At 33.7% G+C, this 144,179-nt stretch overlaps 1 long non-coding RNA gene across 1 annotated transcript; it reads left to right on the top strand.

Annotated features, from left to right (window-relative positions):
- Nucleotides 1–32,023: 32,023 nt before the first annotated feature.
- LOC118198191 (uncharacterized) lies at nucleotides 32,024–136,059 on the top strand. The gene is made up of 4 exons (XR_015044382.1): nucleotides 32,024–32,204; nucleotides 62,404–62,526; nucleotides 84,141–84,230; nucleotides 135,399–136,059. It is a non-coding gene; the product is annotated as an uncharacterized LOC118198191 (long non-coding RNA).
- The last annotated feature ends 8,120 nt before the right edge of the window (nucleotides 136,060–144,179 follow it).

Genomic DNA, 144,179 nt, shown 5'->3' with positions numbered 1-144,179 from the left:
GGAACCTTTTTACCACTAGAGGCCACATTTAAATTAGGCAGTGATAAAGGAGGCCACAGATAGGTTGATATACCTAAAAATGCGACTTTTGTGAAATTTTGTTTTTGTATAGTTTTATCACTTTATTCCATTATATAGAAAAAATTCAAAAAAACATCAAGTTATTTATTAAAATAAAAATTTACAATATAAAATATTTTTGTATTCACATAAGGCTAATAGCTTGTAACATTAATCTTTATTATTTTTTAATAAACAACAACATATTTAAAAAAATAAAGTAGAAGTATTTTTCAATAAATTTATTACAGTATAAAGAAAAAAGTATAGAAACGTAATAATATTAAGTTATAAAAAACAGTATATAAAATAATGCTAAAATACGATGGAAAATTTAATTTAGTGGATATCTGCGTTTCAATCCTGAAAGTAATTGGATATTTGGATCAAGCTTAATGTAACTCGCAGCCTTAGTAGATTTTCTAAATAAACATCTGTAATGTGCGTTCTTACTGGTTTTAATTTTTGTCATGACAGAAAAAGTTGACTCACAGCAGTAAGTACTTCCCCAAAGCAGGGAGGTAAATGGCATGCATGCTGTCGTAGGCATGGATATTCATCAGCATTTTTTTCACATTTCTATGGGATCCTATTTAACGTCAAAAAGAGATTTAAGGATACTATCTCCCCGCTACTCAAATAATTCCATTTGTAGTTCTGTAGGAGCTTTGTATATAACTACTAAATGTGGTTCAAATGCAAGTTTCATAGCGGAAGTATGCTTGTCAAAATCTGAAAATCTTTCGGTATATTCTTCTATTAAAAAGTCCAAGACACCTACATGTTCATCGAATGTTTTATTTTTACATTTTTGTTAATTCAGCATTTTGAGAAGTGTTCTGCAGATATATCTGAACAAGTCAGCAATGTTTTGAAAAATGTTAATTTTTATTGAAGCGCTTTTTTTGACGAAATTCAACTTGCATTTTTCATGTCTCGAAAGCTCGACTTAGGATATGTGTTAGATTTATATAGAGAGAGATTAGAGAACCATCAGAGAACAGGATTGTTAATGATGCTACAATTATTTATTAGTATTTTCAGAAGTGCTGGTCATTTTTTGGAGGTGACCTTTGTGAAACATTTCATTGTAGTATAAACTGTATTAAATTCATTCTTTGAGGGTTTATAAGAACAAATTATGGATTATTTTTAATAAACGTCTTCACTGTTTCCCAGTTCAATAGCAGAACACATCTCAAATTTGAATACCTAAATAATTTTGATATTAAAATAAATGGTAGTTAATTAATGTTCATACCTATACCGTTATCAGTACTAAGCGCGAAGTACATTGTTACCATAAAGCGAATGTAACTTTACATTGTCTTCGCAATTAAATTTAAAGGGAAGAAGTAAAGAAAAAAAAAATTCTTCTTTTGTTCGAAACGTTAGAGTCTGGTGACCAGCAACTACTTCTCAAGTTTTTTTCTTTCTATTCTTTAAAAGGTCATTAAAATGCCGAGTTCCTATTGCGATTTTTTTTAAAGAAAAGGTTGTATGTTTTTGAGCAATATTTTTATTTCTGACTGAAAAAATGACTAGTACATTAACACTTCTTGGTCTACAAGTTAACCAAAGAAACCAGACTGAGGACAGTATTGTTTTCGACCTCAGTTTAGAATAAAAACAACTATTATGAGAAAACTAGTTTATGGAGCTAAATCTGCTGTTTTTTTTTTTTTTTTTTTTTTTTTTAATTGTGTGTGTGGGGGGGGGGAGTTTGTTTTAGTCAACGTATTCAGGAAATTAAACTTTTTTTTGGGGGGGGGGAGGGTTACATGGAGACGTAAAAATGAGTTACGGAGCAAATTAAAAGGAGGATGGTAACGTAACTAGTGCATTAACTAATTGACGCATAAGTAGAAAGAAAATAGTAAAGATTTAGGTCGCAAAGCATGAGTTGATGGCGAAGAGCAGGAAATAAATGGAAAGCCGGAGTCTACAAACAAAAACAAAAAGTATAGTCATGGTTACTTTAAGAGATTAATTAGATTACCTAGCTAATAAAATACAAAATAATCAAAATTATATTCTAGAACTTTTATATTATAATAATCTAACACCTGGAAGAACTTTATTCTCAAAATTTGAAAACGTTTAAAAGAATGTTTATAAAAAAATCAAAATTCTGAAAGAATAACAGTTTAATCTTAGTATGCAGCTTTCAATTTAGCATCTGAAATAGTTTCAAGCTTAGATATTCAACAATTGGCTTTAAGAAATTTAGGATATCGAAAATAAAATTTTACACTTAAAAGGACCTATTCAAAATAGCAAACATAAATGTTAATAAGCGTATTTATTATAAAAATTTTTAATCCAAAGGGGCTTTGTCCCTGAGGGACTATAGTTTTCGTGTTGCGGTTTTGCGTCGAATCACTATGAATGTCCGTTTCACTTTTCAAACAGTTGCCACCAAATATTATCGCCCTGTATATTTGAAGAAAATAAATAATGAAGAATCTGCATGAATGTATGTATGTATGTTTCTCGCATTGTGATAAAAACGGTACATAGAGCCATCAAAATTTGAATAACGTAATCTTTCGTAGAATATGGGCATGTGGAAGCGCTAATTTGAAATTTGTTTTATTATCGATTTCATATTTTGTAAAACTTTAACGAATTTTTCATTAACAAATTCAGGGATTTCAAAGCGAGCAACGGCAACGCTGTAAAAAAAAAAAAAAAAAAAAAAAAAAAAGAAAAAAAGGAAAAAGAAAAATGTTTACCTCCAGCGCGCGAGAGTGTGTATCAGAAATTCTAAATATATGCTCATTTTAAATTGTTTTGCGATATTTTTGTTGAAGTGAATTTTATAATTTAAATGAGAAGAATATGATATTTAATAAATAAAGGTAACACATAAAAACGTTATAAAAAGCCTTTTTGGGTGTAATGTTAAATCTGAAAGCTTTCAGACTTTTATATTTTTATTAATTTTCTATTTCATAATTTGTAAACCTTTAACGAGTATTTGATTAAAAAAAAAAAAAAAACTCAACGATTTCAAAGCGAGCAGTGGTAAGAAAGCGAGCAGCAGGAATAAAATATTTGTATCTCCAGTCTATCGGACTGTCTATCGGAAATTCTAAAGATATGCTGTTTTTTAAATATTTTTAGCACAAAGACCATTTTCTTGAACGTGCATGTGTGTGCAAATGAAAGAAAATACCTCTTTGGGTGTAATATAAAGTCTGAAATCTTCAGATTTTTTAAAACTATTTTAATTATTTAAGATGCAGTTGCACATTTATTTCACTCGATCATTTGAGTACGAGGCTTGCAATGAAGATTTTCCTCAAATGTCAATACTTCTTCTTTTTTCAGACTCGAAACCAACGAACTGAAAAGAATAAACTCCTGGAAGAATTCCTTTTGAGGTATTTAACATATAAATAAATAAATAAATAAAAATAAAATAGATAAAAATTAAAAATGAAGATAAAAAAAATCTGAAAGGTTTCAGATTTTAAATTATGTCCAAAGGGCCGTTTTTTAACATTTTGTGTGTTACCTTTATTTGTTAACTATCCTGTTCTTCGCACTGAAACGATAAAATCCAGTTCAACAGCAATATCGCAAAATAATTTTAAAATGAGCATATCATTAGAATTTCTGAAACAGAGTCTCTCGCGCTCGAGATTTTTTTTTTTTTTTTTTTTTTTTTCCGTACAGTTTTGCCATTGCTCGCTTTAAAATCATTTAATTTGTTAATCAAAAATTCGTTAAAGTGTTACAACCTATAAAATGGACAATAAAAAAAATTTGAAATTCAAATTAGCGCTTCCAAATGCCCATATTCTACGGAAGATTACGTTATTCAAATTTTGATGGCTCTAGGTACCGTTGTTTTATAACAATGCGAGAAACATACATACATACATTCATGCAGATTCTTCCTTATGGGCAAATTGCCCTTTTGGACTAAAAATCTGAAAACTTTCAGATTCTACATTGCGCGCAATGGTTTTTTTTTTTTTTTCTTCCAATTTATACACACATACAAGTTTCAAGAGCAATTATGCTAATATGCCTTTAGACTGAAATATTTACATACAGCATATCTTTAGAATTTCCGATGGAGAGTCTCGCGCGCTGAAGATAAAAATATTGTAATGTATTTTGCAGTATTACAAAAACAGACAATATTCTTAGTAGAACATAAATTGTATTTCTAGTTCACTGTGATAGACAAATTTTATACAATTCTTAAGTGGTAAAAATTTCATACTACTCCTGGCTGGTAAAATCTTCAGAATTCTAATCCTTTAAAACAATAGCTCACGTTGCTGAGCAACGGTTTAATACAAATATGACGTTGCCACTTCAACAATAATTATATTTATTTATTAAATAACAATATCTTTTTCCATACAGTGTCCATTACTCGCTTTGAAATCGTTAAGTTTGTTAATCAAAAATTCGTTAAAGTTTTACAAAATATGAAACAAACAATAAAACAAATTCGAAACTCCAAATTCTGCCTTCCAGGTGCCCGTATACGGGTAGAGGTTTACGTTATTGAAAATTTGATGGCTCTAGGTACCGTTGTTCTTTCACAATGCGTGAAACATACATGCATTCAAGCAGATTATTCAATATTTGACATTTTTTTAAATATAATATAGGGCGATAATACTTGGTGACAACAATTTGAAAAGTGAAACTGATATTTATAGTAAACCGATGCAAAATGCCGTTTTGAGACTAATAGCCCTTCTGGGCTAACGCCGCTTTTTGGCTAATAAACTGCGCATCTGATTTTTGTACTTGGTTTCTAGTAAAACGCTCAAAGCAGTCTTCTTCTTCCTCTTCTTTTCTGTTTTTTTTACATCTGAAGGAGAAAGAGAGACAAATTTTACCATTATTTTCTTCTTAATATTCTGTCATGCACAATCTTACGGAAATGAAAAATCTTGCAAAAGCTTTCTTACTAGAACAAGTAATTGCATCTCTTCTCTCATTAGAACTTTTAAATACTGCAGAAACGGTGCCATTGAACCGAGTAATGTAATATTTTAGTATTGGTTCGTTCTAGCCACAACTGTGTAAAGTCTCTCGCAGAATATTATCCTTTGCTTTAAGAATTTAGCTCTAGTTTGAGGAAACGATTAATTTATAATTTAGATACCATTTCTCCCTCTCTCATCTGGTTTTGGTAATATCTTACGTAAGTGGAAATTTTTCAAATTCAATCCCGTTGGCTTCCTGTTTTGCAAGTCACCCAATGAAAAGAAAATACTGTTTTTACCAAAAGGTTACATAAAATTTATTTAATTCTGGAAATAACATAATATTTCAAGTACCATAATTGAAACCCCCAAACCCAAACACTTTACAGATTTTCCCCAAAGCACTTTATAGAACACATAAAAAATTCTATAATCTTTACTAAGTCCGCACTCAAAGCTCCCAATTTTCCAGGATAGAAAATAGTAAACAAGTAAGCACTGTTTTAAGTTAAACATTTCCTAAGGCTTTCTAGTTTAAGAATTAATTTATAGATACCGAATACAAGATCATATTAAGACACAATAACACGCGGAACAAATACTAATTCAGAAGTCAAACAACAAAAATCAGCGTTATAGTTACAAAATTTTCACAGGACTAGTTTCGATGGTTTTACCGAACCACCACCCTCAGCTGCAAAACCGCAAATGAACAAGATAGAAAATAATGATTAGATAAGATAAGAAAGCCTGGACAAGAGTAAGCAAGTGGCGCCATCTGTTGGTGAAACCAGAACTAAAATAAAATTTCTTTAAATGCCGAAGGCAAAGCTGGATGGGAATTAGAATCGTTAACTAGAACAGAAAGATTTTTTTTAATGTGAAATGCCTCTAGAAAATCCAATTCTCCAATGGAAGATGTTTTTTTGAATAATTTTGGCAGCAGAAAAATTGAAAGTGTGATTTTCGGACCAACAATGTTGAGCAACAGAAGACTTCTGTGTTTCCTTTTTTCTAACATATGCCTCATGTTCCTTGACGCGAAATTTTAAGGCTCTCTTAGTTTGGCCAATGTAAATTGAACCACACTGACAAGGAATCCTATAAATACCCCTGGAATTCATATCCGGAATGGGGTCCTTGAGTATGGAACTTGGAATTTTATTGATGGGAGAATAAACGAACCGAAAGTTAAATTTCTGCAAAATATGTGCAACTTTCTGTTTCTGTGAAATTTCCGTTTGTTCTTTTTTTTTTTTTTTTTTTTTTTTTTTTTTTTTTTTTTTTTTTACCACTATTGTTATTATCTTATTATCTATAATAATAAACAAACTTTTGAAGCAGAAAAGAACAAAAGGGACGTAAAAGTAATATCTGAGTTAAACGGTACTTAACCTTCATCGTTTCGATTTCTGTAAAGTAACACCCTGATTTTAAATATTAGTTTGATCTAATGTTGACATATTCACAGTCTGAATTATTCACAAATATTTTTTACAATTATAATTTTCTTTATATTTCAGAAACTAAAAGCATTAAAACAATATTGATGCGTGCGTATGGAATAGATTGGATGTACACAGGTTTAAAGATAGGTTGATAAAATTTATTTTATCAAAAGAAATACTTTAGAGTTCTGTAACTTTCCACATAAATACTCACACGGGTGTTCACAGTATCACAGAGTACAATCGGTAGTCACTCTTTAAACTATTAAGAACGTTAAACACAACGCAGTGCAAAGCAAATCTAAAAGACGAAGCTTTCTCAATTCTCCAAAGCCAGTCTGAATGAACTCACAATATTTGACACAAGATGCTCTCTCCATTATAAAAATAATAAACTTATGTGAAAAAATTGGCAGTTTCCTTCAAAGTTTATCTTAACATATTCTCAAAATAATTAAAAGGTTCTTAGAATTCAAATTTTAAACAATAATCTTCTTCTTAAAATATTTCAAAAAATAATTCTTAAAATACTTCTTGAATAATAATAATAATAATAATAATAATAATAATAATAATAATAATAAATAAAAAACCTGTAAACGGATTCAGTTTTCACCGCTGGAGTTTCTTGTATATCAAAACTGTATTTTGATACTTTTACGACCTCGTGTACCAAAAACTGCTTTTTACCTGGTCTTTTACGATTATTTATATTTCTATAAAATGAGTATAAATCTTTGATTTTCGAACATTCATGTAAAAATGTGGAAAAAAAGAACTCTAGATACAGTTTGATATTGCAAAAATTTTCAAACATCTGAAAATTTCTGATATGCTAAATTTTACATCTAGTAGACTGAATGCTGACCAGATCTGGCATACGTGTTTTTTCCATTTCATATTTTTTTCCTATTTATTCGAAGGCTTGTTCCAATACAGTATTTTTCATGGCTTTATTTTTATGAAATTAGGTAATATAAATTTGTTTTTAAAGAAAATAATTCTTAGTCATAAATTATTGAATTCAAATACTCAAATTCATATCGTGTGTAAAAAATTCATGAATCCATTCACTTATCAAAATTTTATATTGACAAATGAATATAAGGGATGAGAAATGAATCAAAGTAGCTTTGGAATAGAGGGAGAAAGGAATATAGGAGCTGGTGTAACTGAAATTTCAATAGATTTTATCAATAATTTAGAGGCTCAGTTTAGGAGAAAGTTATCATAACTTGAAACATTTATGAAAATTAAGATTCACTGCATTAAGGAATTAATTTATTACAAGAGAAACACATCACTATAATATCTAAAATTATAAAAAGGCAGCCTTAGATTGTCACAGATTCTACGACATTTTAAGTTGCATTTTCGTCTAATTTTAAGTGAATTAGTTCTTACAGACTTGAAAAGTATTAAAGAATATATTTTATCCATGTTCTATTTGCATTGTTCATTATCTTTGGTAGTTTCACTGCACTCTTAAAAAAGCTTTCTTCTGCAAGCCAAAAAATAATTTATAGTCTGGAATGTTTTGTTTCATTTTTTTCCTTTTTCTTTCAAGGTACAATGAGACATCTCTTTGGTAAGTATCTTATTTCTGTTGACATTAATTGCGCGACTTGTGCAACTGTAGTAAAGACAAACATTTACAGTTTGCTATCTCGAAGAACCAAAATGTGTTTAATAATTTTTTTCTTGGCGTAGTGGTATAGGTAACGTTTTCGAAGGAATTTTCTAGATAAATAGAAGAAAAAAGAAGCATTGAAGGAAAAAAAAATCCTTCTATGTAGAAAGATTTGATGATATCATACAGCTGCTTGAATTCTAAACAATATAACATTAAAAAAGTTGTAATTTAATTTACTTTCTGATTATCCTCCCCTTCTTCGGTTTCATATTCTGTAGAATTGACAGGTTTTTGTAAAAGTTCGATTATACATACAAAAATAGCTGTAAAAGTTTACAATTGGATGCCCCTTGTTTTTTGGCGATTTTTTTTTGACGCCAAGATTGGTTCCAGGAAGGCACAATTTCAAGATGGCCGCTACACAAAAACCAAAATAAAAAGTCAAAGAATTGCATAATCTCTGTCAATGTACAATGTACATCGATCTATATTCACTTACAAAAACATCAGAGAATTGCACAAACTAGGCATTGTGCACTGCCTTAACTTGTCCATGTACACATCAATCTATTTTCATTTAAAAAATTTCAAGATGCTAAACAACTATCTGGTTACCATGATCATGGGCATGCCACACTTGCGTGCATGTGAACTACTTGTGTGAACATACACACAAATATGTGAACATTTGTATGTGTGCTATATATTTGACCTCATTTTGTGGAAGAGTATCCACTGGCTAGCAAAAAATACGACTCATAGTCATATATTCAGTCTGATGCGATAGGGAAACCACATAAAAAATTTCGATAGAAAAATAAACTAATTCTCTCTTATAATATCAGCAACAATAGCGCAGTTTTTAATGATTTTCGTCTTTCTAAATCAATTGGTAGTAAAAGTTCAAGTTTCATCTAATATTTCACCTATATTCAATTTTAGTCGCTTAAATGTGGCAAAAAAATTGATCACAATTGATCAGAAATCGATAACATGTATAGAGATTTCGTAAAACCTACAAATTTTTGAGAAAGCGAGCAGTAGCAGCACTTTTCGAAATAAAGCATTTTTATCTCCAAGAACGAGACTGTTGCCACTCGGAAAAATGAGTGCGAAAGTGTTTTCAGAGTTTTTAATTAATGTTTCGGCTGATTAAAGTCGTACGAAGATGAGAATAGTCAAAATGGCTTCCCACGAATTTTTGGAATCGGGACTAAGACATTTAATGTTTGGCAATGCTATTTTTATTTCGTTGTAAAACTTAGAAATTTTTTATTAACAAACTCTACGATTTAAGCCAGCAGCGGCAACAATTCGCGAAATAAGGCAGATTTTTATTTCCAGCGTGGAAGATTGTTGAAACTCAAAAACATTGAGGGCGAAAATTAGCGATGTAAGCGTTTTTTGCTATTTTTTGTGGGAGGGAGAAGTGGACGTCAACCTTTTCCAAGACCCAGAAACGAAATGTAGAACGTTTGGTGACGATAACTGTAGTAGTGACTGAATTTTTGGCGAACAAACAAACAGGCTTTCTTCTTTATATATACAGAGGCTGTTCACACATTTTTTAAACGATGTATATAGTATTCACAAAACTAAATTACATAAAATTCTTGTGTTGTAAATGTTCTATTTGACATCTCTTATTCTGAACCATCTTTCGACACCACAATTTCCAGGATAATAATGCCTTTTGAAGTGGCAGAAGAGATATTCTATCCCATTCCTTCCGAACAGCTGTCCAGAGTCCTGTTAGGATTTTGGAACAACGTTTGGATAAAAGTCCGAAAGCACAAAAATCCATAGGTGACACATCGGGAGATATAGTAGGGATATTAGTGAAGGGTATGGCCTTGATACCAATTTTTTGTTCCATTTCTTTTAGGAAATTTACAGTGGATTTTGATGTGTGACTGCTAGCTTTGTCCTGATGGAGTCTCACAGATGGATGGCACTATGGGTAAACCGATGGTATTTCATTCAGAAAAATTGGCGCTAAAACATGTTCCTGATAGTATTGAGTTAATCTTGACATTTTTTGCACTCTCTTTGTTTTTAACTTGCCATTATAAGAAAAACCAGCAACAATCATGAATCCCTTAGAAAAACATTTTTTCGATTCTTTGAACCATGTACTTAATTTTTTTTCTCCCCATTTATGATAATAAATGGCTCTTTTTTTGTTACAATCATTTAAATACACCCATGCTTCATCTATTGTGACAATTCTTTTCCATTTTTCTTTGGATATGTGTTTCTCATATAGAATTCTGCAGCGTGTCCTGCGTTGAGCGATATGCTTTGGAAGAAGACGATGCACATTGCGTTTTATCGCTTTCTTAAGATTTAAATCAACGTTTATCATTTTGTTTACAGTGGACACCGATCATTTTAATGATTTTGCAACTGTCTTAACTAGGGGGATTTTCTTTTAACATTAAACAATGTACTTTTGCAATAGTCGAAGATGTCCGTTTTTTCCTTGGATACTTGTTTGGAATTTTTGTCCCACTTGAGGCTCCAATTTGACGTTTTCTTCCTTTCTTGTTGATGATATTACCTATCGACGCTTTAGATATCACAAAACCATGACTCTCACATAATTTTTGGATAACGGAGTATGCATATTTCTCTTCGGAAAGAGCGTAAATGTAGCCTTCGAACCACATTTTGAATAAAAATAAAACTTTGAAGCCACAGACGATAATTTTGACTTAATGATTTTTGATATGACTTAATGATTTTTGATAAAAACGTAGTACGATTGCATTTACTTCTTTTGCAGTAAACGATTTTTTATTACCGCTTACCAAAATCGTCTAAAAAATGTGCGAACAGCCTCTGTGTTATGAACAGAAGAGTACTTATGATTCAAAAAGATAACCAAACAAATGTTTTTTGCCAGTTCACAAAGTCGCTAATGATTTGGCGATTTTTCGTGAGACTGTGGATAATCAAAAAAATACCGGTAGTTTTCCGTAAAGATTATAATGTTTGAAATAATCATAATAGTACTTGGATTATTATATGGTATTTCATAAATCTTACTTTAACTATGACAATGAAAAGCGAATGCTATTTTTGGCCAATAATTACAAAATGTACAATGCTCAAACAATGATTAAAAAGGCTTTTATTTGCACTTCAGCATATTTTGTATTTTTATCCTCTTCAAAAACAATTTGGAATTCAGCGTGGCAAAGTAAACTATGATTGTATAACAAAGTAGAAAATAAATAATGGTCTGAGATCTGGAAAAACCATTGTTCCTTCCTAAGGTCATATATACACCTTGATATCTCTCCATGTGACGAAAACGAGAAAATAAATCTACATTCAGAAAACCTTACATTTTAAAACTCCACAATAGCAAAAACAATGTAGAAAATGGTCATGAATAAAGAATTCTGCAAAAGATATTATTCTCCTTGTGAGGCAATTTTTGATCCTTGCGTTCGAGTAAATACTTTGATTTACAATGAAGTTGTCCCTCCAGCTGCTTTCTGTTGCATTCTTTCTAGTTTTACAATGGAAGGAAATTGCCATCAAACGTTTTTTATTCAGAAGAAATCGCGAACTTGAAATGTGTACCTGAAGAAACAAAAACTTTTTGTGTTCTAATACCATATGTTTTTTCTTCACCATATTCTTCTTTCAGAATGTGAAACATATGTGTATATTAGAAGTTAAAGATAATTTTCTTTTATTAATATAAATAGTTCTTAAACTATGGCAATTGTACCTCTGAAAGCACATGAGCAACTTTCAACCCAAACTTGGCAAAATGACAAAAAAATCAAACGAGACAGGAAATTTTTGACGTAGTTAATTGAAGTATTGTTCTCTGATTTAGTAGTTGAAAGTTTTTGCCTGTGCGAAATTGTTTGACTTCGAAGCATATTTAGTTACAATGTAAGTTAATATTTTTAAAGTACTGAAATCTAACGGTAACAATGTATTTTCCTTCAAATTAAATTAGTTAAACAGCGATGATACACCCGCCAGACCTTGGCATGGGAATACGGGGCAGTTGACCCGGGGGGGGATAGGATATGAACTGCGCAAAATTTAATTGAAGAGTCCCCTTCTTATCTAATCCACGAATTGCGCAAAGTTTTCCCGTCTCCTCTTTCTAACCTGAATTCCCAAGAAAATGGGTGCTACAAAAAGTCCTTTACCGCCATTAATGGGGCATTTTATTGAGACTACAAGTCTCTATTTTCGTTTATCAGATATTGTAATAATTGAGTACACAAAGCAAACATTAATTTAAAATCTGGCGGGCGCTAAAGTAAAAATGAATTTCTTTTACACTCATTTTAAAGTTTTATGATACTTAAAAGAATAATGAGACAGATCTTTTTTATTCTCTATAAGAATTTAAAACTTTCCAAGTTGTAGATTTTAGTTGCTGAATATATATACAGTGGTGGCCAAAATTGTGGACACTTTTGGAAATTTTTATGTTTTTGAACTTTGTATGCTTATAGAAAACATTACGCTTCACAAAATGCAAACTTGTATATATCATTTTAAAGAGAATTTATTACTGAATTCAATACAAAACACAAAATTCAAGTATTTGCAATACAAAAAAGTTAAACGATAATAGTTATCGATATACATTAGATAGTGATGACTGCAGTGAGTTATCAGTACTTAGTAGGGTACCTTTTATTTTTGATTACAGCTTCACATCGACGTTTCAATGAGCTGACAAGAGTTTTAAGCTCTTCTTTCGTTATTACATGATGCCAGGAAATAATTATAGCCTCAATTAGATTATTTGATGGGTGCCTCATTCGGACAAGAGTTTTCAAACGGTGCCACAAATTTTCGATAGGATTGAGGTCAGGACTGTTTCCTGGCCATGACAGCAATTTAATGCTCTTTGTGCGAAACCACTCTTTCGATATTTTGGCAAGGAGCAGAATCCTTCTGAAAAATAAACGAAGCATTGTTGGGAAAGAGATCTCTGATGGAAGGTAGAAGTTTAAGTTCTAGAATAGTGTCAATGTATTTTCTGGCATTCAGTGTCCCATCGATGACATGAAGGCGACCATACCATCTGCTGACATGCATGACCAAATCATACCACTAACTGGGTTCTTCACAGTTGCTTGAATGCAGTCAGGATGTAGCTCTTCTCCTATTCTACGTCTGACATATTTTCGCCCATCACTACCGAATAACGATATCTTAGTTTCATCACTCCATATAACTTGTGACCACTGATCGTCTGTCCAATTCATGTGTTCCTTTGCCCACTGTAGTCTTTTTTTTCGTTGCTGAAAATTAAGATAATACTTTTTTCGTGGAATTCTACCTCTCAGCCCAACATCTGTTAATCTTCTCCTGATTGTTCTTGAACTGACAGAAACACCAGCATCATTCAGATCACTTCTGATGGCCGCTGATGTCATTTTTCTATTTCGGAGACAAAGTCTTTTTATTCTTCTATCATCAATAGATGTGGTGCACCTTTCTCGGCCTTTTCCTTCTTTGTTTTTTATTGAATTTGTCTCCTGATATCGTAAACAAATCTTTCTACATCTATTCCAGATGTAGTCACTGAACCACCCACCTGTCTTGCAATTTCAGTATAGAAGAGACCACTTTCTCGTAACACAATAATATTACATCTCTTTCTAGGTGTCCAATCTACTCTTTTATTTGATGTCATTGTTTCTTGACTAAATATTAAAAATTTTTACAAAAATTTCTACTTGTAATTGCAGTGTATAAGAAACAGGTCCTCCTTCTACAGAACAAAGCAAAATAATGAATTGTTTCAACTGTAAACATGATGTCAGCTTCTACTGGCAGTTACTAACATTTGATTGGTTCTCAGGACAAGAACAGTGATTGTCCAGAAAGCTAGACATTACAGACCACTTCATAACTGTGTTTTTTATTTATATTAAAGTACATATAACTTTTTTGTATTGCAAATAATTGAATTTAGTGTTTTGTATTGAATTCAGTAATAAATTCTCTTTAAAATGATATATACAAGTTTGCATTTTGCGAAACGTAAAATTTTTTATAAGCATACAAAGTTCAAAAACATAAAAATTTCCAAAGGTGTCCACAATTTTGGCCACCACTGTATATATATCTTCTGTTATATATATATATATATATATATATGTATGTGTGTGTGTGTGTAAGAAACATAAAAATATGTAAAAAATAAATTATATTTTAGATTTGCAAAGTAAATTAATTTCCCCTCTGTGTTCTAAAAATATTAATCTCTATTTGCAGTGCGTCATTTCGTGTTTAATCCATGTCACATGACTCTTACATAATTCTTATGTTGCAAATAGAATTAAAACTCAAACAGCCAATAATAATTTTACAGCAGCACTAATTATCCAATCGAAATGCCTCGAAAACCAAAACTACAGTAGTCTGAGTTAAGATTCTACCCCGGATATAGCGCACTTGCTCGCTACTCTTTGGCCTGGCTGGACTGTTTCCTTCTTTCTGCAAAGTTATCAAAAATGTAAACCTTTTGAAATAGGCACGAATAAGTAATTTGTGGTAGCAATATGCTTAATGAAGATAAGTGAAGATTTAATGTGCCTCGTCTGCCAGTCTCCTATTCATTATGGATCACCATTTCAAAGCTATCAAAATTCCTGCTGTTTATTACTTCTAAATTTGTTTCTATTACATGTCGGTCTTCAAGTGTCATCGAGCCCACCAGCGGCCGAGCGGTAAAGTCGCTGAACACTGGTAATTCGGTCCGAGGTTCGAATCCCACAAACGGGCTGGCTGCATGGGCGCTTTCGTGGTTTCCCCCATGTGTAACGTGTATACGAGCCAGTTTCCCTTAGAAAGTCCTATATATATATATTTTTTTTTAGATAAATATATAAATATATATATATATTTATTTATTTAGTGCGGCAGCTGCACCACAGGTCCGGGTTTCAATCCCCAGGCTGGGTAAGGTTGGCTCAGCCTTTCATCCTTTGAATGGGTCGATAAAATGAGTACCAAGTTCGCTTGGGGACTAAATACCGGAGATCCTGCGATAAACTGACCAGCTGCCCAGGACATATGCTGATGCATTCCGGGGCCCAAGGTCAAGAAAGCAGATTTTGGGGCATTGCAGCACATGACCCACTAAGGCTGTTGCGCCACTGAGTTTAGTTTTTTGATACATACGTAGGTACGTACGTTCAGATGTCTCGAAAAAAAAAAACTCCCATACAGATGTCAAGCAAAAGCAACATTTCTATAAATTCGACAGCGCTCAAAATGGATATTTTCGCTGAAATGTGCCCGGATTTTGCAAACACATCTTCAAATTTTCAGCCTTTAAACCAGGTTAGTATAGAACTTCTCAAATATCATTACAAAAGAAATGTTCAGAATATGATAAACGGAACTGAATCTTTTAAAAATTATAGGAATTTCTAAGGCGATAAATAAGTCGATATCTTTGCCAAAGTCCATGAATATTATAATCATTACAAAGAATCAGTCTCTTAAAAACAGCTAAAAATGTGTTAAAAAATGTGAGTTTATGTAAAAAAAGCCTCAGAGGAATTGCAAGTCTTAGCTTAATGTTTCAGGCATCAACGAGGGCAGTTATGAAGATTTATTTTTAGAATATGTATCAATTGACAACATATTGAGAAGCATGTGTAAAAACTGATCATGGCATTCAATAAAGGGTGACTTAATGTCAATTAACTTTAATGTCAATTTCAGAGAAAATAACATTAAAAATGATACAGAAAAAGATTATAATATGCCAACATAAATCTAATGGAGAAAACTATGAAAAAATCTATGAAACTCTCTTAAAGCAAAAACCAAAATAAGGCGTTGGTAAAAAAAATTGCTAATCACAAACAAAAGTTGCTGAATGACAAAAAAGGTGCTGATTAAAAAAGGTTTCTAGTAGTTTTACGAAATTGAGAATATAACTGAAAAACTGATGAACAACACGAAACAAACGCGGATAGAATAATTGCTTGAAAAGCTAGACATCTCACTAAGTACGTAATTATAAAAATACTTTTATAAAAAAGTAAAAAATAAATTTTAAAACTTTAGTTTAATTTTATAATATTTAATTTTAATGTTGGATTAGTGATTGAATTATTTTTGTACATCTTGTACGAAGTACATATGTATGTATGTATCTTCCATAACTCAAAAACGAGCAGTCTCAGAACGTTGAAATTTTGTTGTATATAGAACTGCTATAGCATGTAGTTGTGCACTTTCCTTTGTAGTTGCAATCGGCCAAACCAAACGTATATAAATATATTTATATATATATATCCACTCTTTTACCCGGCTCAGTGATCTCAGTACACGATTTTCATGCGCAGTCACTAACGTTTTGTTGTCCAGCGCCATCTGTCGGATATTTTTTGATCTTTTTTGGTTCTAATAAAACCCCATGTCATTCTAAGTATGTGTGTCAATTTTTACCTCTCTATTTACATTATTCCGTGATTTATTAAGTTTTCAAATTTATACTGACTTTTTGATCACCCGGTATATATAACCACCCTGTGACCCTTCAGAATAAGCTCTGTGATTTATTCTTATATGCTGGTAAATCTTGCTTCTTCTGTTTTAAAAATTATTGAATTAAATTGTTCTTATGGTTAATGATTGAATTATTATGCCTTTATTTTATCTGCATGCAGTAGTTGTAGAATAATCCAGAATTTAAAAGTTTAAGTGGTGCTAAGCCTAAAGGGGCCGCTAGCCTAGAAACTCTTATTTTAATTGTAAAATTTGATTTTTGAAGTGTTTCTAACTGTATTTGTCGTTTTATGTTTTTCTGTATTTTACAATTTTTAATGAAGATGTTGCGAGTTTTTATGTATTTTTGCCTTGCCGCGAAGTGAGATCTAAATTAATTGAATGAGAAATATATCTTAATGAAATTCGAGGAAATAAGCTTAAATGAAATGCAGCAAAAAGTGTGTATAATTTGATAGGCCGTACAAAGAAGTCATGTAATGTCCACATGAGATACTTTAAAACTTGTTGTGGACTTAAATTGTAACATTTTGAAAAGATTTCAATTAAAAAGATTTAAGTCTCAAAGAAAATAACTGCTAAAGGTCTTTTATATTCTTGATAAGTGCAGCCAGACAAAAACTGGGAATTTCCCAAACAGTACTGTGCAATTTATTTTTAACAAATAATTGCAATTGACAAAGAAGTAATAAAAAATGAAAATGTTTCAAAGACGTGAAAACAAAAAAAAACGAAAACCTGAAAGGCACTAGAAATGTTTTTCACAAGAATATTTTAAGCTACGAAACTAAAACAAATTCTCATTTATAATGCTGTTTTCCTTGTAAATGCTGCAGAGTTTACTAGAGAATTGGGGGAAAAACAATTATACCAACTGACCAATGGTTTACAAGTTGGAAAGAGGAAAATGACATTATTAATCGGAAATTGCCCCATTGAAAAAGAAGGGAAATATCATCATGCAGCTGATGAGCAGGTAAATACCGCCCAGTTGGTATAGTGGTTAGTGAGCCTGACTGCAGTAGCGATGAGCCATGGCCAACTGCAGGAACCTGTAATGATGTGATGGGCGATGACATGCCAAAAACAGTCAAATTTACACAACCTCTGAAAATTCTAACAAAGGCACTTGCAGGGAAATATGCTGATCAAAAACGCTACCGTGTATTTTACGAAATTGAGAATGCAATTAAAAAACTTTTGATGAATAATACGAAATAAACAATAACAGAAAAATTGTTTTCAAATTTGAAAATTTCTTCAATTATAAAAATATTTTTCTAAAAGTTTTAAAAATAAATTTCGAAATTATATAAATAGCTTTATTTTACCGTTAATTTTAAGTTACTATTTAAGATTAATTATTATTTTACTAGATACGTTTAAAATTATTGTCACAATTTTCAGTACACAGATTGCTGTATATCAAAAATGCTTGGAATGGAAGTGATTTCAATAAACGGCGGTACTATATATTCCTTTGGCTTTACATTTTATGCGATACATAAAAATTTAATATTTTTAAAATTAGTACACAGGATCACTTCTGAGATTGCCAACTATAAATTTTTAAAATATAATTTTTTTAAATATTAAGACGCAGAGCGAATTGATTATTTAAGTTTTGATTTTTGAACATAAAATCACTTCATTTAGCTTCGCATTTCTTTAATCATAAATTTTAGATGCTTCAAGCCTGGCGCAGGTAGTAGTTAAAACGTTAACCTTTTCCGGCACGCTACCTTTTAAAGTCGGAGTTTTTATATATATATATAAAAAAAAAGATAGGTAGCCTAATTAGGGCTAGAGGAGTACACAAGTAAAATTTTGTGAAGATAGCACTTATCGTTTATTTCTGCGGGTGTGCCCGAAGAGGGCACACTGATTGAACAAAGCTTCGAAAAGAGTGCTGAAACGAGCATTGTTGTCAATGAACTGACCAATGAGGTGCGGAGAAACAAAGAATACAGACTCTCAGTAGTCCTAGATTATCGGTGAACCCGGTCTGGGCACACCTAGGGTTCGCCGTTTGATTTTAGGAAAGATTTCAAGGTAAAAATTTAAAACTAATATAAAATAGGGAGATTAGCATACAGCTAAAAAAATAACATAGAAATTTCTTTTCAAACAATTCCCTTTATACCCTAAAAAAATCTGAAAGGTTTCTTTGAAAAATGAGGGTCTTAAAAAACTAAACATGGCTAAAATATATGGACTGGTTTGTGTTGAGCTGCAATCTAGTATAAATAAAGAAGGTTGAGAGTAACCTATAGTAACCTATAAATCCTTTTTCATTCAATTTTTATGTGCGTACAGAAGGAAATTTTTAGGTGTGTCCAGACCGGACACACTGTGCCGCAAAGGGTTAAACCTTGCGTGAAAAAAATCTATTATATTTTATAATCTACTAGACTTTAGTTCTCTTTTGCTTTCTATTGGAGGCAAATATAATTGACTTTGGAAGAACAGATTTTCTGTTGTATCAGGCGGAGCTTATTTATCTTTCTCTCCAATTGATGTATTTCTTTTCTTTCCTTTCTTTCCTTAGAAGAAGCTTAAATTATCTTTTGAAGCTATTTTCAAAAAGAGAAATTTTTATATGTCTTGAAACTGTGCAATTTCTCTTTCTGGAAAACTTCTGGAAAAGAAATACTACATATACGTATAAGTTGCATTGTGAAAGAGAATATTGGTATATGTCAGACAAGCAGGAAGATACGTAAGATTTAAATGAAGATCACAGGCGACGCATGCTGTTTTTCTATCCACGAAAGCAAGTGTTTGCGAAAATCTTTATTTTCTGAGTTTTCATTTGATAAAATTAAGATTTAAGAAACTATTGGTAGGAAGGTATTTTATGTTAACGACAAGTTATAAAATGTCCAATAAGTAATATTACGAATTTTGTACTTAGATAGGTAATTTTAGTAGAATTATAGCCGGTTTCGGTATTATCGAAATTGTTGTATTTCTTTTGTAACACGAAAAATCTAAATAGAAGCTATGTTGGAAAAGTAAGAATACAAAGCAAGTGCATTTAACATTGAGTTAATCAGTATCTCGATAATTTGGTGAGATATCACCAAGCTGACAACGGTTTTGGCGGCTTATTTTGTCACCAAATTTGGCGATAAATCGTTAAAAATTGCCAGATTTGGCGACACATTGGTCCGGTTTCGGTATCACCGTAATACGCAGTGAAATTGAATAAATGTAATTAACCACTATATTTGTTAGCTGTAACCGTAATTCCGTCCTCATATTGCTTTTCAAGAAGTAGAAATTGCTAGAAATATCTCAGTGGCCGTTGAAAAAGATTTAAGGCCAAAGAGAGGGCATCTGCTCTTAGTTGCTAAGTTATTGTTGTGCGAGCCTTAGTTCCATATGAATTGAAATATATCCAAGTAAGCTTTCTCTTTAGGTTTGGTTTTATTGGATTACGGCAAAGCACTCGAGGGCTATCTGCCTTAAGGGAGGGATGCCTTCGTGGAGGACTTTCTAAGGGAAATTGGCTCGTATACACGTTATACATGGAAAAAACCACGGAAACGGCCATGCAACCAGCCCGTTCGCGTGATTCGAACCTCGGACCGAACTACCAGTGTTCAGCGACGTTACCGCTCGGCCGCTGGTGGGCCGCTTTCTCTTTAGATGCGCTTTACATTGCGTTGTGTAGTTTGAATTACCTTTTTAGTATTTTGAAAAGTAACTACTGATTGTACTTTATGATACTGACTGTACTTTATGATATGATACTCATCGGATCTGTGTGCATTCAATCTATTAGGAACCCAGTATGTAATACTTAATGCTAACAGAAAAATATTGCATACGAATCATGTTTTTAAAGACTATAAAGAGTCCCACCACGGACTAAGTAGTTAAGACTGCTGAATACTGATAATTAAGACTTTACTGATAATTAAGGCTTTACTCAATACGGATAATTAAGACTTTCACCTGGGCTCGAACCCGAGCCCAGGTGAAAGAGCTGGCTGCATGGTTAGTTTTTGTAGTTTTCCCCTTATGTAACGGGAATTCAGCCAGTTTCTCTTAAAAAAGTTTTCCAAGAAAGCATTCCTTCCCTTAGGCAAATAGCTCTTCAGATGATCAAGAAACGTAGCAGTTCGGATATCTGTGGAAAAATTTATGTTCGGAATTTTCAGATCCGGGCTTAACCAGCAAATGATGTAGTTAATGATTAATGGATGTAGTTGATTTGTTAAGTACTCCCGTCCTGTGTTTCCTTAGGACTGCTCAGAAGAAAACGCGGAATTTAAAAAAAAAAAAAAAAAAAAAAGGAAAGAAACTTTAGGGAAGGGATATAATAATACCGAGGATCGCACTTCTCATCTGGTGAATTCTTATTTATTTCTGTTAAAAAAATATGGAGTAATTATTACATTGTGTTATGAAATACATACTTTGTTAAGAGAGTAAGAAGTTTCTGTCAATTAGTGGTAAGCACTTATTTGGTGAAATGCACACCTTTTTGCGAAATTCAAGAAATTTGAAGCCATGTAACTCTGCACACAAAAAAGTGGCGCAGATCTACTGGATCTTCCTTTCTGCTGAGTCGACGGACGAAATTTCACTTTCTTTGTCTCGAAAGCGCTATTTAGGATAGATTTATGTAAAGTATTGTTCCAATATAGATATTTTGATATAAAATCGAACTTTTCCTGAATCGACATTCGATTTCTTTCCATACTTCAATTTTACTACTCATGTGATGCCAAGATGCCAAGTTTTGTAACAATCGCACCAGAAGTTTTTAAAAAATTATCTTTCACAATTTTGGCTTATGAATGTTGAATAAATTTCGTATATATTTATTAATATCTCATTTTTTTATTAAATTTACTTTATTCCTTCTTTCACATTTTGAAATTTAAGTTCAATCCAAATAAAATTCGCAGATATTTTCGGATTCATTTTTAAAATTTGAATTTTTAGTAATTTCTGTAAACTTTTCGAAAAAAATTTTTGAATTACAACCTATAAAATGTTTACCTTCATCTTAAAGGATGTAACAAAACTATTTTGTTATGTCTCCGCAATTTCTAACTTTTATGTTAAAATGTTAATGTTACTTAAATGTTAACTCTAAATGTTAAGTGCTTCGTTTTAGTGCATGTTCTGTTCTGATTTTTATTTTCTTTGTAGTTTATCTTATGCTCTGTTAATAAATCTTTTCAGAGCTAGTCGCGTTTGTGTTTATAGAAGAACAGTTACAGGTAGATATATTCTAGACATTCCGGCAAAAAATTGAAGTTTTTTATTCAAAATTTCCCAACACGTACGGAAATTTGTGTCTAGGCGCATTTTGAAATTTGCCATATTGTTATAAGCGATAATAGTGCCAAATGTGGTTTACACTTTGCTAATTTTATTGAAAAAATGAGTGACGCACTTTTTTTCCACTCATGCGCAACGAAAGAGAAAGGAAAATAAGTTACTCTAAACTAAGAATTTCCAAAAAAATGCGCCAAGATAAATTTTTAAATTTCTCTGTAAGTTTCTCACTTTAGTTTACAAAATTTAATATTTAGGCCTAGTTTTAGTCGTAGAACTGATGTATGGAAAAGAATCACTATGTAAATTCGGAAAAAGTCCAATTTTGTGTCAATATCGAACTTTTTCCGAATTGACACAAATCCGATATTTCCAACACATTTCCGAATATATATTGACTATATATAGTGTTAGAACAAAATTATGTATAACTCTAATATGCATGTTAAGTCGCGCTTTCCAGACATGAAAAACGCAAATTAAATTTTGTCAATCGTCCTAGTAAAACGGGAGATATAGAACTGCTGCCCCCTTTTTTGTGCAGATTGTACCTTTAGTTCTTAGAACACGAAAATAATTATAATTTAGTCAGAATATATGTAATAAGTGTACTATTTCTTAGAGGACCTTTCTTGTGTAAATAAATTAATGGTTTATTTTTGCGTTTGAATGCAGTAATAAATTCCCTTGCAGTAAATGAGAACTTTATAATCGCATTTTCGTCATTGTGTTGGAAGTCAGAAAGATTCTTCTATTTCAACACATATTAATACCCTGCTTTACTGTATTTGAGAGTAATGAGTATGCTAAAATGCTGCTCAAAACAAAAAGATCGCACAGGGTTGTGTGTGTGTAGGGGGGGTAGCGTGCACTCCTAAGAAATAAGCAAGAAAATTGAGTCTAAGTTATAAGCAACATTCATATTGCTTAAATTTCTGCGCTGCTTTTAACAAACTTCCGAAGCTTCAAGCGAGAATCTTATAGTTCGAATTCGGTTAGCGACTAACTGGTTCATTAATTACTTCGTATATTATTAATTTATTTTGAAAAATTTATTCATGAAAAATATATTCGGGAAATTATACAAAAATGATGTGTTACTAATTTTTTTAAAAAATAATAAATTAGTTTATTTATTTTTATTAATTTATTTTATTTTCCCGCAAATTTATTTACTACTGATAGATTATACTTCTCAGAAAAAAATGACCAAAATAGTGTGTGCTAGGCATTTTCAAAAATAGTTTATTTTAATGTCCTCTATAATTATGCTTAGTTTGAGTGAAATCATTGAGTTCTTGGGCCTGCAGTAATGTATTTCTCCCGGCCTGTATGCCTTCAGGGTGTAGTGGTCAGCACGCTCGGCGCGTATTCGAGAGGCCCAGGTTCGAGTCCCAGCGAGAGCTTTGCCCAATTTTCATCGCGTTTGCCTCAAAATAGCCTAATGTTTAACCATTAGTAGCTCTTTGGGAACTATGGTAGAAAAACGCGAAAAGACTCATGAGTTAAATGAAATAAACAAAAAAGAAATATGCTCTTATTTGTAAATGCCGAAACATACCAATTGTAAAACATGCAATTCATGTAGTGCTCAATGATGTTCAAATAGATCAATGCGAAAAACGGAACACAGAATAAATGCATTCTTTAAAATTCACTCTAGTATTTGTTTACCATAGCGACACTGTGGCGCTAGATTCACTTAACAGTATTAATAATTCTATAACAGTTAACTTATATAATAATTATATAACGGAAACTAAGTTAACTGTTATATAATCCAATAATTATATAACAGTTAACTTATATATTTCGTTCATATTATAACTCATAATGCACAAAATTTATATCATTTAAAGAATAAAATTATCTAATCGTTGCCACATGTTCTATTCAAATACTATAATAAAGCTAGAATGATGTATAAAAGAAATTAAGCAAAAAAAAAAAAAAAGTTTTTCACAGATAATTCAGTATTTCTCATTTAATTAATTCAGTTAGGTAAAAATACATAAAAACTCAAAATATCTCTATTAAAAATTACGAAGTAAATCTTAAATACTTATTTCCTCTAAAAATTCCATAAAGAATTAAGCATGATTTAATTGGCAATAATAAATGAATGCGCTATCTTTGTTGTTGCGAAGCTAAGTTTCTCTCTCTATTGGCAACAAATCCACTAGTCTCCTGTTTCAAATGGCCGGCATAAAAAAAAGGCTTAGCGGCACTTAGACAACTTTAAAATTGTTGATAATTCTAAAAATATTGCACACAGATTTACTAAAGGTATAAAAACCTTAACCGGAAGATAAAAACAACACAATACAATCACTTTTAAAGTAAAAAATGTACAATTTACAAACATATAAGAGTAAAGAAACTGAGATCACTGAGCCGGGTAACAGAGTGGATATATATATTAATATATTTATATACGTTTGGTGCGGCCGATTGCAACCAAAATACGAGGTGCACATCTACATGTTATAGCAGTCCTATATACAAAATTTCAACATTCTGAGGGTACTCGTTTTTGAGTTATGCGAGATACGTACATACGTTCGTACAGACGCCACGAAAAGTTCTCTTCAGAATTCATTTTAAAGCAGTTTTATAATTTTTTTGAAGGAAAAGAGTATTTTATTCTGTCCTTACGTACAGATATCACGCAAAAACATCGTTAAATTGCATTCGATAGGGGTCAAAATGGATATTTTCTTTGAAATATGCTGCCTGAAACTTTTCGCGATTACAATACTTCCTTTTTACTTCGTACAATGAAGTAAAAAAAGGAAATTTTATTTTTTTTCTATTTGAAATGAGGCTGACAGCTGAAATCTAACTGACAGCATCTTTAACAGTTTTTCATACATTTTAACTTAACTATTTGATATTAAATATTTAAATTAATACTTAACATAAAATATTTGTCTCTGTAAAAGTGCTTGAATAATTAACAGGAAAAACATAACTATCTTATGTAATTTTTCTATGAAATGAGCTATACCTATCCTAGGAAATTTGCTTATTGAAAAACTGGTTATATAGCAAAATTGGTTATACACGAGATACTATGCCAGAATCTGATCACAAAAATTCGTAATTTCGAGTTCTATTCCAAGGAAGAAACTTTCTTACTCTCATAAATTAAGCTCCTCCACCCCCTACCACCCAAAAAATAGATGTAAGCAAAACTCTATCAGTCTTGAAGGTGACTGACATATGTCTCTCTTCTACTTTCAGCAAAACATTTGGTTAAAACTTTTCTATGTAAGATTCAAGGTTTGCATTCAAGGTATTTTACTGTAAGGAAAGTCACTATAAAGTCTTTATAAAGAAAGAGTAAGGAATTAAAAGTAGCACAAATCCTGTTGATAATAGAAGAAGAAAAGGGCTTAAGAGCAGAAAAATTTCATCTTTTGCTTTTAAAGATGAACTGTAGTCAGTATTGCTTTTGGGCAATGAAATGTTTTTTTTTTAAATGTATCTAGAATTTTGACCCCTAGTATAGTTTTACACTTTTGAAACCTGAACAAAATTTAAATTAATAAATACATTTCTTAATTTACCACAATTCGATGCTCCATAATGTTTTAGGCTTGTAGAGACATTAGGATTATTTTTGAAGAACGAAAGATGAAAAATGAGCAACGCCTTCGTCGAGAATCGAACCACAGATCTCTGGAATACGCGCCCAGCGTGCAGACCACTACACTACGAAGGCGCGAGAAATACCTTATACACTCCCCCTTTTAAAGGGCGACTGGGATTTTTAGAGGACCCAATCGCCAATTCCTGGGTGTGGAGAAGCATCATCCACCACCCTTTTAGTTCGGGGGCCACTGTAGAGTCATTAGGATTTTTTTGAAGACGGAGAGATGAAAAATGAGCAACGCCTTCGCCGGGAATCGAACCATGGACCTCTGGAATACGCGCCGAGCGTGCTGACCATTACACCACGAAGACATGCTAAGAAGGTGGGAGAAATACCTTATAGCATTAATAATAATTTTTAAGTAATTTTGAATTATAATTTTTCTTAATGCTCCGTAATTTTTTATGCTTTATTTAAAAATTGAAAGAAATACAGTTCCTTAAAAAATTCTGAATTTTACTCCCATTTATTACCCTGTGGCAAAAGTGTGCGCTGAATAATAACTGTCGGAGGGGGGGGGAACTAAATAGCAATATATCTTTCTTAGAACGAACTTTTTTAATCAGATCCTTGGAGTTCACGAAGTAAGAAAGTTCCTAGCTTTCGTATCGATTTATCTTAAGATGTAGATTTTTTTTTTTTAGAAAGCATTGTTACTTATAAAGTATTAATTTACATGTAGGTTATCTGTTTGTTTCTGAAATCATTAATGATTATATTAATTTAATTTTAAAACAATACGAAAGTTTCCTAGACTACAGGAATTCATATTTCTGTCCCAATTTAAGAACTGCTAAAAATAAAATATTATTATTAATTGTGTTCATATTCGCATATACATACCTAGCGAAAAATTTCCCCCGAACTACTCGATTTTTAATTTAAATAGACATCGACGCATTATGGGATCTGTTGAATAACCGGTTGGAAGTAAAAGGTTTTCTTTTTCAAATCTGTAACTTTTTTCTTTTTTGGTCGGGCACATTAACCTTAGAATCACTAACTTCTTGTCTAGTTTTAACGTCTGTCTTATCTCTCGTTTTAGCAGAACCGGTTCAATGCAGAAGTTACCCGTATAAGGTCATATAAGAAAGATAGAAAAGGCAACTATCAGTAATTTGAAAACACACAAATTTTCTCTTGGCTTTTTTTACTCGTAATGGTTTATGATGATTTAAGCCTAACTCAGTAATAAACAGTGACATCTAAAAAATTTGCTTGATTTTCGCATTAGGTTCCTCGACTTTCATTTTATTACTTATTGTTTGCAATAAGTAATAAAATCACCATTGAATTTTGATTCAGTGATCCGAAAAACAGCAAACTGTATTGTTGTTTAGAGAAAAGTATGCTTTAGTTCTGTTATATGAATTGAGATTTGACAATTGATATCCAAGATAGAAAATTATAAATATGATTTTCGTACCAAAATATAATTTCTTTCAAACCGAAAATAATACTGCGTTACAGTCTTTGAACGATTCATAATTACATCGTTCTACAACAGACTAAAAATAATCTTTTCTCTCATTCACTCCTTTTATTTCATTTATTATATTTATCATTTCAGATTCGCTTGTAGTTATTCAACTATTCTAATTCCTATTATTCTGACAATTATTAAATTTAATTAGTTATGCAATTTTATATTTATTCTTATGCAATTTATAATATATATATTTATTCGTATGCAATTTTATAACTCTTTTATTTAAAAATTTAAAAAAAACGTGCAATTAATAAATTTGCAATTTCCCTGTAGGAAAAGCATGCACTAGTTAATAAATGTCAGAAAAAAAAAGGTCTGAAAGCTTTTTTAGATTTTAAATGACGGGCGATTTTTTTCATTTACAGACATATGCACGTTTCGAGAGCATTTGGGCTAACGCCACTTTGGGCTAAAAAACATTTAAAAACCAGCATACCTTTAGACTTTCCGACAGATCTCATTCTCTGGAAATAAAAATGTCTTATTCCGAACAGTGTTGCCACTGCTGGCTTTGAAATTGCTGAGTTTTTTAATCAAAAATTTGTTAAAGTTGTAGTGTTCTCACTCTTATTCTACTAAAGTAAATTTCGAGGAATCTGGTGAGCTGTTAAGCGAATTATCGCTTAGAACAGAAATTGTAAACTCAAGAAAGGTTAACTACCCTTTATTTCGTTCAAAATAAGATGGACAGTTGGCCCCTTTCTTCGAGCTTGCAACAAAGCCTCCACTTGGGTTTAAACTCTAAAATAAGAAAACTAACTATATGTATCTAAGAGACTCAGCCGAAGATAACACAAATCTAAGGTAGTTGGCCCTTAAATTTAAACTAGCCGGCGACTATCTAAAAGGCAGGTAATATACGACTGAGCGTATAGACTTGGGCCGAACACGCGCTGCTTAGGATTCCTACTCTCTCTCTCGAAGTAAGTTCAACCTTCCTTTAATACGACTTCTTACTCATTTGCTTTCAACGCGATTCTAAAAACTCATTCTGGTAGGGAGTTGTAAGTTGAAACGAGGAAAGATAGGAAAGTACAATTGAATTAAAGTAACTGTTATAAAATTAAAAGTTTTACAAAATATTAAATTGACCAATAAAACAAATTCCAAATTCGGGCTTCCAGGTGCCCATGTTCGGGTGGAGGAATATGTTATTCAAAATTTGGTGACTCTAGGTACAATTGTTTTTTCACAATGCCAGAAACATACATACATTCATGCAGATTCTTCACTATTGAGTTTCTTAAAATATAATACAGGGCGATAATATTTGGTGGCAACAATTTGAAAAGCAAAACGGACATTTAAAGTGATTCGCGCAAAATTCCGTTTTGAGAGTAATAGCCCTTCTGGGCCAACTTCCATTTGGATAAAAAAACTCCTACACAGCTAACATGCCTTATTACCTAAGCAAAAGAAAACTATTTACATAAAAACAGCGACGCAGAATTTAGTGACACTTGAAATGTATGCATTTTACCTGAATTTGAGTTTAGTTTAAAATTAACTAATTATATTTGTGTTGTTGTTATAGATAAATACCAAACTGGTATGAAAGAGTGGAGCCAAACCAAATTTTATTAAAAATTTGTGCTAGTTCTTTAACAAAATGGCTTTAATTTTAATTTTTCAAAATAAAGAGGAATTGTTACGTAACGCTGCTATAAAATTATGCAAACAATGTGCTACATAATTTTTTTTAGAAATATTTGTTCTGTGAATGTGTGTATAACTACTGTGTCGCCCTATGTTACGGAAGATTTTTCATCTACATAATATCTACAGATGTTTTCATAAGGACTTTCAGATGTTTTCATAAGGACTGGGAATGCAATGGCAGTGCAGGATTTATGTACACTGACTACCAATAAGTATTTGGACACCTGTGCAAATGACGATATCTGCGATCCTAAGATACGTCACGGACTCCGCCGGTATATATCGTGTAGGAAACAGCATCGGCTTTAGTCGCATGCAAGATACCTCGCAATTCGGAGCTCTCTGATTTCGAGAAAGGTATAATTATCGGGTATCACAAATGTGGCCGATCCTTAAGGGATATATCTATCGATCTGAAGTACCCAAAATCGACAGTGTCCTATGAGACTAAGAAGTGGAAGGTGAGCGGTGATTGTCGGAATGTGCCCCGAGTCGGCAGACCAACGAAACTGGGAGATAGAGACCGACGAGTGCTATCCAGAGAAATTCGGAAGAACCGCACCCAACCGATGGCCCCCATCCGCGAGGAGTTTCAACAGGCATCCGGGAGTATTGTTTCAATGAATACCATCCGTAAGGAAGCACATCTGCTTGGTTTTCATGGTCGTCCTGCTGCCCATAAGCCTTTGATCACAAAGTCGAACCGCGCTGCTCGGTTAATGTGGTGCAAAGCACATCGAAATTGGACCCTAGATTAGTGGAAACGGGAGAGACGAATCAATGTTCACCCTTTACCGTTCGGATGGCAGGGTCTTGGTCTGGCGTCTACCTGGAGAACGTCTCCTGCCAGAATGCATTGCGCCAACAGTCAAGTTCGGCGGAGGTGGAATTATGGTCTGGGGATGGTTCTCCTGGTATGGGCTGGGACCCTTGGTCCCCATTCATGGTAAGCTCAACTCCGATGCTTACTGCACTATTTTGGATGACAATGTGCTTCCTACGTTGTGGCAGTTTTACGGGTTGGACCCTGTTACTTTCAGGACGACTATGCCAGTTGTCATGTTTCGACGTTAACCAAGGCTTGGTATGGTGCCAATGGAGTTCATCGAATGGACTGGTTTGCCCAGAGTCCAGACCTGAACCCTATCGAGAACCTCTGGGACGAGTTGCATTGCCGAATTCAGGAGTGTACTACCCGTGCAAAATCGGTGAAGGAACTTCTATGTCTTCTCCAAGCCGAGTGGAAGAAAATACCACTAGCTGTCATACAAAGACTTGTAGAAAGTATGCCCCGGAGGGTCCACGCTGTAATTACCTCTCGCGGAGGCTCTACCAACTATTGATTTTTAATAAAGTTAGTTTTCCTTTTCTATCACAGGTGTCCAAATACTTCTTGGTAGTCAGTGTATAAGCTTCACAAGCTATAGGTTAGGGCCTCCGCTTTCTTGATGGGGGGGGGGACGAAATTAAAATATATTAAAAATGTAATATTAAAATATAGTATAACAGACTTATAAAGAGCCCTATATCTCAAATACCTTAGGGCCTTATCATGTCTAAATCTGGCTCTGTGCAATGGACTCGCGTTGTTATCATACGAAGTTGTTTGCGAACTATGACTTTCCTTCTGAAAAGTTTATTGTCATTTTAATGATATTCTTAATTAGGGAGTTTCGATTTTTATGAAATTTTCTGAGCGCCGTTCTATGTAGTTCTTAAAATCTAAAATCGAGAATCAGTTGCGTCATATTTTCTATACTGAAGTTTTTAGGTAGAATTTTCAAAAGTATATCTAAGGGTTGAAAAACAGAAAGACAGACATAGTTTGGTAAGAAAATGCATGAAAGAAAACAGGAAGTTCATACAAAGCATGTATGTTGTATGATACTTCACAAATTTCCGAGCAGTAGCTTGATTTATAATGTTAGCAACTTAACATAGAAGCTCTACATAAGGGATTCTCAAACTTTTTTTTTTTTTTTTTATCCCATAAACCTCTTTAGTCATTGCTAGATTATTATTCTCTCTTTCCTTTCTAAAATTCGAAAAAATATTTTTTAGCCCAAAGAGGCAATTTGCTCAGAAGGGCTATAAATTTGGTTTTGGCATTTTGTGGCATCCAATATAAAACGCCGTTTAACTTTTCAAATTGTTGCCACCAAATGTTAGAGCTCTATATTATATTTCAATAAATTTTAAAGAAATTAAATAATGAAGAATCCGCATGAATGTACGTATGTTTCTCGCATTGTGAAAAAAAAACAAAGGTACCTAGAGATATCGAATTTTGAATAACGTAGTCCTCCACTCGAATAGGGCATCTGGAAGCCCAAATTTGGAATTTGTTTTATTATCTATTTCATATTTTGTAAAACTTTAACGAATTTTTGTTTAACAAACTTAACGATTTCAAAGCGAGAAATAGAAACACTAAACGGGGAAAAGAAAATCTCTTGTGCGCGAGACTGTGTATTGGAAATTCTAAAGTTATGCTCTTTTTAAATATTTTGTGATACTGCTATTGAATTGAATTTTATGGTTTAAGTGCGAAGAACATGGTATTTAATAAATAAAGGCAACACACAAAACTTTAAAAAAAAAAAAAAAAAAAAAAAAGGTAATATAAAATCTGAAAGCCTTCAGATTAAAAAAAAATTTTTTTTTTAATTTAGATTATTTTTTAAAGTATTTTATAAATTAATAAAGAAAAAGTGAAGAAACTATTGATAAATATAGAAACCTCAAGAAAAAAGCAGTTTTTTATACTCATAAACTAAAACCTGAATACTTAAACCTTCGTTCTATGTGCACTGCAGACTAGAAGCTGCCTTTTATTTCTTCAAATAAGATCATTTGATGAAAGAAACTGTGTTTGTTTCTTTCGGTCAAATTAGTTAAGAGACAGGAGGGGGGACAAGGAAAAAAGTGTAGATGTCCCATATGTGCAAACAGAAATTTTTTCATTCGGTTAGATGCTTTCGTTTTATTATTATTCATTCTTTGCTTTTTCATTCGTGCCTGCATTTCGTCGTCACCAAACACTATGTCGCATGTCAAAATTTCAGTAATTAATGTCGTCAGTAAATCTTTTCCTTCCCTGGGTGCATTGTATAACTGGGCATAAAATTCACTTTTAGAATACTTCTTCGCCAATTTTTTTTTTCATTCCTTTCTTCTGTCATACTTTAGCGCCTGTGACGTATAACGAACAGTGGACCAAACAACCGCGCTATCCAATCAGAATCAGCATGCGCAGAATCTCCAAAATGTACATCGCGCGACCACCTGAAGGTTTCCAAACGCAGACTACTTCGTAGTTTTTTAACACCGGCGCAAGTTGTTTGTCCGCTTGGAATCTTGTTTTTGAGTATTCAATATACCATCTAATTCCGTCATGAATTCTTCAACTGTTGTATTATTACTTACCGTATTCCTGGTTGCTTTGTCGATATCTACCTCCGTTGTTAACGCAGGTGAAGAAAAAGAAGAAGTAAGGCAATTTATATATTACAATTTTGTTGTAAAATCATATGCTTTCTTTTTATTATTTTAAGTATGATTTTAACTGCCCGTCTAAAGGTTTTACATATGCATAATTATATCTAAATTTTAGATTGAATTTTACAGAAACGTATTTATACCATGCCGTGGTTAAAAAAAAAAAAAAAAAAAAGAATTGCGAAATCTTAATTTGAATATAAGTTTTTATTTAGTGAGTATTAGGTTGAAGTGATAATTTTAATTTGAAATTTGTTCTTATTCCTTTTCCCCTCTTTTTTTGCATGACTATATAATTGGAAAAGGGATAACTGTCTTTAACTTTCACATCCTACGCCTAATTACGCCTAGGTCTCTAATAGCCAAGTTTAGGACATCGAATCATATAAAGGCTCCTTATAATCCTGTTTTTCCCGTAAAAACAAGGCGTTTTGGCCTCGACATGAATATTTCGCTTCTAGAGCACAGACTATCTGAATACTATCTGAATCGGGTTTTGATTATATGCAACGCAATTTTTTTGTTCAATTTGATAAATATCTGTTCAAAAAACTGATTAAATGCCACGCAATTTTTTTTGTTCAGTTTAATAAATATCTGTTCAAAAAACTGATTATATGCCACGCAATTTTTTTTTTTGTTCAGTTTGATAAATATCTGTTCAAAAAACTGATTATATGCCACGCAATTTTTTGGTTCAGTTTGATAAATATCTGTTCAAAAAACTGATTATATGTCACGCAATTTTTTTGTTCAGTTTGATAAATATCTGTTCAAAAAACTAATAAAAATATCTCGGAATGTGAACATATGAATAAAGAAAGCCACAGTTATTTTTCTCATTCCCTATGTTCCTGAATCTCTTAATGTCTCTGATATATGAGTTCCCAGTCTAGTGTGCGATATGGTGTTCTAGGGCGTGCCATAAAGAATGGCTTGTGTTCGATTCAGGAATCGTATCAAATGATTTGCAGGAGAGATATTTCTTTCGATGGAGATGCGCACATTAATTAAACCTTTTCTTATGGAGATGGAGCATAGAAAACGTTGGCAGCCATTGTGCTTATATAAATGTTCTGAAGGAAATATGGACCATCTCTATGATGTCGCGTTTATTTTTTATTGAACTTATGTGCTACTGATATGCTTCACTTTGTCCTGCTATGCCTTGGCGTTGGTCTTGTGTCTCCTTGCATGTCCTAAGTCACCCCCTGCTACATCATCAGCCACGATCTCATCTGTTATGACCTTGCTACATTATGTGTCTATGTGGCTACATCTGATTGAGCCGGAAACGTCGCACTTCGCTCGATATCGCGGCGATAACTGTCAAACCTAACTTAACACGGACTATTTCGGTCTGTGAATTTAAAATTTTGTCTACCCATGGTCAAGCGACCATTTTTATAAATATTTGTGTCTATGTTCATTCGTTATTATGGCTCACCAACGGACAAGCGGTAAAATTCTCTGAACAATGGTAATTCCGACCTGGTTCGATTCCAGGGCTGGTTGCATGGGTGTTTGCATGGTTTTCCTCACGTGTGACATGTATATGAACCCTTTATTCTTAGAAGGTCTTCCACAAATGCCTCCTTCTCCTTAAGCAGATAGTCTTAGTGTGCTTTGCCATTATCTCAGTAAACCAAACCAAACCAAACCATTCCTTACTATTTGCTATAACGTAGTCAAAGTTAACAATGCATAAAAAAATTACATTTAGAGACACTACGAAAAGTCACGATTGCTGTGAATTACAACAACACCTCCTCCCCCCCCCCAAATAGAGACTTTCAGAAGGAAAAATTGTGTATTATTTAATTAATCACGATCATCTAATAAAACTTATTAATTCATTAGTCTTTAAATATTGAGTTTGGCATATAAAGCCGGATGCCATTTTTATAATAGAAACTTTTGCAAATTTAAATATAATTGAAGGAATTTAAAGCTCTGAGAAAACTTAGGCTGGAAAGAGATTGAAAAACGAACTAAATGTGATCTTTTTGATGAAAAAAAATCAATTTAAAATTCAAGGACTTCTAGGGCTGGTTGTATAAACAGAAGTTGATGTATAAGTATAAACAGAAGCTGTTAAGTGTTTTTGATTCATAAAGACTGTCTTAGACGGTATGAAGGTTAAAAATGAGGATTTATTGCACATGACGTATGAACCGACTTCATGCAGTTCTCTTTGGGGCAAGAGAGATGTATGTCATTTCAGTTCCTAATTGGAATACATTTTGTAGGTTTTTCAGTTAGCTCTCAATGTTTTATTAATTAATTATTAGGTAAGCTCTACATGCAGTAATAATTAGATTTAATTTTCGTAGGTGCTAGAATTGTCTCTCTCTGTATTTTTTTTTGTGCTGTAGCAAGTCAAATTTCTTTTCTTTGAGGAAATGTAGTGCACATCACATACCTTAAAATCATTTGAAACAAAATTTTTAACAAAATGTGAATACCCCCTTTTTTTACAATTGTTAATACGTTGTTTGTTTATGGTTGTTTAAATAAAGCAAAGTTATCTGAGTTAAAGTTTGTTCGGGCAGAAATACCTATGTAAGAATAATTCATATTAATGCTACAAGTGAGCAAAATCACGAACACACTGATGCAACTAGCTCGTTTCCCAGGATTCAGAGCTGGGATGAACTACCATTGTTCAGCAGTCTTATACACTCAGAGAAAGTCATTATCGATCTTTCGTGAAACATCAATGTACGTTATAAACGTCGCGTTATATCATGTGCCCGTTGCTAATTAATTTATACAATGCATAATTTTACGACTCATGAGCAAATAATCTACTAGCAATGCACTGGTAATTTATGACTGCTGTGTTGCTGTATTTTTTCACCTTTTTTATCATAATTTTCTAATATTAATAATTAATTAATATACATTTATAATATTAATAATTTATAATATTTTCTAATTCGCGATGTTAGGAAAGAAATGTAATATGTTTCATAAAATATCTTAATCATGGTAAACAATTCTTTTTACAACAGCTGTTACTGCATTAGCTTCACTGCAGACAGTGCTTTAGAAAATACAGTTATCAAAACTGTTTTAATTATTACACATCGTTCTTCCAGTTGCCATACTTTAGATATCTTTTAACACATCAAATCTACTAATGACTTTAGGCGTCAGCATAATATTTCACTAATTCATGAATTGAAACGCCTGGAAATTCGCAAGTTATTGAATCCATGAAATATTCGAGGATCTAATTTCATGACAAAAATCAGATACGTTAACTATACGAGGAATACCACATTCTTCTAGTTCTGCGTGAAATAATAAAAACTTAGAATATTTAGCTTTGTATCCGGATAAAGTTTCATTTTCTAGAATATAGTTTAGTTTAGTGACGGAGGACGTGGGCACCAACCCTTTACCATTATGTTATCAGATCACGTTAAATTTTTTAGAATATTTAGCTTTTTATCTGGATCAGATATAATTTTCATGGATGAGCAAGTTTACTGATATGCATGAAGGGTTAGGTTTCATAGATTTTGACGACTTTATCTTAGTTAATCTAATGTTATCTATCCGTAATTGTATCTAAAATCGCATGAAAATGAAATTGATATTAGATACGTTTTCAGGAAAAACTTTCTAATATTTTCTCGAGTGTATATAATGTTACGCGACCATGCATTACTATTAACACAACCTAGCAAATATTGATGTTACGTATGACATAACATTTAAATTATCTTCCACGGGGGGCATGGCCTATAATCACTCTCCAGAATGTTATTATTCCGCGAAACATGAGATACATGTTTAATTTATCTTTCGATTAATAAATCTATTTTCGATTAACAAGCTGAACGATTTAAAATCAATAAATGCACATTTTCATAATTTAGACTTGTATTTTTGTCATACATATTAAAATTTTTATGAACATTTTGAGAATTATTATAATTATTAAAAGATGCTTTTAACCCCATTTATTACTCTTCGGAGTAATCAGAGAGTAGAATCATTTTATTTTCTTTTAATCCCAAAGTTTGAGAAGTAGCTTCGTTTTCTTGTTTTAATGATTGAGCTACTCCTTTTGGCATTAAATCTAATTGCTTATAATATTTCTACGACATACAGTGGATGGACAAAAATATGGAAACACCTTGTGAAATGCATGTTTGAAAAGAAAGATTGATTTTAATGAAATATGTAGGTGACGCTAGCGTTTTTGAGTACTGACGCCACCTATACAACTTCGTAAATGTGCTAAACAGTTCAGTTGTTGTCGGAGTACTGTTATGTGAGGTTGTCATTGCATTATGCCAGAGTTAACAAACTTCGAACGTGGGCAAATTGTTGGAGCACGTATGGTAGGTGCTTCCGTAAGCAAGGTAGCCGAGGTGTTTAGTGTTTCAAGAGGTACTGTGTCGAAGATTTATTCCGCATATTTGAAAAGCGGAAAAACATCATCTGCTAAATCACAGCGCGGACGAAAGTGTGTCCTGAGTGATCGTGACAGACGATCATTAAGGGCAATTGTGACGAAAAATAAGAAGACCACAGCTGCAGCTACTGAAGTTACTGCTAAAATGAATGTTGTGTTACCGAACCCTGTGAGTACCAAAACAATTAGAAGGGAGCTTCATAAACAGGGAATTGCTGGCCGTGCTGCAATTGAAAAGCCACTCATCAGTGATGCTAATGCCCGTAACAGGAAAAGGTGGTGTTTAAGTCATAAAGCCTGGACTATAGAGCAGTGGAAGCGAGTAATATGGTGTGACGAGTCTTCTTTCACATTGTTTCCCACTTCTGGCCGAGTTTACGTCTGGAGAACGCCATCTGAAGCCTATAATACAGACTGCTTGTTGCCAAGAGTGAAACATGGCGGGGGTTCTGTTATGGTTTGGGCAGCCATATCGTGGTTCTCTGATAGCCCCATGATAATTGTGTCAGGGCACATGACTGCCAACACTTATGTGAACATTTTGGCCGATCAAGTTCATCCCATGGTACAAACTTCGTTCCCCGATGGTGATGGTGTCTTCCAAGACGACAAAGCCCCTGTTCACACAGCTCACATTGTCCAGGACTGGTTTTCTGAGCACGAGGATGAGTTGTCCCATCTCCCATAGCCACTTGAATATTATCGAACCTTTGTGGTCTACATTGGAACGGAAAGTGCGTTCTCGTTATCCACCGCCAACATCGTTATCTGAACTTGCCACCGTTTTGCAGGAAGAATGGTATAATATTCCCTTGGCAAACATACAAGAACTGTATTTATCCATTCCGAGAAGACTGCAAGCTGTTTTGGTTGCCAACGGGTTTCCTACACCATATTAAGCAAAGAAACATGTTTTCTTAAAGGGGTATCCATATTTTTGTCCAACCCCTGTAAATTCTCCCTATCTGATTTACCAGGCAGTATTGTGGTCTTGAAAGACTAAAGAACTGAATATTTAAAGGCAAGGCTTTAAAAATGAAAGCTTAAGACAAAAGAGAGAGACTCATGGAAACCTGCACCCTTCTTGCTTGAGCGATTGCTGAAAAACACAAAAATCATAGTTACGTGTTAGAGATCAAAGTTACGTTGTTTGATCTAGTTCCCTGCGCAATCATAAAATGTAACTAGATCTACCTAAGTGTTGATCCTTGCGAATTCTCGCCAAAGCTTGAAAATGAATACAACCAGGGAAAGGGTGTAAAATACACTTTTAATTTAACACAATATAGTCTACATATGGCGCGGAGCTATGTGCTTACAGACATCGGCCACTTGCGGTGAGAATTAAAAGATATGCTAAATTTAAATACTAAATTTAAACGTAGGAGTAGTACAAGACTATACAATTCAATTAAATCCTAACACGTTGACTCAGAACCTACACCGGCAGGATATGAACTCGGCGGCAAGCATGCGAAGCCGATATTCAAGGTTAACATCTGGAAGAACAAGCAACGTGCGCTCACAATAGCAAAACCACGCTTTGACTAAACTTTTCGCTACATCAGCTTAAATACATTCGTTGGCTAATTTAGATCCTGGCGAAGAAACGTGAGGGAGATAAGAGAATACATAAAAGGCTAACAAATTAAAATACTGTTAGTAAAAATAAATAAAACCTTTCAACATATAAAACAAAAACTGACAAAAAGTTTTTCTAATTTTAAGTGCTGGAAACATTTAAAACCCTCCGCAAAGGGTTAACTGAGATTTTCGGTTTGATTTGGTTCATTTGATTACGGCAAAGCACACTAGGGCTATCTGCCTAAGGGAAGGGATGCTTTCGTGAAGGACTTTCTAAGAGAAACTAGCTGGTATACATGTTTCACACGGGGTAAAACACGAGATTTTCGGAGTTTGAGCTTTCGTACAAAAAAACAGAAATTTCGATCTGAAATAGGTTTACAGCAGACTGACAAAATAAGCAGTTGATGTTATGTAATCAGTTACATAATCATTTTTCAATAAATTACTCTTCAGTAATTTTGAAAATATTTATTTACATCAAAAATATAGTAAATTAAGTTACTTTGCAATTAATTTATTATGCTTAATTAAAATTATAATATTTATTTTAATAAATTTTATTGATATGTGCAACGGAGTTTGAGCTTTTGTGCCCAAAACAGAAATTTCGAATTAAGGAAGGTTCACAGCAATTATACTGGAAAAAAAAAAAAAAAAACCGAGCAGTTAACATTATGTAATCAGTTACATAATCCTGTTTTGATAAATTACTATTCAGTAATTTTGAAAATTTTTACGTATTAAAAATGCAGTAAATTAAGTTACTTTGCAGTTAGTTTATTACAGTTAATTAAAAATTAAATTAATTTTCATAAATTTTATTGGTCTGTGTAAAAATATATTACTATGCAGATTTCTCGTAATCATTTAAAGGATAGTTTTCATAGTATGCAAATGCTTATTAAACATATATTTCTATAAATGTGCTCAAAATTTTACACAAAATTCTATGCATCAAGTTTCTATTGAGTGACATGACAGCCTTTATCAAGTCATAATACTTTTTGTTTCTTGGTATATATATATATATATATATTTTATTATTTAAAACATTTTGCTTTCTTATCTTCTTTAACGTTGAATATTAGTTTGATAAATGAACGTTCACGAAAACTCAGATTAAAGTAATTAATTATGCAAATATATAAAAAAAGGGGCTGCGTTAATAGATTATATTCAAAATTAATGGAACACACTTTAAGATGTTCACCTTAAGAAAACTTTAGGAACATACTTTAAGAAAACAACAAAACAATTTTTTCATCATAGAATACATTGATCCCATATTATAAATAATAGTCGCTGAACAGAGCTTTTCCATTTCCTTAAACAGACCGGCCCCACTAGCGGCCGAGAGGTTAAAGACCGGTGAACACCGGTATTGTTGTCCCATGTTCGAATCCAAGAGAATGACTGCATGGTTCGTTTTCTTGATTTTCCCTATATGTAATGTGAATACGAGTCAGTTTCTCTTCGAAACTCCTCTACGAAGGCATTTCACCTCTTAGGTAGACTTTGCTGTATTCAAATGACCCACCAACTCTACGTGCGCCATGCGTTTCGCAACTCAAAGTTAGATGATGGTGCTGGCCTTGTCTTTACTTGTATACCGATTGTTCGCTATTGATAATGGTTATGCATGAGGCATGAACATACCATTTTAACCGTTACATTTCGAGCTTAAAATAATTCGGTCATTGAAGATACGTTACGAAACTAAAATTCAAATTCAGGGCCATTTGAGAGGCAGATGAAGGTGGATGGTAAAAAATGGCACCATTATGTCGCTAAAACGGACTAAAAGTTACCTAAACAGTTTGAGAGTATTACTAGGTCACTATGAATTAAAAACATCAAATACAAAAGTTCTGAGCTGAGGGGGAGCACATACAACCGAAATGCAAAAGATAAGCACAAAATAAAATATATACGAAAAGTAATAATTATAGTGCTTGCTAAACCTTTAATTTGCGTGCCTTGAAAGCGTCCTGTGTCTTTCTCCTGGAAGACTCTTGCACGGGAAGAGAGAAAACGCTCTACAGCAGGGATTCTTAACCGGGTGGTACGCGTACCACTGGTGGCACGCAAGAGAAAGATTGGTGGTGCACAAGGAAACAAAGTATTGTTAACAAATAAATTCAAAAAATCTATCGAAGAAAAAGAACAATTAATACAACTGGTGGCACGCGAGAGAAAAATTGGTGGTACACAAAGGAAACAAAGTATTTTTAACAAAATAAATTCAAAAATCTCCTGAAGAAAAAGAAAAATTGATACCACTGGTGGCACGCAAGAGAAAAAGTGGTGGTACACAAAGAAACAAAGTATTTTTAACAAAATAAATTCAAACATCTCCTGAAGAAAAAGAAAAATTGATACCACTGGTGGCACGCAAGAGAAAAATTGGTGGTACACAAAGGAAACAAAGTATTTTTAACAAATAAATTCAAAAAATCTATCGAAGAAAAAGAACAATTGATACAACTGGTGGCACGCGAGAGAAAAATTGGTGGTACACAAAGGAAACAAAGTATTTTTAACAAAATAAATTCAAAAATCTCCTGAAGAAAAAGAAAAATTGATACCACTGGTGGCACGCAAGAGAAAAAGTGGTGGTACACAAAGAAGCAAAGTATTTTTAACAAATAAATTCAAAAATCTCCTGAAGAAAAAGAACAATTGATAGACATTTCCTGTGATCGAAATCTAACTGAAGATTTTAAAAAAACACACCTGTCAACTTTTTGCTGAACCGAAAAAAAAAAAAAAAAAAAAAAAAAAAAATTAAAGGCGTTTCAAATAAAGCTATTAGATTTTTATTTGCCTTTTTGTACAACCTATTTGTGTGAACAAGGCTTTTTGGCCCATGTCATAACAAATACAGAACAAAATTAAAAGGTTAAACCTAATTGACATAAGACCAGACATAACAAAATTGATCTCTCTTAAACAGGCCCAAATTTCGCATTAACTTTTAGATTTAAAGTGCAGGGTGTTTATAAAGTCCCGGACCCATTTTGATGTTTAATAACTCATAAAATAATAAAGCTAGATTAAAATTAATAACATAAATGGTTAGATAGACTCAAAAAGCTTCATGACCCTTGTCAATGAACTTCACGCGTGCTCCCTTCGTCGCACGGAGAATATCAAGTCGATATTCAATTTCACGCCAGGTACCGGCAACCATGTGTTGTGGTGTACGCATTCTTCTTAATATCCGGTCGAATAAAACATCACATACAAAAATACTAGAACAGACACATCAAAAGTAAACATAACATTGCAATAGTTGCCAAAAACAAAAGAGAGAAAAATGCAATTAATAAGCAGACGATATTTAGAAAAGTACAGATATTTAGACTGGAAAATGAAATTATCTGAAATTAACCACACTCGCAGACGATATTTAAAAAAGTAAAGGTATTCAAACCTGAAAAGGAAAATACTATATAAGTTATTCCATTAATAAATGCCATAAGTTTGTTTATATCTTCATTATTTTATGAGTTATTAAACATCAAAATGGGTCCGGGACTTTATAAACACCCTGTATTATAACTTAAATTCTAATAATTAAAATGGTAGCCAATTTTAAATCTAATATTTTTTATGTGTGCATATTTAATACAAATAGCCAATAGGTTATGCAAATGGCAAAATATAATTTTTTTAAATATTTCTATTGAGAAATTGGGAAAAAAAATCACCTTAAAATGTAGTGGTGGTACTAAAGTTTTTAAATTTTTGTTTAGATGGTACACGCTAGTCAAAAGGTTGAGAACCGTTGCTCTAATCTCACTTAATTGCTTAAGGTACGACTATACGATGAAAATGATTTTGTTTCGTTACGGTGGAAACATCCAGTTGGCACTAAATCGTGTTAATTGAAATATGTAAATCTTAGAAAAATCTCTTATTATCTTTAGCCTAAAAGGAACTTTTTTCCACGTTTCCGCATGTCTTGGTGATATAACTGAAAGCACGCTCGGCGTGTATTCGATAGGCCCGGATGTCGAATCCCGGCAGGGCACGGAACATTATTCACGTCTCCTGCTTCAAAAATATCTAACGTCGTTACAAGTGGCGCCCGAACTGAAAAGTTGTGTACAATAATTCGTCACCACCAGGATTTGATGATTTGGTCCCTTACTCCCTGTCGCCCTTTAAAAGGGGGAGTATGTAAGGTATTTTCTCCATCCTTTCCGCTTACCTTCGTGGTGTAACTGGAAGCATACTCAACGAGTATTCGAGAGGTGTAGAGTTCGAATCTCGGCGAGGACACTATATATTTTTCACGTCTCCTGCTTCAAAAAATCCTAATGATGCTAGAAGTCTTTTAGGTCCAGAATATTCCTTCGACACCAGTTACTAAAACACATTTAACTTATATTCGCATATACAGGTTGCTAAAAAATTTGGCTGCTAGCTTTATTTCTTTAAATATTGAGCTTAGATGTATATTTCCAACTTGAAATAGTTTTCCAAATGAAATAGAGAATTTTATGTATGTAATTTCTTAAAAGCCTTTACCTCATTAGCTCTGGTTGGGAGGGGAGATTTTCCATATACGGGGGATTTCAGAAATTCGGTTATAAACTTTCAGAAGAGATAGAGTACACCTAGACGATGGAAAATCACATAGCAATACATAATCTTGAACGCTTTCCTGATGTGGGTAGTGACGACACAAAGCGCTAGAAAGGATAGACAGGAACAGAACCAGTGCAGCTGAAATGTTGGAAATGTTAAATTTTTGCATGCATTAACAGGCTTGTTGTGCGTCTCCACTTGAATGCGGCGTATCCTTAACATTGGATCGGCAGGGGTGGTCCTATGCATTGGCCAGCAAGGTCGCTATATCTCACTTGCATCGAATACTTTCTCTGGGGATACGTCAAGATGCTGGTCTACGAAACCCCAGTTAACAGTGCTCAGACACATGGTGTAGCTGCTGGGGAAGTCTGGCACATGCCAGGTATTTTCCAGAACATCAGATCTTCCATGCGCCAGAGATTGAGGCCTGCATCACGGTTCGTAGTCGATGTCGTAAAATTTAATTCTTTCCTTGATGACAATTGTTGTCTGTTTTTGTTTTCATTTCTTAGTCTTTGATGTACAGGGCATAATAAACATGTTTTCTCATCCTGTTCGTGTCCATCCTTTTTTGTGTTTTGCGTCATCCCTACCGCGCCAGGAAAGCGTTTCCGACATGGACCTTATAAGAAACAGACTAACCCAGTGGGCGGGCCATGCGTCACCGACATGTCGGCAAGAAAGAGTAGGGACGATCTGGTTTACTTTAACATTGAAACCCATTGGCGTTTCTATCACATAACTCTTTTTAATTATTAAATGTGATACGTTGTATAGTGATGAGATTATGAAAGCCACAGTTTTTTCCAAATAGGATTTAATATATCTCATTAAAGCACTTTTTACTGCATTTCGCGCATTTTTTTTCACGCGTAATTCTTGTACAAACATCTTTAATTTGGTAAAACGGTAAAAACTCTAAGCACAAAATTTATGAACTTAATTTTGCTTAAAAATAAAGTAAAATTAAATAAGATTGATAGTACGTGATGCTTTGAAATAAATAAGTAAAATTAAACAAGATCTGATAATTTTTTTAAAAAAAATTAATGAAAATTTTCAGGCAGTGATTTTTTAAACAATAATAACATTACAAAACGATCATATTTATTTGATTATAGGATCATTAAATTATTAACATTAAAGTGGATTAGTTATTTTAATAATTCATAAAATTCAGAGCATAAAATTTTCTAAGCGTAATGAAGGGGAAAAAATATAAAATAAAATCTAGTAGCACACAAATTTTATATTACGCCCAAAAGGAACCTTTTTTCAAAGTTTTGTGTGTTACCTATATTTATTGAATATCATGTTCTTCGCCCGTAAACCAAATACATTTGAAAACAGCACATCTTTAGAATTTCCGCACTGGAGATAAAACTGTTATTTTCTGTATAGTGCAGGCTCTGAACTCGCTGAGTTTGTTAATCAAAAATTCGTTAAAGTTTTACAGAATATGAAATAGATTAAAATAAATTCGAAATTCGGCCGTCTAGATGCCCATGTTCGGTTGGAGAATTACATTATTCAAAATTTGCTGGCTGTCGTTTTTGTCACAGTGCAAAAAACATACATGTATTCATGCAGCTTTCTTCATTATTTAATTTCTTTACATATAATACAAGGCGATAATATTTGGTAACAACAATTTGCAAGGAGACACGGACACTTATAGTAAAACAGCGCAAAATGCAGCTTCGAAACTAACAGCCTTTCTAGGCGACCACCGCTTTGGGTTAATAAATTAAATTAACAGTAAATAAAAAAAATCTTATGCAGAACTAAAAATAAATTAAAAAAAATAGTCACTATAAAATACAAGCAAAATTAATTATTAAGGTCAAATACAATTTTAATATTAGAATTAAATGTATAAACATTTTGAAGGCGTCAAAAGTGTTTAGCATTATGATGTATTATGAAAGATAATTGAAATAAAATTCCTTTATAGAAATTGAACTATAATACTCATCTATAATTTTAAAAAAGCAGCACAATTTAGAATTTTAAACAAAACTTTCAAAAATTCGTTTTTAAATATTTTAGTACTTTTTACTTATTTACACCAATAAAAAGCACAGAAATTGCAAGAGAAAATTGTTTGTTTGAAATTTTCTATTAGTTCAGATTTAAAATATTATTTTCTAAAAGAAGTAGTTACAAATTTCCTTACAGCATAGGAAAAGTTAAAAAATATCCAGCCCTGAAAGCATGCAATAGCTTTATAATTATTTGAAACGTTAATTATGCTTGATAAATATGCTAAAGTTTTAAAAATTAATCTCAATTTCAAAAATAAAAATATATAGAAATTCTAATTTGTGAAATGAGGCGCTACATACAGCTTTTTCTTGATAATTATACGCGCTGCAATAGGCAACCAATGTTAAATTTCTGCAAGTCGTCCCTACTCCTCCGGATGTGATCAAGGTGACAGCCGGCAACGCGTCAGACGAGGGAGAAAACCCGTTTGGGTTAGTCTATTTCTTATAAGGTCCATGGTTTCCGATAACGCATTGGTATGTGATTTTCCATCTTCCAGGTGTACTCTATCTCTACAGAAAATTTGTAACCGAGTTGCTGAAAAACCCTGTATAACATTATTATGGTTCTTGAGAAGAAAAAAATGCAATTAGTAAAACACACTTTGCTTTAAGAACTAAAATTTTAATATTTTTTTTCTATTTTTAGATACAAAATTTGTAGAAATATGCATGATTAATGTATTTACGAGATCAGCTGCATATTCAATAATATGTAATGTGCAACCCTTAACAGAATTAATAGCTTCTTATTTGAGCGACTTTTGTAACTGTTCTCTAAATGTGATAGAAATGTAATAATAAAAATATTTAACTGATTAAAATTTTTCCTTTACGTAGATCATACAGAAATTTAGATATTATATTTGCATAATCTTTGTATCACACTGTGACAACTGCTTTCATAAAATTCTCTTCCCGGTTCTTAAAAATATTGGTATTATAATAGATGCCTAGAAATGATATTTGAGGATATAAAATCGGTAATAACATTTTCGACATAAATTTTAAAGTTCGAATGAAGTTTACATTAAGTTAATTTGCATGTACTTTATTCATGCATTCTTATTCAGCTAATTCATCGTTATTAATAAAATGAGAAAAAAATCTTTGTTAAAAATTATTTCGCTCGCAAAGTTATTCAGTAAATGCTAATTTTTTAATAAAACATCAGTTAGTTACAATAGAACTGCATGTGATACTCTCAGTAAATTCTCTTTTTATTTTGTAGAGATTGCTCTTAATTAAAATTTAAAAATGTAAAGTAAATTCAGAAAAATTTACTCAAGTATGACAAAAAATTAGTATATACAAAGCATACTTAATGAAAAGAGAAACCGTTACTATATGGAAGAAATTAGGTAATTTATTATGAGGAGTTTTAAGTGTTATGGAGAATTAACTTCCAGCTATAATGTAACAAAAGAATTAGGAATTTTTTGTTAACTTAATTTTATACTGGTATATTTATCTCTATAAAATAAAGGCCTCCCAGCGGCCGAACGGTAAGGTCGCTGAACGACGATAATTCGTTCCAGGGGTTCGAATCCCGTCGAACGTATGGGAGTTTTCGTGGTTTTCCTCATGTATGTATAACGCGCTATACAAGCCAATTTCCTTTAAGAATTCCGTTTCGAAGGCATTCCTCCTTAAGAGCATTGGCGCCACTAGTGCTTTGTACTCGTAGTAATTAAATACTCCTTCTCCCCCAAAAAACCCTCTAAAAATGAAACCAAACTTGCCTTTTGGTGCGTGAAAACAGCTCTGCGCCCTTGCAGATTTTATTTCCCATTTTGAATTATTTAAATCCTTTTTGTTTGCACTGTTGTTATGTTGTATATCGTTTTACTTAGTAATTTATTGCCCTTGGAATGAGAGTTTTAGGGTTTATTTTGTGTTCAATCTAATTTGCGGCTACATGAAGTGTTTATTTGCTATATAGAACTGCAGATATTTCAGTTCTAAGTGTAACAAATTATGAATGGTAAAAATACCTCAAATAAAACGCGAGATATGGGCAAATTCGTTTCTGGCGGACCTTAGTGATTTTCTTTGGCCTCAGGTTAGCGACATTTAGGAATCTCCCACGAACATGGCGATTTTATGGAAGATTCATAAAAATTTATCTTAGCTATTGAAAAGCTTCGAAATGTGTCATGGAATTTTAACAATGAGTTGTTACTTTCTTTCCACTTATCTGGACTTTATTTAAACAAACACCAACTAAAGAGTATTTACGTAATCTTTCCTTTTAATCTATGTAATATATTCGTATATGTAAGTTTTGTACGTTACACCCAAAAGTTGCTAATTTAGCACACTACTGACTTCGAATTAACACTCAATCTGGCCTTTTAATAGTGGCAAATAGGGAATCTGTCAACCAATATCTGCTGTTGCATTCCGTTGTCTACCATTCTGTCCTTCGCATCCTTGCATCCTCATATGATGAATCATTAATGGTTCATTATTCATAAACTACGCGCTTTCCTCTTCATGTTCGTAGGAAATCCTTTGCTTATTTTTCTCAATGGAATGCACACTCGGCATTTAGGCGAATTTATTCCGGATCATCCCGTACACGTATTCGGTTGTATTACAATAATTCTTTGAAATTATTGAAAGGCTTGTTTTAAGACTTATCAGTTTTTCAAGCATTTGGATTAGAAACTGAAAATATAATCAGCATGATTGTGACTCTGCGAACTTTTTCTTCAAGAGTAAAGTATGACCTTTAAAGTATGCTTAAAGTGTGACCTTTAAAGTAAACCTTAAGAAGATGAAAATTTTTGCGAAATCTAGGCAATACATGGTAAGGCATTGTAGATGCGACTATCGTTCATCATGTAGTACTAAAAATAATAAGAGTTAAATTTTTTTGCTCTAAATATTTTCTGTTTTTATTGACTATAGTAAGTTTATTACTTCTATAAACGTGTACCTGGACATGGAAAAAGGGAGGACATGAAATGGACACTCACTTTTAGATGAGGTTAACTTTTAGATGAGGTTAAAATTTATATTTTATGATGATGTCACTGGACAGAAAAAACGTGTCTAGACAGGAAGTAGAATGCGACGCATACATCAGTTATACGAAAATGATCATATAAATAACTGAATCTATCGATGTCTCATCTTCGTCCGAAAGGTAAACAGTAATGCCATTCTTCTCAGTTCAATAAAGTGAAACCAAAATGACTTCCTCTTGATTAAATTTTCACGTCCTTTGAGTCCTGACCTTGGATATGAAAAAAAAATCGAAAACAGTACATTTATCTTATGCTTCATCATAACCACTGTAATCCATCTTTTGCCTGCCATGAGAGAGGGCTTTATTATGATAAATAATCAAATAGCCTTACCTGTCTCCGTGAGAAGGTATTTGTGGCTTAGGTATTTGATTTTTATGTTGTGCAGGTATACGATAGAATGCATGCTAGAATTTTGGTGTTATTAAAAGATATCTTAATTATGTTAGTTATTTGTCAATAAAATACCTTTTATTTATAGTCACAAATTCTAATTTATAGAAAATTATTAAGCTTAAAATTTGAGTACATGCATGCGTAAAACGTGGTATGAATATAAAACTACTAGTCATTTAGTCAGTTGTTAGTTACAAAATAACAGCTGCTAAATAAAATGGCAAAAAAACTTGATTAATGCAGAATTCGGTGCAACGTATTTTCATTGGCCTGACAATCAGAACACAGCTTCAGTGCGATTTAATTCAATGGGATATGATTACTTAAAAGTTATTATATTGAGACTAGCACTTATATATTAAATGCGAGATATTAAATAATTTTTGTTTTAATTTAATTAATTAATTTAATTTAATTAATTTAATTAATTTGCGAAATATTTAATTAATTTGGTGAGATAATCATTTACTCAATGTTAAAGACTTGCCCCTGTATTCTTAATTTTCCAGCAGAGTATCATCTCTCTAGATTTTCATGTTACATTATGCAGAAAAATGCAATAGTGTTACACATAATTGCACTACCATTATTATTTTTCAGAGAAGTTTTTTCTTCAGAAAATGGCCGGCTTAGACTATTTTCTCAGTATATTAATAAGAGAACATGATTTTCGAGTTCCTTGAGGTATTGAAAACTGCAGTAACTTAAAGTTAATGGTAAGAAATTTAAAAAGGAAATGATTTTATGGTTTCTGTTTTGTCTTTTAAGTGGAAATAGAGCAGTTCCTTCTGATAATAAGTTACTTCTAGAAATAATTTCCGAATTAGTTTACGTTCAAAAGCCACGCCGGAGTATGAGATATCATTTGCTTCAAGCATCGTGGGATCTCCATACAACAATTGAGACTGGAAAGAGTGGTGGAATAGCTTGGAACATTGTTTTATTTACATTTACTTTTATGTTATTCGCATAGTATTTGTAATCAGTTTTGCAATGACGTGAGAACGTTCTCTGTGTTTTTAGTGAAGTTTCGCAGATTTTTGTTTAGATCCAATACCAAATAATGAATGCAGAATATATTTAATGCAGAGATAGGTCTCAGTTCAAGAGCTAAGTAATTTATGTTATAAGGTATTTTATCCCTTCTACCATCATGCCTTCCTGGTTTAACAGTTAGCACACTCGGCGTGTATTCGAGTCCCGGAGAGGGCATTGCTCATTTCTCATGCCTCCTGTTTCAAAATAACCTAATTCCTCTACAGTAGAACCCGAGCTAAAAGGTGGTGGAGGAGGAGTCTTCACCACCAGGATTTGGCAAATGGGTTCCCTAATCCCCAATCTGCCTTTAAAAGGAGGAGTATATAAGGTATCAGTATCAGTAGTGGGCGAAGCCGTACCCACCTAACCAAACAAGTTGGTCTCATAGTCATAACAGGTCATGCCCAATTCAACAAAGGAAAATAATTGAAACATAAAATAACTGAATGAAAATAATCATGTGTTAATAATAATTAAAACATAAAAGTGAAGAAAAAGGACAAATACAAATATTTAGACAAAAACAGAGGTATGTTCTCCTTCCTGCCTTCGTGATGTAACGGTTTGCACACTTGGCGCGTATTCGAGAGGTCCAGGTTCGAGTCTCAGCTAGGGCATTGCTCATTTTCCATGTCTCCTTGCTTCAAAATAACCTAATTCCTCTACAGCAGCGTCCGAACTAAAAGGTGGTGGATGATGGTTCTTCACCACCAGGATTTGGCGACTGGGTCCCCTAATCCCCAGTCGCCTTTTAAAAGGGGAAGCATATAATCTTAATATAATCTTATAATTATCTCAAGAAACTATTATGAACTAATATAAATTATGACTGTTGGCCTACTATTATTATACTTATTATAACTGCTATAATTATATCTAATAGATATGATATCAATCATAATGTCAATGTACTATAATGGACTATTTTAAATACTAACTTTAAAAATAAACCGAAGTGTAGTGGGTTATTGGTTTATTAGATTACGGCAAAGCACTCGAGGGCTATCTGCCTTAAGGGAGGGATGCCTTCGTGGAGGACTTTTTAAGGGGAACTGGCTCGTATACACGTTATACATGGGGAAAACCAAACACCCATGCAGCCAGCCCGTCCGCGGGATTCGAACCTCGGACCGAACTACCAGTGTTCAGCGATGTTACCGCTCGGCCGCTGGGGGGCCGAAGTGTAGTGGGACTATATCTACATTACTTATAGTAAACATTGGGTGTCCCACTACACTTCCACCTGAACCTGTACTTCATGTTTCAAAAATACGTAATGACTCTACAATATATCCATTTATGTTTCTTAAAACAGGGAGAAGTTAGAAATGGTTTGCTAGAGCACAGCTACTTAGTCTTAAGTTTATTATAATTGGAAACTCAATTTCCATGTACTTATTATTATTATTATTATTATTATTTGTAAACTACTGAAGAATCACGAAGAAAATAATTTAAACCATGCAATTTTTGATTATGTTTTCTCTCCTAACGACATCACCCACTGTTTATGTGAGTATCGTTTGCTTCATTTTATTCTTGCAAACAGCGTAAATTCCTTTTGTTTTTCTTCCTTTAGTTTTGAACTTTATGTGTGGCAACAAGATAATTGATTGATAGAATTGTGTTTGTGACAGCCATGTAGAATGGCTCGCTTATTTTGTATCAATTATTTCGCATCGCTGACATATTATTTATAATTAGTGTAATCAAATAAAAGTGAAGGAATACAGTCCATTTGTTGATTGATTATTGTTTGTGAAACATATTAAGTTTACAGATAACAGAAAAGCTGTTTTCATAATACACTTTGATTCCTGGAGATGTTCTTATAGCCTATGTTATTATATCTTTTCTATATATTTCGTTATTCAATTCAAATTCTTTTCGTTATTCGGGAAAATTCATCAAACTTATGAAACACTTTCCCTAGTTTTATATATCTTCATTAAGCTACGAAGCTAGCAGTTACCAGACTTTTATTCTTTTTATAAAATTGTTTGCCGATAATTTTACGTCATAACATCAAAAATCATTGTAGTGTTATTTATCAATATGTATTAATTGTTTGCTGATGTGCCATTTCCTTTGATGAATGATTTTTTAGGCCACGTTTACATTGTTACGCCAAGCAATAATTTTAAGCACAACAATGACACTACAACTCTTTTAAGTGTTCTCTGTGTACAATAATACCGCATTGTTCCCAACTCAGACCTTGGCTTAAGTGTCCAATATTTTTTTACAAATATCTTTCATTCACTTTTGTCATTGCCTTGTCTAATTTCTTTTTGTGTTTCTCTCTCTTTTTTCTCGGGCGAGGGAGGGGAGGACCATAGGAGGATAATAATTTTTTTAGTTTATTTATTTTTGTTTCGAAGGGTAGCTTTAGGAGGAGACAATATTGAAATTTGTGGAGCAACAACAGAATAATTAATCTCTGAAAAAGATATGAAAAAAAATCTTCACATGCTGGAATACTGAGTGATTGATGATGATTCTTCTTCGATCGAAAATTTTGCATCTCTTTTTAATACTCATATTCAACTTTCCGTCGATTATTATAAGAATAAAGTTTTTTTCATTTAATATTAAAATATGTCGCGCAGAGGCTAAAGTGGTTAGGGAAGCCGACTTAGATACCAAAGGGCCCGGGTTCGAATCCTGGAGAAGACATGGTTGTAACTGTCCGTCTCTTCATAGGAGGCAAAGGTGGCCCACCTATTAAAGTGGTGTCCGCCGATAACATCGCGGCAAAAACATCGCGGACGAAAACATCGCGGAGAAAACAACGCAAGGCGAAAACGTCGTGCTACAAAACATCGTGGGAGAAAACATCGCAAGGCGAAAACGTCGTGCTACAAAACATCGTGGGAGAAAACATCGCAAAGAGAAAACATGGCAGTTCTTAAACATCGTCGTCGAAAATAAAGCGGTTCAAAAACTTCGCGGTTTGAAAACATCGTCGTCGAAAATATCGTGGTAAAAAATAAAGTATCTACAAATCATCGCATGACGATAACATCGCAGACATGCTTTTTTTTTTTCAGGTTTTAATAATTGTAAATAGATATTCCCATAATGATTTGTGAGCGCAAGGTATAAAGAAGGATAATTTTTACTTTCACATTTTTTATTAACTAATAAATTTTTTGCTGAAAAAGTAAGAAGGAAACTTAAGCATAGAAAATTAAATGCGTTTTATAGATTATACTTTTCATGAAAAATTACCAGTAAAAACTTCATAAAATGATTTATTAATGGCCTTTGTTAGTTAACTATGCCGGTTTAAAATTCTATTAAGTGCTATAAGTTGCATTAATTTTCTATGCTTAAGTTTCCTTTTTATTTTCTCAGCAAAAATTTATTAATTAATAAAAAATATGAAAGTAAAAGTTATCCTTCTTTCCATCTTGCGCTCACAAGTCATTATGGGAATATCCATTTACAGTTATTAAAGCATGTCTGAAAAAAGCATGTCTGCGATGTTATCGTCATGCGATGATTTGTAGATATTTTTTACCACGATATTTTCAACGACGATGTTTTCAAACTGCGAAGTTTTTGAACCGCTTTAATTTCGACGACGATGTTTTGTACCACGATGTTTTAGAACTGCGATGTTTTCTCTTTGCGATGTTTTCTCCCACGATGTTTTGTAGCACGACGTTTTCGCCTTGCGTTGTTTTCTCCGCGACGTTTTCGTCTGCGATGTTTTTGCCGAGATGTTTTCGGCTGTAACCATTAAAGTGAATACTACCCTTAGTAGCGAGTGTATGCAATTTATTCGTTCCATGCTTGCTTAAAAGTAATTCTGCAATGCGGATAACTTTTATCCAATCAGATTAAAGAAACTTTTGTCTATAAATATCGCTGCTGTAACCGCGCATTCCCTGTTTTACTACTCCGCTTGCTGATGGGAACTATGTGCTTAGCATCGCTTTGCTTTGTCTACTGTTTCAAGATGTCAATAGCTATAAAATTGTAGGATGCTTAATGCACCCCTAATGATGTGTATAATTGGGAATAATTATCGAAGAATTAAGGTCCCGAAATAAATTATGTGTTGTTATCCTCAGCCACCTATACTAAAGTGTTTTTTTCTCCGTTAAGTCATCTTAGGTGTCTATGCAGCTGTTTTTCGAATCTCGAGATATTTATAGAATTTCTATACATATGTATTGTTATTGTTACCGACATTTTATTTCTTATTTAATGTCCATCTGAATAGATGCCAAACTTCTAAGTAACGTCATTGGAGAATTTTTTTTAAATGATTTAACTTTTATAAAATACAGGCGAAATTATTTTGTTAAATAATAAACGTCATTTATTTTTCAGTTGAATGATGTACTTTACGTGAAAATTAATAAAAAAATGCTAGGGTTAAGTAATAACATAACGCACTGTAAACTAAAATACACTAAAACAAACTTACCTGTAAACTAAAATATATAATTTTAAATAAAAGTTTTGTTTATTATTTAATATAGAAATAATGTTACTCAAAAATGTATAACTGAAAATTATATTAGAAAAATAAGTACACCAGATTAACTCTCAGGAATTTTTTATACTTTTTCTTTTGATACGTATCAGCAGTGAATGTTTATATGAAGCATACTCGTTTAAATGTGCTTTTGAATCTCAAAAACAATACTGAAATAGCACAGCTGGTACTCTTCACTGTTGAATTCTTTTGTTTATTCACCTTACACAAAGAGATCATGAAACGATGGAATGGCAGGTAGAGCATGGATCTGAAGCTTCATGAAATAAGAATGCTCAAATTTTCACTTGCAATTTTTTTACTGCTTTTATTTAGTATTAATGACATAATCATAGAACCCAAAAATGATTGTATAAGTGCTGTTCATTGCATTTTATCATTAAGAAAGAATCAGTATATTCAACAAAATCAGTAACTGTTATAGAGTACCAAATATTTATGACAATGAGGAACACATCCAGCCGAATATTTCAAAACTTCAGCTGTCTAGGTCGACTTTTTTGTTTACAGTCAAAACATATATATTGTAATAAAAATAGCGATTTTTTTAAAATTATATTTTATTCTAGTGAAATCATACAATGATTAATAAAATAATTTGTAAATGATTAAATAATAATTTAATCATTTACAAACAATATCATTTTATTAATCATTGTATGATTCATATATTTTATTATCATTGTAATCATTGTAAAATAATAATATTTTACAATGATTAGTAAACTAATATTGTTTGTGCACAAAGAAATACGTCCCCTATCATGAAATCAATTTTTATTTCATAAATATTACTATTTCTATTAAAATGAACAGAATGAAGTAAATTTTAATGAATGAATAAACTAAAATCAAATTTAAAATGAGTTAATCTGTTTTATTTTTATTATGCTAGAATTATGGGAGGGGGAAACTCTTTTATTATTTGCATAAATGAAGAATATTTTAAAATAAGATTTCCTTGATTAAAAAAAAAATTGACATAATATCAGCACATTCATTTAGTCAATATTTAGAAAAGAAGCAGCAATTGTTACGGCTCGTTATTACTCATGGAATTAAAAAACAAAAAAAAAAAAAAAAAAAAAAAAGAACGATGAGCCTGTATATAATACCTAACTCTTTAACATTAAAGCTTTTAAATTATATATATATCTTTTACAATAATGGTTAGAGATTACGCGTACCTGACCATTATTTTACATTAATGCTTTTAAATTATAAATATCTTTCACATTAATGTTTACAGATTACATGTACCAGATCATTATTTTACATTAATGCTTATAATTATATATATACTAACAGTAATGCTTATCGATTACGCGTGCCTGATTATTATTTTACATTAATGCTTATAGATCATAAATATCTTTTACATTAATATTTACAGCACTGCGCAAAATATAATTAGAACAGCTCTACATCACCTGTTCTACTGAGCCGATTGTCGGAATTCAAATTGCGTTTTTCATGTCTCGAAAGCGCGACTTAGGATATGTATTAGATTTCTATACAGCATTGCTCTAATATAGGTATTTTGGCACAAAATATGACTTTTTCTTAGATGACATGCCAATTTTTTTCCATATTTCGATTTTACGATTCTAATTATGCCCCACTGCCAAGTTTTCTAAAAATCGCATGAGTAGTTTTAAAAAAAAATAGCTCTCAAAATTTTAGTTCTTCAGTGTTAATTGAATTTGGTATATATTTATTAATATCTCTTTTTTATTAAACTTATTTGATTTTTCCTTTCACATTTCGAAATTTAGGTTCATTCCAAATAAAATGCGCAAATTTTTTATAATTTATTTTTTAAATTTGTATTTTTAAATAATTTTTATAAATTTTTCGAAAACAAATTTATTAACCTATACAATTTTTGCCGTCATCTTAAAGTAGATGTATTTCTAAGCATATCTTCCAAAAATTAGAGTTCTTTTATTCAAAATTTTCTAAAATATACGTGAATTTACATTTTGGCGCATTTTGAAATCTGGCGTATTTATTATAAGCGATAATAACGAAAATGTGGTTTACGCACTCTGTTAAAATTATTTGAAAGCATGAACGATGACTTTTTTTCCGCTTGTGGACAATGAAAAAAAGGAAAGGAAAATAGGTTGCTATAAATTTAGAAATTCGCAAAGTGAATTATTCTTGGCGCAAACTGGAAAAAAGTGCGCCAAGATAAATTTTTAAATTTCTCCATAAATTTCTCACCAAAAACTACAAAAATTAATATCTAGGAGTAATTTGAGTCGTCAGAAAAGAAGTTAATGACTAATTAATTTATTTACAATAAGCATAATTTCACTTGATCTAGAAGACAGCAAATGATCTGGATAATTGAAGTTTCGGATATATGAATAATATTTTTTTTCTAAATAATTACACTTTTTAAAATTACGAAGGAAAACTACGATAAATTTCCTCATCGAGACTTTAGATTAAAAGAAAAATAATTTTTCAATGCCATATAAATATTTACTTAATTTTTTTTTGCTTTGAAATGTTGAACCTGTAATCTGTTTTTCTGAGATTAAACCTTTTTACACCATCTAGGAAATCTCATATCACTTTACTATCATTTATTGTTGCTTACACCGAATCCTGGCTTTACGACAATTCAAAAGGCATTGTGAGTAAAACCGTGGATGGATACACTTGATTCTGTTAGTGGTACCAAAAAAGTACTTTTGTTGTTGTTACCAATCTCACTTGTCCGAAAATGGTCAGCAAGCCTACGACATTCATCGTGGCAATGCGCCACGATGAATGTCGTAGACTTGCATCTTGCATAATGAATGTTATTTAATGAGTCAGATGCACCTGTCGCTGGCAAGAGTCTTATCCCTGTCTCATATGCTTCCGCTACGCGGGACGAAAGGGACGTTTCTCAGAACCCGCACATTTCCACGAAACCTACGTAGCTAGGTTACCATTTTCACTTACGAAACGGCCCACCAGCGGCCGAGCGGTAAAGTCGCTGAACACTGGTAGTTCGGTCCGAGGTTCGAATCCCGCGAACGGGCTGGCTGCATGGGTGTTTTCGTGGTTTCCCCCATGTGTAACGTGTATACGAGCCAGTTTCCCTTAGAAAGTCCTCCTCTAAAGGCATCCCTCCTCTTAGGCAGATAGCCTTAGTGTGCTTTGCCATAATTAAATACACCATACACCACCACTTACGAAACAGACTTGAACACCAAACAGTAATCGAATATCGTTCAGATTGGCATCACGTGATCCTTCAGAAGCAGAACTTTAGTCTGAATGGTTGATTTCTACCCGGGGCAGAGCTGCAGATTTTCGGCGAAGTTTCAACATATCCTGCGTAGCCGGGACATAGTTTCCGTAGCTAAGTGGAACTTCCAGCAGAGCTGGGTTTTTTTTCCGTTTTTTTAGGAATCCTCCCGTTTAAACCAATGCCACCAGAATCTCGTTTCTCAGAAAAGTCCCATCTAGTGGGACCGTCTCTAGATGCAATACCCCTTTATAGGTGACAGCCCGGACTTAGCTCACATTCGCCTCCAATTTTGAGAGACAGCACCTTAGGGGAACAGGTTTGATGATTTCCTATCCCAGCAACCTCTTGAGAGGACCTTCGGTTCGCCGCATATTTAGTATGCCGCCCCTTGCCACACAGATACTATATATTTACAAACATCCATACCTACTCCGGGATTCAAGCCCGAGCCCTTTGGTACAGCGGTCGGAGTTACTAACTGCTATCACGGTTGGGTGGCACAACAATACTGAATGCCACAATACGATTTTTTTTTTACCAAGTCAAACTCAGTTTCACTCGGCAGTACCTTTTCGGGCTTCTGGTAGTTGCAAAATCCGTCAGCACATATGGCGAGAAATTTAACGAAGATGTTTTGAGTTTTTATGTATTTTTACTTTGCCACGAAGTGAGAACTGAATTAATTGAATGAGAAATATAGCTCTAATGAAATTCGAGGAAGTAGGTTTAAATGAAATGCAACCAAAAATGCGGGTAATTTAATAGGCTGTAACAAGGAAGTCATGGTGGTGTCCACATTAGATTTGCTTTTTCTTGAGTCTTTGCATTGAAAAAATGAAGTTCTCACAGCAGGTGTATATTTGTATTCAGAAGAAAAAAAGCTCACAAGGTACAAGATGACCTTTAAGATGTAGAAAGTAAGCAAGTGCTTATCCGGTCAAGCTTTTTTTTTTTTCCTCCTTGAATATCTTCAGGTTAAAAAAAAGTTTCGACGAATTCCAATCTAGAAACGAAATTCACTCGGAGGCTCTCTGCAGCAAAAATCAAAAGAATGGGTTCGCGGATTTTGCACGTACGCCATCCTCTAAACTTCTCGTGCGGCCAAAAGGAAAGAAAGAAAATGACGTCACAGATTTAGATGAGAGTGGCAACATGTTTTTTTTTTTTTTTTTTTTTTTTCCCCGTTTCGGATGGCGTTTTCTTTATCAATAGTAAGAATTTCAACTCCTTTTGCTCTGTCTGTTACTTGCGGAAATGGATGAACAAAATCCGTGGCATTTCCGGTTTTTAGTAAGTTCAAATACAGACACAATTCATCTGCTATGATTTTGTTTTTGAAATATATTACCAGCTTTTGGCCATTTCCCATCACTGTTGACAGTGTTTGCGGTTTTTCAGAGGTCACCAAATGCAGCTCAAAGCTGTTTTGAAAAGAAATGGAATGCGAAAGGAATTTGTTATAAGCGGTTTGGGGAAATTCAGATTATAAATCACTATAGTCGACATTCCTTTCTAACCTGTTCGTGATCATTTGATAACATTTGCGCAATTTCTATAAACATATTTTTAAAAAAAAAATATTGTTACTTACGGATAAGCAAGTTTTATATTTATCGAAATAATTATTATCAAGATTAGAAGCCGTGGAATTAAATGACATTTTTGGATAGACTGACCGTGAATCTTAATATTGGCGAAAGTATACAGAATTTCGTTTGTTATTATTCATTTCATTATTCATGTCTGCTGTTTTTTTATGTTTTTACTATATTTGTTGCATAATTAATTTTTATTTATTTTTGGTAGTTTAGTAATAATACTTCAATTATTCAGTATTATTTTAATAATACTGAATAATTTAATGTTTAATAAATTATTAATTAGTAAAAATTTATTTAAAAGGGATTAAGAAATTTTTAAAAAAATCAAATTTTGAATAACATAATTCTTTACCCAAACACCTGGAAGCCAGAATTTTGAATTTTCGAATTTGTTTTATTAACTATTTCACATATTATCTATTGCAGTATTTTATATTACGTCTAAAGCGATGGTTTTTAACGTTTTGTGTGTTACATTTATTTATTAAATATCATTTTATTCGCATTTTAAACGACATAAAATTCAATTCAACAGCAATATCACAAAATATTTAAAGACAACATATCTTCAGAATTTCGGATAGACAGTCTCCCGTGCTGGAGATAAAATTGCTTTTTTCTGTAAAGTGTTGCCACTGCTCCCTTTCAAATCGTTAAATTTGTTAATCAAAAGTTCGTTAAAGTTTTACAAAATATGAAATAGATAATAAAACAAATTCGGTATTTAAAATTCGAGCTTCCAGGTACGCATTTTCTGATAGAGGATTACGTTTTTCAAAATTTCATGGGTCTAGACACCGTCGTTTTTTCACAATGCGGGAAACATACCTACATTCATGCACATTCTCCTTTATTTAATTTCTTTTAAAATAATACAGAGCGATAATATTTGGTGGCAGCAATTTGAAAAGTGATTCAGCCTGTTACAGTGACTCAACGCAAAATCCCATTTCGAGACTAAAAGCCCTTTTTAGCTTCTTTCTGCTAATAAATGCTACTTTTTAGGATTTCTTTTTGAACTTTCTTGAGTGTTACTTTGGGAAAGTGCTTAAATTTCGTATTTACAACTATGAATTTTACACGAAGAAGGAAACTGTTTTTAGTCCAAAGGAATTTGTCTCTAAAGAACTATTGTTTTAGTTTTGCGATGTTGCGTCGAATCACTACAAACAGCGAATGACTTTTCAAACTGTTGCCACAAATTATTATCGCCCTGTATTAAAGAAATTAAATAAGGAAAAATCTTCATAAATGTATGTATATTTCTCATTGTGTTAAAACAATGGTACATAGAGCCATCGAATTTTGAATGACGTAATCCTACGAATACGGGCATGTGGGAGACCTAATTTGAAATTTGGAATTTGTTTTGTCATCGATTTCCTATTTTGTGAAACTTTAAACGAATTTTTGATTAACAAACTGAAGGATTTCAAAGCGAGCCATGGCAACGTTGTACAGAAAAAGATTTTTATCTTCAGCGCGTGAATCTCTGTATCGGAAATTCTAAAGATATGCTCATTTTAATACTATTTTGCTGTATTGCTGTTGAACTGAATTTTATGGTTTAAGTGCGAAGAACGTGATATTTAATAAATAAATATAACATACAAATGTTAAAAAAAACGCCTCTTTAGACGTAATTTAAAATCTGAAACCTTTTTTTTTTTTTTTTTTTTGTTGTTTGTTTGTTTTTTTTGTCACCGCTGACTGGGCGGTTCAAACCATTATATCCAGTCAGTGACTACCTAACCACCCACAGCTTTAAGGCATGGCGGCAGGTAGAATAATCGGGCATTTATTTCTGTGTAGTAGCAGAATTACAATAATAGTTTGCAGATGCAGTTCCGCATACATTACATGGAAATGAAATCGGCAGACAATAGAATTTTACAAATCCTATAAAAAGAATATTTGCAATGATGTTTTAATAGTTGCAGTTTCGGAAGACAAAATTTGAAGCAATGTCTTTACATATGAATTTACATTTTCGAATACATATGACTTTACATTACATCATTATTTACATTTTCGACTGTAAGACACATCTGATTCCTTCTACAGTGAACTACGTAGTTTCTGCCCCTATTATCTTCTCATACCCTTTGCAACCACGGCGTGCTACGCTTTATATCTGTAACTTCTTTGTAGATAATTTTTTCATTTCATAAATTTATATTTAGAGTTACAAGCAGACTACAGATACTTCCCTTCAGTTTAAAAAAATAATGGAAGGATACAAATAACATTACTTTTGAAATGTTGATACTAAGAAAATAATTTCATTTCAGCTGATAATTGTGTGTCAATAAATGGCAACACAAAGCTTTTAAATCTCAGCGATTTAAAAGCTTTGTGTTGCCAATGAGATACTTACCTTTCAAACTTAATCAGAAAATTCGGCAATATAAACGAAGTGTGTTGCTACTCAGGAAAACGCAACATACTTGTCTTCCGAATTTAATGAATAAACTGTATTTTAGTTGCACAATAATAACAAATTTCAGTTTACTTCCCTGAGTAGAACATTTATGAACAACGTGTTACAGTTACCTGAGTAGAACATTTATGAACAACGTGTTACAGTTACCTGATTAGAACATTTATGAACAACGTGTTGCAGTTACCTGAGTAGAACATTTATGAACAACGTGTTACAGTTACCTGAGTAGAACATTTATGAACAACGTGTTACAGTTCCCTGAGTAGAACATTTATGAACAACGTGTTACAGTTACCTGAGTAGAACATTTATGAACAACGTGTTACAGTAAAATTTTTTCATAAACGTTTTCACAATAAGAAAACGGATTATTAGAATGTTACGACTTTTACAGTTCACATAAATTACTGCTATTTTGATATAATTGTATTATAATGTTTCTCACTTTTATCTTTTAACTAAGTGTTGAGGAACCTGGTGAAACACTAAGCAAATAATCGCTTAAGTCTAAGAACCGAAATGTAAACTCACGAAGGGTTAATTACCCTTTATTGCTCAAAATAAAAGATTCACAGATGGCCCCTTTCTCAGAGCGTACAACAAAGCCTCCACTTAGGCTTAAGCCCAAAAATGTAAGAAATGAGAACTAACTAATGACTAACTAGTAGAGATTTAGCCGAAGCTAACACAAATTCTAAACTAGTTGGCTCGTAATATTGAATTAGCTGGCGAAGCTATCCAAAGGCACGTAATATGACCGAGCGTAGTAGAAGTCAGAGAGACGTAGCCAAAAGGCAAACGCTATTCAGGAATCCTAATTCTGTCTCTCGAAGTCAGTGGAACTTCGACGTAAACACTTACTCCTTCTCATTTTCATTTAACGCGATTCCAAAACCTCATTCTGGAAGGGAATTGTAAGCTGAAGCTAGAAGAGATAGGAAAGGTGCATAAACTTAAAATAACTGTTGTAAAATTAGGATACACCATATATCGAGTATATTTATTTTTATTATTACTGTATCCGCCCCACCGTGCCCGCCTTACTTCCGCATTTTTGAAATATGCTCTCCTAGCAAAAAAAAGATTACCAACACGTACATAGATAATAAAGGCACAAAATATTGCTTTTAGAACTGTAACGTTGCCATGCTGTAAAAGCATTTTCTTTTGTAAAATATCTACCAAATAACCAATGTCTGCATATTTTCTTCTAATTCAACCAGAATAATGAAAATATTTTTCTTTCCTTCTTTTTTTAATTCAGAAAGAGAGTAAAGAAAGCGGAGAGAAGAAAGAAGAGAAAAAAGAAGAAAAGGAAGGGAAGGAAGGGAAAGAGGAAAAAAAGGAAGGAAGCTCGGAAAGTGGAGAAAAAGACTCTAAAGGAGGAGTAAGTAGCGTGTATTTAGGTTCTCTTTCCTGGAACGCTGTGTTTTTCTATTCAACGTGATTACATAAAATGATTAGGTGTTTTAAAACATGCATAAAAGTTTTCTAATTAATTTTCTTCCTCTACTGCTATCTCTCTCCAGCTTCTCCAGCGAATGTGCTTAATTACATACAAAATGTTACAGAAAAAATTCAGAGAGATATAAACGATTAACATTTTCATAAAGTCAGCTACAAATACGAATAAGTGCTATTTTATTCAATGCAACGCATGAATCACTAATGTAATCAACGTACCTCTTCTTTCCATCGTCATGCAAACTGCGCAACAACATCACCAAAATATCTGATGTGTACACCACATGACTTCCTTGTACGGAATATTAAATTATACTCATTTTTTCTTGCATTTCATTTACACTTATTGGATTGAATTAAATCTACTTCGCCGACAGCGCATAATCCACAATAGAATAAATGCATTCTTTAAAATTCACCCTATTTGTTTACCATAGCGACACTCTGGCGCTAGGTTTACTTAACAGCGTTATATTTCGTTCATATTATACCTCAGAATGAACAAAATTTATATCATTTAAAGAATTATATAACCTTTGTCACATGTTCTATTCAAATACTATAACAAATCTAGAACGATGTTTAAAAGAAATTAAGGAAACAAAACAAAAAAGAAACAGTTTTTCACAGACGATTCAATGTTTCTCATTCAATTAATTCAGTTCTCACTTCGCGAGAAGGCCAAAAATACATAAAAACTCAAAATATCCGTATTAAAAATTACGAAGTAAATCTTAAACGCTTATTTCCTCGAAAAAATTCCAGAAAGTATTAAGCATGATTTAATTCGAAATAATAAACGAAGGCGTTTTCTTTGTTGTTGCGAAGCTTAGTCTCTCTAGATTGGCAACAAATCTACTATTGTGTTGTTTCAAATGTAAACAAACATGTCCACCATGTTATTTAAAAATTAGGCTTAACCGCACTTAAACAGCTTTTAGATTGTTGATAATTTTACAAATATGGCTTGCAGATTTCCTAAAAACCTTAACCGAAAGATAAGAACAACATATTTCAATCATTTTTAAAGCAAAAAATTCACAATTTACAACTGTGTAAGAGTAAAGATATTGAGATCACTGAGCCGGGTTACAGAGTGGATATATATATAAATATATTTATATACGTTTAGTGTGGTCGATTGCAACCAAAATACGAGGTGCACATCTACATGTTATAGCAGTCCTATATACAAAATTACAACGTTCTGAGGGGACTCGTTTTTGAGTTATGTGAGATACATACATACGTACGTACAGACACCACGAAAAATTCTTTTCAGAATTCATTTTAAAGCAGTTTTATAATTTTTTTGGAGGAAAAGAGTATTTTATTCTGTCGTTACGTACAGATGTCACGCAAAAACATTGTTAAATTGCATTCGATAGCGGTCAAAATGGATATTTTCGTTGAAATATGCTACCTGAAACTTTTCGCGATTACAATACTTCCTTTTTACTTCGTACAAGGAAGTAAAAAAAAAAGAGGGGGCAGTTTTAATATCCCGTTCTACTGGGCCTATTGACGAAATTTACGTTCTTCATGTCTCGAAACGCGACTTAGGATATGTATTAGATTTATATATAGCTTCATTCTAACACAGATATTTTGACACTATAGTAGTGGCCAAGCCGAAATAGGCTCTTTTTTCTCATCTCCTGCTGAAAATAATCTTAAAACAATGAATGGTTTCGGATTCCACCAATACAAACAAGAAAATGATATGTATTGCTGGCAAAAATCTGCATTCCTCTGGTTTCTTGGAATATTTTTACTTTACCACTTCACTGAATTTTTTTGCTTGTTTATTGCTTCCTGTACTTGGTTGCATGTTGCGCCTGCTAAGAGTATTGAATAAACTCTTGTATCTTTACATGTAGTGAAAGATTTTTCACTTCATTTGCAATCAACCTTAATTGTCTTTTATTATAGTATTTTTCTTGAATAAAATGTTTCCATTCTCTTTAGTGAAATCTAGCATTTAATAAATTCAGTTCGTAATTCATTCTTTTACTGCAATGACAAACCTGGATTACGTTTATATAAATTTTTCATAAATGAATATAAAGATATAAGGTTTTCTAATATTAATTGCTTCAATGATATGCTTGTGTTGAAGATATAATCTGTTATAAGTATCCTACCGAGTAAAATCATTGAACAACAATATCCTTCGTGTTCAAATAGTTGGCAGAAGACAGGTTGATCCTAGAGATGTGTCCATATTCGTAGTTAAAAGTAATGGATATGAACCTGAATCCTTAGAAAACGTTTTCCCGAAACCTTAAAATCTTAAATTTTTCATGAAGCATCTGTTTTTAGCGAATAGACTTCGTTGCTTAACAAAACAAAACAAAACATAAAATTAATGATAATAATTACGTCCCATAAGGCTTTTCTTTTATTTACGCATACATACATGTTTCGAGAGCATTTGAGCTAAAAGTATTTAAAAAGCAGCATATCTTTAAAATTTCCGGTACAGAGGCTGTTCGGACATGCTTTAGACGATTTTGGTAAGCGGTAATAAAAATTCGTTTGCTGCAAAAGAAGTAATTGCAATTGTACTATGTTTTTAAGAGTCAAAATTATCTTCTGTGGCTTGAAAGTTTTGTTTTTATTCAAAATGGCGAATTTAACAAAGCAGTGGTTCGAAGGCTACATTTACGCTCTTTCCGAAGAGAAATATGCATACTCTGTTATCCGAAAACGATGTGAGAGTCATGTTTTTGTGATATCTAAAGTGTCGATAGGTAATATCATCAACAAGAAAGACTAAAAACGTCAATCTGGAGCCTCAAGTGGGACAAAAATTCCGAACAAGTATCCAAAGAAAAAAAGGACATCTTCGACTATTGCAAAGGTACGTTGTTTAATGTTAAAAGAAAATCCCCCTAGTCAAAGGACAGTTGCAAAATCATTAAAATGCCCGGTGTCCACTGTAAACAAAATGGTAAACGTTGATTTAAATCTTAAGAAAGCGAAAAAACGCAATTTGCATCGTCTTCTTCCAAAGCATATCGCTCAACGCAGGACGCGCTGCAAAATTCTATATGAGAAACACTTATACAAAGAAAAATGGAAAACAGTTGTCACAATAGATGAAGAATGGGTGTATTTAAATGATTGTAACAAAAAAATAGCCATTTATTATCATAAAAGAGGAGAAAAAAATTTAAGTACATGGTTCAAAGAATCAAAAGAAAGTTTTTCTAAGGGATTCATGATTGTTGCTGGTTTTTCTTATAATGGCAAGCTAAAAATAAAGAAAATGAAAAAAAAAAAAAAATGTCAAGATTAACTCCAAATACTATCAGGAACATGTTTTATCGCCAATTTTTCTGAATGAAATACCATCGCTTTATCCACAGTGCCATCAATCTGTGAGACTCCATCAGGACAAAGCTAGCAGTCACACATCAAAATCCACTGTAAATTTCCTAAAAGAAATGGAAAAAAAAAACTGATATCAAGGCCATACCCTTCACTGATATCCCTACTCAATCTGCCGATGTGTCACCTATGGATTTTTGTGCTTTCGGACTTTTATCCAAACGTTGTCCCAAAATCCTAACAGGACTCTGGACAGCTGTTCGGGAGGAATGGGATAGAATATCTCTTCTGCCATTATTATCCTGGAAATTGTGGTGTCGAAAGATGGTTCAGAATAAGGGATGTCAAACAGAACATTTACAACACAAGAATTTTATGTAATTTAGTTTTGTGAATACAATACACATCGTCTAAGAAATGTGTGAACAGCCTCTGTAGATAGTTTCGCGTGCTGGAAATAAAAATATTTCATTCCTCACGTTGTGTTGCCACTGCTCGTTTTGAAATCGTTGAGTTTGTTACCTCAAAATTCGTTAAAGTTTTACAAAATATGAAATAGAGAATAAAACAAATTCCAGATTCCAGCTTCCAGGTGCCCATATTTCTATGCAGGAATACGTTATTGAAAATTTGATGGCTCTAGGGTACCGTTGGTTTTTTTTTTTTTTTTTTTTTTTTCACGATGCATGAAACATATATGCATTCATGCATATTATACAATATTTCATTTTTTTAGTATAATACAGGGCGATAATATTTGGAGCAAAAATTTGAAAAGTGGAACGGATATTTATAGTGAACCGATACAAAGTGCCGTTTCCAGAATAATAGCCCTTCTGGGCTAACGCCTCTTTGGGCTAATAAACTGCGAATTTGAATTTGTATTTGCTTTCCTTGTATCCTTATTTTTCCTTTTTGCATTTGGTATCCGTGGGTGTTTTTGTTTTTTTCCCTTACAGTGTTGCCATTGCTCGCTTTGAAATCGTTGAGTTTCTTAATCAAAAATTCGTTAAAGTTTTAAAATAAGAAATAGATTTCAAGATTAATTCAAGAAAAATGCTAGGAAATAAACAAATAATAGAATAGATTTCAGTATACGAAATAGATTTCGAAATTTAATATTCGGGCTTCCAAGGTGCCCATGTTCGGGTGGAGGACTACGTTTTTCAAAATTAATGGCTCTGACTGTCCTTGTTTTTACATACGTACATTCATGCATATTCTTCATTATTTAATTTCTTTAAACATAATACAGGGCAATAATATTTGTTGGCAACAATCTGAAAAGTGAAACGCACATTTAAAATAATTCAAAGCAAAGTTTCGAGACTGATAGCCCTTCTGGGCTAAACGTCACTTATAAATAGAAAGGCTGCAGTTTAATCATAAAACTGAATTGGCACATTTTCATAAGTAAGAGTGCGTGATAATAACTGAGAAAATGTACTTGGAAAATGAAAAATTTGCCATCGAAATGGGAATTCCACTGGCATACATGTTTGTAGCCACGCATGCCAGCACAGCTGCTAGAACTGTAGCCCAAGAATATTTCCTACTTATTTCGTAAATCAATTTTACGCCATCTGTGCTTGTTCAGATGGCATTCGTTTCTTGATGTTACTCCGAATTTTATTTCAGCTATGAAATGGCTATAAAATGTGTAAGGAATGTACACTTGCAAAATAAAAGGTGAACAAACACATCCCGAAATTGTGTCCTAGGATAACGCACTGAAGAATACACTTAGAAACATTTGTAGAAGAAATTAGAAAGCTGTGTACTTATGCAGCATCTACAGTGGGTTAGTTTTATAATCAAACACTTTTTCTCCCTTAAAAAGTAGACTATGACGATTTCGAGCCTTAGAATTTGTATTCTTATGACTTGCTGTGAACAGAACTCAAAACAGACTCTATATGTACGTGGTGCTAGGAAAATATCTAACAAAATGTAATGGCAGATACAGCAGACAGGAACAAGTGAATTTTGTAATGGAAAGTGTGTGCCAAAAGGGAATGTCGAAAGGGTACAACAATGATTCTCAAACACTGTCCCGCGGCACTTCGCTGTCCCTCGAGATTCTTGAAGTGTGCCGTCAAATTTTAGGAATGCATGCAATAATTATTTTGTCATTTGGATTAATCTTAGATAAAATTATCCGGAAATATTACAAAAATCTTTTAAATGTGTTATTATAATGTTGCACATCTTTCTTTATATATATATATATATATGTGATGTACCAGCTTTAGTCGTAGCTTAAATAATCAGACGATAAGTTTAAAAAACAAGATCCATTTATTATTATTCAGGAGAAATAGCAGTTACAAAAATCAGATATCCTGAGTAATTAAAAAGTACTAATAACTTTTTGTATGAAGTTTACTACATCGTGACATTTAAGAAAAAAGCCCGGTATTCTTTTGCGAGTCTTTTTATACCCTCTGAAAAGGCGGAGCTTCCAAGAAATGACGTTAGCCTCGTCAGCCAATCCAGGTCGCTTTAAATATTCCAGAACATTCTATAACTGTACGTGTAGAAAAAGCGGGAAAAACAACTTGACTACGGGGCTGTGCATTTAATTCCACGTACTTTCAAATAAGAGAACGTCGCCATTAAAAATGAAAAGAACATACAGTTAGAATTTTATGTGTATTCTTGACTATGGAATTTTATTATTACTTGTATATATATAATGGCTGGCGTATTTAATAGCCATTAACCTTGCGCCATTACAGAGGCCGGAAGTGGTTGCCATTTCGTTATGGAAGCACTTAACAGGTGGTCACTGTTGCCTCTTATGAAGGGACGGACAGTTACATCCATGTCTTCTCCGGGATTCGAGCCCGGGCCCTTCGCTCTGGCAGTCAGGGTCGTTAACAACTATACCTGCTGGGTGGCATGTATTGCACTTCTTATTTGTGCAAAATTCGGGTTTTGGTTTTGACCGCTAGTAAAAAAAATCTGAAAGTTTTCAGATTTTACATTACGTCCAAAGGTGTTTTTTTTTTTTTTTTTTTTTTTTTTAAACGTTTTGTCTGTTACCTTTATTTATTAAATATCATGTTAAACCATAAAATTCAGTTCAACAGCAATATCGCAAAATAATTTTAAATTTAGCATACCCCTTTAGAATTTCCGATACACAGTCTCGCGCGCTGGAGATAAAAATGTTTTTTTTTTTTTTTTTTACTGTACAACGTTGCCATGGCTCGCTTTGAAATCCTTGCGTTTGTTAATCCAAAATTCGTTAAATTTTTACAAAGTATGAAATCGATAATAATTTCAAATTTCAAATTTGGGCTTCCAGATGCTTATATTCGCAGGAGGATTACATTATTCAAAATTTGATAGCTCTGGGTAGCGTTGTTTTATCACAAAGCGAGGAATATGCATACAGTTATGCAGATTTTTCATTATTTAATTTCTTCAAATATAATGCAGGACTCTAACATATGGTGGCAACAGTTTGAAAAGTGAAACGGACTTTTGTAGTGATTCAATGCCTGTATTCTCTATGCAATTACCACATAGTAGGATCAAATTTTAAAGAACTTTGTGAAAAAAAAAAACTAATTTATTTGACCTTAATTTTATTACTATTTTTAATTCATAAGTTAGACTTCATCATTTAGGCTCATGTTCTAAACATTTTTTTTTTTTTTTTTTTTTTTGTAATATAATGTGCGGTTTGAAAAATATACTGTCTACGCATTTTTAGATCAAGGTCAAAGTAAATTTTTTTAAAAAAATCTGAAACTTTCAGACTTTGCATTACCCCCGAAGGGGCATTTCTTTAAATTTTGAGTCTTACTTTTATTTATTAAATATCAAGTTCTTCGCACTTAAACCATAAAATTCGATCCAACATCAGTATCGCAAAATATTTAAAAGAGTATATTTTTAGAATTTCCGATAGAGTCTCGCGAGCTGGAGTTAAAAATGTTTTTCCCCCGTACAGTATTGCGCCATTGCTCGCTTTCAAATCTTTGAGTTTGTTAATAAAAATTTATTAAAAGTTTACAAAATATGAAACAAATAATAAAAAAATTCCAAATTTGGGTTTCTAGATGCCCATATTCGGATGGAGGATTACGCTAATCAAAACTTGATGGCTCTAGGTGCCGTTGTTTTATCACAATGCGACAAACACACATACATTTATGCAGATTCTTCATTATTTAATTTCTTAAACTATAATCCAGGGCAATAATATTTGGTGGCAACAATTTGAAAAGTGAACAACGCTTGTAGTGAATCGACGCAAAATGCAAAAACGAAACTAAAAGTCCTTCTGGACAAATTGTCCCTTTGTACTAAAAAGATCCAGTCTGTCAAATCTGAATCACGAAATGAGAGCAGCATTACCATTACTTTGTAATGCAATATTAATTATTATCGTACACTCTTTTTAAATAATATATTATACGTATACATCAATAGATTAAACAAGTAAAATTCTTTTTAATTTAATTCTGCTGTTAGTGTGCCACCAAATTTTTAAATTATGAAAAGTATGCCGTGAACGTAAAAGAAATTGAGAATCACTGTAATATATAGGGTACTATCAAATGGAAGATGATAACAGATCTTCCGTTCAACAACATCTTAGATCACCTGGTGCAAGTTGTCATACCTCGTTCGGATTGAGAGCTGCATGTACCTGATTGCTGACGAATAAATTGTGTTTTGGTTCTTCATCAAGTGTTGTTGTAAATTACTCCAAATCTACGAACTCGTAGAGCTCAACACTGTATAAGAAAGTGCTTTCGATCTAGGCATTCTAAAAACGTATCGGTGTCACTGTAGACGAAAAGTTAAAATATGAAGTTAAAAATCTTTAAGGAGCAGGGACTTTGAGTTTCATTGCCAATAGTCAGTGAACATAAAATAGTAATACAAAAATTTAAACATTCTATTAGAATAGTTACAAACAAAATAGTATATGTGTAGTAAGAAAACATAGTATATGTGTAGTAAAAACATATTTCAGTTTAGAGCTTGGGATATTGTATTTTAGGAAGTAGAATCTACGACGAGTTATGGCGGGAGTAAAAGAGAGTAATTAGTGTATTTTTTTAAACACATATAAAGTAATATACGTTTTCTGCTATACTGTATCCTATAATATATTTGTAACCCTCCCAAATTAAAAAAAATAAATTCATGTAGTTATTGTCTCCATTTCCCGCTTTGAGAATCTTCTAAGGACGACCATGTCCCGAGTGATTATACTACAAGCCCGTATTTGGTATACATTTTAAACGCGAGTATTTTCTAACAAGTGCCAATATATCACTCGGGATGTATAAATGAACACTATCACTTCAGGAACGGTTTTAGCATTCATTTTAAATGTGTTTGTTCTTTTATTCATATATGTTTCTAATGTACTAAGGGATTAAAATTTTAATTACTGCAAAATCCAAACAAACAAATTACTAGTAATTATTAAAAAAATTTTTTTTATTCCTCTGCATAATGGATTTAGTAATAGTACCATTCTTATGTTAGTAAACGCCCTGAAAATGTCGAAGATCAGCGGAGGTAAAAACTGCATAACATGATATACATCAGTGCAACTATCATTTTTGTCAGTTAAACAGCAAATAAAAAAATTCATTTTCCAAACACATATTCTTAAAACGTACGGCAAATTTACGGTTTTGAATTTATAATCAAGAATGACTGCCTGATGTCGAAGAGCGAATTACTCTTTCAGCAACATTCAGGCTTTAATTACGTTATCAGAAAAAATTTGTTGTTTGTGATTAAGCGTTACAAATTCTTCATTTTGTATTTACGATACGGATAATCGAGTAGACATTTATCAAATCACCATATGATTCTCACAAATTTTCTAAAAGTAAAATAATGCAACACATCGTTCTCCTTTCGAGATGGATAAATATGATTCTAAAATCTCTCATACCCTTCCTACAATAAGCTATTAAAATGATTCTAGCAGTTTTAAAAACATATTTCAGTTTAGAGTTTGGGATATTGTATTTTAGAAAGTAGAATCTACGACCACGAGTTATGGCGGGAGTAGAAGAGAGTAATTAGTGTATTTTTTTTACACATATAAAGTAATATACGTTTTCTGTTATACTGTATCCTATAATATATTTGTAAACCTCCAAAATTAAAAAAATAAATTCATGTAGTTATTGCCTCCATTTTCCGCTTTGAGAATCTTCTAAGGACGACCATGTCCCGAGTGATTAGACATTATACAAACGTTACGTTACGTTACGTCTACGTTATACAACCCCGTAAGATAAGTAAAAACAAAAAAAAAATTAACACAGTAAGGACAACAAAATATTCGAGATATTGAATAGACTGCGCACATTTTGCAGTATATCTACTATAAAGATGATATGGATCTTCAAAACTTCATAAAAATTATTATATGAATGGGAATTAAGTTCCTTTGCTTTTAAGACATATAACTGATTTTTTTTTATCTGGAAACCGAAAGTTATTCTCAGTTAAAAAAAATCTTTTCTCTTGGAGCTGGTGCATTTAGCTACGAAATTGATTTACTAAGCAAAAAATTGTTCTCCTTGAAAAATACCAGACATTTTTCAATCCTAGACAATTCTCCGGACGTAATTACAAATCCTGGACTGTCCGGAATAATCCCGCATGTCTGATAATCTTATTTAGAAATAATGGCATTTATGCTTGTAAGAAAGCACACTTTTTCTCACTCCTGTGATGGGTTTGAGCATTGGCTGGTAATGAGCTTTTAGGTATATAAGAATTTTATGTTAATTAACACATTACTGATGATTTAGAATTGAACTGTAAGTTATTTTCACTAGGATGTAAATGAGATACCAATATTTATGATAGAGTTCTTGGAAGTTTAGATAGAGAGCTTTTGGCAGCGACGCTGATAATAGTACTTCTCTCTTCCATCTCTGCTAATTAGTTATCTTACATTAAACATTTTACTAGTCGCAATCAGTCTTTCATTCTGTAATTTGAGCTAATGCTTGTTAAACCTTTTGCATTGTAGACTCCAACACTGTTTAATTTAAATTTTAACTTCACCTTTCTGTCTTTTTTATCCCACAAGTTGCGGAGATTTTGATTTTAAGTATAAATCGTGCTTTTGTTCAATTTAAAGTTTCCAATAAAAAACGTTGTTTCACTCTTCTTCTGTTAGAAATTGGATTACGAAAGTAAAATTCGATTTCATAGGGTTAGCCTTCCTTGTGAATATAGTATACGCGCCTTAGCATTTGAAATACTAAGGCGCGTACTCTGGTAAGCATGGTAAAACAAATATCCTTTAAAAAACACAAGTAATATTTTACTTCCTTTGTACGAAATAGAGGAAATATTGTAATTGTGAAAATTTTCGGGTGTCATATTTAAACGAAAATATCCATTTTGACCACTCTCGAATCCATTTCACGGATATTTTGGGTGGCACCTCTACGTATAGACAGAATGAAGGACTCTTTTTGTCAAAACCCGGTTCTAAAAATGGATTCAGAAGAGATTTTTTCTGTGACGTCCTTACGTATGTGCCTTGCATAACTCAAAAACGAATAGCCGTAGACCGTTAAAATATTGTATATGGGACTTCTAGATATGTAAGTAGTCCCTTTCCTTTTTAGTTGAAAGTTTTCCTTTTAGTTAGGCCGCACTAAACGTACATATATATATATATATATATATATATATACAGGGTGTTTCATAGATCATGGGACAAACTTGGAGGGGTAGTGGAGCGTACTAAAACATGCATTTTTTGCGTAGGAATATAGGGTCTAAAGTGACGGGTTAAGTTAGGAACGAAAAAAAAATATAAAAAAAATTAAAAAAAAATAAACGACACGAGAGGAAAATTTGTTTATGTACAAAATCAACGCAAAGTGCTTCTTTGCAGCAATACAGGTGACAGGTGACGGAAGACGGGGACGCCTGGTGTTTAACAGTGGTAAACAGGCATATGTCCCACGCCTACGGAGGACGGGGACGCCTGGCGTCTAACAGAGGTAACAGGCATATGTCCCACATTGCAGCAATACAGTATTCACAATAAATGTTCAAAAAAGGGAACAGTAACAGTAATAGGAACTACAGCTGTGATTGGCTGGCAGTGCAGCGGTAGAGGGCGGTAGTGAGCCGGACAAATCACGATCCGATGCATCAGAGGATCATTCGCAACTCTGATGTCGAGCGTAATGGGTTAGTTTACGCACAGAGAAAATGCTGACATGCATCTCATGTATGGTAGTGCTAATGGGAACTACAGAGCAGCGCTACGGTTGTACCAAGAATGGTTTTCGAACAGGCATATGCCGAAGCACGCAATGTTCGAGAGGTTGCATCGGTCTCTGTGTGAAAACGGGTCATTTGAAAGCCACCTCCGACACTAGGAGTGGAAGAAGAAGTGCACGACAACCTCGCATTGAAGAATCCATCTTTAACATTGCGCATGAATCACCTCAGACAAGTCCAAGAGCTATTGCACGTCGTCTGCAGCTGAGTCGTCCCACCGTTTGGAGACTATTGCATGAAAATGGTTTGCATCCATACCATTTTCAGAGGCAAGCCTTGCAAGAGACAGATTACCCTCTTCGAGTTCATTTCTGTCATTGGTTCTTGCAGCAGTGTGCGGCGCAGGCGGATTTCCTATCGGATGTGCTATTTACGGACGAGGCAACTTTCTCACAGGACGGCATCTTCAATAGCCACAACATGCACGTGGGGGCAACTCATAATCCACACGGCACACGTCCACATGCATTCCAAACCCTCTTCTCCGTGAATGTGTGGGCGGGTATTGTTAACGACTACCTCATAGGTCCATACCTCTTACCTGCACGTACAAATAAATGGCTTATGCTATCATATTTTTCTGAGAGAGGTGCTACCGGAATTGATGCAGGATGTTCCGGCTGTCGTTCGTGATCGCATGTGGTTCTAGCATGATGGTGCACCAGCCCATATCCACTTGCGGTCCGCAATTACTTGGATGGGACATTCCCGGGCCGATGGATTGGCCGGGGTGGACCCGTTCGATGGCCACCCCGTTCGTCAGATTTATCCAGCTTGGATTTTGTTTTATGGGGCCATCTGAAGAGCATCATTTACAAGACTCCCGTTGCCTCACTGGAGGACCTCGTTGCAGGACAATTCATTGCGGCTGCAAGCGTGCGCGAAATGCCTGTCGTTTTTCAAAATGTTCGTCAATCCCTTCTGCGACGTTACCAAGCATGTATTACCGCTCGTGGTTGCAATTTTGAATATTTATTGTAAATACTGTATTGCTACAAAGAAGCACTTTGTTTCGATTTTGTACATAAACACATTTTCCTCTCGTGCCGGTTTTTTTTTTTTTTCGTTCCAGCCTTAACCCGTCACTTTAGACCCTACATTCCTATAAAAAATACATGTTTTAGTACGCTCCACCACCCCTCCAATTTTGTCCTATGATCTATGAAACACCCTGTATACATATTCTGTTGCCTGGCTCGGTGAGCTGAAGTATTGTGCAGTTTTGCTTTTAAGTGTAATTAAATTATTGTTCTTATGTTCCGGTTAAGGTTTTTATGCCTTTAGTTTATCTTCATGCAATAGTTTTAGCATCATCAACAATTTAAAAGCTTTCCGAAGGCTAAGCCTAATGAGGTCGCCATTTGTTTACATTTGAAACTCTTAGTAGCGTAGTGAATTAAGTCAGTTTGTGCACCAACTTAAGTGTTTTTTTGCTGACTGGCAAAAGTAAACTTTCAGTTTTATGCACCGAAAAATCTGTCTTCCTGTCGGCTGGCCGAATTTCTTCTTTTTGCTTAGAAACTCTAATTTAAATTGTAATTTTTTTAACTGTTTCAACTGTGTCTGATGTTTTATGTTTTTCTGTAATTACATTTTTTACCCCTTAAATGCATGTAGTTGCCATTTGGCAGCATACTCATATTTAGTCACGTAAATCAAATCAAAACACAAGTTTTAGCTTGTTGCATAGTGTAACCAATTGGATACATATTGTTTACGTATATAGTTTTGAAAGTTTGTACACTGGCACCACTAATGGTGTAACGGTCATTATTGTGAATTGATGTGTAGCGTGTGGACCTTATTTCTGCTTACGAATTTTTGATTTCGTGTTTGTTGTTATTTTGATGTATTCGAAGTTTTAAAATTATTTGAACAAGTTTATAAGGTATGTATTATTACATAAAATTGTTATTACACATTTTTCTAGTGTATTTGTTTTTCAAAAGTTAATTTTTTTTAAGTTAATTAGATTTTTCAAAAATTGGAATAAAAAGTTAGCTTATATATTTTTTAGTATTTTCCTATTTGATTTGATATCAATTCTAATGTGTTTTTCAATTTAAAAATTAAAAAAAAATATTTCATGCATTTAAGGGTTAATGAAGATGCTTTGAGGTTTGTGTATTTTTGCCTTGCCGCGAAGTGAGAACTGAATTAATTGAATGAGAAATATACCTAATGGAATTTGAGGAGATAAAAGTTTAAATGAAATACAGCAAAAAGTGTATATAATTTAATGGACCATACGAGGAAGTATGTGGTGTCCACATCAGATGTTTTACGTAGAGAATCTCTGCGTAAGCGTATCGTAATTTTAAAGAGAATCAGTAAAAAATACACTTGCAGAAGAATGCCTTTATGGAAGGATATTTACTTGTGACTTCGAAATGTTTGTGCTACGATTAGGTTTTTTTAAAAAAGAAACAATAGCTGCGTATATCTCAGATTTATTTTACTAAAGAAATTGAGATGAAAAATGCATTGTCATACAGCGTTGAAGAACAAGGTAAATCTCATCGTTCTGATTTACGATTTTGGATTTGACATAGAGAACGGGCAATTGCACAATAATAAAACAAGAGTTTTCCAGCAATAGGTGAAATATATTTTCCATTAAATATGGCAGTAAATGGAAGAAATACTTCTACATGCACTTAAATTTGTTTACGAGAAAATGAATCCACACGAAATGCTATAATTTTTCAAGGTGTATAGATCCTATCAAATACAGATACCAAAGTGAAAAGAAAAAAGAAAAATTAGACAGTGATAAAGATACTGTATTTTATTAAATCGCAAAAATGTGCAGAGAAATTTGTTAGAAACTTACACAATTGTTTGCTTACTTATTAACTGCTAGGCCCACCAGCGGCCGAGCGGTAAAGACGCTGAACACTGGTAGTTCGGTCTGAGGTTCGAATCCCGCGAACGGGCTGGCTGCATGGGCGTTTTCGTGGTTTTCCCCATGTGTAACGTGTATACGAGCCAGTTTCCCTTAGAAAGTCCTCCACGAAAGGCATCCCTCCCTTTAGGCAGATAGCCCTCGTGTGCTTTGCCATAATTAAATACACCAACACCATATTAACTGCTATTTCATAAAGACATGCATGGTTTATCTATGCAGCTATATGAAAGAACGCCATTTTCCGACTTCTAACCTAAAAAGCTTAACAGAATTACAAAGAAAATTATTTAAAGAATAATATAATAATATTTTATTCACCCGAAAATGCATGTACAGTGTTATAATTTATTTTCAGAAGTTCAAATTTTTAAGAGGAATATCAGAGATTTCTTATTAAATGTAAGTGTATATCTATATCTATATCTATATCTATATATATGCGTGCGTTTCTGTGTGAAGGTCATATCATGACGTTTCTGAAGATAGCAGGTCATATGAACTTGCCCATATATTCTTTTTATTCTTAATTTCTTTAATTACTTATTAACTAAATATTGAATTTATTCAAAAAAATTAGATATCATATAACCGCTTTCATAAAATATCTGATGTGGCCACCATATGACTTGTACGTCACTATAAATGGCTATATAACTTTTCAAATTTTTGCCAACAAATATTATTACCCTGTATTATATTTAAAAAAATTTCCCTTAAATGCATGAATTTTTATTTTTATTTTAAAGTCAAAAATACATTAGAATTGATTTCAAATAAAATAGGAAAAATGCTAAAAGAAATCTAAACTAGGTTTTTATTCCAATTTTTAATTTATTTCAACGGTGTATTATTGTTGCTACATGGCTACATTATGCAAATGGGTAATAACAATTTTATGTAATAATACATACGTTGTTAACTTGTTCAGACAATTTTAAAACTTTGAATACATCAAAATAACAACAAACATAAAATCAAAAATTCGTAAACGCAAATGACGTCCACACCATACACATCAACTCATAATAATGACCAGCCCACCAGCGGCCGAGCGGTAAAGACGCTGAACACTGGTAGTTTATCCGAGGTTCGAATTCCGTGAACGGGCTGGCTGTATGGGCGTTTTCGTGGTTTCCCCATATGTAACGTGTATACGAGCCAGTTTCCCTTAGAAAGTCCTCCACGAAGGCATCCCTCCCTTTAGGCAGATAGCCCTCGTATGCTTTGCCGTAATTGAATAACCCATAACCCACAATGTTAGTCGTGCCGCCACGCTCAAACTTTCAAAACTATATATATGTAAACAGTATGTATGCAAGTGGTTACAGTATGCAATAAGCTAAAATTTTGCTGTGATTTAATTTACGTGACTAAATATGAGTATGTTACCAAATGGCAACTACATGCATTTAAGGGTTAAATAATGAATCTACATAATCTACATAAATGGATGTGTGTTTCTCGCATTGGGAAAATGCAAAGGTATTTAGAGTCATCAGATTTTGAATAACGTAGTCCTCCACCTGAACATGCGCAACTGGAAGCCCGAATTTTGAATTTCGAATTCTTTTTTTATCTAGTTTATATTTTTTGAACTTAACTAATTTTTGATTAAAAATCTTAACGATTTTAAAACGAGCAGTGGAAACACACTGTGTGCAATAAAATATTTTCATCTGTACAGCGTGAAAGAGACTGTCTATCGGAAATTCTTAAGATATGCTACTTTTAAATATTTTTAGTCCAAATGCTATCGAAACTTGTATGTATATGTAAATGAACATAAACGCCTCTTCGAGCCTAATATAAGAAGAAAAACTTTCAGATTTTTTTTTTTTTTTTTAAGTTTAGGCCCGTTTAGAAGAAATTTTTTAGGTGTTTTAGATAAAAGCTTTGGTGCTTTTCTCCGAAGTTGAACGTTTTTATCCAAATCATGTCTTAATTTTGAAAGCGATGTTCCCGAATGATAATGCACCTAGAATTCTGAAATTTGATCCAAGAGTGAAAGTAATTCTTTTTCAATCGAACATCAGATATTTACTTTAGTTTAATGTTTTTAGAAAAGATAAAAAATTCTTTGAATGCATTTTACATTCGAATGCTCTTCCAACCGAATGAAGTCATAAACAGATCATTGGACTCGTAACAAAAACTTCATTCTTCATACATTCACAATTATATGAGATTTGTCTTGCGAAAATAAATAAAGAAAGAAACTAATAATATAACAATAAAAATTCGAAGGAAAAAAAAAAGGAAAATCTGAAATGTTTCAGATTTTAAATTACGTCCAAAGGGGCGTTTTTTTTTAACATTTTGAGTGTTAGATTTATCTATTACATATCATGTTCTTCGCACATACACCATAAAAATCAGTTTAATATCTAGCAATCGCAAAATAATTTTAAAATGAGCATATCTCCGATACACAGTTTCATGCGCTGTAGATAAATTTTTTTTTAAGGCTACAGTGTTGCCATTGCTCGCTTTGAAATCGTTGAGTTTGTTAAAAAAAATTCGCTAAAGTTTTACAAAATAGGAAATGGATAATAAAACAAATTCCAAATTTCAAATTTGGTCTTCCACATGCCCATATTCGTAGGAGGATTACGTCATTCAAAATTCGATGGCTCTATGTACCGTTGTTTTATCACAATGCGAGAAATATACATACATTTATGCATAGATATTTCATTTTTTAACTTCTTTAACTATAACACAGAGCGATAATACTTTGTGGCAACAGTTTGAAAAGTGATTCGACGTTTGTAGTGAATCGACGCAAAATCGCCAAACGAAAACAATAGTCTTTCAGGTATAAAGCCTCTCTGGACTAATAAATATATTTTGGATTACTGAATAAACAAAACCTTTTTTCTTCGTAGAGATTGAGAATTCTGACACTAAAACAGAATATGATCCCATTATTTTAGTAAATGAATAGTTATTAGGAAGAGATTGTAATTTAGAAAGCGGTGTTCAAACATACTGCAGGACTCGTGAATTTCATTGATTAGAAATTCATGCTTAATCTTCTCAAATTGCTTGAGTCCAAGTGCTTTTGGGGAAACTGAGGAATACTATATGAAACCTCCTTAAAATAAATAAATAAATTTATTTAAAAACAAAAACCTGCTGGGAAATCTTTGAAAACATTGATTCGGGCAAACAGCGACTGTAACACAAACAAAAAGGAATAAAAAGCATTTTCTTCTAGTATGAGGAATTCTAAGAAAGGAGGAGGTACTTAAAAGGTCGAGATTTCATCGTGACGTTTCTTTCAGACTACAAAGACCCTCTTATCGCTAAGCGATGGTCTAATTTATAATTAGGATGTAAATTACATATACTTGTGTGTGTTAATAATTGTTTTACCACACATAACTGTCATAAATTTAAATCAAGTTGAATTAAATTTACTCCAAGTAAAAATGTTATATGATCTTAAATTAATTTTATTAATTTTTTAATATTTTTTTAAATCAATTGCACAGAGTGATCTTTCTTATTTCAATTTTGTAAAAATAATGTCTCAGCTTCTGTTATTCGAATCCAAGCATGAATTATTAACAAAATTTACATACTTGCGGACTGAATCAAAAATAAATTTTAATAGCAATGATGGAATGAACAATGATCGGACAAAATTTAAAATTTTTGTATTAATATTGTACTTTTGTATTTAATAAAGTACACAATGTACTTTTTATTGTTCTGTTATTTTCCTAACCATACTAGTTTGCTTTCAAAGAAGAAATGTAAAAAACTATCCTCAGAGCCTGGAACTGAATATGCTTTAATTAAGCTTAACTTTTATTTAACAATAAAAGTTTAGTTTTATTAGTTAGAAAGAATAGTTAGCAAGTATTCTTTTTATTTATTTAATAGTCAAATCTAGTCTGAGGTATTAGATTGTTATCTAAAATTTTTGTTTCCTAGTGCGATGTAAAAAGCCAAAAATTTCAGGTATCATATTTCAACGAAAATATACCTTTTGACTGCTCTAGAATATCCCTCTTGAACGATATATTTGCGTGACATCCGTAAGTATGGACAAAATAAATTATTCTTCTTTTTTCCCCCCAAAAAAACGGATTTTAAAATGGATTCAGAAGAGATTTTAGTTTTGTGACGTCTGTACGTACGTACGTATGTATATATTAACTTAAAAGCGAATAGCCTCAGAACGTTGAAATTTTGTTTACGGGAGTCTTATAACATGTAACTGTGTGCCTCCCCCTTTTTTTTCCAATCGGCTGCACCGAGCGGGTATATATTTACACTCAGCCTTGTCCCGGCTCGGTAAGCTCTGTGTTTTTATTGTTATATGTTGGTAAATTGTTCATTTTTTGCTTTAAAAGCGACTGAATTATGTTTTCTTATATTCCTATTAAGGTTTTTATGTCTTTATTTAATCTGCATGCAATAGTTGAAGAATTATCAATAATTTAAAAGTTGTTTAAGTGGTCGAAGCCTAACGAAGTAGCCATTTGTTTACATTTGAAACTCTTAGTAGAATAGCAAATTAAATAAGTTTGTGCGTCAAATTCAGTGTCTTTTTGCTGAGTGGGACCAAAAATAAACAAACTTTTAGTTCGTTGCACAGAAAAATCTGTCTTCTTTTGCGCTGGCCGAATTGCTTTGTTTTTGCGTAGAAACTCTAATTTTAATTGCAAAAATTGTTTTTTTTAACTGTATTTGATGTTTTACGCTTTTCTGTACTTTATAAGTTTCAATGAAGATGCTTTGGTTTGCCTTGCCGCGAATTGAGAACCGAATTAATTCATTGAGAAATATATTTGTAATGAAATTAGAGGAAATAAGTTTAAATGAAATGCAGCAAAAATAGTGTATAATTTAATGGGTCCTGCAAGGAAGTCATGTGATGTCCACATCAGATTTTTTTAAAAATTTATAACAAAATGTTTCAGTTTTATTAATGTTTTTGGTTTTGTTTGACATACACAAATTTATTTACAGTTTTGAAACATTTGCTGCAGGAATATCCTAGAGTTGCTTGCTGGAGGATAATATCAGTGCAAGGCATTAAATCTTTGTAAAAATAAGTAAATTATATCTAAAAGAACAGTTTTAACGCATCCCTTGAGCATACATTATTTTTCCTGACCTTCCGCTTCTGCTGGCCTTCCTAGCGGGCACTGCTTCTCAGATATTTTTGGAATACTAAAAGCAACATCCTTGAGCATCAAAATTGCTTTTGTAAAAGAAGAAATCTCTCTTTTTGAAGCTAAAAATGTATTAAAAAATGTATTTGAAGCTTCATCATTAGTAATCACTGCGAAACAAGAGCTAAATTATTCGTATCATTAATTTTTCTGCCTGCATGCAGCTGTTGCGTCTGCCAAGTGTATTACAAATTCAAAAAGGGTTTGCATTGTGATTAATTAATAAAAAATAAATGCTATTCTAACACGTTTTTCTCTTTTATCACGGTATATTTCTGTTTGCATGTTTAGTGATTAAAAATCTCATTTTAATAAAGCATATAAATATTTTTATACAGTTTAAGAAGAACTTTATTCCATGCACGAATTGTGTCTAATTTATTTTAACGAATTGCTTGTGTGTCATTTGACAATGAGGAAAAACCTGCGTAACAATTTTATTTCTGTTAGCTGTTTTGAAACTGCTATTTTCCGAATTGTCAAGCAATGAACTAATCCCATTTGTGTGATAAGTCAAATGAATAAAAATGTTGGGTTAAAATCACAGTAAAGCATAATATACCGTATCAAGGGTTTTAATGGTAAAATACTTATGATTTATTTGTGTAATTAATATACTTTTAGTTCATATTTATTTAATTACACAGTTTATTGCAATTTATTTATGTAATTTTTTATATTATCCTTAGTTAAACAGAGAAGCTATAAGGTATTTCTCCCGCCTTCTTAGCATGCCTTCGGGGTGTAAAGGTCAGCACGCTCGGCGTGTATTCGAGAGGTCCGTGGTTCGAGTCCCGGCGAGGGCATTGCACATTTTTCGTCTCTCCTGCTTCGAAATAACCTAATGTCTTTACAAAGTAAATATCACATAGTACAGCTTGATAAGATATATTCGAGAGAAGGAAAGAATTTCACATTCTTTAGATTAACATGCGTTTTTCAAGGCTGTTACTAATACCTAAAAGCGAAGCATGCAGCTTGGAGTTTAAAATTTGGAAAAGTTTAATCTTAAATTAACGTCGGGTTCATAGAAAAACTATGAGTTTATAAAGAGATTGGGAAGAAGAATTTTTTTAAGGGACAGAAGTATTTCACACCCTAGGCTGGAGTATTTAATTAAAAGAAATAAACCATTAAATACCAAAGCAGAGAAGCGGCAACTATAACACAGTGATAAAAATTTTATCTTATTTTTGAATAGCGATCAGCAAATATGATAAGGTTTTATCTTGAAATAGGCTGCTATTTTACAGAATTATTGCTGATAATTCTTGAAACATAAATTCTAATGTGGTGAATGATATATAGGTGTACAGATTTTAAACTAATTATAAATGCCTTTTTAATTATACAGTTAACTATATCATCTTTTCATAAAGCTTCTGAGCTAAATATCAAAAAGCAATTTTGTTCGTTTCTTCTTTCAAAAACTTAACAAATGCATCAATAATATGATGATAACAAATGGATAACAAAAGTTACACGATAATAATAGAGTTATTGAGATCCGTATGATGTTTGTTGATATCCTTGTTTCATAGAATAATTCTAGAATTTATTGAGATCCATAGGACCTATAGCTTCGGTGTTTATTGATATCATCTTTTCATAGAATAATCATAGAATTTATTGAGATATATAGGATCCATAGCTTCGATGTTTATTGATATTCATGTTTCGATGTAGTTCTTCATCAAAATATATCAGTTATGTTTTTGTCACAAAAAAGCTGGCCAAAAAATAATGCATTCTTTTGTATTTACCAAATGTGTATGGGCATATTCTAATTTTTTTCATTGAATTTTACAGGCCATGTCAATGTATTGCACCAGTGCCCTTTCCACTGTCATCTCATTAGCATTATTCAGCGTAATTATGTCCATCCATTGACCAAATTCGGTAAGTGGTACGAATTTATTATATACTTTTTGTTACGGGCTATTGAATTTTTTTGTCGTCATGATAATTTAATTGTGGTTATTAAATCATCACGTGTTTAAGGCAATTTCTCTTTATCAGAATAAATTTAAAGGTATCTAAAAGATGCTTACAGCGCTATACATTCTTTTTAACTAATAATAGTAGCGTATTGCAGTTACACATTATTATTATTATTATTATTATGTACGTTATAGTTTTATGTTCTGAGCCTACCTTTAAGATTTTCTCGAGCACTTTAAAGCTAAATCATTTACCAAAAAATTTATATCCTAGATACAATATGCTCATGCAAAATCTAACATCACTTACTTTACAGCCTTTTGAAAAAGAAAATTTGAATTTCGTAAGTGTGTTTAATTTCAATTTTTCAGATTTATAGTATTATTTTTTCGATTTGAGTACAAAGACAAATATCGAATATTAGAAGTGTAACCTGAATTTCAAATGAGCATTTTTTTACATTCCCATGGTTTAAATGAGTAGGAAAAAACCGAGACGAAAATAATGATCTCGAATTTCAGTTCCAAGCTTAAAAATTCTTTAATCTTAAATCATTTATATAAAAATAAATATAGTTTTACCTAATAGTAACAGTTTTTAGTTTTAAAGAAATCTAAAATATTCATTTAATGAAAATAAATTTAAGAAAGTGGGTTTTTTTTTTTTTTTTTTTTCTTCAAAATAAACCTGTATTTACTAAGAGAATACCGATAAAACTCCATAAATGAAACACACAAACAATTCCTGAATCTAGAGATTTCTTTCGTCAATATAATTTGACTAAAAGAATATTTGAATAACAATTTAAATTTGTTACATTTTCCCACAGTCTTTTATGATCAACAGAGCTATAGGATTTTCAGCGCCCGGGACAGCTGAAGATTTCACGCTCCCTCCTGTTTGCCAAGAACGGGAAACGTTTCATTCTAAAATTTCTTAACATCAATTTGGCGCCCCCTGGATGACGCACTGGGGAAACGGTGTAGCACCAGGGTGCCTGGGTCAAGGACCCTACCCCTTGTAGAACAGATATGTTATTTCGAATACTGTCATGAGTAACTAGTATATATATATATATAATTAAATCATGTTTTAACATTTTTTTTTAAATTATAAGAATAGAGATAAGATAAGAGATAAATTAAAAGATAAATTTCTAAAAGGACTAAAGTGTGCGTCAAGTTTCAATAGACCTGACTGATGAATCTATATAATTGATTTAATTATATAAGTGCTATATGGGAAGGCCGAGAAAGGAGGAATGAGCTGGCTATAGCCTGATGCAGAAAAAACATTCGTATAAATAATAGGCAAAGTAGTGTGAGTTTCTTGGTGCACTAGTAATAATTAAACCTTAAATCTATAACACAATATTAAGAGGTACATATTAGATTAAATAAGTTATACAATATGGGTACTAAGTATGGTCATAGGCCGTTTACTATTATTTGGGTCATTAAAGCGCCCCCTGGATGCTGCGCCTGGGGACAGATGTCCCCCTTGCTCTCACCTAGATACATCTCTGATAATCGAAGCAAGTGTGGAGGGAAAAGGATTATTTTAAAAGTTAACATAGATGAATACCAAATGTAAAACAGTAAATTCCCTACAGAAAATTAATAGTATGATTCATATCTAGTGAAACACAGATCCAAACAATAGCATTTCTTTCTCACAGTACTTCTACTAGACGTTAATAAAGCTCATTAACATTTTCCAGAGTTAAAACGTTTAATGCTGTTCTAGTTTAAAACCCGAAAGATCCGAATGACGAGAAAAAAGAGAAACGGCATAGGAAATTGATTAATTATTGCACGGTAAAATAAAAAAAATTTAATACCCAACTAAATGCAAAATTCGTAACAATATGAAACACAGCAAAACAAATTCAAAATTCAGGCTTTTAGGTGTTCATATTTTTGTGGAGGACGACGTTTCAAAATTTGATGGCTCTAGGCTCCGTTGTTTTTTTTCACGATGGGGAAAACATGTATACATTAATGCAAATTCTTCATTATTTAATTTCTTTAACTGTAAAACAGCGTGATAATATTTGGTTTCAGCAATTTGAAAAGTGATTCAGACTTTTATAGTGCTTCAACGCAAAATCCCGTTTTGAGACTAATAGCCCTTCTGGGTTAACGCTATTTTGGGCTAGCAGTTAAATATGTTGTAACAATTTTATATGTTTACTTAAATGATCTGAAGTTTTAAGGAATAATTTCTTGGATAAACAGCAGCTAAGCAATTAGACGTTAAATCTTATCAGTGGTCAACGCTGGCTAATGATCTGTATTTTCTCAATGACCTTGGTTGAAATTACAGCATTACGTTTAGGTTTCTATTCTATTTCAGAACACTACAAACTCTATGACTGCACTATAAAACCGTTGCACAGCTTATTTTTTCTCAGGCATTATAACATTTGAAAACATAAGGGCATAAATTCGAAACCTCTGAGTGGTGTCGGTGGCATTTAACATTTTAATTCTCTTTGCTTCTCACCCGTCTTGATGCCGCCTAGCAACGGGCTTCGTAAACAGGTGTGGCACCCTTAACATCCCATTTTAGGCATATTTACGGCGATCATTGGATAACAATGTATGTTACCCGGTAGCAACATAAGAATTCGTTAGGAATAACCGGCGAGGTCTAATTTTGCTGTCGTTTTAACGGCGCGATTCAGACTTCTGTTTCTGATTAATGGCAGCAATTACCAAACGAAAACATTTTCACGCGAGAATAGGCATAACCGAACTATTTATCAAACTTGTTAGTTTCTAACTTATTTGGCATGTCAACAAGAAAAGAGAAGTCTATATAGTCTGTGCAATTACCACATACTATGATCAAATTTTAAAGAACTTTGTGAAAAAAAAATCTAATTTATTTGACCTTAATTATTACTATTTTTAATTTATAAGTTAGCTGTCATCATTTAAGTTTTTTTTTTTTTTTTTTTTTTTTTTTTTTTTATGTGTGTGTGCGGTTTTGAAAAATATACTGTCTATGCATTTTTAGATCAAGGTCAAATTAAAATTCAAATAAATTTTTTCATGCTTTTTTACTGTTTAGCGGTTAGAAATAAAATTTAGCTTTTAGGCAATTTTAGCTGTTATTTTTGAGTACAGTAGTTACCATATCCAAAGTGACGACTATATTTTTGGTGGTAAAGCAAAGCAAAGCGGTTATAGATTGCAAATTTGCATTAAAATGTAAGTTAAAATTTTATGATAAAATACGTGTATATTTAAGAGTATAAATCTTAGTTAATGTTTAAATCATTAAAATAACATTAAAAAATTCATAAGATATTTTCTCCCTCCTTCCAACATTCCTTCTTGGGGTAACCGTAGCACCCTCGGTGTGTATTCGAAAGGTCCAGACTCAAGTCCCGGCAAGGGCATTGTTCATTTTCCATATCTCCTGCTTCAAAAAGCCTAATGATTGTGCAGTGGTTACAGCCGAAAGCATCGCGGACGAAAACGTTGCGGAGAAAACAACGCAAGGCGAAAACGTCGCGGAGAAAACAACGCAAGAAGAAAACGTCGTACTACAAAACATCGTGGGAGAAAACATCGCAAAGAGAAGACATCGCAGTTCTAAAACATCGTGGTACAAAACATCGTCGACGAAAATAAAGCGGTTCAAAACCTTCGCAGTTTAAAAACATCGTCGTCGAAAATATCGCGGTAAAAAATAAAGTATCTACAAATCATCGCATGACAATAACATCGCAGACATGCTTTATTCATATTTTTTATTAACCAATAAATTTTTTGCTGAGAAAATAAGAAGGAAACTTAAGCATAGAAAATTAATGGAACTAATAGCACTTAATGGAATTTTAAACCGACATAGTTAACTAACAAATGCCATTAATAAATCATTTTTTATAAAGTTTTTACTGGTAATTTTCCATGAGAAGTATAATCTATACGTTGCATTTAATTTTCTATGCTTAGGTTTCCTTCTTACTTTTTCAGCAAAAATCTATTAGTTAATAAAAAGGTGTGAAGGTAAAAGTTATCCTTCTTTACATCTTGCGCTTCCAAATCGTTATGGAAATATCCATTTATAATTATTAAAACCTGAAAAAAGCATGTCTGCGATGTTATCGTCATGCGATGATTTGTAGATACACTTTATTTTTTACTCGGTATTTTCGACGACGATGTTTTTAAACTGCGAAGTTTTTGAACCGCTTTATTTTCGACAACGGTGTTTTGTACCACGATGTTTTCTCTTTGCGATGTTTTCTCCCATGATGTTTTGTAGCAAGACGTTTTCGCCTTGCGTTGTTTTCTCCGCGACGTTATCGGCAGACACCTAGTGCAGTGGCTCACGAACTAAAAAAAGGCGGTGGACGATAATTCGTCACCACCAGGGTTTGGCGATTGGGTCCCCCAATCCCTAGTCGCCTTTTAAAAGGGGGAGTATTTAAGGTATTTTCTCCCTCCTTCCAGCATGTCTTTGGTATAACGGATGTACACTCGGCACATATTTGAGAGGTTCAGGTTCGATATCCGGTGAGGGCATTGCTCATTTTCCATGTCTTCTGCTTCAAGAAGTCTAACGATTCTGCAGGTTTTAATGTTTAACTTTAGACCATTTTTATGATTAACACTAGATTTAATTCAGCGATAAAAAAATAACCAACAAAAATGCAAATGAATTGTTCTGGAGAACAGGTAATGTAGAAGTCGATTCTGATCATACTAATTTTAACAGAAAAACTGTAGGATCGCGTGACTGTGCGTTATCGAGGGAACTGAGTTAATGAAACCATGTTCTATAAGAATTTGGATTTATTGTAGGCGTTAAAACCCGCTGGTTCTTTGCATTTTAAGTTTTGTTTTTTATCTGTGTTTAAACTCCACATCATTAAAAAAAGGATAGTGTTGGAATCCTTTAAATTATGTGTTTCACTCTGATTGGAGAGCTGTTTATATCAAGATAAACAATCAAGATTTCGTCATATTAAAAAAAATCAGTTATGAATTGAAGGATAGCGTAAAGGGAACAATTCTTAGAAAAGCAGTATTCTTTACTGATTATTGGACATTTTGTGGTGAGAGAGTAATAGAGTTTTGCACAGACAGGGAATGAAAATTAGAAAGAAAAAAGAAAAAGGTAAATTGGAATTTTCTTTTCCTATACTAGAGATCTTATCTTTCTGGAGAGGAAACGCCATATCCAAATTAACGGCTTTTCAACTGAGAATTATTTTGTTCTCACTTCCCCAATGGCGGACTCTAGCTATTTATAGGCGTTGGCCACTACTAAAGCCAGAAGCGGTGGTCACTTTATTATGGGGACAACAAAATAGGTATGCCACCGTTCCTGATGTTGCATCATATTTTATGTGCCCTCTTACTACAGAGACATTATACACTTAGAAACATCCAATACTTTCTTTTGGCTTTAGGCATTGGAATCTGAGCTCCAGAATAATTACAGCCGGCTTCCCTACCACCATGCCAACAGGGCGGCATCTCTAGAATATTGAAATCGTACAAGAGAAGTCAGGCTGTAGCGAAATAGAAAGTACTGTCATTTCAAAAAATATTTTTATAGGCATCGACGATCAAGCAAAACAAATCAACAACTATATCTTGAATTATTAAACTTTTCTTTCATTAAACAAGCGTACAAGTCTCCACGCGCTTTAACTGTCAATGAAAAAAATACGGTGACAAGGAAAAAGCCCACTGGACAAAAGCACACACGATAAAAGCCCACAAAAGTAACCCTACTTTGATAATTGCCTACGCGACAAATGCCCTCACGAATGAAAGCGCATATAGATAAAAGCTCACGCTTAATAAAAGTCCACATTGATATAAGCCATATTAATAACAGCCCACATGAATGAAAGGACATGTGGCTTTTATCAATATAAAACGTACTTATGATTAATAAATAGAAATTTTATTATATTTATTTTAATATAAATAATTTATGTGTTCTCAAATAGAATATTTGAGTATGATTTTTGCTGTCTCAAAATTATATCTGTTTGTATATTCTAGCACTAGTTTATTTGCTTATACACATTTTCGTGTGCATGTGTTCTAATTAAAAAGGTTAGTTATAAAGATCCTAATTTTTATTTATTTATTTATTTTTCCGTTTTGCTTTATTGTTTTGAAGGTGCTGTTTAAATACAAAATTTTATGTAGAAATAATTCATTCCTGGGGCCAATACTTACGTTGCTATCGTAATTGCTTAGTTTTTTTTTTTTTTTTTTTTTTTAATTTATTCAAGTTTTAAATTGAAATCTGCATACCGGATCCGACTGAAATTTCTTTTTATTCTTAGGAATTTTATATTATTAAATTATTAAATATTTTTTTAACCTTTGGAACTTTAGTGATAAATTATTCGAGACCAGAGGCTATCATAAAATTTTATGAAATTATTACATGAAATGTCAGATAGCAATTTTTGTTTCTTTATGATAGGGAAGAATAATCAAAAATATTACTAAATTTAAAATAAATATTCTGAAAAAAATATAATATTTCGCTGGAAACGCCAGTATTATTACGGTACTCTAAGTAGAAATTTGGTTCTAAATTTATTTAAAAAGAAAAAAATCTGAAAGCTTTCAAATTTTTATATTTACTCCAAAGGGGCGTTTTTTTCATTTGTGTGTCATTCACGCATATACGTTCCGAGAGCATTTTAGCCAATGTCCATTTGGGATAAGAACTCACCAGCGGCCGAGCGGTAAAGTCGCTGAGCACTGGTAGTTCGGTCCAAGGTTCGAATCCCGCGAACGGGCTGGCTGCACGGGCGTTTTTGTGGTTTTCCCTATGTGTAACGTGTATACAAGCCAGTTTCCCTTAGAAAGTCTTCCACGAAGGCATCCCTCCCCTTAGGCAGATAGCCCTAGTGTGCTTTGCCGTAATTAAATAAATCAAACAAACCAAACCCTTTGGGATAAAAAATTTAAAAGCAGCATATCGGGAGATAAAAATTTTTTGTTTCCATACAGTGTTGCCACTGGTCGCTTTGAAATCGTTGAGTTTGTTAATCGAAAATTCGTTAAAGTCTTCAAAATGTGAAACAGACAATAAAACAAATTCCAAATTCAGGCTTCTAGGTGCTCATATTCGGGTGGAGGACTAAGTTATTCAAACTTTGATGACTCTAGATACTATATTTTTTCACAATACGAGAAACATATATACATTAATGCAGATTCTTTATTATTTAATTTTTTTAAAATATAATATAGAGCGATAATAGTTAATGGCAACAATTTAAAAGTGATACAGCTATTTTAGAGACTCAAGGTGAAATGCCATTTCGAGATTTATAGCCCTTCTGGGCTAACGGGCGTTTGGGGGAATAATAAACATCGCTTAACATTATCAGAAACAGTTACCCAGCATTCACATACTAAAAATTAGATTTTAATACAAATTTTACAATACGTAAGTATCATCTTACAATACGTATCTTCGTAAATAAATATCCATATTATTATATATATATATATATATATATATATATATATAAAAAAAAAAAAAAAACTTCTAAATCCAGATCCTTAGATCACAAAAGACTTTACTTTTATCCCATCTGCGTTCTGTAACATTGTTATGTCATCTGAGAGCTTATAAGAAATAACGAGTTAGAAGAAAAGGTGAATGTCTGATCAACAATCTGGATTTCTAAAGAACCCTTTGTGCTGTTTTAATTAAATGCCATCACGAAAGTGTTTTAAATAAGCAACATTTAATTTAAAGCCTCAGGAAGTTCTTTAACCTTCGCAACAATTTCCTCTTCTCATTATGTAACTAGATTCCATGGCGGTATACACAGTTTGTATTATAGTATTTTTTTTTTTTTTTTTTTTTCTAAAAGCATTTAGACCTCCTCACGCTTCGGTGCCGGTTTAGCACGCGTCGATTAGATACTTCCGGTTGTTTAATGTTTCCATTCATTATTAGTTCTAGGCTAACGAAAACAGCTTACTTTTTCATGTCCGCAAGCAAGAATTTTATTTTGGGGGCTTTTCTATGGCTATGAAAACTATTATTTCCTTGTTTATGAATGCATTGTTAAGGAATACATTACATATACAAGTCATTCGTATGAGTTTTGTAAATACTTAGTTGCTGTATAACTCTTTATTTCAATAGATGCTATGTATGTGTCATTTTAGAGTAACAAATGCTTGGATTAGCTTATGTAAATTCATATTCAAACTACTGTAGTTTAATAAGAGAGCTTTTTTTATTCTGATGTCATAGCATATTTGTTGCGTGCGTAGGGGTTAGTAACAGATTGAATGCACACGGGTTCGATGATAGGTTAATAAAATTTATTTTCTCAAAAGAAACACTTCAGAGTTTTGGAAATTTCCACAGAAAGACTCGTACATGTGTTTACAGTATCACACAGTACAATGGGTAAAAATGTACTGCTGGTACTAAAGTTTTTCAATTTTTGCTTAGATGGTTCGCGTTAGTCAAAAGATTGAGAACCGCTGTTTCTAGTCTGTCTTACATGGTTTCTTCTGAACTGCCGAGAAATTTCTAGTACTGTCTGCTTCTCGAAATTACTGAATAGCATACAAGAGTCGGATACGGTTACAGTTGCATATAAAATCAATTGCAGTTATTCAACTACAGTGCCTATTACGGTTCCGCCCGACCGGTATAGTGGTTAGCTTCGCTGACTGCTGTGCCGAAGGGCCCGGGTTCGAATCCCGAAGAAGTTTGTAAATGTATAGTGTCGGTGCGGAGGGGCGGCACTACAAATATGCAGCGAGCCGAAAGTACTCTCGTGTGGTTTGGTGGAAGGCGAGAGGGATGGGAGAGCGTCGGACCCGTCCACCCTCGGGAAGCTCTCCATCGAAATTGGGGGCGGAACTGAGCAAAATCGCACTGTCACCTGAATGGTGCTCAAGGTTGTTGCCAACGGCAACAAGCGCTCCTTGCCACGATGTATGTCGTGGGCTTGGGCTAACTACGTCAGATAAGTGAGCCTAAGTAACAACAATCTGTTACGGTGATACAAAGACCGGATCAAAATGTCATCAAATAGTCTAACAAAAATTAGTTCGCTTCCCGGCGAGGGCATTGCGGATTTTTCACGTCTTCTGCTTCAGAGCAACAGAAAATGGCACCAGAAATAGAAACGTTGGAGGACTATAATTCATCAACAACAGGATTTGGCGATTCTGTACCCTAAACCCCAGGCGTTCTTTAAAAGGGGAGTATACAAGGTACTTTCTGCCTCTTTTCCGCATGCCTTCGTGGTGTAACTGGAAGCACACTCGACGCATATTCGGGAGGTCCCATGTTCGAATCCCGGCGAGAGCACTTCAGAATTTTGATGTCTCCTGCTTCAAAAATAAATAAATAAATAAAAATAAAAGACACTCAAAGGACCTTCTCTTCTTTAGCGTTTTGTCTGTTACCTTTATTTATTACATATCACGTTCTTCGCACTTAAACCATAAAATTCAGTTCAATAGCAAATATCGCAAAATAGTTTTAAAATGAGCATATCCTCAAAATTTCCGATACACAGTTCCACGCGCTGGCGATAAAAAGTTGCTTCTTTTTTTTTTTTTTTTTTTTTTTTTTTTCCGTTCAGTGTTGCCATTTCTCGCTTTGAAATGAAATCGTTGAGTTTGTTAGTCAAAAATTCGTTAAAGTTTTACAAAATATGAAATAGATAATAAAACAAATTCCACATATGGGCTTCCGGATGCCTGTATTCGGGTGGAAATGTACATCATTCAAATTTGGACGGCTGTAGGTACCGTTGTTTTATCACAATGCGAGAAACATACATACATTTATGCAGATTCTTCATTATTTAATTTCTTTAAATATAATACAAGGCGATAATATTTGGTGGCAACAATTTGAAAAGTGAACCGCCATAGTGAATCAACGCAAAATGCCAAAACGAAATTAATTGACCTTTCTGGGCAAATTGTCCCTTTGAACTAAAATTAGTGACTCTGTAACTGTACTAAACACTGCATGAGAAAGATGGGTCATTAAAATAAATAAAGGAAGTGCATAGTTTGAAGTTAGCATTCAAGCTGTTTTCTGTGGGTTCTAATGAGCAACTTCGTTGAGAAAGCTGAAGAAAGGAACGGCCACTCTTATAATAAATGACGTTGTATCTTACGGCAGTGGGTAAAATAAATAAATATTTCTGTATTTCATAGCAATGTTTTCCATTTCATAATCTACACATAGCGATGATCCATTCTAAGTTTTAAAAAATATCACACAACAAGCAAAATATCGCACTTGCTTTCGCTGTTGCAGCTGGATGAGTTATTTTTGTGAAAATGTTTTTTTAAGCATCGAGGGAAAAAAATTAAAACCTTGAAGCAATCGATCAGAAGCGAAAAATTCTGAAGCTTGTGTTAATATGTTGATGATAAATCACCTGCCATGCTTAAAGTATCGACTTTAAAAATAGCGGAAAAAGCTTATTAAATAAAGCCACATTTGGGATGTACCTTTCTGGTTAGTTTTGTTAGATTACTTAATTATGATAAAGTACTCGGGCTATACTTTTCGATTACATTTATTTATAGAGTATCTTTAAATAGATTTAATGTATTTGCCTCAAACCTGCGCAACAAATGAGAAATCAAAGCACGGGAGGACTTTAAGAATCCCTATTCGGCATTTTTTCTAGGTCTTTTTGGATCTTGTCGAGTTTTCTGGATCTGATAGGATTGCAAGCTTACCGTTTCTTTTACTCTGTGTTAATAATCCGAGTTCAAATCTCCGCAAATAAGTCCTCCCCGAAAACATCTCTTCCGTTAAGCAGATAAACCTTCTGTGTTTTGCTATAATTTAAAAACCGCATGTGGACACCACGTGACTTCCTTGTACGTCTTATTAAATTATACACACTTTTTTCCTACAACAATAAACTAATATTAAATATTTAACTATAATGTTAAATATTTACAGGCCGCCCAGGCGGTATAGTGGTTAGGGGAGGTAAACTGCTGAGTTGACTTCCGACCATGGTATAGATATATCCATGAAGAACTGGTGGGTGCCGCCCAGCCACCACGTGGTTGCCGTACTAGCCTTAGGAAGTCCGTCGAAAAAATTCTAAGTCCAGAAATCTGTGATTTCTTTTCAAAATCAATATCTTCGTAATTAATGCACTTAGGATTACCGGGTTTTCGGCAAATTGGTATGTTCTTCATATACTATTATATTATATTTTCAATATGGCTATAACTGCATTATCTTCGATATTAGTATTTTAAGACTAACCTTTTCTGGAACCTAGTTAAAATCTGGACCCAAATAAACTTAATTTGCTGATTGCTCTCTGAAACTTTATAAAATATGCTAGTAACACCAAAGGGTCTGTTCATTGGGCTCGGAATACTAGTTTAAACATGATACTTGATTTTGTCGAAACGTTGTGAATTTCGACACAACTCCTTCACGTCGTCGAGTGCAATTTCGACAAACTCCTTACAGTGTATTCTCCATAGTTTTTTAAGACTGTTTACTGTTATTTTAACTGTGTTATATCATTCTGAGCCTTTTCTGTGTGCCTTTACATATCGTATACATATTTTTGATTGATTATATATTATTTTATATAATAATATATTATTTCTCTGTTTATATTGAACATTCATTATGTTTTACTGATATAAAGCATATTAACGTCGTTTGTAATTATATTATACCAGTCTGTTTCTTATGGGAAATTAATTACCTAGTGTGAGCTTATGTAATATTCACGCATCGCTATGCCTCAACAATCAGTTTCGTTTACGGATGACCCAGTGAATGACAATTTTGATCCTACTGCATTGCTTGCAACTGATAACAATTATAGTGACAAAGTTAATTTGTTATACGATCATATTCGTGCCATTGCAACTCTCTGTCGAGGAGGAAAGTATACACTTCCTTTCGAACCACGAGAAAAATTGCTCCGTTCATTGGATGCGTTACGGCAATTGGCTCTTCAGGGCCCGGATTACATCCCGAAACCAGCCACAGTTGAGGCTGAGGTGAATACATCAACAGTGGTCTGCTGTGAAGTTATTCATAACCCACCTATTATTTCATCTCTGCAGCAAGTTCCTTTAGTTCCAAATCCCTCTGCTTTGCCTTCTCCAGCTCCTGGACACTCTTACGCATCTGCATTACAGCAATCCCTTCCGCCAGCTCTTACACCTACTTTACTAATATATCCAAAAGAGAACACAACTAGCAGGAAGCTTAGAGATAAACTTTCCCAGGAATTTCCTTTGCCGAAACTTGGAGTCCAAGTTAAACGGATCAAACCTATCCAACGGGGTGGACTGGCGGTGGTCTGCCAGTCGGAAGAAGATCGGAAAAAATTAGCTGCTACTTTAACGTCTGATCACGCAGCTACATTTGTGAACGTAAAGAATCCCACAACAAAAAAACCCCTTATTGCAATTCATAATTTATCCCCAGATCTGACACAGGAGGATTTACAGCTTACCATACAAGAAGACTTTGGCCTCACTAGTGACGAAGTTAAACTTATATTTCGTCTAAAGCAGCGACGCAATGTCAAGTGGGTTGCCGAGTGCAGCCCAAGGGCATATCAAACCTTCATGTGCAACCCTCGCATCTACATCGGCTGGCAAGGCCACCTTATCACTGAGCACTTTAATGTCAAAAGATGTTTCAAGTGCCAACGTTTTGGGCACCTGCAAAAAGACTGCCGCAGCGTCCACTATTGCGCATTGTGTGCTGGACAACACGATACCAAGGACTGTTCGGCCGATGCCGATACAGCAGCATGCATCAATTGCAACGATTATAACAACGGCAGCAGATATCAAGTCCCGATTGACCACGCAGCAAACTCCAACACCTGTTACTGCTACCAAAGTAATATTGACAGAATCCGAAGCATCACCACCTATGAGTAGAGATGCCCAGTATAATGTTTCATGTAATTCTATTCCTAACATCAAATTCTTGCAAATTAATCTTCAGAAAGCTCAAGTTGCAACTGCTCAGGCAATAGAGTTTGCGTTAAGCAACAAAATTGATTTTCTTCTCGTTCAAGAGCCATATACTAGACATGGCAAAGTGGTTGGTTTTCCTTTATTATGGACTGTATATCATCAAGAAAATTCAGAAGATCCTCCACGCTCAGCAATAATTAATTGTAACCCTCAATTCTCTCCATCAATTATTACTATTACTAAAGATCAAGTAGCACTTTTATTAGAATTAGAAAATTTTACTATAGCATTATTTTCGATCTACTCCAGTCCCTCAGATGATATCAGCACTACAATCTCTTTCCTGGAACACTATACAAGAGTTCTTGGTAATAAACATCAGATTATCAGCGGCGATTTTAACGCTCACTCTGTTGCTTGGGGCTATCGAACAACAGACCCCAAAGGCCGTCTGTTAGAAGACTTCTTATCTTCTAAAAATTATGTATTACTCAATGCCACGAATACAATTCCTACTTTCGACAGACTATATGCTGTGGGTTGGCCGGACCTGACCTTTACATCCGCCAATACCTCTCACTTAACAAGTAATTGGACGGTCAGAGATGAGATTTCATTATCTGACCATAAATATATCACTTTTGAAGTAACACAACATAGTTCTTTACCTATCTTACCTCGTTATAATCTTCCTGGCAGGAAAATTAATCAGTTTAGTCGAAAAGTTCGTGGAACTCTTAATCGTCTTCGTCACCAAATCAACTCTTTAACCATATCTGAAGATATTGAACGTTTTTCAGAGTCCTTAATGCAAAATCTTCAAGATATTTGTCACGAAATACTTCCAAAGCGAACTACCAAGCAGCTCCATACTTTACATTGGTGGAACTCTGATCTTCGCATACAGCAGCGGAAGTGTCGTGCGCTTAGGCGACGATTAAAATCTGAACGACGCAATGGAATAACATCTAATACTCTTCAAGTTTTTCAAAGAGAGCGTGCTCTGTATAAACGGATGATTATGCAGAGCAAAATAGAAGCTTGGAGAAAATACTGCACATCAAATAGAGAAATATTTGGCTTACCCTATAAGATCGCTCGAGATAAGCTTTTCCAGCCTGCATCAACGTATCTTTCAGAATCATCACTTGCTGGGTCTAGCCCAATAGAAAATACTATTAATGATATTCTAGCATCAGTTCTTCCTCAGGATGATATTACAGATGACTCCCCAGAGCACTTGTCAATTAGGCAGCAAACTTCTATTCCTAATACAGAGGATGATCCACAGATTACAATTACAGAAATTAAAACCACTCTTCGAAGTATTCCAAAAAAACGGGCCCCAGGCCCCGACGGGATTGACTATTCTATAATTCGTGTAATCATTAATTCCCACATCTTCTTCTTCTGTGATTATTTTAATAAGTTATTTCTTAATGGTGTATTTCCTAGTATCTTCAAAGCTGGAAGAGTGGTTCTTTTTCTCAAAAAAGGCAAAGATCCGCAATTATCCACATCTTATCGACCTATATGTCTATTATCTGCTCTGGGGAAAGTTTATGAAAGAATTATTGTCTACCGTTTAAAACATTATCTTCACAAAATTCACTTTTTAAGTGATCACCAATATGGCTTTAGACCAGGTAGGTCTACCCTACAAGTATTATCAAAAATTACAGAAGATATACATCGTAATCGCAACAATGGTCACCACAGTGCTTTCATCAGTATAGATCTTAAGAATGCTTTTGACTCACTGTGCTGGCCTGCAATACTGGAGGCACTTCGACAAGCTGATTGTCCTCAAAATTTATTTCTTGCATTTCAAAGTTACTTGTCGGAAAGAAAAATTGTCTACTCCACTAATCATGGCATTATTACAAGACAACAAAACAGAGGCTGTCCGCAGGGTTCTTGTGCTGGCCCTGATTTATGGAATATAACATTTAATTCTGTTATTGCCGCAAACTGGCCAGCACATACCCGGGCATATGCGTATGCAGATGATACAGTTTTTATCATTCAAGGACGAACTCGAGAAGAGTTGCAAAGAAATGCTATTGAAACCTGTGATCTCTTTTATAACTTATGTTCTAGAATTAAATTAACAATTTCCGAACCAAAATCGCAAATTTTATTAATCCCTAAAAAAGGAGGATCTTTGGTTCGACGGCCTCGAATCACCATTCATGGTACACGTATACCTATCAAACCGCAGCTCAAATTTCTCGGCGTTATCTTTGACGAGAAACTGAACTGGATGCCGCATGTTTTGGAACTAAAGAGACGAACTGTTATAATTGCATGTAAATTGCGTCAAATGCAGGGTCGTGGATGGGGAATTAGTCCCTATATACAAAATGTTCTTTATCTCACCGTTATCGAGAGAATGGTCACCTATGCGGCTGCTATATGGGCTGAACCCATGCAGGGTCGCAAAGTGCGCCACTTGCAAAGTCTCCAGCGTCAATTTGCCTTACAGATAACTAGGGCGTTTCGTACTACCTCATCCAGTGCATTAAATGTCATGGCGGGACTGATCCCTCTTCATCTACGTATTCTGCAGGAAGCAGCAATACAATCCGTCAAGGTTTTGAAAAAACCTTTCATCCTATTTGATGAACTTTTCACACCATTGCACTATGAACAACCCTCACAACATTTGGATGTGCATCCAGTCCTTCAAGGAACAGGACTTCGGATTTTCCTTAAGGACGTAACACTGCCACCTATCCCAAGCATTCAATATTACACTGATGGATCTAAAATAGATCAACAGACAGGCTGTGCCCTTGTAGCCTTTCATAATGGTCAGTCAATTTATCAGTGGCTGGGTCATCTCCATGGAAATAATAGTGTATTTCAAGCGGAGGCCCTAGCCATCCTCAAAGCAGTTCAACACTGTAAAACAAGTGGTGCTATGGAGGCAATAATTATCACTGATAGTCTTTCGTCGCTTCAAGCGATTCAAAACCCCAGACATTCTTCTTCGCTTATCTCGGACATCCAATGTGAACTTCGTAATCAAGTGGGAAATAACATCACGCTAGCTTGGACTAAGGGCCATGCTGGGGATCACGGTAATACTTTGGCAGATAAGTTAGCCAAATCAGCTGCCGAAAATACCGATGCCGAGGCTGAAGAAGTGATTCTTAAGTGGCCAACATCTCACTTAAAACGAGCTCTTCTTTTAAAAGTTATATCCCAATGGCAACTAGAATGGGATACTGATGAAACCGGTCGACGAACGTACAATCATATTACGTATGTGGATCAATGTCGTCAGATAACAATCATCAACTAGTAAGATATATCTCGGGGCATGGTCCATTTCCAAGCTACTTTTACAAGCATGGAATTGCAAATAGTGAATATTGTGTCTGCGGAACTCTAGGCATACCTGAACATTATATTACTACATGCCCGTTAACGGAGGAATTTCACATTCCTTTCCCTGTGGATAATCAACTAGCATTTAGTAAATTTTTAATTAAGCAGAAGTACCTTATCAGAAAACTCTCAAAAATTATGGACATTCTCCACAGTTATGGATCTGATCTATGTCAGGTTGACTAATGTTAATGGTTTTGTCCTGTTTTCATAATACAACTGTATTCTTGTACACTCCAGTTGCATTCTTGTCTGTTTACATAGTGTTTTCATAATACAATTGTATTTTTGTACACTCCAGTTGCATTCTTGTCTATTTACATATTATAACTATATTCTTTCTATTTAATAGTCCCAGTATTGTTACAAATATTATTAAAAATTGTATTGTATTTTAAATGCACTATAAGATATTGCACAATAAGTATTATACTCGCAACCTCAAACTATAGATATGGTATTACTATCTTACTGAATTACAAGCTACATATTAAGTATTCTAATCTGGTTATATATCAAAAATATTGTATCGAGCATTGTAATAACTGGTAGTTATGTAATATTACGTTGAGTTATAAGCTCTACCCTAAGAATATGTATGCAACATATTGAAATTATGAACATCGTATCGCTATGTATGCTTTAGTATGGAACTGTAAATTAAATTCTTTGCAATACAGAAACTGGATTATTAGCTGGATTATCAGCATAACGTTATAAGTAGTCTTGATTCAACTTGGCATTAACTATTTTATTGAATTACATGCAGAATTTTAGACTTTAGATTTTAGATATTGGTATAACTATATTGTTGCATTGTATCGCATATTGCACAGAATTAATAATATTGAATTGATCATAGGTATTTTTATACATTGCATTTGTATATTTATACTGTTGCTAAATATGTCTTTTTATCCTCAGTATTGTACTGAAGTGTTGCTCTTGTGTATTGTATACAAAGTATTGCATTTAATTCGCTTTAGTTATTAAGAACATTGCCTTATAGGCATCATACTATTAAGAATATATATATTGCACTTCTTTTTATACCCTGAGATACGTACTGAATTAAATATTGTATTAATTATTTTACTGAACTAGCAATTGTGTTAAAATACTGTATGAAAGTTAAAGTAGTATTTTGGTCTCTTTTTGCTTTAAATATTCCATTAAATTATAAATAGTATCATAGACGTAGCTTATCGATTTTATACTGTATCATATGTCTTGTATTGCATATTGCATAGAATTATTACCAATTACTTGACAATATGTATTTTTCTACATTGCATTTGTCTGTATACTGTCACATACTCTATTTATTTACTCTTAGTATTGTATTGTACCTATTGTTGTGTCTTGTATACTAACCCTGTAAGCATGTTAATTTACCTATTGTATCACATATCTTACGTATTTGCAGTACATTATATTATATCGTATAACCGTATTGTATAATATATATATTAAATTGTGAGCTTCGTATGGATAGGTTTCATCTTATATGAAATTGCAATGTTGTGAGCATCGTATACATAATAAAATTGCACTATAAGTCCCCTGCAATACAGGAAATGTGTAGTTGGTATCGTAATATAAATAATGTATCATTAATTTTGCATTAACTTTTGTAATTGAATGATATAGCATCCATTATCTTACGTATTAGTTGTAAATCATATTGTACTGTATACTGTATTATATAATATATACATTAAATTGTGAGCATAGTATAGATATGTATCATCTTGTATAAAATTGAATTATAAGTTCCCTGCAATACAGTATTGTGTAATATATATTAAATTGTGAGCATCGTATAGATATGCGTCGTATAAAATTGCACTAATATAGGAAATATACAGTTGGCATAGTAATATAAATAGTGTTTTATTAGACTAGAAGAGAAACACGCTAATGTGACAATCAAAATCGTAAAAAACAACCTTATATTTAGCGTAGGTATAATGAAACACTCAATCGATTTCGAGGGCAGCTAAAGGTCCCTCCTCATCAGGAGAAAGAATTACATAGAAAGAAAAAAATAGGAATCACAGAAACACGTGGTGCTTATCAGCACTGCACGCGGTTATAACTAGATTTTTAATCAGAGTTGCACTGGCCGCCTACTTTTACTGAGCCAGGCTGTCTGAACAAGCATAAAGAAATATTAGCGAAGTTAAAATAGGGAGCGAGGGGCAAATGCACATTACGCTCAAAATCTGAACTTCAAATAATGGAAAGCAACCACTGAACGGATTTTTATACCCTCTGGTAGTACCAAGTGCGAGGAGGTAACGCCATCTATCGGCAAAAATAATTGAATTAAGACAGTAGAATTTTAAAGGCATTAGGAAGGACTGGATTGGACTTCAAATCATTAACTAAACTTTCTAAATCTTTGTGAATGTGAAAAGCCTCAAGAAAATCCAATTCGCCTATGGAAGAAGCCTTTTGGATGATTTTTGCAGACCCAAAATCAAAATTATGGTTAAAAGTCCAGCTATGATACGCTATTGAAGACTTGTTAATTTCCCCTTTTTTGACATAAGATTCATGTTCCTTGATACGAAACTTCAACGCTCTTTTTGTTTGGCCAATATATCTTAAACCACACTGACATGATATACTATAAATTCCCCAAGAATTCAAGACAGAAACGCAATCTTTTAGAATCGAAGGGGGAATTTTATTAATAGGGGAGAAACCAACTTGAAAATTGAATTTTCTGGAGAATCCGTGCAATTTTATAGCTAACAGAAGGATAAAATGGAAGCACGACAAGGTCATTGATATTATTTCTAACAGTAGAATGTCTTCTTTGATGGGAATCTGAAAATGTTTTGACGGCTTTATCAATAATCACGGGAGAAAATCCACGGTCAATCGCAACTGCTCTCAAATAATTAAGTTCATTGGTAAGCAAAGATTCAGAGGAACAAACTTTTAGCGCGCGGAAAACATAATAGTAAAAAGAAGCCATTTTATGCTTAACAGGGTGGCATGACTTGGCATGGGGTGGTAAACAAACTGCAAAGGGTTTACGGTACACAGTGGTGCTAAAATCGGTTTCATTGCGGATTATAAGAATATCGAGGAAGGGGAGGGAATTGTTGGATTCAATTTCAAGAGTGAATTGGATGGCTGGATCAATTGAATTCATAATAGATAGAATCTCGGATAAATCCTCTTTATAACCGTCAAAAAGTGCGAAAGTGTCGTCAACATACCGAATCCAAAGACGAAAAGATAATTTATTAAATAATTTCATCTCAAAATAGTGCATATAAATGTCAGCAAGTACCGGACTGAGAGGATTACCCATAACCAATCCTTCAACTTGACGAAAATATGCATTTTGGAAAACAAAGTGGGTTTGACTTAGAGAAACTTTAGTAAGCGAAACCAACTCATTAATTTCAGTATGTGTGAAGTGAAATTCCCGAAGCCTAGTTTCAAGACAATTTAGTGCTCCTTCGACCGGAACATTAGTAAACAATGATTTGACATCAAATGAAACCATAATGGAACGAAGTGGGGAAATATTTTTAAGTTTATCAATGACTTCAACAGAATTTTTTACAGTGTGAATATTGTTATCAAGTAGAGGAGAAAATCTGGAAACTAAATATTTGGCCAAAGGATATGAAGCAGTACCTATGTTGGAAACAATTGGTCGAAAAGGAATACCTGTTTTGTGGACTTTTGGAAGAGCATAAAGTCTAGCGCAATTAGTAATAGGCGGAATAAGTGATTTCTTCAACTGAGTTGGCAGAATGTGGGAAGATTTAATAGCACTTTTTACTTTCATGATGTCCGAAGTTGAAGGATCTTTAGGGATCGAGCAGTATGGGCCTTCATTTATCAATTTAGAGACTCCAGTAATATATGTGTGTTTGTCCATAACAACGATCTGTCCGCCCTTATCAGCTTTAGAGATAATGATATTAGTATCAGAATGAATTTCACGTAAGATCTCATTTTCCTTTTTGCTAAGATTATAACCCAAAGATTTATTGTTAAACTTAACGTTATGAGTAATTAGGTGGCGGATTGTATCCTTCTGCGTTTCCGAAATTTTGGAGAATTTAAAGGCTTTCTCTATAGGGGCGATGATTTGAGGAATTGAAGCTTTAGATGTCTTTGAAAAGTTGAAATTATATTTTAATACTTTTAACTGATCCTCCGAAAGATTCCTATTGGAGATATTAACGATGGAGTTAACGTTTACAGTGGGAAGATCAGCTAGATAATTGGGACTATCCGACTGGTGTGTGAGTTTTTGGAATTTAGAAATGAGCACATTTTTATGCCGTTGACAAACGGTATCGGTTCTAGACCAGGATGTATGTTCAAATGAGGAAAAATTTTCCGTGGAATTAGCAATTTTTAAATGGAGGTAATATAATTCAAATTCAATTTTAGATAAACGTTTGCGTGTGTCCCTTATAATGTGACGAAGAAGTGCCAATTTGAATTTATGCAAAATTTTTGAAACGTGAACGGAAGCTTTAAGGCTACATTTCACATGTATAAATTTGGGAATGAAATTTTGATGTTTGCATTTAAGTAGAAACTGTAGATGATTCAAGAATTTCGTACGCTTAAGGCGTAACTTACAAAATCGGTTCCTGTCAGTGGACATATTGTGAAAAGGGCACAAGCAAGAAACAAGTGAACAAAAGAAATGTAATTCCGAAAGTCCAAACAAGTAATTACTTATAACATGAAAAAAACACCAATAAATAATGAAGACAATTTTCATCAACAAATGACAAAAACATTCCAAAAGGAGAGAAACATCCAATACTGAAAACCAATAGCCACGTGGAAAGAAGCAACGAAAGTCAAAATCGTGCACGTGGTAAACCGAAAAAATATAGAATTACCTCGAAAATGCCGGTTGATAGCATAAACCAAATCCGAAAAAATGATGGCCACGTGGAAAGAAGTAAATAAAATGGTGCACGTGGTAAAACAATAAACAGTAAAATATTCTCGAAAATGCCGGTTGATAGCACAAACTAGACTAGAAGAGAAACACGCTAATGTGACAATCAAAATCGTAAAAAACAACCTTATATTTAGCGTAGGTATAATGAAACACTCAATCGATTTCGAGGGCAGCTAAAGGTCCCTCCTCATCAGGAGAAAGAATTACATAGAAAGAAAAAAATAGGAATCACAGAAACACGTGGTGCTTATCAGCACTGCACGCGGTTATAACTAGATTTTTAATCAGAGTTGCACTGGCCGCCTACTTTTACTGAGCCAGGCTGTCTGAACAAGCATAAAGAAATATTAGCGAAGTTAAAATAGGGAGCGAGGGGCAAATGCACATTACGCTCAAAATCTGAACTTCAAATAATGGAAAGCAACCACTGAACGGATTTTTATACCCTCTGGTAGTACCAAGTGCGAGGAGGTAACGCCATCTATCGGCAAAAATAATTGAATTAAGACAGTAGAATTTTAAAGGCATTAGGAAGGACTGGATTGGACTTCAAATCATTAACTAAACTTTCTAAATCTTTGTGAATGTGAAAAGCCTCAAGAAAATCCAATTCGCCTATGGAAGAAGCCTTTTGGATGATTTTTGCAGACCCAAAATCAAAATTATGGTTAAAAGTCCAGCTATGATACGCTATTGAAGACTTGTTAATTTCCCCTTTTTTGACATAAGATTCATGTTCCTTGATACGAAACTTCAACGCTCTTTTTGTTTGGCCAATATATCTTAAACCACACTGACATGATATACTATAAATTCCCCAAGAATTCAAGACAGAAACGCAATCTTTTAGAATCGAAGGGTGAATTTTATTAATAGGGGAGAAACCGACTTGAAAATTGAATTTTCTGGAGAATCCGTGCAATTTTATAGCTAACAGAAGGATAAAATGGAAGCACGACAAGGTCATTGATATTATTTCTAACAGTAGAATGTCTTCTTTGATGGGAATCTGAAAATTTTTTGACGGCTTTATCAATAATCACGGGAGAAAATCCACGGTCAATCGCAACTGCTCTCAAATAATTAAGTTCATTGGTAAGCAAAGATTCAGAGGAACAAACTTTTAGCGCGCGGAAAACAATAGTAAAAAGAAGCCATTTTATGCTTAACAGGGTGGCATGACTTGGCATGGGGTGGTAAACAAACTGCAAAGGGTTTACGGTACACAGTGGTGCTAAAATCGGTTTCATTGCGGATTATAAGAATATCGAGGAAGGGGAGGGAATTGTTGGATTCAATTTCAAGAGTGAATTGGATGGCTGGATCAATTGAATTCATAATAGATAGAATCTCGGATAAATCCTCTTTATAACCGTCAAAAAGTGCGAAAGTGTCGTCAACATACCGAATCCAAAGACGAAAAGATAATTTATCAAATAATTTCATCTCAAAATAGTGCATATAAATGTCAGCAAGTACCGGACTGAGAGGATTACCCATAGCCAATCCTTCAACTTGACGAAAATATGCATTTTGGAAAACAAAGTGGGTTTGACTTAGAGAAACTTTAGTAAGCGAAACCAACTCATTAATTTCAGTATGTGTGAAGTGAAATTCCCGAAGCCTAGTTTCAAGACAATTTAGTGCTCCTTCGACCGGAACATTAGTAAACAATGATTTGACATCAAATGAAACCATAATGGAACGAAGTGGGGAAATATTTTTAAGTTTATCAATGACTTCAACAGAATTTTTTACAGTGTGAATATTGTTATCAAGTAGAGGAGAAAATCTGGAAACTAAATATTTGGCCAAAGGATATGAAGCAGTACCTATGTTGGAAACAATTGGTCGAAAAGGAATACCGGTTTTGTGGACTTTTGGAAGAGCATAAAGTCTAGCGCAATTAGTAATAGGCGGAATAAGTGATTTCTTCAACTGAGTTGGCAGAATGTGGGAAGATTTAATAGCACTTTTTACTTTCATGATGTCCGAAGTTGAAGGATCTTTAGGGATCGAGCAGTATGGGCCTTCATTTATCAATTTAGAGACTCCAGTAATATATGTGTGTTTGTCCATAACAACGATCTGTCCGCCCTTATCAGCTTTAGAGATAATGATATTAGTATCAGAATGAATTTCACGTAAGATCTCATTTTCCTTTTTGCTAAGATTATAACCCAAAGATTTATTGTTAAAATTAACGTTATGAGTAATTAGGTGGCGGATTGTATCCTTCTGCGTTTCCGAAATTTTGGAGAATTTAAAGGCTTTCTCTATAGGGGCGATGATTTGAGGAATTGAAGCTTTAGATGTCTTTGAAAAGTTGAAATTATATTTTAATACTTTTAACTGATCCTCCGAAAGATTCCTATTGGAGATATTAACGATGGAGTTAACGTTTACAGTGGGAAGATCAGCTAGATAATTGGGACTATCCGACTGGTGTGTGAGTTTTTGGAATTTAGAAATGAGCACATTTTTATGCCGTTGACAAACGGTATCGGTTCTAGACCAGGATGTATGTTCAAATGAGGAAAAATTTTCCGTGGAATTAGCAATTTTTAAATGGAGGTAATATAATTCAAATTCAATTTTAGATAAACGTTTGCGTGTGTCCCTTATAATGTGACGAAGAAGTGCCAATTTGAATTTATGCAAAATTTTTGAAACGTGAACGGAAGCTTTAAGGCTACATTTCACATGTATAAATTTGGGAATGAAATTTTGATGTTTGCATTTAAGTAGAAACTGTAGATGATTCAAGAATTTCGTACGCTTAAGGCGTAACTTACAAAATCGGTTCCTGTCAGTGGACATATTGTGAAAAGGGCACAAGCAAGAAACAAGTGAACAAAAGAAATGTAATTCCGAAAGTCCAAACAAGTAATTACTTATAACATGAAAAAAACACCAATAAATAATGAAGACAATTTTCATCAACAAATGACAAAAACATTCCAAAAGGAGAGAAACATCCAATACTGAAAACCAATAGCCACGTGGAAAGAAGCAACGAAAGTCAAAATCGTGCACGTGGTAAACCGAAAAAATATAGAATTACCTCGAAAATGCCGGTTGATAGCATAAACCAAATCCGAAAAAATGATGGCCACGTGGAAAGAAGTAAATAAAATGGTGCACGTGGTAAAACAATAAACAGTAAAATATTCTCGAAAATGCCGGTTGATAGCACAAACTAGACTAGAAGAGAAACACGCTAATGTGACAATCAAAATCGTAAAAAACAACCTTATATTTAGCGTAGGTATAATGAAACACTCAATCGATTTCGAGGGCAGCTAAAGGTCCCTCCTCATCAGGAGAAAGAATTACATAGAAAGAAAAAAATAGGAATCACAGAAACACGTGGTGCTTATCAGCACTGCACGCGGTTATAACTAGATTTTTAATCAGAGTTGCACTGGCCGCCTACTTTTACTGAGCCAGGCTGTCTGAACAAGCATAAAGAAATATTAGCGAAGTTAAAATAGGGAGCGAGGGGCAAATGCACATTACGCTCAAAATCTGAACTTCAAATAATGGAAAGCAACCACTGAACGGATTTTTATACCCTCTGGTAGTACCAAGTGCGAGGAGGTAACGCCATCTATCGGCAAAAATAATTGAATTAAGACAGTAGAATTTTAAAGGCATTAGGAAGGACTGGATTGGACTTCAAATCATTAACTAAACTTTCTAAATCTTTGTGAATGTGAAAAGCCTCAAGAAAATCCAATTCGCCTATGGAAGAAGCCTTTTGGATGATTTTTGCAGACCCAAAATCAAAATTATGGTTAAAAGTCCAGCTATGATACGCTATTGAAGACTTGTTAATTTCCCCTTTTTTGACATAAGATTCATGTTCCTTGATACGAAACTTCAACGCTCTTTTTGTTTGGCCAATATATCTTAAACCACACTGACATGATATACTATAAATTCCCCAAGAATTCAAGACAGAAACGCAATCTTTTAGAATCGAAGGGTGAATTTTATTAATAGGGGAGAAACCGACTTGAAAATTGAATTTTCTGGAGAATCCGTGCAATTTTATAGCTAACAGAAGGATAAAATGGAAGCACGACAAGGTCATTGATATTATTTCTAACAGTAGAATGTCTTCTTTGATGGGAATCTGAAAATTTTTTGACGGCTTTATCAATAATCACGGGAGAAAATCCACGGTCAATCGCAACTGCTCTCAAATAATTAAGTTCATTGGTAAGCAAAGATTCAGAGGAACAAACTTTTAGCGCGCGGAAAACATAATAGTAAAAAGAAGCCATTTTATGCTTAACAGGGTGGCATGACTTGGCATGGGGTGGTAAACAAACTGCAAAGGGTTTACGGTACACAGTGGTGCTAAAATCGGTTTCATTGCGGATTATAAGAATATCGAGGAAGGGGAGGGAATTGTTGGATTCAATTTCAAGAGTGAATTGGATGGCTGGATCAATTGAATTCATAATAGATAGAATCTCGGATAAATCCTCTTTATAACCGTCAAAAAGTGCGAAAGTGTCGTCAACATACCGAATCCAAAGACGAAAAGATAATTTATCAAATAATTTCATCTCAAAATAGTGCATATAAATGTCAGCAAGTACCGGACTGAGAGGATTACCCATAGCCAATCCTTCAACTTGACGAAAATATGCATTTTGGAAAACAAAGTGGGTTTGACTTAGAGAAACTTTAGTAAGCGAAACCAACTCATTAATTTCAGTATGTGTGAAGTGAAATTCCCGAAGCCTAGTTTCAAGACAATTTAGTGCTCCTTCGACCGGAACATTAGTAAACAATGATTTGACATCAAATGAAACCATAATGGAACGAAGTGGGGAAATATTTTTAAGTTTATCAATGACTTCAACAGAATTTTTTACAGTGTGAATATTGTTATCAAGTAGAGGAGAAAATCTGGAAACTAAATATTTGGCCAAAGGATATGAAGCAGTACCTATGTTGGAAACAATTGGTCGAAAAGGAATACCGGTTTTGTGGACTTTTGGAAGAGCATAAAGTCTAGCGCAATTAGTAATAGGCGGAATAAGTGATTTCTTCAACTGAGTTGGCAGAATGTGGGAAGATTTAATAGCACTTTTTACTTTCATGATGTCCGAAGTTGAAGGATCTTTAGGGATCGAGCAGTATGGGCCTTCATTTATCAATTTAGAGACTCCAGTAATATATGTGTGTTTGTCCATAACAACGATCTGTCCGCCCTTATCAGCTTTAGAGATAATGATATTAGTATCAGAATGAATTTCACGTAAGATCTCATTTTCCTTTTTGCTAAGATTATAACCCAAAGATTTATTGTTAAAATTAACGTTATGAGTAATTAGGTGGCGGATTGTATCCTTCTGCGTTTCCGAAATTTTGGAGAATTTAAAGGCTTTCTCTATAGGGGCGATGATTTGAGGAATTGAAGCTTTAGATGTCTTTGAAAAGTTGAAATTATATTTTAATACTTTTAACTGATCCTCCGAAAGATTCCTATTGGAGATATTAACGATGGAGTTAACGTTTACAGTGGGAAGATCAGCTAGATAATTGGGACTATCCGACTGGTGTGTGAGTTTTTGGAATTTAGAAATGAGCACATTTTTATGCCGTTGACAAACGGTATCGGTTCTAGACCAGGATGTATGTTCAAATGAGGAAAAATTTTCCGTGGAATTAGCAATTTTTAAATGGAGGTAATATAATTCAAATTCAATTTTAGATAAACGTTTGCGTGTGTCCCTTATAATGTGACGAAGAAGTGCCAATTTGAATTTATGCAAAATTTTTGAAACGTGAACGGAAGCTTTAAGGCTACATTTCACATGTATAAATTTGGGAATGAAATTTTGATGTTTGCATTTAAGTAGAAACTGTAGATGATTCAAGAATTTCGTACGCTTAAGGCGTAACTTACAAAATCGGTTCCTGTCAGTGGACATATTGTGAAAAGGGCACAAGCAAGAAACAAGTGAACAAAAGAAATGTAATTCCGAAAGTCCAAACAAGTAATTACTTATAACATGAAAAAAACACCAATAAATAATGAAGACAATTTTCATCAACAAATGACAAAAACATTCCAAAAGGAGAGAAACATCCAATACTGAAAACCAATAGCCACGTGGAAAGAAGCAACGAAAGTCAAAATCGTGCACGTGGTAAACCGAAAAAATATAGAATTACCTCGAAAATGCCGGTTGATAGCATAAACCAAATCCGAAAAAATGATGGCCACGTGGAAAGAAGTAAATAAAATGGTGCACGTGGTAAAACAATAAACAGTAAAATATTCTCGAAAATGCCGGTTGATAGCACAAACTAGACTAGAAGAGAAACACGCTAATGTGACAATCAAAATCGTAAAAAACAACCTTATATTTAGCGTAGGTATAATGAAACACTCAATCGATTTCGAGGGCAGCTAAAGGTCCCTCCTCATCAGGAGAAAGAATTACATAGAAAGAAAAAAATAGGAATCACAGAAACACGTGGTGCTTATCAGCACTGCACGCGGTTATAACTAGATTTTTAATCAGAGTTGCACTGGCCGCCTACTTTTACTGAGCCAGGCTGTCTGAACAAGCATAAAGAAATATTAGCGAAGTTAAAATAGGGAGCGAGGGGCAAATGCACATTACGCTCAAAATCTGAACTTCAAATAATGGAAAGCAACCACTGAACGGATTTTTATACCCTCTGGTAGTACCAAGTGCGAGGAGGTAACGCCATCTATCGGCAAAAATAATTGAATTAAGACAGTAGAATTTTAAAGGCATTAGGAAGGACTGGATTGGACTTCAAATCATTAACTAAACTTTCTAAATCTTTGTGAATGTGAAAAGCCTCAAGAAAATCCAATTCGCCTATGGAAGAAGCCTTTTGGATGATTTTTGCAGACCCAAAATCAAAATTATGGTTAAAAGTCCAGCTATGATACGCTATTGAAGACTTGTTAATTTCCCCTTTTTTGACATAAGATTCATGTTCCTTGATACGAAACTTCAACGCTCTTTTTGTTTGGCCAATATATCTTAAACCACACTGACATGATATACTATAAATTCCCCAAGAATTCAAGACAGAAACGCAATCTTTTAGAATCGAAGGGTGAATTTTATTAATAGGGGAGAAACCGACTTGAAAATTGAATTTTCTGGAGAATCCGTGCAATTTTATAGCTAACAGAAGGATAAAATGGAAGCACGACAAGGTCATTGATATTATTTCTAACAGTAGAATGTCTTCTTTGATGGGAATCTGAAAATTTTTTGACGGCTTTATCAATAATCACGGGAGAAAATCCACGGTCAATCGCAACTGCTCTCAAATAATTAAGTTCATTGGTAAGCAAAGATTCAGAGGAACAAACTTTTAGCGCGCGGAAAACATAATAGTAAAAAGAAGCCATTTTATGCTTAACAGGGTGGCATGACTTGGCATGGGGTGGTAAACAAACTGCAAAGGGTTTACGGTACACAGTGGTGCTAAAATCGGTTTCATTGCGGATTATAAGAATATCGAGGAAGGGGAGGGAATTGTTGGATTCAATTTCAAGAGTGAATTGGATGGCTGGATCAATTGAATTCATAATAGATAGAATCTCGGATAAATCCTCTTTATAACCGTCAAAAAGTGCGAAAGTGTCGTCAACATACCGAATCCAAAGACGAAAAGATAATTTATCAAATAATTTCATCTCAAAATAGTGCATATAAATGTCAGCAAGTACCGGACTGAGAGGATTACCCATAGCCAATCCTTCAACTTGACGAAAATATGCATTTTGGAAAACAAAGTGGGTTTGACTTAGAGAAACTTTAGTAAGCGAAACCAACTCATTAATTTCAGTATGTGTGAAGTGAAATTCCCGAAGCCTAGTTTCAAGACAATTTAGTGCTCCTTCGACCGGAACATTAGTAAACAATGATTTGACATCAAATGAAACCATAATGGAACGAAGTGGGGAAATATTTTTAAGTTTATCAATGACTTCAACAGAATTTTTTACAGTGTGAATATTGTTATCAAGTAGAGGAGAAAATCTGGAAACTAAATATTTGGCCAAAGGATATGAAGCAGTACCTATGTTGGAAACAATTGGTCGAAAAGGAATACCTGTTTTGTGGACTTTTGGAAGAGCATAAAGTCTAGCGCAATTAGTAATAGGCGGAATAAGTGATTTCTTCAACTGAGTTGGCAGAATGTGGGAAGATTTAATAGCACTTTTTACTTTCATGATGTCCGAAGTTGAAGGATCTTTAGGGATCGAGCAGTATGGGCCTTCATTTATCAATTTAGAGACTCCAGTAATATATGTGTGTTTGTCCATAACAACGATCTGTCCGCCCTTATCAGCTTTAGAGATAATGATATTAGTATCAGAATGAATTTCACGTAAGATCTCATTTTCCTTTTTGCTAAGATTATTATTGTCATTTGTCTATTGTCATTTGTTGATGAAAATTGTCTTCATTATTTATTGGTGTTTTTTTCATGTTATAAGTAATTACTTGTTTGGACTTTCGGAATTACATTTCTTTTGTTCACTTGTTTCTTGCTTGTGCCCTTTTCACAATATGTCCACTGACAGGAACCGATTTTGTAAGTTACGCCTTAAGCGTACGAAATTCTTGAATCATCTACAGTTTCTACTTAAATGCAAACATCAAAATTTCATTCCCAAATTTATACATGTGAAATGTAGCCTTAAAGCTTCCGTTCACGTTTCAAAAATTTTGCATAAATTCAAATTGGCACTTCTTCGTCACATTATAAGGGACACACGCAAACGTTTATCTAAAATTGAATTTGAATTATATTACCTCCATTTAAAAATTGCTAATTCCACGGAAAATTTTTCCTCATTTGAACATACATCCTGGTCTAGAACCGATACCGTTTGTCAACGGCATAAAAATGTGCTCATTTCTAAATTCCAAAAACTCACACACCAGTCGGATAGTCCCAATTATCTAGCTGATCTTCCCACTGTAAACGTTAACTCCATCATTAATATCTCCAATAGGAATCTTTCGGAGGATCAGTTAAAAGTATTAAAATATAATTTCAACTTTTCAAAGACATCTAAAGCTTCAATTCCTCAAATCATCGCCCCTATAGAGAAAGCCTTTAAATTCTCCAAAATTTCGGAAACGCAGAAGGATACAATCCGCCACCTAATTACTCATAACGTTAATTTTAACAATAAATCTTTGGGTTATAATCTTAGCAAAAAGGAAAATGAGATCTTACGTGAAATTCATTCTGATACTAATATCATTATCTCTAAAGCTGATAAGGGCGGACAGATCGTTGTTATGGACAAACACACATATATTACTGGAGTCTCTAAATTGATAAATGAAGGCCCATACTGCTCGATCCCTAAAGATCCTTCAACTTCGGACATCATGAAAGTAAAAAGTGCTATTAAATCTTCCCACATTCTGCCAACTCAGTTGAAGAAATCACTTATTCCGCCTATTACTAATTGCGCTAGACTTTATGCTCTTCCAAAAGTCCACAAAACCGGTATTCCTTTTCGACCAATTGTTTCCAACATAGGTACTGCTTCATATCCTTTGGCCAAATATTTAGTTTCCAGATTTTCTCCTCTACTTGATAACAATATTCACACTGTAAAAAATTCTGTTGAAGTCATTGATAAACTTAAAAATATTTCCCCACTTCGTTCCATTATGGTTTCATTTGATGTCAAATCATTGTTTACTAATGTTCCGGTCGAAGGAGCACTAAATTGTCTTGAAACTAGGCTTCGGGAATTTCACTTCACACATACTGAAATTAATGAGTTGGTTTCGCTTACTAAAGTTTCTCTAAGTCAAACCCACTTTGTTTTCCAAAATGCATATTTTCGTCAAGTTGAAGGATTGGCTATGGGTAATCCTCTCAGTCCGGTACTTGCTGACATTTATATGCACTATTTTGAGATGAAATTATTTGATAAATTATCTTTTCGTCTTTGGATTCGGTATGTTGACGACACTTTCGCACTTTTTGACGGTTATAAAGAGGATTTATCCGAGATTCTATCTATTATGAATTCAATTGATCCAGCCATCCAATTCACTCTTGAAATTGAATCCAACAATTCCCTCCCCTTCCTCGATATTCTTATAATCCGCAATGAAACCGATTTTAGCACCACTGTGTACCGTAAACCCTTTGCAGTTTGTTTACCACCCCATGCCAAGTCATGCCACCCTGTTAAGCATAAAATGGCTTCTTTTTACTATTATGTTTTCCGCGCGCTAAAAGTTTGTTCCTCTGAATCTTTGCTTACCAATGAACTTAATTATTTGAGAGCAGTTGCGATTGACCGTGGATTTTCTCCCGTGATTATTGATAAAGCCGTCAAAAAATTTTCAGATTCCCATCAAAGAAGACATTCTACTGTTAGAAATAATATCAATGACCTTGTCGTGCTTCCATTTTATCCTTCTGTTAGCTATAAAATTGCACGGATTCTCCAGAAAATTCAATTTTCAAGTCGGTTTCTCCCCTATTAATAAAATTCACCCTTCGATTCTAAAAGATTGCGTTTCTGTCTTGAATTCTTGGGGAATTTATAGTATATCATGTCAGTGTGGTTTAAGATATATTGGCCAAACAAAAAGAGCGTTGAAGTTTCGTATCAAGGAACATGAATCTTATGTCAAAAAAGGGGAAATTAACAAGTCTTCAATAGCGTATCATAGCTGGACTTTTAACCATAATTTTGATTTTGGGTCTGCAAAAATCATCCAAAAGGCTTCTTCCATAGGCGAATTGGATTTTCTTGAGGCTTTTCACATTCACAAAGATTTAGAAAGTTTAGTTAATGATTTGAAGTCCAATCCAGTCCTTCCTAATGCCTTTAAAATTCTACTGTCTTAATTCAATTATTTTTGCCGATAGATGGCGTTACCTCCTCGCACTTGGTACTACCAGAGGGTATAAAAATCCGTTCAGTGGTTGCTTTCCATTATTTGAAGTTCAGATTTTGAGCGTAATGTGCATTTGCCCCTCGCTCCCTATTTTAACTTCGCTAATATTTCTTTATGCTTGTTCAGACAGCCTGGCTCAGTAAAAGTAGGCGGCCAGTGCAACTCTGATTAAAAATCTAGTTATAACCGCGTGCAGTGCTGATAAGCACCACGTGTTTCTGTGATTCCTATTTTTTTCTTTCTATGTAATTCTTTCTCCTGATGAGGAGGGACCTTTAGCTGCCCTCGAAATCGATTGAGTGTTTCATTATACCTACGCTAAATATAAGGTTGTTTTTTACGATTTTGATTGTCACATTAGCGTGTTTCTCTTCTAGTCTAGTTTGTGCTATCAACCGGCATTTTCGAGAATATTTTACTGTTTATTGTTTTACCACGTGCACCATTTTATTTACTTCTTTCCACGTGGCCATCATTTTTTCGGATTTGGTTTATGCTATCAACCGGCATTTTCGAGGTAATTCTATATTTTTTCGGTTTACCACGTGCACGATTTTGACTTTCGTTGCTTCTTTCCACGTGGCTATTGGTTTTCAGTATTGGATGTTTCTCTCCTTTTGGAATGTTTTTGTCATTTGTTGATGAAAATTGTCTTCATTATTTATTGGTGTTTTTTTCATGTTATAAGTAATTACTTGTTTGGACTTTCGGAATTACATTTCTTTTGTTCACTTGTTTCTTGCTTGTGCCCTTTTCACAATATGTCCACTGACAGGAACCGATTTTGTAAGTTACGCCTTAAGCGTACGAAATTCTTGAATCATCTACAGTTTCTACTTAAATGCAAACATCAAAATTTCATTCCCAAATTTATACATGTGAAATGTAGCCTTAAAGCTTCCGTTCACGTTTCAAAAATTTTGCATAAATTCAAATTGGCACTTCTTCGTCACATTATAAGGGACACACGCAAACGTTTATCTAAAATTGAATTTGAATTATATTACCTCCATTTAAAAATTGCTAATTCCACGGAAAATTTTTCCTCATTTGAACATACATCCTGGTCTAGAACCGATACCGTTTGTCAACGGCATAAAAATGTGCTCATTTCTAAATTCCAAAAACTCACACACCAGTCGGATAGTCCCAATTATCTAGCTGATCTTCCCACTGTAAACGTTAACTCCATCGTTAATATCTCCAATAGGAATCTTTCGGAGGATCAGTTAAAAGTATTAAAATATAATTTCAACTTTTCAAAGACATCTAAAGCTTCAATTCCTCAAATCATCGCCCCTATAGAGAAAGCCTTTAAATTCTCCAAAATTTCGGAAACGCAGAAGGATACAATCCGCCACCTAATTACTCATAACGTTAATTTTAACAATAAATCTTTGGGTTATAATCTTAGCAAAAAGGAAAATGAGATCTTACGTGAAATTCATTCTGATACTAATATCATTATCTCTAAAGCTGATAAGGGCGGACAGATCGTTGTTATGGACAAACACACATATATTACTGGAGTCTCTAAATTGATAAATGAAGGCCCATACTGCTCGATCCCTAAAGATCCTTCAACTTCGGACATCATGAAAGTAAAAAGTGCTATTAAATCTTCCCACATTCTGCCAACTCAGTTGAAGAAATCACTTATTCCGCCTATTACTAATTGCGCTAGACTTTATGCTCTTCCAAAAGTCCACAAAACCGGTATTCCTTTTCGACCAATTGTTTCCAACATAGGTACTGCTTCATATCCTTTGGCCAAATATTTAGTTTCCAGATTTTCTCCTCTACTTGATAACAATATTCACACTGTAAAAAATTCTGTTGAAGTCATTGATAAACTTAAAAATATTTCCCCACTTCGTTCCATTATGGTTTCATTTGATGTCAAATCATTGTTTACTAATGTTCCGGTCGAAGGAGCACTAAATTGTCTTGAAACTAGGCTTCGGGAATTTCACTTCACACATACTGAAATTAATGAGTTGGTTTCGCTTACTAAAGTTTCTCTAAGTCAAACCCACTTTGTTTTCCAAAATGCATATTTTCGTCAAGTTGAAGGATTGGCTATGGGTAATCCTCTCAGTCCGGTACTTGCTGACATTTATATGCACTATTTTGAGATGAAATTATTTGATAAATTATCTTTTCGTCTTTGGATTCGGTATGTTGACGACACTTTCGCACTTTTTGACGGTTATAAAGAGGATTTATCCGAGATTCTATCTATTATGAATTCAATTGATCCAGCCATCCAATTCACTCTTGAAATTGAATCCAACAATTCCCTCCCCTTCCTCGATATTCTTATAATCCGCAATGAAACCGATTTTAGCACCACTGTGTACCGTAAACCCTTTGCAGTTTGTTTACCACCCCATGCCAAGTCATGCCACCCTGTTAAGCATAAAATGGCTTCTTTTTACTATTATGTTTTCCGCGCGCTAAAAGTTTGTTCCTCTGAATCTTTGCTTACCAATGAACTTAATTATTTGAGAGCAGTTGCGATTGACCGTGGATTTTCTCCCGTGATTATTGATAAAGCCGTCAAAAAATTTTCAGATTCCCATCAAAGAAGACATTCTACTGTTAGAAATAATATCAATGACCTTGTCGTGCTTCCATTTTATCCTTCTGTTAGCTATAAAATTGCACGGATTCTCCAGAAAATTCAATTTTCAAGTCGGTTTCTCCCCTATTAATAAAATTCACCCTTCGATTCTAAAAGATTGCGTTTCTGTCTTGAATTCTTGGGGAATTTATAGTATATCATGTCAGTGTGGTTTAAGATATATTGGCCAAACAAAAAGAGCGTTGAAGTTTCGTATCAAGGAACATGAATCTTATGTCAAAAAAGGGGAAATTAACAAGTCTTCAATAGCGTATCATAGCTGGACTTTTAACCATAATTTTGATTTTGGGTCTGCAAAAATCATCCAAAAGGCTTCTTCCATAGGCGAATTGGATTTTCTTGAGGCTTTTCACATTCACAAAGATTTAGAAAGTTTAGTTAATGATTTGAAGTCCAATCCAGTCCTTCCTAATGCCTTTAAAATTCTACTGTCTTAATTCAATTATTTTTGCCGATAGATGGCGTTACCTCCTCGCACTTGGTACTACCAGAGGGTATAAAAATCCGTTCAGTGGTTGCTTTCCATTATTTGAAGTTCAGATTTTGAGCGTAATGTGCATTTGCCCCTCGCTCCCTATTTTAACTTCGCTAATATTTCTTTATGCTTGTTCAGACAGCCTGGCTCAGTAAAAGTAGGCGGCCAGTGCAACTCTGATTAAAAATCTAGTTATAACCGCGTGCAGTGCTGATAAGCACCACGTGTTTCTGTGATTCCTATTTTTTTCTTTCTATGTAATTCTTTCTCCTGATGAGGAGGGACCTTTAGCTGCCCTCGAAATCGATTGAGTGTTTCATTATACCTACGCTAAATATAAGGTTGTTTTTCACGATTTTGATAGTGTTTTATTAACTTTGCATTAACTATTGTATTGAACAATATGGCTTATTGATCTTATATTGAATTATCAATCTTGTCTTGCATCTCGTAGAGAATCATTAGTATCGTTTTACCTTGTATTGGTATATATCTGTATATGTGTATGTGTGTATGCGTGTCTATATAGTTGTATAATGTATCCTCTTTACCTTGCATTGGTATTTATATAGTTGCATAATGTATTTATGTATTGTATCCTTGCTTTGTACACTAACTATTGTATTGAACTTACCATCAGTATTAAGATCATTACATCATCGATATCATACTATCAGCATTATTATCAGCCTAGTATGTAGCAGCAGTAGCAGTTTTGTAATATTTAGCATTGTATCAGTTTGTAGTACTGTTTGTAAGTATTCTAGTAGTAGTTTTGTAGTATTGTAGTATGTAGCAGTAGTAGTTTTGTAATGGTGTTTACTCCTTTGGTTTTCTATTGTTATCGCTATCTGTATGTGTTTTGTTCTAATTAAGTCTATGTGATTCTAGTATTTATTCAAAACTGGCACTTGCACCTTTGTAATCTTATGCTTTGTCAAAACTTCAAATGTACCCTTTATTTATCTATTTATTTATTTTTTTTTTTTTTGAGCCCTTGTCTGGCCATGTATTTGTTGAACTTTGACTCAATAAATACTAGGCCCGGGCGGTTGGTGTGAACATGCTTCTGGGCGCTTCTTTGGTCTTTTGGACTGCCACCTGGATGGCCTGGTCGCTGGGTTTCGGTGTATGGTGCGAGGCGCCTGTGTGTCCCATCTGGCTCGAGATAGAGGTGGACGTGTTGCATATGCCAATTAACCATTACGGTAAAGGGATGGTGCACACGTCCCCCGTCAACTATCAACTATCAACTACCAACTCGGCGGGAGTCAACCACTAGCTACCAGGCCGCAGCCCTGGGCGCCCCGGCTGAGCAGACGACATTTATAAAATGCAAAAAAGAGATATACATGTGCATACAAGGCACTTGAAGAAGAGCACAGCAATGTACAAAGAAATGTATACATGTGCATACAAGGCACTTGAAGAAGAGTACAATCAAAATATATGTATATACATATAAATACAAACTCATATACACATATATACACAATACATACATAGATATTCCGAAACAAATAAAAGTATACATACTCCCACTCATATTGATATATACACCCATACATATACGTTATCATGAAGTTTACAAGAAGCATGCCATTGAGGTACGCGTGATCCTTAGTATAAATTAGGCACCATAAATAAAAGATATAAACATGTACAGATACATTACAGCATTCATATACAGTACGAATTTTATGTATGAGAACCTGGCACAGCATAAATACAAAATTACATATTGAACATACATATCACATACTCTGTTGCTGACATATTGAACTAGCTTATATAGACTTTTATGGCTACTACCTTCCAGTGTCAGAAGAGTAATTGTTAGTACAGTAGTCAACTATTGTTTTCAGTTTCCGCTGGGCAACTCTGTTACTTTGTAGATTCTGAAACCAATTTGGCCAGAATCTGGCTCCTGGTTGCTTGAGGCTGTTCAGTGCTGTGTGTGGGCAGGAGAACACAAAATGATCTGGATGACCCTCCTCCCCACATTCGCAGTTACCGTTCTCTCTCAAGCCAAAGCGGTAGAGGTATGAAGGAAAGGGCCCATGACCAGTGAGGAAATACGTCATGTAATTGCTATTAGTTTGGATTGTTGTCTTGACCTTGGGAATGAGATTGTAAACACGTCTCCCTGTGGATGCTTGATTCCAACGTTCTTGCCATATTCTTAGGAGCTGATGGAATGTCCGACTCTTTAGGTCCGAGACTGGCCTAAGGGTCGGGACTTCTCGCAAAGTGGATGAATCCACTGCTTCCTTTGTGACAACATCTGCTCTCTCATTTCCTTCTATTCCCTTGTGAGCGGGCACCCAGATGAGTAAAGGTAAAGGTCTTTGCGAAGCAGGCATGTGTGTTAGAATGTCTCTAATGCACAGTGGTTAGGGGAGCCTACCGAGGTACCGAAGGGCCCGCGTCCAATCTCAGATAACGCATAGAATTTTGTAAATGTATAGTGTCTTTGCAGCACGGGGGCACTCTACATATATGGCAAACCGAAAGTCATCACGAGAGGTTGATGGTAGGGGAAGAGAGGTGGTAGACCCTTGGATCTGTTCCCCCGGTGTGCTCTCCATTAAAATTGGGGGCGGAAAAGAGAAGTCGATCTGTCAACTGTATGGTGCTCAAGGCTACTGCTAACGACAGGCGGAAACTTTCTCTCCTTGCCGCCATGAATTTTGTGGGCTTGTTTTGATATTATTTATCAGGCAGGTGATATAAGTAACAAAACAGATATTTACAACAATAAACTAATATTAAATTTGGTTAGATATTTCTTGTTTAGACTAACTAGATATTGTTACGGAATTTGTATTTAGTTTGCTATTTTTAGTAGAATTAATTAAAATTGTTTTATATTCCCGTGCAATGCAGCACGAAGCTTATTTAAAGAGAAAGCTACGCCGGAAAAATTAAAATACAGGAGCACGCGCATTTAACATTTTAACAGATAGATGTCTCGTAATTGTACTCTTTTGCTATCTAAAAAAATCGAGAAAATACCAGAATGTTCTCGTGCTGATTAAAAAGCTTATAAAAGCTGGAGGAAAAAAATCTCAGTTCAGTTGTTTACTAAGTTTTTGTTGTTGATTATAGCGAATTCGCCGTGAGATCGGATTAGCTTTTCTACTTGCGTTCTGTAAAACTTTTTAGTACTTTAAAATATTATAACTACTGTGACTAGATATAACAACTAACTATAAACTGTTATTATACTGTAGAGTTATTAAACTTTTTTGATGGAAGCAGACGTGAAAAATCAGCAGTGCCCTCTCGGGAACTCGAACCCAGATCTCTCGAATGCGCCCCAGGTATGCTACCGTTAAACCACGAAGGTATGCGGAAAGAAGGGAGAGAATACCATATATACTCTCGCTTTTAAAGGGCGATTGGGGATTAGAGGGACCCAGTCGCCAAATCTTGATGGTGACGAATTATCGCCCACCACCTTTTAGTTCAGGCGCCACTGTAGAGTCATTAGGTTTTTTGATTGAAGCAGACGTGAAAAATGAGCAATGCCCTCTCCGGGAATCGAGCCTGGACCTCTCGAATGCGGACCGAGTGGGCTATCGTTACACCACGAAGGAATGAGCAAAGGAAGGAAAAAATACCTTATGATCTATGTAGTTAAATTTTGCTGTTTATCGAAAGTTATTTTTTTTAAATTTAACATTGCCAAAACATGAATATTTTTGCCATTTAAAACACTTCTGTAACTGGAAGTATGTGACTATGGCCAACGACTGCTATAAAATAGCCGGGTGAGGTGGTGGGTATATATATATATATATATATATACACTTTTGGTACTGCTGAGTGTAACAAAAAAAGAGAAATGCACAACTAGATGCTGTAGCAGTTTCCTATACAAAATTTCAGGGTTCTACCGCTAATCGTTTTTGAGTTGTGCGAAATACAAACATATTTACATACATACGAATGTATAGATGTCACATACATATTTACGTACATACGAATGTATAGATGTCACATACATATTTACGTACATACGAATGTATAGATGTCACGAAACGATTCTTTTTGAATTCATATTACAATTCGTTTTATAAAAGAGTCCTTTATTTTGTTCTTACGTACAAAAATCCAACAAAAAAAAAAAAAAAAAAAAAAAGTCATCCAGATGGGTCCGGGAACAAACAAAATGAATATTTCCTTTGAGATAGAATACCTGAAAATTTTCATGATTACAATACTTCCTTTACTTCGTACGAGGGAGCAAAAAATCCAGTCCTTAAAGCTGTATCTTTTGAATTTAACTGGAGAATGAAAATTAAGCCTATCATTATGTATATAAACTTCCAAATTAAAAGGGCCCACCAGCGGCCGAGCGGTAAAGACGCTGAACACTGGTAGTTCGGTCTGAGGTTCGAATCCCGCGAACGGGCTGGCTGCATGGGCGTTTTCGTGGTTTTCCCCATGTGTAACGTGTATACGAGCCAGTTTCCCTTAGAAAGTCCTCCACGAAAGGCATCCCTCCCTTTAGGCAGATAGCCCTCGTGTGCTTTGCCATAACTGAATAATCCAATCCAATCCAAATTAAAAGTCTGCTAGAGGAATTACGGCCAAGTTACCAATGGGGCTGTTTCACTGATGTGGCTTTTGAGCTAAAAATGTAAAAGAAACCTGTAATTGATACACGGACAAACGATATTATATTATAATAAATATTTGCTTTATTTATTTGTATCTTTTTTTGTTGAGAATAATATACACAGATTATGTTAACATATTGCTTCAGTACAATACGCAGGAATGAGTCATTATTTATTTGTATGCTGTGCAGGTCTTATTGTGTTCTTTCAAAGTTGTGCGATAAGGGAAGCTGTCATGCTGCAACTCACATTAAGTATATGTATACATATTGCATTGTTACGTATTTATTTTCAAAGTCACTTTTAGTCTGAAATCAGTTAGTCCAAAGGGGCTTTGTCCCTGAATTGTTTGTTTTCTTTTTGCGAATTTGCGTTGAAAACTTTAAAAGGCGGTATCACTTTTCATATCGTTGCCACCAAATACTATCGCCCTGTATTATATTTGAAGAAATTAAATGATGAAGATTCTGTATAAATGTATGTATGTTTCTGGCATTCTAATAAAACAACGGTGCCTAGAGCCATCCAATTTTGAATGACGTAATCCTACTACGAATATGGGCATCTGAAAGCTAAAATTTGAAATTTGGAAATCTTTTTATTATTGATTTCATATTTTGTAAAACTTTAACGAATTTTTGAGTAACAAACTCAACGATCGAGCAATAGCAACACACTACGGGGGGGGGAAAGTTTTTGTCTGCAGCGCGCGAAATTGTGTATCGGAAATTCTAAAGATATGCCTATTTTAAAATGTTGAACTGAATTTTATGGTTTAAGTGCAAAGAACATGATATTTAATAAGTAAAGGCAACACACAGAACGTTAAAAAAAAAACGCCTCGTTGGATGTAATTTAAATTCTAAAACCTTTCAGATTTTAATTTTTTTAAATTTTTAAATTAAAATATTAAAACAAATTCCAGACTTATCAAATGTTGATGCTGTTATTTTAATTTTTGAGATTCTTTTACCATTTATGTAACTAAAAGTTTGTATTCGATTTAAGGCCTCAGTCTCTTTTTGTTGAAGACGTCTTCCTTATTTTCGTTGTCATCCTCTATAGTATGCGAATCGGTGGATATTAAACAGATCATAAGAAAGGAAAGGAAGGTGTAATAATCTAGCATACAAGCCCCTAATTTCTTATATGCCCTATCCTTCCAATAACTGGCAATTTCTTTGCAGGCATACATTTAAGGCAAGACATTGGCGCTGTTTTTTTGAATTCAGATCTTGAATCTCTATCATGATATCTTGTTCATTAACTTTTCTTTCTTTATATTGTCTTTCTGCCAAACAAAAGTCACAACTTTTAAATTTTTATTCTTTAGAATAGTTCATCTCCGTGCAGGTTTATCTTTAACTCCATCCATTGAGAGGCTGAGAAACATGATCATATCAAAGACTGTAATTTGGTCTGCAATCATCCGTGACTATCGCACGTTTTCAAAGTTGGAAATTATTTTCGTAATAATACAGAGGATGCAAGGAACAATAGGGAAAATATTTTAATGCTTGATAAGAGAGCAGTAATGAAGAGAAATACCATCCTCCTTAATGTATATAAATTAATTTATAGGAATTTGAAAGGAGTAAAATTTTGATCAAAACGTTTCATTTGCAGTTTAGTCACACTTTCATCCTGGCTTCAGATTCCTGTGATGCTTAAATAAGTCCATTCCTGAGCATTATAAATATTTAAATTTACATAAAAATCTTTCACTACTCATAAATGTTTCTCGGCTTTTCATTTTTAGTGTTATATAAACCACCGGCGGCCGATCGATAAAAATGGCTGAAAACTGATAGTTCTCTGACCTGGGTACAATTCTAGGCGAACGGGCTCCGTGAATGGTCGTTTTCATCGTTTTCTCTATGTGCAACGTTATACGAGTCAGTTTTTCTGAGAAATTCCTCCACGAAGGCAACTCTCCCCTAAGGCAGATAGCTCTAGTGTGCTTTGCTATAATCCTCTAAACCAATCCAACATTATATATGCATCGTTTAATGAGCAATTATATTTCAAATATATTTAAGCATGCAACCCTCAGATCTGTCTTGTTACAAATATATTTGCCTATACTTCCCATACATAAAAGAAGGCTGTTTGTGTGAGGGAAGGGGAATTTGCCTTAATGAATTATATTTTTGATGAAGGAGAATTTTTTTTAATCGTATATATATATATATATATATATATATATATATTTTTAACTTGTGAATTCTATGCTTTATCCAAGACTGTAAAATGGAACTTTTTGTTCCAGTTAACGGTGACTGTTAACTAGTAATATTAATTAAATTAGTGAAAAAGTTCACTAGATTTCTTCATACATTCTTACAAAACTACATTCGAATTCTGAATTACACTGGGCATTGGTGATTAATGTATTGCGCAAAATCCTTCAACCTGAAAATTTATTTATTAGTCTATCTTCCTCCTTTAAACTATAATCGCGTTAAAGATACTTAAAGCAAGTACAATTAATAAAATAAAAAAAATAATTTCAGGTTTAGGCTTATGATTTATTTATTAAAATTAAATACTGAAATCAGTACAGTATTTTTAGCCGAAAGGGGCAAGTTGCGCAGAACGGCTAATTTCATTTCGAAATTTTTCGTCGTTCACTAAAACGGCATTTCACTTTTAAAATTTTTGCTACCAATTATGAGGGCCCTGCTTTATATTTAAAGAAATAAATAATAAATAATCTACACGAAAATATTGTTACAAAATGCCCAGCTGCGGTAAGATAGCTTCTCCGCAAGAAGGGTTTAGGGTTGTCAGAAAATGGCAACGGGAGGCAGGGTTGCCAGATTTGGTGCGAAATCTCCCATTTGGTAACAAAATGGGCGATATGCCATTGACGGATGGAGAACATTCTAGAACGAATGTTTACCGGTTTGGCCCAGAATGTTCTCGAAAGCACCCCAAAAGTTATATAAACCTGTTTGTACGCGGAGTAGCAACCGATCGCGAGTCTATTCAGTCTCTCGTAGTCTATAAGAGTTGATCGTCAGTCTAGTGTCGAGTTGGGCGTCGAGTGTATCGCGATTTACCGCATCGTGGAGGCTATCTTCGAGTGCATCTTGAGTTGTAGCGTGGAGAGTCTCGAGAGTAAGTAGAGTTCCGAGAACGAGCGAACCGAGTCGGGAGCTGTACCCTAGTGCTTTGCCCGTGAAGCTGTCTTCACCGTTATAGACTGATAGTCTGAAGGCTGTGCTGCTGATTGTTTCAGCGTGTGTGTCGTGGTTTTTCGACTATTGTAAACGTGTTTCTGGAGCTGTCCTGAGCAATATTGGCTAAATAAATTGTGATTTGATACTTCACCAAGTGTCGTCGTTAATGACTCCATATCCATGAACCCGTACAGAAACGCAACAGTATGTATATTTCTCACATTGTAGAAAACCAGCAGTGCCTAGAGACATCTAATTCCGAATAACGTAGTCCTCCACTCGAATATGAGCATTCGGAAGCCCAAATTTAGAATTTGTTTTATAATCTATTTCATATTTAACAAAATTTTAACGAATTTTTAATCAACAAACTCAACGATTTCAAAACGAGCAGTGGCAACACTGTGCGAAAAAGAAAAACATTTTTATCTCCAGTGCGCAAAACTGTGTATCGAAAATTCTTAAGATATGCTCTTTTTAAATACTTTGTGATATTGCTGTTGAATTGAATTTTATGGTTTAAGTGCCAAGAACATGATATTTAATAAATAAAGGTGACGCACAAAACGTTTTGGGCGTCATGTAAAATCTGAAAGCTTTCAGGTATTTTTTTTTTTATTTTTTTTTAAAGTTTATTCTTTTATCTTATTCTTCCCTCAAGAATGCAATCTAGATGCTCCTGAGTCTACAAAAATACGAATTGCGTTTACGTATCATTCATACAGCAGTAAAATTTGTTCCATATTGCAAAGAACATGAAATACACAATAACACATCATTTTCTGTTTCGCATTCAGCTGATATCAACAACGAAAGGCATATTCGAAATAAAAAAACCACACGAAATTACTATTATCACGCAGCAGTCTTTGAGGACTAATGCCCAATAAAAAACAAAACAAAGACGCATTTTTCTTCCAGTTAGTGGCAGTGAATTTCTTGAAGAGCACATTTCATGCATCCCAAATCTTTGGATTTGCATGCTTTTATTGAATCATAAAATAAGAGGTGACAAAAAATAAATGAAAATAGGAGATTTTTAGAAGGGCGTTTCAAGGTCTTTGGGTGCATTTTAGTTTTGTTATTCAATGCGCAAGACGTGCATGAGACTCAAAAACAATACAGTAATAACGTCGCAAATAAATAAAATATTTTTGCATAAAAAGACTTCACGTACGTGACTATAAAATGCATTTGACTGTCATAGAAATGAAATTTCCTTAAGATGATAGTCCATTCTATTGCTGCTAAATCTATATACGTGACATCAATATCTTTTACAGTAATACTATTACTCTTGAAGCGACCGAAAATATTTTATAACTTAATGTTTTAACTACATTAAGATTCATTTGAAACTGTCGATTGTGAAACAGGCATAGTAACATTTTGATTGACCCTTGTAATACGCAATCTATATCACCGCTGATAGTTGCAAACTCAAATGAAAAGTAAGTTCGTAGTTATTGCACGGAAGAAAAACTGCCAATAGAAACATTTTCTCCAATTGGTGTGTTAGTATAAATCATTTTAAAGCCCACTTTCATACATTAGGGAGTTTATTATTACGTAAAAGTGAAGAAAGCGGCTAACACTGTAATGAACATAATAAATGAAGAAACATGCCCATCCTTCACTTAACTTTTTATAGCGGACTAGGGTTACGCGGCCAGCCTTCGTCTGGCTTTTGAATGTACTAAAAAAATGCTTGAAGGGAACACCAAACGTTAAATCTAAAAATGCGCAGAATTTTTCTCTGCAGAACAATCACAAATTTAAAAAAAAAAAAAAAAAAAAAAGTATTACATATAACAAAATTACAATGAAATAAGCAATATCACTTATTACAAATATTAATTATCCTAATAAATAAATTAACAAACTTCCGTTGCCTTCTCTCGACAAACGTCCAGTATCCAAGAGAAACATATTTAAAAACTGCATAGAATTATCACCCTTCTTTTTCCAAGTGGCAACAGTGTTGATTTTCAACAGTCACCAATCCAGTATATAATTGAATGAAAAACTGTTGCCAAAACAACATTTCCAAAAGAATGAAACTATTCAAAATGATGCGATAAAATTGGAAAGATGAAAATAATAAAAAAATCTGATTCGAATTTTGAAAAAATCGCGTCGAGGTGCACTGCATCTATGTACCAAATTTCGAAGCCCTGGGTCTATTAGCTTACGCGAAGCACAAACGAAAGACACACAGACTCTTTTTTTTAATTATATATAGAGATTATTTTTACGCAGCTCATATATATATATATATATATATATGATGTACCAGCTTTAGTCGTAGCTTAAATTATCAGACGATAAGTTTAAAAAAAAAAACAGGATCCATTTATTATTATTCAGGAGAAATAGCAGTTACAAATCAAAATGTTCATATATTTTATTATTATAGTATTTTTAATTTCAACGAGACTGATCATTTATCTGAAATGTAATTACAACAATTTAATATGTATTCTTAAAAGCATTATATATATATATATATATATATATGTAATAATAAAATTCCATAGTCAAGAATACACTTAAATTTCTAACTGTATGTTCTTTTCATTTTTAATGGCGATGTTCTTTTATTTGAAAGTACGTGGAATTAAAACCACGAATCCGGAGTAAATAAAAAGAATTACTAATAACTTTTTGTATGAAGTTTACTGCATCGTGACATTTAAGAAAAAGCCCCGATATTCTTTTGCGAGTCCTTTTATAGCCTCTGGAAAGGCGGAGCATCCAAGAAATGACGTCAGCCTCGTCAGCCAATCCAGTTCGCTTTAAATATTTTCAGAACATTATAAAACTGTACGTGTAGAAAAGACGGGAAAAACAACTTGACTACGGGGCTGTGGATTTAATTCCACGTACTTTCAAATAAGAGAACATCGCCATTTAAAATGAAAAGAACATACAGTTAGAAATTTAAGTGTATTCTTGACTATGGAATTTTATTATTACATATATATATATAATGCTTTTAGGAATACATATTGTATTGTTGTAATTACATTTCAGATAAATGATCAGTCTAGTTGAAATTAAAAATACTATAATAATAAAATATATGAACATTTTAAAATTAATTTAGCCATATGTAAAACGCTAAAAAGCACACTTCTGGTCATTTCTGATGAAATGATTATTAGAATTTAATTACGTAACAAAGAACTCCGCTTTACAAGAGGTTTAGTTAACTACTAATAAGAAACTGCGCTTTGGGCAAATGTCTTTATGCATTGCTTCTGTATGAATAAAATACAGATTCAAACAATTTGTAATATATTTTTTTAATCACGAAAACTTTCAGGCATCATATATCAACGAAAATATCTATTTTGACGGCTCTCGAGTCCATTTAAATGACATTTTTGCGCGACTTCCGTACTTTTAGACAAAATAAAGGAGTATTTTTTCCAAAACGGATTATAAAATAGATTTCAGAAGAGGTGTTTTTCGTTACGTCTATACGTATGTACTGTATCTTTTTTTTTTCCAGCATTTAACAGAATAACTGATGACCTTCTGAATAAAATATATATTTTATTGGAGATAGATAATTTAAAATACAATTTTATCCGTTACAGCATCACACTCCAGCTCAATACTACATTTTCTTTCTCGATAAATTTTAAAACATCTGCTAAATGGTAATCTTTCAGAATTTTTTCAAACATTTTCTGACGTTGTTCAGCAACGGTTACACAATACAAAATATGACGTTGCCACTCACACACAAATTCCTATGTATATCTTGTTTGTCATGGTATGACAGATTAGCATATCCAGTTTGGCAACGATCTTTTGAGACACTCTATATATATATCCAACCTCTTATCCGTCTGAGTGAGCTCTGTTTTTTAGTTCTTATATGTTGTTAAATAATGCAATTTTTTTGCTTTAAAAATGATTGAATTATATTGTTCTTATGCTCCTGCTTAAGTTTTTGTGCTTTTAGTTAATCAGCATACAAGATTTGCAGAATTATCAACAATCTAAAAATTTAAGTGGCGTAGGCCTAACAAGGCGGCCATTTGTAGTAGCAGAAAGCATAGTGAATTAAGTCAGTTTATGCACCAACTTCAATGTCTTTTTTCCCAGTGGAACAAAAATTTAACTTAAAATTTTTGCACCGGAAATTTTGTCTTTTTGTACGTTGGAGAATTGCTTCTTTTTGGGTAGAAACTCTAATTTCAATTGCAAAAAAATGTTTTGATTATTGTTTTTAATTGTATCTGCGGTTTTAGGTTTTTCTGCAATTTTTAATTAAGATGTTTTGAGATTTTATATATATTTCCTTCGCTATGAAATGAGGATTGAATTGATTGAATAAGAAATATATCTCTAATGAAATTTGTGTAAATAAGTTAAAATGAATTGCAGCAAGGAATGCGTATAATTAACCGTACAAGGAAGTCACGTGGTGTCCATATCAAATTTCTGAACATGCGCAGCAGAATTTAGTAACTGTTTTGAATAGTGATGGGCAAGCTACGGCCCGCCGGAAAATTCTATCCGGCCCGAGGATAGAATTTTAATTTTCTAGTCCGAGGTATATTTATATATTATATATCCATCTCCTTTTCTACTTTGTTTAAATATTATTTTTTTTCTTTCTTATTTTTCAAAGGACTGAGGGTCTTTTTACTTTCTCTATTTTTGTTCTACAAAACATAAATTGACGGAAGTGGCAAGCACAAACAGCTTTCAATCAAAAGTGTTAAAAGCGGAAGTTCTTTGTTAGTTATAGCTGTAGATTGGCCACAACAAGTGTTACTTCTTTCTCGGGGAGCAGACATATGGGAATCCAGTATGGGTGAATTAGACATTATAGAAAAACTTAATTATCTTAACTTAATAAGAAATCTTCTTTTATCTGTTTGCTGGACAAGACTTGTCTCATTTCCAGAGGTTAAATTCAATACCCTCAGCAAATGAAGAGAAGCTTAAGAATTATAGAGATGACTTAAAAAAAACTTCATTTTGAGTTCGAACGAATATTTTTACCATACCTTTCAACGTAAATTGTGTTGAATTAATTGAGTTGCAATCTAACAATCATCTCAAGCAGTTGTTTCTAAATATGACAAAGTTAGAGCTTAGAAATCATTATCGAAAGTACGTTTCCCAAATTTAGTATCTCAGGTCCAGAAAATCAGTGCTATGTTTGCTTCATTTTATATATGTGGACAAGTGTTTTCAACTATGAAAGAAAGAATTATTTCAAAAGTTGACTGACAAATGAGCATTTAGCCTTGTTCCTTAGAATCAGTACATCTCACTTCGAACCTCAATAAATGAAATCGCAGTTTCATTCATCTCATTAACATATTTAAATTGTAATACTTGTATGTTGTTTTTAAAATTTTAGGAAAATTTACATTGGCCCGCCAAACTTTTTTTTTTTATTTTTAGCCCCGCGACCGAAAACGTTTGCCCAGGCCTGGTTTAGAACATGGGTGTTAGACATTTTCGGAGATTTTTGGGTTGCTTTGTTGAATTAAAGGAATGTGTCAAGCCACAGTAATCAACAAAAAATTTATTGAGAGCCGTATAGCGAGTTTTATATTTATGAATGACAAAAATGTAACTTATATAACAAATTTCGCATAAAAAACAAATTCTATTAGTAATAACGACAAATTCTATTGTATTTGACAACTTTACATTTGCTTTTTAATAATAGAAAAGATAATTTATTAGGAAAAATATAATTATAAATCTTTTAATGTAAGCATTGAATTTTTGGTTTATCTAACTTTTAACATTCTGTGTATTGCTATTTAGTTAGATAGACGTCGTAACTATTGTAAATGTATTTCAAGATAGCTTTCTGGAATATTTGTTCTCATTCTGCATTTTTATGTTTTATACAGGAAAAACTTTTCTGGCAGATATCTTTCAAAAAGAGACGTCATATATAGAAAATGTTTAAGTGTTTCATTGATTTAAATATAACTTAAATTAATGAAATTTGTTTAAACGGACTTCAGAATTAAATCCATTTAAATAAATTTTCTTCACTTTCAGTATCACCGACACTGTGTACTTTTCATTTGAGAATTCGCCGATAACACTGCAGAGTTTTCTGATAAATTTTCAATCAATACAGTATATTTTTCTGTGTTAATGAAATGTCTAGACATAGTTTCAAAATAAATTAAGTTGCTGGTTTTAGCATGAGATCGTTTCAATTTCAAATTAATTTCGAATTCTGTAGTTCTTTGAAATATGGTTTATTAATTACTTTTGATCCTAAATTCAGATTGTTAACTCAGTTAGGTAAGCGGTTAAAAAAAATCATCCAGACAGTTTAGTTTTCATTTTCAAATTCAGCGTCGCATGTATTCACATTTTTTGGTTATGATATACAGGCTAGATTTTTTTGTCTCTGAAGGTCACATGCAGACCACAGGTTGAACGCAGTTTCACATGTTTCGTAAGCATGTTTCGGTCACATGTTTCGTAAGCATAAGCTCCGGGACATGCTGTTCCACTTAGTCTTATTTATAATTTACTTCGAGCGATTATTTATCTTCGGGCTGTATTTTATTAATTTGCATAAAAATCATGTATTTTAATAATTTGTTTGAAAAACAATGTCCGATAAACGTAAGCGAGTAAAATTAGAGTTGTCTCAGAAATGCATTTTTATGTATGTTGAATGTTTTCAATGTTTGAAATACACAGCAATATATAATCTTTTATAATTTCTTTATATTTGTGTTGTATATATATTTAGATCATAGATAATTAAGGAAATAAATAATTAAAAATTGAGAAAAATCGAGCTATTTTATGATTATAAATATTTAATACTTTCATTATGGTCATGTTGTATGATTTGTGTATTCTGACTATTCGCATGGTCTTAATTTCAGCCTTGAAAACTGGGTGTTTCAGCAAATCGGTTATAAACTTTTAGGAATGATAAGAATACACCAAGACGATGAAAAAACACATAGCAATGCATGGTTGGAAACGCTTTCCTGCCGCGGTGGTGACGACACAAAATATAAGAAAAGAAGGAACGAACAGGATGAGAATATATATTTATCATGCTTAATGCAGCGGAAACAAAAAATAAAAACAATAACAAATGATCATCAAAGAAGATGTTCGAAATTACGTTCGAAACGTATCCTCAATATGGGATCGGCAAGGATAGTCAGGTGTATAATCCAGCAAGATCGCCAGACCTCGCTTGCATTGACTACTTCCTCTGGGGGGGGGATCCTCAAGACATTGGTGTACGGAATCCCCGTTAGAAATGCTGATGAACTTGTTGCACGCGTCTTGGCAGCTGATGAGGAAGTCCGGCCCATACCAGGTATTTTCCAGAACATCAGACCTTCGATGTGCCGGAGATATAAGGCTTGCATCAGGGTCCGGAGTCGTAATTTTGAATATCTTCTTTGATAACGATCGTTGTCTAATTTTGTTCTTATTTCTTGATTTCTGCTGTACTAAGCATAATAAACATGTTTCCTCATCCTGTTCATGTTCTTTATTTCTTGTTTGTTGCTGTTCTTTTTCTTTGTTTCCTGGTGTTGTCAACACCGTTCAGGAAAGCCTTTTCGACCATTCATTGTTGTGTGATTTTCCATCGTCTAGGTGTACTCTGTCTCTCCTGTTTGTAAGTTTGTAAGTGACTTGCTGAAACACTTTGCATATATAATGATTTGAAACCTGAGGACAAAATTCATATTTTTGTGAAAGGAATTTTTCAAAAACATCATTTCAATTTATCTGTTTTATTAAACATATTCAGAACTGTGATAAATTCGTACTTTGTATAGCCCTTTTATTATAAATGTTCTGTTAAAGAGCACAGATATTTTTTATTAAGTAATACAACACTATTATCTTCTCTAATTATGAATTTTGCTTCTTTTACTTTCAGAATTCATTCTAAAGTGCAGCAACGTGTTTCTTGCTACAGCCATCACATATAGCTCACGTACTTTTGCAGTTTATTAATAATTGGATAAATCCAACTACCAGCCTGCTGTAAAATCACACATGCCTTTTTTGATGACAATCGGAAATGAAGAGACTTATTTAATATTCAACATTTTGGCAGCAAATTTCGAATTAAATTAAACATATATATGCAGCATTTATGTTTTCAGATATTGTGTTTTATAATAAAGTATAATATATTAATATATATATGGTTGATCAAATATGTCGAAACTATTTTGTTTAAAAATATAGAATATGTATGTATACAGACTATTTATAAAAGCGCTCTGTGCTTAGAAAGTATATATATTATGTAATATGTATACATATACATTTTGTATGTTTTGTATACATAGGTTTTGTTTCCATTTCGTCAGACGGTGTTTAGTTTTTATAAAGTTGGCAGTAAGATAACAAAATACGTTCTCTCTATATATATCGTTTGCATGGTGTTAAATTGATTTCTACAAGCTTATTTAGCAACCACTTTATTTTGTAATAAAATGAACTTCTTTAATGTCAAAATAAATTATTTCAAAGGAAAATTTTCCAATGTTTGTAAGAAATACTTTCAGTAATTAAAATTTTCTGCTACTCAAGTGTATTTGAAATTTAATAAAATAGACTGACATGAAATAATTCTCATCAGTTACATAATCTTACCCAAAAATGCAAGTCGAATGAGAAACGAATTCAGCAGCTGTACATATGCAATAGACCTTAAAGCACTATCACACATATATCTGCTTTGGACGAACTGTTTCAAAAACATTTTCTAGTATATTTATCATTGGAAGAAAGACGCATCATCTTTTCTTGTCTTAAACAAAATGTTGCAAATTATACAATTTTCAACTCATCAACTACCAGAATCAAATCAAAGTATTTGATTGGGTGTTCTTATTTGGTAACTTCTGTATTTGTAACAGGTTACTCTGGTTCATGGTGACTACCTATTTATTGTTATGTAATAAGCAGAAAAATTACATTAAACAGTTGTTCTTCTAAATTGATTTTGATGTGTGATGTGGCTGTAGGAAAACGACTACTTTTCCAGATAATGTTCGTTTTCTGTGCAGGTAGACTTCTTACAGAAATGATTGTTAGCAACTTAAAACCCGTTATTTAGTTTACTACCTTTATGTTCTCAGAAATGACGATCACTTTCAGATGAGTACGTCTTAGAGAGGTAGTCGCTCTTGACGGTTTCTCCATGTATTCTTCCATGAATTTATATTATGAAGTTGTGTATATAATTACACATACACATAAACGGCATTTTAAAATGTATTTTGTTAGCATTTTAGTTTTGCGAATTTCACTTTCAACAAATGAATCTCCCAAATGTTAATATGAACTTTTACACGATTATGGTACTATTTGGTGTGTAAAACTGAAATATTGGCTAATCTTTGGAATAGGGTAACAGGTAGTTTGGCGACATTTTGGTAAGGTGATAAAGGTTACGAGCTAGGACTTTAGCAATGTACATGGATAAAGTCAAGAGTGTGCGCAATGCCATTTTTGTGCAATTCTGGGATGTTTTTTTAAGTGAAAATAGGTCGACGTGTACATGGATACCGTGTATGTGCAATTCTTAAAAACGCGGCAAGCAGTTTGCGATTCTGTACTTTCTCCCAATTTCGCACCTAATCTTCGTCATGATTAAGCACTTTTGTTCCATAAAAGTTCTAGCATAAGCATTATTAGGCTAGCAGATTGTTAGAAAAAAATTTTGAGTTTAAAAAAAAAAAAAAAAAAAAAAAAAAGCCTTTATTTTGTGAAAACAAAATGGCGTCCAAGCAAAAACTAGCAGGTTGCTGTAGCAGAGTTGGTCGCCAAAAAATCGCCAAGTTACCATAATCCAAAGATTAACCGAAATATTTTGGGTAGATTTCTTTTCTTGCGTTTTGGTTAGACTATGCACAAGATATTATCTTCAGTCAGAAATTTGATTGAAAATATAAAACTTTCCATCTCTAATGCTAAATAATCTTTATAGCAGTTTGTTTCAATCATTATTAAAATAAAAAAAGAGCATTACAAAATTCTAAGACTTACGTCAAATTCTAAGAGTAATAACTCCATTGTAATATTATATATACGCTATTGACGCTACTCCAGAAGGAAACGGAATTACCTAAACAGAATTTTAAAGAAAACATCATTTAATGCAAGCTAATATCTAATTGAGCTGTCTCCTATAAGCTTATCTACAACCCTTCGAAACATAAAGCTACGGATAGTTTCTGAAAGGCTATAAATAAGAAATTTGTATATCAGAAGTGTTCGTTTGTTTGCTTGTGGGGGAACAAGCACACCCACCTAACCACAACTGACCCTCTGGCTTAATCAGGCTGTCCCAATTATAGGCACATTCATACATTCACATAAAACATTAAAGTAGAATCCTCACAACTGATCGATTATCATTGATATAATTAGTAATATTTCTTACCTTGTCAATATTTAATCAAATTCTGTTCATGTTATAAGTTTCATTTATGATAAAATCCTTCCTTTCTCGTCTTTCAAAAGTTGGCAGTTCTCCGCGAAATGTTTAACGTCTTCGATTCCATCGCAGCTGCCGCAGACGTTGGAATTGTGTGTGTGTGATTATGGCAAAGCCTCGAGAGTTATCTGCCTAAGGGAAGGAATGCCTTCGTAGAGGACTTTCTAAGGAAAACTAGCTCGTATATACGTTACACATGGGAAAACCACGAAAACGACCATGTAGCGCGCGGTATTCGAATCTCGGACCGAACTACCAGTGTTCAGCGATTTTACCACTCGGCCGCTGGTGGGCCGTTGGAATTTCGACTATTAAACCTTTTAAAGTAAGTAGAAAAACGGTCGTGTCCCGTTAAAATTTAATTTAAATTTGTGTGACTGTATTGTGAGATCTAAAATATTTTGCTACGATGAAATGGTAACTAGATTTACTAAGGTTGTACCTTGCGAATTCTTGCACAGGCGTGAAGATGAACACAACGGAGAAAGGATGTAAAAGCTCTTTTTATTTATCACAAACTAGTTAACAGATGGCACGGACTTGCGTGCTTACAATCGAAACACCGTCCACTTGCGGTGAGAACTTGGCAATAAATTTAAAGGTAAAGATGTAGTTCTAGGCTACACAGTTCAATTTAATCTAACAGGCTGATTCGGAAAAACCTACGCCGGCCATTTGGTAAGGCGATAAATATGAACCAGACAGCCAGAATGCTTGCCGCTCCTAAGATTAACAAATGCAGAACAAATTAGCAAACTTTCGCTCAGAACAGCGAAACGACGCTCTTCCTAGCCTTTTCGTTCCAACAATTTAAATACTCTCGTTCACCTACTTTATTTGCATCTTGGCGAGGGGAAATAAGAGAATTCAAGAAAGGCTCACAAATTAAAATAACTATTAGAAAAGTAAATAGAATCCTACTTTTTCCTCCGCCAGAATTTAACTATCGCCATTAAAGGGCTTTGACTAGCCTTGATAAAAATATTTAAATTCTAAACCTAACCCTTAGCCAACATTAACAAATATTTTCATTTTTGATTGAATTTTTTACAGACGAAATATCGTACCACTTCCGTAAAACCTCAACATTCTTCTTAGAACTTTCCATCTTGTGTCCTTGTCTTGGAAGGAAAATAGTTTAGAACGAGTAGTATTTATTTAAAATATTCATTTAATTCCAAAGGTTTTAATTTCATTTAATACCACGTGGGATAAATTTTACTCATTGCATTCTTTCCAAATTTTAAAACTCCCTCCTGTTCTCCAGCAAGATGTACCGATATGAAAGCGTGTGTTCATGTCAAACATGTTCTACACTTCTGTCTATTTGACATCCTACGTGTTAGCATCTAGACATATGAGACCTCAGAATTACACCTTAGATTCAAATCTCAGCCCTGGGGTGCTAAATCTAGTGCAAATTAACTTGGGTCTGTAGAGCCCAAAATTTAATTTTCATGCATTCTCAAGTTAGCTTTTACTTTTAACGTATTTTCGACTCTTGACTTAACTCATTCATCCGTTCACATTTACTTTCGTTTACAGGCGTGCAAAAATACTTTTGGCATTAACACAATTTCACAAAATTTTTACATTGACAATTTCTTTACTTGGCTCTACTGGAAACAATTTCAAATCAATAATATTTTATATGAAACAAAATTTTCTGGAATAGAGAGTATAAAAGTTGATCCACTAAATTGAAAACATGTAAATATTTCCTAACTCAGTATTTGAGGATAAAAGTGAACATCTCGTTCTTATTTAAGTTAAAAAATATACTGCTAGAAATGAATAAAGCTTCTTGATTAATATAAAACTAAAATTGTCCTCTATCGAAAGAACAACTGAAAGAAATATTTTCAGCCAACTTCGTACTTAGATTTAAAATAAAAATTAAACAAAATAATTTTCACTTTTTAGAAGTCTGTCATCCATTTTTATAGAAACTGTTCCTCATGAGGGAAATTTGCTGGACTCTTATTCTTTGCTGGTCTAGCCGTCGACGTTTCTCGTTCAACGTGAAAGCTGTTGAACTGGTTGAACTCAGGCCTCCGCTGCTTCCGAAAGAGATTCTTGCGCTGGGCCAGTAGCTGGGAAATTTTTTCTTCTTCAATTTTTAAATTACACTCATGTCCATAAATTAAGGATAATGCAAAATCAGGCAAAGGAAGAGTTAGAAGCAAAACAAATTTGACTTATTTGTAAAGCTTATTTATTAAACAAAAAGGTAAAGAGCAAAAAAAGATGTTTTATGTTTAATATTATTTAAAAAAAATGAGCGATTTTTTCTCCCTGAAGCAAATTACAAAAAAAAAAAAAAAAAAAAAAAAAAAAAAAAAAAAAACCAATATTACATGGTTGGTATGATTGTTAATACATTGTATGTCTCCCAGACGATGCAATACAGTCCGTAAAACGCCTAGGCATGCTGAGTATCAAATTATCGATCTGATCTTGGGGTATATTACACCACTCAAAAAGCAATGCTCTCCGAAGTTCCGGTAGACATGAAGGAGGAGGTTGACGGGCTGCAACTCGTCGGCCAAGCATATCCCACACGTGGTCTACTGGATTCAAGTACGGTGAGAATGCTGGCCGGTCCATACGGGTGATATCCTCCGATTGAAGGCATTCGCTTACGAGTTTTGCACGGTGAGGACGGGCGTTGTCTTCCATAAACACAAATTGTGCGCCCATGGCGCCTCAAAACAAACGTACATGTTGTTCCAGAATGACATCCCGATAGATTTGGCTTGTCATGGTTCCAATTTGAACATGCAGGTCAGTTCTGGAACCCAGAATAATTCCATCCCAAACGAGCACTCCTGCACCACCGTAACGGTGTCGTTCAATGATGTTTTCTTGGTGGTAACGGGTACCTGGAGCTCTCCATATGAAAGTCCGGCGAGAATCAGACTGCAAGCTAAACCTGGACTCGTTGGTAAACATCACACAAGCCCACTGTTGCGGTGTCTACAATGCATGCTCTCTACTCCAGGCTAACCGCAGGCGACAGTGAGTTGCAGTAAGTGGAACGCATCTGACAGGTCTACGAGCATATAGACCAATCTGCCCTAAGCGTCTGTACACGGTCTGCCTTGAAATTGTCGTACCAGTGGCTGAAGAGAGCTGACGAGACAGGCTGTGCTCCGCCTGTTTCTTTTGGTAGTAACTGCCAAATAACGGTCCTCATTCGGCGTTGTAACTCTGGGGCGACCTGTGCTGTAACGTCTATTCACATTACCATCATCTTGGAATCTTTGCCAAAGCCTGGAGATGACACTCTGGGCAATTCCAAGTTCGTCTGATACTTCCAGTTGGGTACGCCCACATTCCAGACGACTGATATTTCTACCACGTAAAAAATCATCCAAATGCGTCCTGTGTGTCATAAATATTCGGTTATTGCACTGAAATGCTTATAAAGCGCCTGCGAACAATTTTACTTCTTTGCCTGTAATCCTTATATATCACTCTCTTACACTCTCGTCATTGTGATGTACCATCGGTGTCATCTGGTTACTTCCTGAAATTTGCATATGATTCTTGAAGATGTGTAGTGATTTTACAGGTGATATTTTTATTTTAGAGTTCGATTTCCGCGTGACTCCGAATTATCCTTAATTTCTGGACATGAGTGTAAATAAGTTGTGTAGCCGCTTCGGTCGTGGATACTGCTCAGCCGCGTTTTCGATGCCCTCCTTTCTCGGCAGTTGTAATCCGGATCGCATTTTACTTGATCGGAATTACTTGCCCTTCATCCGCTCGCTATATCTTGCAGGTGGTTCCCCTTTTACTTCCCAAATTCGTCGATTTGCTCTTTTCGTGCTGGCTCCGGACTGTTCGTGCTGTTTATTTGGCCTCCATCATCTCTGCGTCTTTTGACTTCAGTTTTTTCCACTCTGCCCTCCTTTCTCTTCTTTTTTGGAATCACCATCTTTGACTTAGAAGGCCCCTCGTTAGTCTTTGGCATTGGTGTTTCCTTTCCGCCAGAAGTTGATTCCTGCAAAATATCTTTGAACATCTATATATCAGGGCGGTCATAATGTGTTTTCACTTGACTACGTTCGCAGTAATGTTGTCGCCTTTATTACCTTTTAAGGGGGACTATTTCTACCCATTTCAAAAAATGATCGACAATAATGAGTAAATATCTATTTTGTTGCTTTCGCTTCTTGGGTAGGGACTTAACAAATTAATTCATTTAGGAACGTAGCTTTTATACTATTTAGATACCCAGCAAGGTTATAATTTACATATTTAACTAATTGACACGTATGGAGGACCTGACATATTTCGTAACAAATTGTCAGGTCCTCCATTATCTGCTCCTTTTCGGCCCCTTGCTTAGAATCTTGCGGAATACTCTGGCAATCGCCAATTTTTTTTTTTTCGTCAGATTTTCTGCTACTGGCCTGCGAAACTGTCCGATCGTTCTTTGGCCGTAAGTATTGTACTCGATTTAAGCTAATCGCCGACTTTCAAACTTAACCGCCATTTCAAATAACTATTCCTATGTGCTGGGTGCTCCTCAATTCAATAAAGTTTTGAATCCGGGCCACTAGTCGGGGCAAAATAATCTAAATGATTTCGTTGTAGCGCCTTTTTTTCATACGGTAAATTCTTCACTTGAATATTTCTTAAATTAAATTCTGTTAATACTTCCATTTTAATTTGGTACTTGCTGTATAATTCAGCTTCCAGCTTTGCTGTGTCTTTGACCACAATGAATGCTTTCATAAAGGCGGTGTTGAATCTTTCCAAAAGTCCAGTAAAAAATTTCCGATCCTTTTGGACCAACTTAATGCCTATTCTCGTATAGCGGTGGTCGCTATCATTATCTTTTGTACTTCCAGGACCGGGTACTGCGAAAAATGGTGTTGCCCAGCTGTTCCAAAACATCGGTGACCGAATGTCACAACGGTTTTCATGGAGGCCTGCATTTTCTCTACTAAGAGGCCAAACAGTTCAACTGGGGTGTACAGAAGATATAATGTTTTTTACTTACTGAAAAGGATTACAATTCAGGTGTTGATTTATTAAAAATCGTTTTGGTCGCCAAGACCTAATTATTAATGCTCATATGAGTAAATTTTTGAATTTGAAGCAAGTAAAAAATGCTGCTAATATTAAGGAATTGCCAGAGCTCTATGATAATTGCGAAATTTAAATTCTCTTGGTGTTATGGCCGGTAGCTGACCAATTTTATTGAAGTTGTTACCCGCAGAAATTGCTCTCAATTTTAATCGTAAACGAGCTGACTCGGAAAAAGTGGATGAAGAAGAGCTTCTTTCTTTCATTAAAAAAGAAACTGAATCTAGAGAAGCCACAATCAACAAGCAAAGTTGTAATTATCAATCTAACGTTGAACAAGAAAGATACAAACAGAGTAATAATAAATTTGTTAGTAAATTACAAGCGTGAGACACCTACAGCGTCAGCATTAACAACAAATGTTAAAAATGCTTCCTTTTTTTTTGTTCCACTGACCTACACGATTCTAAGAATTGCAAGACACTCTCTATTCCTGAAAAACGCGAAAATTTTCGTAAAGAAGGTGGATGTTTTCTCTGCTTTGAAAAATATCCTACTTCGTCGAAATGCGCTAAATTTAATTCAATTCTGCGTAAAATGTGTAATTTCAATTTTCATCATTTTTCCTTATGTCTGAATAAAGCCTAAGTTGGTTTTCATACGATTTTGGGAATCGAATGAATTTTGGGAATACGAATGGTATGACTTTGGAACAAGAAAATAGCGGAGTTGTTGAAAAATGTCCTGATAAAATAATTGAAAATAGTTATTTTATGTCTCATAGACCAGTTTTAAGACAAGACAAATCTACTACAAATGTTAGGATGGTATCTTCCAAAGAAAAGCATTTAAACTCCTTGAACGACTGTTTATATCCAAGATTAATCTTAATCCAAACATATATGATGTTACAATGAATTTCAGAACATTCAATGTTGCATTTTGCGCCGACATTGAGAAGGCGTTTTTGCAAATTGCGATTACTGAAGATGATCGGAATTATTTAAAATTTTTACGGTTTAAGGATGAAAAGGACAACGTTGAATTTTTTAGATTTACGCGTGCACCCTTTGGTGTAACTTGCAGTCCTTTCATATTAGCAGCTACAATTAAACATCATATTCGAAAATATAATGAAAATCGCGAAGTTGTTAAGATTTTAGATTCTTC

Source organism: Stegodyphus dumicola, chromosome 12 (genome assembly GCF_044657685.1).
Source record: "Stegodyphus dumicola isolate Sdum_Otavi_A_Nest chromosome 12, ASM4465768v1".
NCBI lineage: Eukaryota > Metazoa > Arthropoda > Arachnida > Araneae > Eresidae > Stegodyphus > Stegodyphus dumicola.
Note: the sequence above shows the minus strand (reverse complement) of the source record. Positions and strands in the feature narration are given on the sequence as shown.